This window comes from Eublepharis macularius, chromosome 2 (assembly GCF_028583425.1).
Source record: "Eublepharis macularius isolate TG4126 chromosome 2, MPM_Emac_v1.0, whole genome shotgun sequence".
In the NCBI taxonomy this organism is placed as follows: domain Eukaryota; kingdom Metazoa; phylum Chordata; class Lepidosauria; order Squamata; family Eublepharidae; genus Eublepharis; species Eublepharis macularius.
The window spans coordinates 154,568,107-154,701,320 of record NC_072791.1 but is presented as its reverse complement, the minus strand read 5'-3'; the positions used below and the strand labels follow the sequence as shown (position 1 = coordinate 154,701,320).

At 44.8% G+C, this 133,214-nt stretch overlaps 2 protein-coding genes across 2 annotated transcripts; both read left to right on the top strand.

Annotated features, from left to right (window-relative positions):
• Positions 1-17,707: 17,707 nt before the first annotated feature.
• Positions 17,708-40,342, top strand: LOC129325195 (motor neuron and pancreas homeobox protein 1-like). The gene is made up of 3 exons (XM_054972791.1): positions 17,708-18,241; positions 33,098-33,258; positions 39,746-40,342. The coding sequence occupies exons 1-3, from the start codon at positions 17,806-17,808 to the stop codon at positions 40,055-40,057; spliced, it is 909 nt and encodes a 302-aa protein (XP_054828766.1). The 5' UTR covers positions 17,708-17,805; the 3' UTR covers positions 40,058-40,342.
• Positions 40,343-49,732: 9,390 nt separating this feature from the next.
• Positions 49,733-110,137, top strand: CFAP65 (cilia and flagella associated protein 65). Its single transcript, XM_054971639.1, has 33 exons — positions 49,733-49,819; positions 51,738-51,820; positions 52,017-52,201; positions 56,135-56,237; positions 56,821-56,987; positions 59,065-59,261; positions 61,326-61,471; positions 63,754-63,976; positions 64,654-64,919; positions 66,621-66,821; positions 67,281-67,643; positions 68,826-68,963; positions 72,478-72,723; positions 77,732-77,956; positions 84,298-84,456; positions 84,749-84,914; positions 84,998-85,126; positions 87,331-87,547; positions 88,515-88,643; positions 89,758-89,934; positions 90,448-90,514; positions 91,566-91,676; positions 93,248-93,439; positions 95,203-95,361; positions 97,919-98,062; positions 98,459-98,575; positions 100,252-100,389; positions 102,164-102,229; positions 103,962-104,176; positions 105,396-105,560; positions 106,225-106,518; positions 107,297-107,434; positions 108,033-110,137. The coding sequence occupies exons 2-33, from the start codon at positions 51,746-51,748 to the stop codon at positions 108,157-108,159; spliced, it is 5,445 nt and encodes a 1,814-aa protein (XP_054827614.1). The 5' UTR covers positions 49,733-49,819; positions 51,738-51,745; the 3' UTR covers positions 108,160-110,137.
• Positions 110,138-133,214: the final 23,077 nt, after the last annotated feature.

Genomic DNA, 133,214 nt, shown 5'->3' with positions numbered 1-133,214 from the left:
CAAAAGGATGTCAAACTTGGCCAAGGGGGTCTTCATTCTCAAACATAACACTGAAGGATGGGCTGCATGACTTGCGATCCACCAGGTTCAATGTATCCTTCCTGTTTGGCTTGCTTGCATGGGATTGTGAAAACAGTAAGGCAAGCCACTCCACACATCTGGTGAGCTGCATTTATTTTGGTGGTTCATAAGCTGTGCAGGCCAGCCTGGGAGCACCTAGGGTAGCGTTGGGGAAACAGAAGCATAAAGTCTCACCTTCCAGACCTCCAACTCCCCAAGAGACAAGCCTCTTCAAATGGTTGTTTGAAAAAAAATCCCTTCTGCTACAAGCTCTACATCACTGCAACTCTGGAAAGAGTTGCCTATTGCTTTTGCTGGGGCTGCGTTCAGATTGAGATAAATTGCCCGTAAAGTGCTATGGGGGAAAATAGATATCTAAATTGCAGGCTATCCCTAGACAGCCATGCCATTTTTGGAACTTTAAAAAAAACCCTTATACTTAGAGAGCAGAATATGGGGCAGGAGTGTGGGAGCTGCTCCACTCTATTAAGGACTATTTATGGCCTGTTTCTTCCCATTAGCCAGGGCCTGTTTCCCCAGGCAGCCATGGCCAGGAGAGGATGATGATGGATGAGGCTGGCAGTGGGTGGCAGGATGGGTGGGCTAGGCCTGCCAGGAACCCACCACAATGGAAACGTCTCCATCAATTTGTCTTCATTTCCATGACAATGACATGGCTAAGAACTGGCAGCTGTGGGGACAGGACCTTCTGGTCCCATCTGGAAGAATCACCACCCCCTTCATTGAGCCCTGATGATCTTTGGCTACTCCTGCTCATTGGCTTCAATTTTATTTTCACTGGTCCTCTGTCTTCCCCCCACCCCAATCCTTCAGAGGATATCTGGATCTATGCCCATTGAAGCAAAGAAAGGGTTCATTAGCTCAAAGTTGTTAACAAGGGGGCGTCACCCCTTCCCTTCTGTCCTGTTGTCATGTCAGCCCCCTCTGTTTGATCAAGTATCCCTTGGCCCTTCGTGTTAACCCCAAACTCATCATTGTAGGCTGACTCAGTCACCAAGACTAAGAGGGAACAAGAAGAGGACTGTTTCCTTTGAAAAACAGTTTTGAAAATGGAAAGGGGCAGACAGACGACAGGAGTGGTGGGAATTCAAGGGAGCAATAGGAGGAACACAAGCTAACTGATGGTAGGGAATGTTACTGTGTTGATGCAAAGGGAGCTGCCTTATGAACACATGGAACAGTTTTATTCTCAAGTCAGATCTCAGATCCACCTAGTCCAGTATTGCCTGTTCTGACTGGCAGTGGCTTTTCCAGCCCTACCTCCTGCAATCTAACTGGATATCCCAGGCACAGAACCGGAGACCTTCTGTATGCAAAGTTTGTGGAGTCACTGAGCCTTTTGCAATTTCCAGAGATGTCTGGCCCACCTCTTCCAACACTCTTGAACCAGGGGCTTTGTGCATGGAAAGTATCAAATTCCAAGAAGAACCATGCTACAGCAAGCCTTGAGCATGAACTTGGAAGGCCTGCCTCTAAGGCTAAACCCACACATTGTTAGAGAGTGCCCTTCTGTTATACTACAACAATAATTTGCAACTGGGATTTTAGCTCTGTAGACAATCCAGCTGCAAACAGCTGTTGTATCACAAGGGCAGCACATTATCTAACAATGTGTGGATGCAACCTAACATCTGCTTGCTTATTTACTATATTTATATACGACATAAAATCATCCAGTACTCAATATTAAACATAAGCAGCATCAGTCTCAAATTAAGCCTGACCAAGAGTTTATTTGGACCAAAAGGTGTCAATTGATTTAGGGAGGTATGATGTGGTTGGGTTTTGTTGGACCTCTGGGAAGGAGAGAATTCCATCACTGAGGTGCAGCTCAGCAAAAATGTTGTGCTTTGAGTCCTTCCTGAAGTTTATTTATTTTATTCATTTATTTGGCAAATGTATATGCTACCTCTCCAGACACCTGCTTGAGGCACCTTACAATTAAACTGTACCTGGAGCCAGGCTTTGTTTGCAAACCTTTGTGGGGATTTACCGAAGGCAATAGGAAAGAAAGCCTGCCTGGCCTGGGCCCTTATAGTTAATAATCAGAACAACCAAACTCTTGAATGGTACTTAGAAGCTGACAAGTACGCAGAACACAGCAAGTATAATATAGTATGGGAGGAAGAGCGCATGCTTGAAAGCATGAGATGTAATCCTGTTGGGATTTAGCAAGTGTTTTCATTTCAGTTATGAAAGAGTTAAACCATTTGTGTTACTTAATAAACTTATTTGTAAAGGACAATGTCAAATACATAGAAACAATTGAAAAACTTCTCTACCTAAGTAAAGTATCAAGAACGGATATATGCGCAGCAGTTGGAATCCTGAGCAGGAAGACAAGATACCTAATTGGAACAGCAGATCTGAAGCTAAAGTTTTCACTCTGTGACAACCCAATTCTAGTTGGATACGTGGATGATAATTATGCTGAGGAGATAGATGACTACAAATCAACCAGTGAGTACCTTTTCTTCTACGGAAACAACTTGATTAACTGGACAAGCCAGAAACAAACTCTTATCGCTGGATCAACCACTGAAGCTGAATATGTGTCAGTGGCACACACCTGTGTTGAACTTGGATGGATTATCAACCTACTGAAAGACTTTGGAATAGATGAACCAAAACCTATCACTCTATTTGAAGACAACCTAGCCTGCATTGCATTAGCTAAAAGTGAAAGCATCAAAAGAAAAATCAAACATGGAGTAGTGAAACATCTCAAAGTGAGACAGCTGCAACAAGGACTAATAGACATTAAGTACTGCCCATCTGATGAAACAGTTGCCAACATGCTGACCAAGCCACTTACCAAAGCAAAGCTTGAACATCTACACAAGAAGATGAATCTTCATGACTTCCACTCCAACACTTGAGAAGGGGTTGTTGTGATTTAGCAAGTGTTTTCATTTCAGTTATGAAAGAGTTAAACTGTTTGTGTTACTTAGTTAGTAAACTTATTTGCATGTAACCCCTTAGACCTGGAGTAAGGATTCTCACCACAGAAAGGGGGATCTCTAAGCATAATGAAGTAGAATTAGGATTTTCTATTGTGCAACCTGTTTATTGGAGGGGGGAGGCAATTAAGTGATGCTATATACTGAAGTTTTACTTCTCTTTGCCTCTCTCAGTTAGTCTCAATCTTATGCTCTAAGTTTTAGGATTACCTTTTAATAGCAAGATATAGTCAGTCTAGCACTTCCTTATTTTCTTCCTATTTTTATCCTTTATGTAGTAAAGTATTCTTACAGAGCTATACTGGAGTGTGTGTCTGTTCTCATTCATTCCAATGCTCAATCTCTGCCTTAAACTCTGCTAATTAACTGTTAATTTCCTACAAATCCCCTGCTCTTTCAGTTAAAAGAGATCAGGAACGAGGGTGGGAAAAGCCCTCTTGAGAGAAACCGTGTCTCATTGGTAAGACTTCCTGGCATGCAAGTGGGCTCAGGTTTAATCCACATCATCAAGACCAGCAGAACAAAACAGGTATCTATGCTTCTATACCATGGATGAAAAGGCACGGTAGAACTTTATTGCAGTGGCAAAATGATGTTCAAAACATTTGGATACTTAGATAGTTAAATAAGCAGGAGTCCTATTAGTGTTACACTAATATGGGGTTATATAAAAGGCCAAGAGTGAACACATTCTGTGGTGTTAAATCTCTACATCCAGACAACAACATGTTAAGAAGTAAAAGATATTAACTGAGAAATAAGACAAGACTGTAAACTCCAGGTGCAATGGCTCTAGTAGTAACTTTCCTTGTACCAAAACTCTGTTCTCTCTTAAAGTAACAGTAAAAGCTACCATCACATGGATCATGCATCAGGAGATTTGGAGAATGGAAGTTTTGGTACAATGACCAGTCTCATAACTAGGCAGGTAAGACTGCATGAAGCACATTGTAAAGCACACCAAAAACAGAATATATCTGGTCAAGAATTTAAATAGCCATATTCAGAGGCAGAAGATAAGGGCTAAGACAGGATGATTACATAGTTAAGAAAAAGGTTCCAGGAATTACATTTTCTCTCTCACACATGATTATTCAGTTTGCACAGGTCTCCAGTGAACCTGCTCTCACACACATGAAACCTACATAGCTGTCACTCCATTTGTGGGTGGTGGGGGGAGGTTTGAAGGGCTTCATATTTGTCTGAGTGTTAGTGCTAGCTCTTCTGCTTGGTTATCTCAAAGCATATGTTTCCTTATGAACCAAAATATGACAGCTTTCACTAGATAGACTTTGGAAGGGGTAAGAGGGACTGTACTATTCCAGAATGCAGGTAGGAAATCACATTTTTCTATGCTTTCCTAATTGAAAAACATCCTCCACCACCACCATCTTAAAGATGGAAAATTCGCATAACAAAGATCAGGCTGCTTGAGGACAACTCCCTGCTGAGCTCTGTTAAAATGAAAACTTACAGAGAGTTTTGTGCAGGAGGCCGTATTAAAAAAATGGGATCCCCTCATCTTCAACTGGAAGTGGTGCAGTGCATTCTACCACCTCACTTTGTGGCATCTGTATACCTGGCCAAAGACTTCTCCTTTTAGATTTCTTGTTCATGGTTCTGTCTCTCTGTGATAAAATCACATTTCCTTCTGCTTACACCATGATCTCCTGAGAGAGAAAGAGAAAGCACAAGCAGGAACAGGTCTGCCCTTATATCCAGGCTGCAGTCAGAGGTCTCAGTGTGTAAATACACCTGGGAGAACACTGAGGAAGCCTGAGGGCTCTGTCAGTTCTGAACACTGCCAGATGGGCTTCCTCTGGGCTCCAATGAATGGATTCAGGTTGCTGAGAGAAGGGAGGGAACCTCTGCCACCAGTGCTGCCAGTCACACATTAATGACAATTGACTTAACTGACATTGCTGGCTGGTTTTGGCAAGGGATTGGAGGGCAGGAGTGCCAACACTTTTGCATGTGCTGGAAATGATGACTTGGGTAGAAGAGAAGCTAGAAGAATGGAATGGAGCTGAGTTAATTCCACTTTCAAATCCCTAGTGCTGGATTAGTATAGGAGGTTGGCACTAGGTGTTATTTAGAATGCTGCTACTCTCTCACAGTGCAACCACATCGAGCTGGGACTATTAGAACTCCCCTTTCTGTTGAACCCACAGGGTCATTAGGTACAGTACACTGAAGTTTCCCCCCCCCACACATTCTGTGGACCAAACTCCATCATACTCTGATTAGGGTTGCCAATTCTGGCTTGGGAAATTCCTGGACATTTGGAGATGGTGCCTACAGTGGGTGGAGTTTAGGGAGGAGACGGTGCTCAGCAGGGATGTGATGTCAGGTCCAGGTCAAAAGTAAGCTCCTCCAACTCCTCCCCATGCCAATCCCTCCTATTAAATTCAAGTTTTAAATTTAATTTTCCTATCGCATGTCACCACCCCCTTTTATTCCCACCTTGCATCACTTGTAGGCTTCTGTATATACATGTGTTCTCTATGTCATACTAACTGTTTAATTCTAAATATTTGTGCTGGCATAACTGGGCTGCTATCTAGTTATGTTCCACTCAACCAGGGGGGGGGAAACTGTTAAACCCTCTTCAAGTTTTTCTCAGTGTTAAAAAGAAAAATCCATTCTGAAGACAATTAGCAGGCAGCAACCAACAGCAGTTCCACCCCTCTCTGTTTCAACTGGTTTCTGACCTTTTACAGATGACAACCAATTTTCATAGTCTCTATGGTATGCCATACAACAAATGGAAACCCTAGAGTACTCACCCTCTGTAACCACTCTGGAACTTCTGTTTCTCCAAGACTCCATGGTATACCATAAAGTCCACCCTCCAAAGTGTCCATTTCCTTCAGGGGAACTGATCTCTGTAGTCTGAAGATCAGCTGAAATCCAGGAGAACTTCAGGGCTCTCTTTGAGGTTGATAACCATGCACTCAGCCTTGCTTTATGCCCACCCAGTCCTGAAACTTCTGCTGCTCCTTCTGTCATGGGTGGGAGTGGGCTTCTTCATATGCCATAATATTTCAGGGTGAGTTCCTCAGCCTTTTGTATCTGATCCAATCTGCTATCACCTACCCACTTTGGGCACTCTTCCTGTTTCTTGGGCAGCTGTTTGGCCACAGTTGAGTTATTGCACAGTCATGCCTTGTCCAGTACCATGGACAGCCCTCCTCAGACAGGATGGTTCCCTGCAAAACACCCCCCCCACACACACACACACACACTTTCCTATCCTCTTCCTAGTACAACAGAGTTTTGACCTGAGAGGCCTTCAGCCACTTGAGTTTCACAAATATCTGGGACAATTTCTTTAGAGTTTGATTTGAGAGTTATTTGAAAATAACTATTCATTTTTATGAGATTAAAGTGGAATGCAATAGTACAGATTAATAACATTTACTCCAGCATTCGTTTTCCTGAGCCAGAGTTCACTTCATCAGGTGCATGAAATCTACATGCATAGCAGATACATGAATACTTAAAGTTACAGGCAACAGAAAGCCAGGAATGACTAGAGGTTATGGAGGCCAATTTAAAACAAGATTCCATCAAAAGAAACCAGTCCATTCATAGTGCAAAAGGACCACTCTTGACTGTTGAAGATGGGCAAAGCAGGATTAATGTAAAGTCAGATCTCCTCAGGGTAGGTGCAAGGTGAAACATGATAATAAGCAGGAGCTATCCTTTCCCCCATCTTTGCTTACTCTAGACACTAGTGGTCAAGAAGGACATAACTGAAATATTAATCCATTATGCTAGTCTGAGATATCTATTCCAAAATGCAAATATAGCACTGCAACAACCTAGATGTAAACACAGTGTTCTCCTCTTGCAATAGTGAGGAGTGGGTTGAAGTGGAGCTTTCTGGACCCCTCTGACGGTAGGTTGGTACCCTCCTGTCTGAAACAGTGGCCAGAGGAGGAGGGCAGGGCACTCAGTGTGAGCCACGATCATCACCCTCATTAAGGGCGAGATCTTGTGGTTAGGAGATAAGTGAGCAGCTTGGTCCTGCTGGCGGCTGAGTCAACAGGTAACTCCGACCGTGATGTATGGCTTGCGGCTCGTGTGCCTCAGGCTCCTGGTGCTAACAGCGACCCTCTCCTGGTGACCTTCTAGAGGATGACTCCTTGGGGAGTAGAGGGGAGGGCACAGTTGGAATTGGCTGACAGCCTACACAGTTGAGGGGGGGCAGTCAAATCTAATCAGTGCCCTTTCCCTTAATAAATCATTTGTCTTAATCAAATGCCCACCCTCCCCAGATAATAACTCATCGCGTCGGGGACCCAACTGCAGCAACAATGCGGCTAATGGAACGATTTATTTTCATAATGGTGCCGGGTTTGCCGCGAGCAGGGAGAAGGGGCAGGCAGGCAGGAGAACTGCAGAGACTTGAAAGGGGAGGGGAGGCAAGACTTTCTAATTAGTGAATGAAATTTGATGTAAGTCTACAGCAAGATGGATTTGCTGCCTGACAAGAGGCTTTTCAGCTCCGAGCGCCTGTCAAGAGAGGGAAATTAAATTATTTCTAATTCCTCACTAACCTCGCGGGAGTCACCCTTCCACTGGGAAAAGGTGGGCCCATTCCTTTAAATAAACAGGCAATTGAAGGACTGAACAGGAATGCGCTCCCATTTGGCGGGTGGGAGCGGCTGGATACGAGTGAATTAATACCTGCAGTCTTTTGCTCGAGTAAAATGAAGGGGATAAGTCCTGAGCATGGGGTAAGAGCATCAACAGGCAAAGAAATTAGTTAAGTACATGGCGGCGGGAGGGGGGGGGGCTAAATAAAAGTCCGGGCTCAGAAAGGTCAGCATTTGAACGCAATGGTTTCATTTGTTTAATTTTTTTCCTAATCCCTCCCCAATTTTCTGGTATTTTGGCAACACAGAGATCATTTTATCCTCACAACTACAATGCAAGGTCAGATTAAGGTGTGAGAGAGTGGCTGGAGGGGCTGAGTGGGAATTTGAACCCAGTTTCCCCCGTCCTAGGCCGATGCTTTAACTGCTACTTCACACTGCCTTTTCTATGACTTAAACGCTCAACAGACTATTCTTCACATTCTCTCTCCCCAACTGCCTTATGCTCACCTCTCCTTTCTGATGCTACTTATCAGCAGTACTTCTTGCGTATCACCTTGCATCCCACCCTTTCCCAAGGAACGTGGTGGTATCTGTGGATGTATCCCATTGTATTTCTCACATCTTCTCTACGGAGTAGGTTAGGCTGAGACACAGTGACTTGTCCGGGGCTGAACGGGATTTGAACTCAGGTTTCCAACAATTCCCCCTCCCCAGTATCCATGATTTCACACTAAAATGGTTTTTTTTTCATTCCTTTTTTCATAGAAGCCCGAACATTAGCTCATGGTTATTCCCATTATACTTTGGCCTATGTGAACCAGGCCTGCGCTGTAGCCCCTTCGTCCTGCGGGCAGTATGTGCGATGTTATTGGCTCCACTGGCATCTCTGTGCCAACAGCCTAGACCTGTCCCGGAACGGAGACAATGAGAGGAGAACCTGCTTTGCTGGCTGTCGGGCTGGACGTGAAGACTCCTAACCAGCTTTCTGAAGCCTCTAGAAGGGTAGGAACTGTCCAGCAAGAGAAAGGTTTGGCGGTTGGAGAAAACTCCTCACTCAGCCATCCTCACGCGGGCGGAGTCTTCCCCAATTCAGCTCCATCCTGAAGCTCAGGTCAGAAGGACCCAGACCGACGCTTCTTTGCATCTACGCAATGCAACGCTGATTCCGAGGGCCCGCGAGTAAATACAGACTGGCCAAAGCAGACCCCCCCCCTCCCCTTGTTAAGGGCCAGCACCACTGCGCCCCCTAGCGACGGACGGCGGGTGACGGGGTCCCTGCCGGCGGCAAGGAGCTCCTTGCCCTGCGCGCCAGCTTCTGAGCCTGGCAGCCGGGGTTGAGCGAGCCTGCCTGAACCGAGCTGGGAAAGGCAGGACTGGTTGGGTAGGGGGGGCCTTTCAGCGGGAGGGGATGCTTGCGCCTGGATTTTGTTGCCCTCTCCCGGCCGTCGCAGTTTCCCAGAAAGGCCCCGGGTGGCGAAAAGGTCATTTGTGTGTACGTGACGATTATTCAGTCAGGCCCAGGCCTTGCAAATGGGCGGGCTATACATAGAAGGGCAAGATGCCTGTCTGTCCGTCCCTCCTCCTATTTGTCCTCAGAGAATGCTTGGGAGAGATTTTCCTTTTTGCTGGCAAGCCAGAGATGCCTCAGACCAAATGGCCACATTGTCCGGACAGGCACAGACCCAAAGGCCTCCGGATCGCGACTCGAGTGACACCCCCCCCCCTAAAAAAAAAAAGAGTTCTGGAGACCTCGAAAGCTCGCCCGCTGCCTTCTGCCGCGCTGGCTGGCGTGGCACGGCTTGGAGTTCGGGGTTTGGTTTCATTTCCCCGGGGCAGCTCCCTGGCACTTCTACCTGCCTCGGAGGTCCCGGGATTCTCCGGCGGAGCCCCGCCCGCTCCCATCTCCCGAGCTGCCATGTTTCTGCCACTAGCCTGGCTGCAGGGCGGGCAGCGAAAGGCTTTTCCGGCTGAACGGCTGCCTGTCCTGCGGGGGGGGGGGCGGGGGCGGAGAAGGGGCAGCAAGAGGCGGCCCCGGCCTGCTCCCGCCTTCCGCCCGGACATTTCATTTGGCGAATTTATTCCCGGGCCGGGGAGGCGCAGCGAGCGGCTCCTGGGCCGGCCTGCCGGGGAGGTGCCCGCGGGCCGCGGCGCATCCTCGATCTGCTGGATCCGCCGCCGCCCCGGCTAATCGGGCCGCGCGCCGCGGAGTGATTGCGCTGACGGGCCTCGTTAGCCTGGACCGCCGCCGGGGCAGCAGGCAGCCGCGCTTTGTTCCGTTCGCACCCGCTCGCCCGCCCGCCCGGGGCGGCACCTGCACCGCCAGGGAAGGTCGTCTGATGGTCGCGCGTCTCCCGCGAGGGAGGGGCTGGAAGGTGGCCAGAGGGGAGGCCCGACCTCTGCTGCCTGCAGCGCAGAACCCGCCCGGGAAGCCTGCCCGGAGGCTGCGGGCAGAGAAGCGCGCCCGCGGCCCAGCGCCTGCCTAGGCAGCGGCTCCCCAAAGGGGCAGCTTTTCTTTCGAAAAAGGAGGGTAGCCGTGGGCGGGCGCCCCCGGACCGAGCTTCGCGCCGCTTGCCTTCCGATAGAAAACACGCAAGCCCTGCTGGGGATGTGGGGCTGCCCCCTCTCCAGCCTGTGCTTGCTTGGAAACGCTGCGGCTGAAGCGGAGCCACGCTTTATGTTCCTTGTCGCCGTTGCCCTCGAGGAGCAGAACCACGAAACGGAGGCAATTGAAAAGCCTGGCCTGAGGTTACAGGTGCAGCCTCCCAGGAACTGCGGGCTGCGCCTACCTCTCCGGGCAACGCCGCCTAACAGAACAGGCATCTCATCCCCCCTTTCGCACATTCAAAGTAGACAGATATTCAGCTGGTGAAGCTTTTGCCCCGCGCCCCAAATTTCCTGTGAAACAGCGGGCATCCGAGGTGGGATTCCTGCCTGTCAGAAAAAGCGGCGCGGGCAGCCTGACTAGCCAGGCCTCCACGCCTGTAGCCAGGGCGCCCCCCCCCCGCCGTCCCTGTGTCCAGCGTCACTTCGCCCGGCCAAAGCAGCTCTCCGCCGCCCCACGGCTCCCTCGGAGAAGCGGTTAATCAGCAGCCAGAGGGGCCATAATAAACGGCCATTATCTCCTTAATGAGCCGACATTAATTAGAGCCCAAGGTCCTGGGAAAGCGGGCTGATTTATCCAGCGCCCCTCCGCGCTGTTGGAGAGTCTACTGTATGAAAAGATCATTAATTGGTGGTGGGAGACGGTGGGAATACGGCCGGCAAGAACCCCACTCCAGCCTCCAGCCCTCTCCTCCCGGGCGGCCCTTAGTTGTCCGCACAGGGAGGGCTGAGCTCTTTCGTCCCCGCCCGGGATACAGCGACGCCCAGTCAAAGAATCTGCCTCACCGATCCGTGCCTTTTGTTCCTGGCTTCGCTCCCTTCCCTTCGTGCAAGCAGTACAACCCGCAAAGATTTCAATCTGCAGTCCTGTCAATCTCATTGAATTAAGCGGGAGGCATTTCTAAGTGCAGAGGATCGGGCTGCTTCAATCGATTTCGAAGGCCTGTGGCCCGCAACCTCAGCCTGGTACAAGCGACTGGCGCTGTGTCCACACCATCTCATGAGTCCTATGATAACTGCTGTATTAACCGGGTTGATTCTATAGCATGGCTAAATACAGTCCCACAGCTAAGGAACCAGGCAAGTCCCTACAGAGAAGAAGAAAATGCTGCCTCTGTCCCATTCGATTCATCTGTGATTATTTGTATGTGTATAATGGACTGTGGGAAGGGGAGCAGAAATTTTTGAGAAAGAACTATTTTTCTGTCATCCCTCTCCCCAAAAAGTCAGTTTTTCAATGGAAAAATTAGAAAATTTGGAGACGGGGCGGGGGGAGTATGAAATATTTTCCCTTCCCTCTGGTCACCCCATCCCATAATTTCTTTCAAAGGAACAAGGAAAATTCTTGGCTGCTGCTTCTAGTTATGCCACTGTGCTTCTGTGTGATTGTGTATTTTGCCTGTCTGAACTAGTGGTGAGTGAGCAGAGGGGGAATCAGCAGGAATGGGTTGGGATTAGTGCCTTGGAGGGGGGGGGCTAAAGGACAGGATGAAGTAAGGAAAGGGGGCCTGTGGGGTTCAGGTGTGCAGAACATTTTGGCAAAATTATTTGCAAAGTTGGCAGGGAAAGGAGCTACCCTTCCCAGCACACAGTGTTAATGGGGAAAGCAAACACGACAGGTTTCCTCTAGCCAGGTCACTCTTCAAAGATTCTGTTTATTTAATAAAGGTACTCCTCAAACAAGCCCCTTTGGTTTTAATGAGCTGCTAGGCCAAGTGGAAAAGTGCATTAATGAAAAGCATCTCCTGGGGCGGGGGGGGGGCATGTTTGCTGCAGGGGAGAGAAGGCCTGCCACAAGCAAGTTTGATGCTGCTCAGAATGATTGCAAAATAGACCTGTGCAGACCTCTGTCCTTTTGAGGAAACATATACAGACACATAGCCAAATACCTATTACCTTGTAGTGCCCCCTGATTAGCACATAATTTCTTGTCCTCAAAAGAAGAAAAATTCAAACTTACCCCATCTGTTTCCAATGTACCTTTGGAAATGCTTCTCTCAACTGAAATAGGCCCAATGCATCTGATGAAGTGAGCTCTGATTCATGAAAACTTATGCCAGAATACATTTTGTTAGACTTCATGGCACCTTTGGACTGCTGTTTTATTCACCTATCATCTTCGTTTGCAATCCTGTGCAGGCTTTGCTGGAACATACCAAGACTTGCTATCTGAGATCAGGCTATACAGTTCCTTTCTCACACTGTAACTTCAACATTTAGGCAAAAGAAAATACAGAGAACATGAGCATATGTGACTCCACAGTTTGGAACCAGGGTTGGAGAATTTTTCTAATCCTCAGACCCTTGAAAAAGTTCTCAGGTATAATTGACAGCCCAGACTTCCAATCCAGCTCTGCCCTTGTGCCTGACAGAGGCAATCTTAAATTCCAACTCAGTGGATCATGTGATATTTCTGCCTGATCAAGCACTTTCAAAATGAGCCGCCAACCTTACTCTGGGCAGCTTCCTAGATGTCTAACTATTCATGCTGCAGCCCTATGCACACTTCCCCAGTAAGCACCCCTGAACATGTGGGTAACACCATCGAGTAATATGCAGCAGATTGCCTGATCAGGATTGCTCCAGCAATCAGTAGTTTATTAATATGGCCAAGGACCAGCACAGAACATCCAAAACTGTTCCCTTGAATACAACCCATACAGTTGCAAGGATTGCTCCAGCAAGAAACAACAGGACAATAGGATACTCGTGCTGAAATAATTGAACTCTTATGACAGAAACGTTGAGGAAAAACAATGTGGCCTAATGGGTTGGACTGGGATGTCAGTTTCAAACTTCCATTCCACCAAAGATAATCTGTAAATAAATATTCAGAAAAGACTCCCTTGACCCCATCCTATTCTAGTTTTCCCTTCAGTCAATCTCAACTGACAAAAGAATTACCCCACCCACTATAACCTGCACATTTCAAGCCTCCCCAGATATACCAATTGTTGCATCCCCTGGGCAATCCTCCCTCTGGTGCATCTGACATCAAGTTTCTCTGGTTTTTGTGGTTGGGTGTGCAGGTAGGCAGGCTGCTCCCCTAGGGGCAGAGTTGCTCTCTTGCTGACTCCAATCACCCATGGGTTTATACTGGTGGCCAAGTGAGCTGTCTGCCCAGCTGTGATGGATGGGAGTGGACTCCCACCTTCCTTCGATGGGAAATGAAGCTAATCAGAGCCTGGACACCTTAATCTGACTTGGACTTGATTGATGACCTGCAGACTCTGAACTCATCAGTGCTGCAGGCATCCATCACCTGCCAGGGCCCACCCCTTCCAGCCAGCTCCCCTATATTAATTCCAAGCCACAATCTTGCTGTTTCTGAGTCTTGTCTGAAGGCTCTACCCTCCTTTTGGGCTTTGCTCTTTTCCTAAACTTTCAGAGGTATTACCTGCAGGATCCAGTCCCAAAGAGGAAGATTAGGTTTTCTGGGGATCCCAGTTGTGCTTTCCTGGGAGATTTCATTATAGCAATAAAGAATGGAACATCTGCCCTGGCTCACCTGAGGTAGTTGATTTAATGGTTAGCAAATAAAGACTGGCCCATTTCTGTAGCCTGTAAGTTGCGACATTGTACCTGGCCACCTCGTGTCCTTTTGAAGGGCACACCAGCTGGCACTGGTGGAAATCCTCTTCCTGGGGCAGCCTTGTTCAATGTGTAATGAGGGATACTTCAGGCCACTGCCCTCCACTGGTGGCTACATTTCAGGACTGTGCTCTGGTCCTGAAAGAAAGACAGTCTAGTGTGTTAAGCAGAATGTCTGGACACAGGACCAGATGCCATTGGACTCAGATGCCCTGAGGCATGATGCCCTGAGGACTCCTTGGGTTTCCTTTTCCTCCCAGATATTTCCTCCCTCCATTAACAGGCCTGGTATCCACCCTAGTCAACTTCACTGGGCTGGGTTAAGTTACTCTTTTGCATTTCTATTGCATTCTCATCTGAGAAATTACTCTGCCTGTGGGGGCTGCACATGGCAAAAAGGGGGTGCCTATGTGCCTGTCCTGATGGATGAAGAACTGGACAAATTGGTTCAGTGAGCAGCAGCAGCCACACACACACACACACCTACAAGGAAGCCATGGGGCCTGAGCCACAAATCTTGCCACAAAGATATCTTTGTGACTGAATGTGAGCTGTTGCATGCATGTGGCACACTGAAGAAGAGCCTGCACACCCCGTGCATAACTCAGCATGCAAAGAGCTGCTGTGAACCACTGACCTAGTATCCAGTCCACAGCATTCTCATTTGGAGGCTTGGGGCCACCTTTTTCAGCCCCTCTTCCGAATGAAACACAGTCTGAGAGGCCAGGGTCTGCTGTTTAGAGAGATTCCTCATGCAGAGCAAACTGTTGACTTTAGACTGATGTGGGAGATCTTTAACCTTTGATCCAAACACTTCTCTTCTTTGGCAACAAAAAACCCGTATACTCAGTACTAAATTACCCCCAGGAAAGATAAGGACAAAATTAATTGTTTGCCTTATTCCTGCAATTTCACACAGCAGGTTTTCCCAAATATTCATGACCTTGATAGATGGCAGAAGGGGTGGAGATGACGGTTGACAGCCAGTTCTGTTCTGTTCTTTCCCACTCTCCAAATTCAGATTTGCTGGAACCTGAAAGAACTGATTACTCTTCTTATGGAATCTTGTTTTCAATTGGCTTTCTTTGTAAGATCTCCCCCACCTCTCCCTTTTCCATTGTGGATGCATCTACCTTCATGCTTCTGGTATAGAGAGCTCAGATTCATGAAAGATTATGCTGAAATAAATTGTGTTCGTATTTAAGGTGCCACTGGACTCCTGTTTTATTTTGCTGCTTCAGATCAGCATGGCTTTGCTACCCAACTGTGAAATCATGCATGTGAAATTCTGCCATGTGCCCCCACCATTCTAACAAGCATCTCCCTACTGCTTTGCATTCTAGGCTACAGACAGACAGCCAAACACAGAACTGGTGAAATTTTTGGAAGCAACAGCAGGAAGCAAATGAGATGTCCTTGTTCCTGGGAGCAGCCACAATTTCTGAGAAAGTGGGAACTCATTCACAACCTGTGTTTTGCACTTGAAGTCCATCACTTTTTACTAAAGTCTGAAAACCTTCATGCCACAGCCATCGACAATCAATCCATTAGCTGTACACCACATCACATTAAAGAGGAATGAGGGAAAGAAGCGTTTTATGCAAAACTGTGCTACATGGACAAATTCCAGAGGGGTCAGCCATGCTAGTCTCCAGCAGCCAAAATAACAAGAGTCTCATGGCACCTTAAAACACTAGCATGTTTATTATGGCCTAAGCTTTTGTGAGCCAAATCCCACTGTCAGATGGCAAACATAATGATTTTACTATTGTAAGTGGTCTTGAACCATGAGGAAGGGAAGCTGAATGCCGAGAAGCTGAATGCGTTCTTTGCTTCTGTCTTCACTGTGGAAGATAAGAAGTGCATGCCCACTCCGGAAGCACTGACTTTGGGAGGGGTTTTGAAAGACCTGAGTCACATTGAGGTGACGAGAGAGGAGGTTATGCGACTGCTAGATAATTTAAAAACTGATAAATCACCGGGCCCAGATGGCATACATCCAAGAGTTCTGAAAGAACTCAAGTGTGAACTTGTAGATCTCCTCACAAAAATATGTAATCTGTCATTAAACTCTGCATCTGTTCCTGAGGACTGGAAGGTAGCTAATGTTGTCCCCATCTTTAAAAAATAATTTCTTGGCCTAACATGCTTCTCAGGAGTCAAAAAGGTTCCAGGGGAGATCCGGGAGATTACAGGCCAGTCAGCCTGACGTCAATACCGGGTAAGTTGGTGGAAACTATTATCAAAAATAAAATTAGTGGGCACATTGATGACCAAAAGCTGATGAGGAAAACTCAGCATGGGTTCTGTAAGGGAAGATCTTGTCTCACCAATCTGTTAGAGTTCTTTGAGGGAGTGAACAAACAAGTGGACAAGGGAGACCCGATAGATATTGTTTATCTTGACTTCCAGAAAGCTTTTGACAAAGTTCCTCATCAAAGGCTCCTAAGTAAGCTCAGTAGCTATGGGATAAAGGGCCAAGTCCTCTTGTGGATCGAAAACTGGCGTCTGAGTGGGTCAATCATCGCGAGAGAGTTTAATACACTTGAATCAGTAGGCGAGGAGGACATTGCTCTTTAGCCTAAGTTTCCCCCTCGATCTTCCGGCCTGAAATGTAACCACGCGGTTTCAGGGGCGCCTCATCATAACCAATGCATTCCAGCTCTCCACCAGAGGGTGTTGGTAGTGGGTTTGGGCAGCGCTCAAGAAGACCCCTCCCCGATTCCAGTTCTCTCCACTGTTGACGTCTCCAGAGGAAATTTAGGATTAAGTGGAACTGGGGCGAAAGAGGCATCGACCGCGTTTTTAACAGGGTTAACAACAGCTTGGAGTAGTGTCCTTTCCCTTTTAACAGAGACTTAATGAGACGTTATTTACGAAGTGATGTTATTTACCTCCACGGCGTGAAAAGCGTCGGCTGCCCATTAAGCCACCATTAAAGCGGCAGGACATTTTCCTCCAGGCTAGTTAGCAGCCCTACTTTTTAACAAGGAGTCTTACCACGCAATCTTATGCAGGTTGACTCTGTTCTATTGTGTTCAAAAGAGCTAGCGCACCGGATCGTACTCTGAGGGGAGGATACTGGTTTGCCGCCTGCGTGCCTGACCCTGCCAAGGCGGTATTGGTAACAGGCAATAGAAGAGAACCTGATTTTGTTGGTGCATCACTGGGCAAGTTTTCAGGCTACACAGAACTCTTTACAAGGAATGAGAAGCGTTGCATTGGCAGTGCCACGTGCTAATCTGTTGCAGCAAATTCACAGCCTCTGCAGAATCTAGTCTGGCTTCACTGCCCGGGCAGCCCACCCAGCTGAAATACAGCCAGCGTCTTTGCTTCCAGGGAGGCTACGAAGCCTCGTAGCTACAAGGAGCAGCCTCTGACTTCTCTGGACGAAGAGGACGGTGTAATATAAACGCCTGGCTGTTCTCAAGCCGATAACGCCCCCCCCCCCTTCGTGGAAGTACCAGCAGGCGCCTCTAAGCTGTCAGCATCATACCACAACCAACGTGCCAGGCTTTAAGGAGTCACCGGATTCTTCATTGCTGTGACTGGAGAAGCCCCCTAACACGGCGACCCTCTAGAATTCGTGACCTGGGTCGCAGTGCCTGGCCTGGAGGCTGGCGCAGCGCAGCAGTGGGAACAAAGGGGACGGGAGCCAATGGCCAGGTGGGGAGGAGATTTAAAGCCGCCACCTCGTGTGTCGGCCGAGCTCGGAGGCGGGTGGAAAAGGAGGAGCAACCGCAGCTGTAAGAGAGGAAGGGGCGAGCGGGGCGCCCAGGCAAGCAGGTGTGCGCTGCGAGGCGGAAGCTTTGCCAGGCCCCGGAGAAGGCGCTTGAAAGGAGGCCGGAGACTATTGCCCACCGAGGGAGAGTCCTCGGGGTTTCGCCCTTCTCGGAAACACGGGGGAGGCAGCGGCAAAGCGTCCTGCGGGGTCTCTCCAAAGGACTCTCGGATCAGACCGGGGCAGGATGCAGAAACCCCTGGAGAAGTCCCAAAGCTTCCGGATCGACGCCCTGTTGGCAGAGGAACCTGCCCGCCCGGCGCCGAGCGCCTCTCCGGAGAGCTCCGCGGGTAGCCCGGGCTCCTGTGCGCGGACCGAGACGCCCTCTCCCCGCGCGCCCTCCGCCTTGGCCCCTCTGCCGCCCGCTGCCTTCATCCCGAAGCCGGGCTTACTGAACTTGCCCCACCCGGGACTGAGCGCCCTGCCAGCCGTGTACCAGCCCCCGCTCTACCCCATCCCGGCTCTGGCCGGGCAACACCCAGCTTTTGCTTACGCTGCCGGCTTCCCCCACTTGCCTCAGCCGGGCCCGGAGCATCTGAAGGTGGCCACGGTCGCCGGATCGCTCCCGCTGGAGCACTGGATTCGCGCTGGGATCATGGCCCCCCGCTTTCCTGACTTTCACGGTGAGTAAGCCACAAGCTCCGGATATCCGGGAGGAACCCGTGCGCCCGGGGCGCAGAACTAAAATCTTTCCAGTCCACGCCGGCTGGCAGGCACCGGTTTCCCTTCCCGGAGATCAGGCCCAACTTTCCAAGTGACATGATCCCAGAGAAGAGGAAGAATATGTTCTTCCTGGTCTGCCCCCCAGGGCGCATTTCCTTTTTGTTCTGCTCCGGAATGGCACGGGTTCGAGGCCAGTGCAGGGTACCGCATCCTTTGAAAAGGTTATTTACGCGAGTAAGGCTCAAAACCTATCCTAGAGATGAGGGGAAGGAAAATAGGTGGGCAGTTGCTAGGCCAAAGTGTCGTTTTTAAAGATGCTGGGCTTCTTGATCCGTAGCTTCACTCTCAACGGATCTCCAGTTCTTTCCATTTGAGCTAGGCATTCCCGCTCGCTGGTATCTTAATCTTAAAACCAAATGAACTAAAATGAGTTTTTATGTCACTTAGAAAAATTCCCCAGGATTCTTCCGAGTGATATTTCCACTCAGAGTATCTTTCCGATGAGACCAGGACGCAGCAGGCTTTGGGGTGCATGTTGCTCTGAACAACTCTGCCTCTCTGGCTGCACAATCGCAATCGGCAATCCCCCGGCAAATAACCCTGCTCAAACAGTATCATCCCAAGTCTTATTTATACAGGGGCGGGGGGGGGGAATTAGATAGGAAAGTGGGTTTCAGGTCTGGTAGGCCCTGCTGCCGAGTACACGTGACTACGGTTGGAGTCCCGTCTGAATCCCAGCCCTGCTACTGGAGACAGCAGCGCCTCCTCTTACACCGGGCCTTGCTCAGATTTCTTGAGGATGGACAAAATTCCCTTCAAAGGCCGTTTTCGAATCACTCCTCGAAATATTGGCCTGGTCTTCACAAACGGCGAAGGAGGAGAGGACAGAGGTGCCTCTCTCCTGTAGCGCTGCTGCCGATTGAGCGTGGAAGCCCCGTGACTGAACACTTGGCCCCCCTCGCCCCCCCTCTACACTGGGAACTGCGCAGGCGAGAGGAACGGGGAGTCTGGCGTTCTCCACCGCAGCCCAGTCTACATTCTCGCAGCCTCCGCAAAGGTCTTGCCTCCTCTGCAGTGAGGCCAGGGGTGCTTTGGGGAGATGAGCTTCGGAAAGGGGAGGGGGATTATCCCCTGCCTTCCCTACACTGGCACCCCTGTCCTAACCACATTTACCTGGCGGTATTATTCCGATCCAAGTGTGTTGAAGCAGTTAGGAGCTGACAGAGGAGGGTTCCAGTCTTCACTTTGCTTTGGGCCTGTCACTCTTCTTCATCCTAAGCTACGACACGGGGTGGTTGTCAAGAGGATAAAACAGAGAGGGAAAGAATGCTATGAGATACTTCGGCCCCACGTGGGAGAAAAAGCGGGGTATAAGTATCTAAATAAGCGTTAATTTCGAGGGATCGTGCTGGAATCTGTGCCGGAATCATTTAGGATCAAAGTTAAGGCATCTCGCAGCCATTGCTCCGGTTGTTTGGGAGGGGCGGAGAGAGGAGACGGTGACTGGCCGAGAGCTGCAGGCAGGAGACACCTGTTGGCGGGGCTGCCCCAGGCCGGCCCGGTCACCTCTCCGGGCTCCGGTGGGAAGCCAGGCGGCCTCTCGGCCCTGCAGTCCCGCTTGCGGGTTTTCTCACATCAATCACCCGACCCTGGGCAGGGGAAGTCGTAAACGGTTTTGAACTTTAATCTGCCCAAGGTCTCCCGGTGCCTAGGCAGGAGCTGGTGGCGGACTGGAGCGGTTAATTTGTTACCAGTTGGGAAAAGGAACGTTCTTTCTCCCTACTGCCTCTGCCAGAAACATTCAGGAAATGAAAACCTCAAGTTTAGCAGTCGGAGGCGGTGGGTGTGTTTTTATTTATTACTCTTCTAAAACCTCTTTCAAATCGTATGAGTTTCAGAACGATTTAAAACTAGACAGACAGACAGACAATTTTTAAAAACCCTGTGTGTGTATGAGAGAGGGAATCGCCCGCAGACCTACAGCTATCCCCCGGAAAGAGTCTGCGAATGTCCTGCGGTAAAGTCTTATGAATGGTCCCTGTTTATAATACTCGCTTCTCCCCAATTAATTCTATAGGAAGCTCTGGTTTTGACGGGTGAGAGCACGCCTATTTCCGAATGAAAGAATACTTATTTACATAAATATGAATTTATGTATTCCGACAATTGAAGCTCGCAATTTTGAAAACTTCCATTCGAAAAGAACACAGAAAGATCGCCAAATTGTTGGCAACAAAGGCAAAAAAATTTAAACGCCACAGAGATTCCATATTGTTTATAAACAACAAAAACGTAATACACTTTAAAACACTCACATACCATTTAGGTGTGTTTGTTATCTTAAAAGCAACTGTTACATGTTTAGTGGTTTAATAAAAACGTCAGAGTCCGGTGGCACCTTGGAGATTTAACTTAAACCACAATTACTCTGTTTTCCTGGACTCTGGAGCCCCTTTGCTCTTTGTTTTTGCTGGAATTAGTCTAGTCCATTAATAAACATTCCATTAACACATTAGTTCCTGCTTACGTTACTATGTTTCAACAGTAGTATTTTGGGGGACTTTAATTAATAGAACAATTTCTGTCTGTTGCCTCTAAGTATTATGAGAACGGAATAGTTGAAATTCCATACCTCAGCTACAAAGGCCTTTCTTATTACGCTCAGCTAAAACGTTTAGTTAGATTTACACGCAAAATTACAGAATTATTGGTCCACTCCCTGTATTTATTTTTAATGACAACTCGCCCGTATCGGAAGGGATCTAGTATGTGGATTATCTTTTGCTCTTTATTGTCCCCCTTTGTTCCATTACTTTTATACGAATAAAGGAGGACCAGAGGAAAATGTTCCAAAGTGTTTTGTGTACCTTGTAATATTCTGAAGAATGGGGGTGGTGGGGAGAATAATTAGATAACTGAAATAATGAGGGTGAGGGAAAAGTTCTGCAGTGGATGGGGGAAGTTGTTGGGCGAGTGTGTCTGCAAAAAAAGGGGGGGACTCTTGGAAACCCACCCCGAGCTGGGACTGCGAAGAGCCGACGCCTTGCACTGTTTGGAGTCAGTGGTTCTCCTTCCAGATAAGCGCTGGGTTTCGGGGAGAGGAAACAACGAACAATCCCAGTACCTATTTATCCTAGACTCCAAAAGGCAACTCCAATGAAAAGAAAGATGCTGTGTTACTCAGGAGGAGCCAGCGGGGCTAGTGGAATTTCTGCATGAAGCTGCCTTATACTGAGTCAGACCCTTGGGCCATCCAAGCGAATACTGGCTACTCTGACGGGTAGCAGCTCTCCAAGGACTCAGGCAGGGTCTTTCACATCATCACTGCAGATCCTTTACCTGGAGATGCCGGGGATTGAACCTGGGCCCTTCTGCACGTCAAGTAGATGCTCTACTACTGGGACACTACCCTTCTGTGCTGGCCTAAAATCTGGGAGATCCAGGTTCGAATCCCCACTCTACCACGGAAGCTTGCCGCGTGACCTTGGGCCAGTCACACATTTCACCCTAAACCACTTCACAGGGGTGTTGAGAAGATAAAATGGAGGCAGGAAGAAAGATGCTGCAAGCTGATGTATTGTCGAAGGCTGTGACACTGAGAGATCTCTGTCTTTTGGTGCTACACCTCTGAAGATGCCAGCCACAGCTGCTGGCGAAATGTCAGGAACTACAATGCCAAGACCACGGCAATACAGCCCCGAAAACCCACAACAACCATGCTGCAAGCTGCTTTCTCCCCATCGAGGAGGAAGGCGGGGTATAAATGAAGGTTTTTTGGAAAAAAAGATGTTCAGAGCTGAGCTTTGTTTGTGGTTGAAATCCTTGCCCACCAAGGAACAAAGACCTGAAAATGCCTTTACAAAACATTAACGCGCTATTAGAAAACGCCCGAAGGAGACCCGAGTGTTTCCGCGGAAGCAGCAGCCTTCCAAGGCCCGGGCCAGGCCCAGTCCTGCGCTCCCTCAGCGGGGGGGCGCCGCCACTACACCTGCGCTCTCCCGCCTGAACTCAGGCCACGGGCGAAGGCGGCCCTGACCCTCCCGGGCTTTAGGCTCCGCATGTCCGGGATTGTATCGTCGGGCGGCAGGGGAGGAGGCCTGAACCGAGCCTGGGACTTGCACCGGACAGGTCGCGGCACAAGCCGCCCTCTTCCCTCGGCGGCCCTTCCTCGTGGGCCGGTCATTTTGCCGGGCCTGTGGCCGGGAGCGCTGCCCGAGCAGAGTTCCGAGAATGGCCAAAGTTCGTTTCGGGCCTGGTCGGTCTCCTGCAAAGCGCGGAGGGCCCGGAGCGGGCAGGAGAAGGGGCCGCAGCTGGCCCGCCCTCCGGAGGAGGAGGAGGAGGAGGAAACTGGCGCGGGCGCTAACAGCGTGTCGGGGTTCTGGTCCAGCGCCCAGGCACCGGCGAGGACCTCGCGCCTCATTAGCCGGTCGCTGGAGCGGGCCCGGGCCCGGCTGGTTGCATGAAGACTGGGCAGGAGGCGGCGGAGGGAGACGTGCCGGGCCATCTACGCCGCAGCAGCGGGGAGGCAACAACGAACCGCGCCTTGAGGAGGTGAAGGGGCAGCTCATCAACTGCGATGCTTGGACTTGCAATTCGCTAAGGTTTCTCGGGACCGCAGGGCCCTCCCAGTGCAGCCAGAGGCCTCCATTCCGGCGGCCCTTTCCCTGCCTCTTTGCATTCTCGTTGATCTCCCCCCCTCCCTCTATCATCTTTTCACCGATCCGAGTTTCAAAGCCAGCCCTGGTGGGCGAGTTTGCCTTTTCCCACTCGGAGTTTCAACGTCTGTGTTTGTCTGCCACACCCGCCTCCCTCTTCCTTTTCCCTCTTCTCCCTCACAACAGCCCTGTGAGGTAGGCGAAACACAGACAGGGTCACTGGCCCAAGGCTTTATGATAGAAGAGGCATTTGAAATCGATTGTCTCTCGATCTAGGCCGTCACACTAACCACTGCACCATAATAGTTTCGTCAATATATTTAGCCCGTCGGGTTACTTATGCTTTGTTTCAGATTTCTGCAACTTTAATCTTATTACATTGCTTATTGGTTGTCCCATTCTGTTGTCCCATTGACTTACAGTGTGTACTTCAGCTTGAGTCTCAGAGAGTAAGGTGGCCTATAAATAAACAACGTAAATAAATTTTTAAAATGCCATTAATAGGCCTAAATTAAACCTGAAATTCAGCTTCCTACACATTCAAATTTGACCAAAAATGCCCTAGGTTTTTAAATTTGACCCAGAATCGTTTTTAAAATCAAGAACTCTAAATCTTCTGTCCTAGTGGATTTTCAGCAAGTGATCGCATCGTTTTATCAAATCAAGCGCTTTACAATTTTTACATTTTAATATGATTATATATTGCAAATAGAGAAATGATGTTGAATAAAGAGAAGTGTCAGTTTTGGGGGGAAACCCTTATGCATAAATCAAAAGTTCAGTGTTAATTTTTAGTTCTAGAAAAACTGCAAATGAAGGAAGGATCCATTTGAGTCTTGTAGGGCAAGGGTTGTTAAACGAATTCCGCAGGAGTCGCGGTGTAGAGTCTATTGCAGCCAAAGTAAACCAGAATGTTGTGGCGTATTTTAATACCGGAATAAAGTTTCATAGACTGCAGTCGACTTCATCGGACGCTAAAACCAAATACTTTTTCAGATAAGAGAAATGGGTTAGCATGCCCAAAGGAAGAGAGCTTGGACTCGTGAAAGCTCACGCCCTGGAATTCTGGTTGGCCTCTAAGGTGCTACTGGACCCGAATCCTGCTACCCACCTGAAGCTTTTAACAGGCACATTGGATAAACCTTCAATTTGAATGTGCACGGGCTGGCCGCCCTTGTCTTATCGGATGCAGCGGTCGAAAGGGGGCAATTCTGAAAACACAAACAGAAAAGGCCGGCCAGCCACCCTTTCCACGCGGCCAGAGAGGAACTCCAAGGAAGAGAGCCCGAGCGCCTCCCGGCTGACGGCAACACGGTTCCTGAGCCTGCGCATTTCTCTCATGTGTTGTTACGCAATGAGAAGTCGTAAATTTGGTGTGGTTTGGTGTAGTGGTTAAGAGTGTGGGACTCTAGTCTGGAGAGATGGGTCTGATTCCCCACTCCTCCACTTGAAGCCAGCTGGGTGACCTTGGGCTAGTCACAGCTCTCTGGAGCTCTCTCAGCCCCACCCACCTCACAGGACTGGCTGTTGTTGTGCGAAGAGCGCTGCAGTAAATCATTCTGGAAACGTTAAAACGCGCCCAGCCCGCTACAGGGGCGATGATGGAGGGATTTGGTACAGTACAGAACTAAATGCGAGGGACAGCGTAGCACAACGAGGGAGGCGGCCACCAAGACGTTTGTTTCCTTTTCTGTTTAGGACATTTGGAAACCTCAGGACCTGACCCCTTTACTCCGAATTCTGTGAGCCGTGTAGACTTCCTTCCTGCTGAATCTGTGCTTGAGTCCACGAACGTCAATTAGACTGGCGTTATTAATGTAAATTTAGCGAACTCTTGGCCCATTAGAAACGCTACACTTTTCCTACCGTTTGTCCGCTCGGAAGGCCGGTTCGCCAGCGTTACAGCTCTCTCCAAGTGACTTTGTGTGAATTGCCTCTTCGAAGAAGTGTTTTTGACGAGGTAATTTCAGGTGGCACCGAAACTCTGGTGTGGGTCTTATGGTTCATTCACACATGCAGCTCACTACTTCATCAAGCAAGAAACTGCACATGTAGACTCCATTTTCGGCATAAGTAGTTGAATTATCCCCCACAAGTGACCACACTGGCTTGCCTCGGGGCCCATTCTAGATGTGCTTTCAGGTGACAAAGAGGAGAGAGACCGAAGGACTTTACTACCATATGCAGGCAGGGTAGCCTGCAGAGTAGGATAATCCCCGTGAAAGCGGAAAGATTCAAGGATAGGCACCCCAAAGCCCATGCTGGCCAGTCGCATCCCATGGAAGGCAGGCACAGCTCCGCCGTTGGTTTTCAGGGGTGACGATTGCAACCAACCACGAGGCCCTTTTTACTGAAGTCTGTATCGGGTTACACAGAAACGTAGCTCAGGTAGGCGAGCGCGTTTGTTACTCTTTTTTCCTTGAGAAAAAGAAGTGTAATAAACACTTGGCGAGAGATCTCCCATCCGTTCCCTAGTCGGACCCAGATCTGCTTGTCTTTAACAAGGTTACTGGATCGTACTGCGACTCCTTTGCCCCCGTTTGCATCACTTAACACCGAAGATTAGCCCCCTTTTTGCCTTTCTACAATTTTGGGCCCTAATTCGAAGTCTGCCTGCCTGCCCTTCTTAAATTTAGTGGCATGGTGAGACTAAGAAATGTTTATCTCCAGCAAATCAAGGTTTTAATACGTTCCTATTTTGTTTCAAACAGAGGAGGTAATCTGCCTTGTCTCCTTGGTCACGGCCTTATACAGAATGATTCCGACACATGGGCTAAAATGGATCCTTCAGTTTGTCTGTATAAATCATTCCATGCCGACGCGTAAGCGCATGCTCGCAGTGTCTCAGGTGCTGAAATCAACGTTTTCATTTAGCGTTGCAGCCCCAGTCAACAAACTGGCCGGCATACTTGGTTTGCTTAGGATGCCTCTGGTGAAGGAGGACAGCGAAAGGACTGGTCCTCGTCGGGTTCTGATTGCATTTATAGACCAGCCTCTTAGCAGTCTCTCTCTCACACACGCAGTCTGCCTTGAGTCTCCTAAATAGAGGGAGTACATAAATGTGTGCGGGACTTGATTCTAGCACATTTACGTGGTGGCTGTCCTTACCGAGTTGCAGTAAGAAATGCTTATTAGTCGATTACATAGTTGCCTTTTACACCCTTGAATCTTCGGTCGCCAAGAAGATATGATGTGAAGAAAAGGGGCTCCGATTTTGAGCGCTACAACGCCCCAAGTAACAGCAAAGGTTCGGCCTCCGGCGAGAGCGGGCGGGGGGGGGGCACTTCGTTCTCAAGTCCCAGGCAGCGTGGGCAGCATCTTTCCAGTGGGGTGCAACCCAACACCGTCCAGGAGCAGCTTAATCCAGTGCATGTTTACTCGCAAGTAAGCCTCATTAAAATCAATGGGATTTGCTCCCGAGGAATCATCCATAGGATTGTGGTCTTCAGCCCTATGGACTCTCTGTGTCTCTGTGCGTGTGAAGGCGGAGCTCGCCTTCCCTGACCCCAGCAGTGTAGACGGCCCCCCTCGAGAGAGAGGCCTGGGATGAGGCCCAGCCAAATGGGGGTTCCGACCCGGGCCACTCTAGGGTTGTCGCACTGTAGGCCCTCACAGTGCAATCGATTCGGAGAGAACTTTCCGCGGCCGCGGGCTGCGAGTGCGTTTTGCTCCCAAAGGACAGGCGCTGCAGTGCACGCAGGGCTCACTCAGTGGCTTATGTTTAGTCGCTGAGCAGTTCTGTGAAACTTAAAAGCCTAACTATTTGTACATCATTTTTAACCAGCCTCATAAATCATATCATTTCGCATATAGCATCTCCTCCAGAAGTATAGTCTATCGTTTTGTCGGCGTGTTGTCACTATAGTTGAACAAATTACTCCTCTGCGGGTTTTAAGACTTTCCCTTTTTAATCTTGCCATCTCATCATCTTTCATCCCTGCGTCTCCCCCCCTCCTCCTCGCGCCTTTTCATCTATGGATGTGTTCCTATACACAAAGATAAAATAAGATGTTCTTCTTTCTCGAAAATATTTTTCGCCCCCCCCCTCATATGTTCCGGCTTTTAAAATCCATATTTTTACACAAGAAATACACCATTCTGAAGATAAGATCCAGTTGTTAAATGCTGCTAATTCCCATTGATTTAAGCACGTGCTTAGCTTTCGCCCGCTGAAGTGCTGCGGAATTGTCACTGGATGAGGCTACATGTTCTTATCTCTGTGTAAACACAAGTCCACAGTAAAACCTCAAATGTTCTGGGCTAGCAATCCCGTATTATCTAATGCCGAGACACCCTCACCCATCCCGGTATCATTTTATTGTTAATCTGACACTCGTTACTTCGGAGCTTTAAAATTATAGCAGTGTTAGCTTTGCTTTACTTCAGAAAGCAGTCTTCCTTTTAGACTTAGCTTGGCTCTTGGGGATCTGGGAATGTTTTAGAGCTCAGAATGGCAAGGCTTGTTTATTTATTGTATTTGAATCTCGTTTATCAGCCAAAACTGACCTCTCCAAACGTCTCAGAGGAATTTAAAAAGTGTGTGCGCGTGCATGTCCTCCCATCCCCTTGGATCTCGACAGAGCCAGTGTGGTTTAAGGGTTTAGAAAATTGACTAGAACTGGGGAGATTTAAATCCCAATGCCCTTTTTGAAAAATTGATTGTTGTGATTTTTGTGGGAATAAAATGGAGAATGAAACTGCTTTGGGTAGAAAAGCAGAGTATGACTAGCTAAACAACATCAAAATGAAACAGCGAGGACAAAAAAAATAAAACACAGAGATATTATGAACCATGATATAGCTGGGGTTGCCAACTAGAATGTCCTGTCCCTTTAACAGAAGCTTAAGGGGATATTATTTTCCTCCATGCCACAAAAAACTTCATCTGCCCATTTCCACAAATTAAGCCTCTGTTAAAGGGACAGGACTTTTTTCTCCAGATGTGGTAGGGAGTCCCTAATGATTAATTGATAGAGTCCGTAGGCTGTTGTTTTCTCTCTAGCAGAAGGAATAATCACAGCTCAGTTCATGGTATCCTATCTGCATGTACACCCACCCAGACAGAAATGTGACTGTGCAAAGCTTTGTTCAACTCTGAGCTGATACCAGGTTTTAACCTGATGAAATAAGGAAAACAAAATAATGGTGTGCCGAGCATTCAACAATTCTGTCATCTTGATGACCTTCATGGTTATTCAAAACTCAGATTTACTTGGTAAAGTTTAGCACTTTTTAAAAGCATATTCTAGGGTGATCTGGTTAATTAAAAAAGAAGCTAGGATAATAATGGCACGAAAGTTAAAATTAAAAGTTCTATTATCATTGATATCTGAAATTAAACATGCAAGGATCAGGTGGGAAATGGCCATTCATCTTCTTCCTAGGTCAGGTCCTCTTAATATAGAACATTTTCTCTTGCCTGCCATGCAAGGGGTGATAGAAGGCCCGTATTAACTGCTTGCATTTGCTGTGGTGATGATGGAGCAAGCATCAGGTTCAGACGTGTTATATTTTTATGTTGTCCAGGTGACAAAAGGCACAGGAAAAAAAGAACAATGCAGAAGTTCACAGTTGTGCAGAACAGTGAGGCGAAGGCAGCAGCAATACAGCAATACAATTCTTCCTGGGAAATGAATTTGGTATATTCCAGCTGTGATGTTTTTGAGGCCTTCTATATGCACACCCAGGAATCTTTCCCAGTATTTTAATGCCTGAGACTGAAAATGATACCAAAAAGAAAATAATAAACTGACACTTTGCTGACTGTGGAACTATTGCTGCAGATAAGTTACTTCAGCTTTGTTAAGCTCAGGCATGTGTTAACCAGGATTTGATACATGTATGCTTTTCTCTGCCATAATGTCAAGAACATTCACATTATGAGATTAAAAACTTCACATTTAGAATCAGAATATGAATGTGCAGCTTGAAATTTCCCATGTAAATACCTGGAAATGTTGGTCAGTTTTGAATATTTGCACATATGCATTTCCACTGTAAGGGATCTAGGACACAGAAGAGGTTCGTTTGTCTTTATCTCATGCTTAGCAATGGGACTTTCTGTAGTGCCCCCCAACTGCAATGGAGAAAAATGTCCTGTCTTTTAACAGAGGCTTCATGTATGGAAATAGGTAGTTGAAGCTTTTCATAAAATGGAGGTAAATAACACCACTTGGTAAATAACATCCCATTAAGCCTCTATTAAAGGTGCAGGACTTTTTTCTTCAAGCCAGCTGGCAACCCTTCCTTTCTAACTTCTTTGTAACAGCCTATTCAGATCCTTAGTATCCTTCTCCATCACAGGTGAGGTAGTCAAGGCAACTCCTTGATACCGAAAACAAAAATATACATGACACCCTATGTAGAAGGGGCTATGGTTCCAAGTCACAGCACATTATTTATTTAAAACATTTTAAAGGCACCTTTCCACTCAACTTAGGGTCCCCAAGGCAAAAACAAAAACATTAAAACAAGATTAAAAATTCAAATATATAAAAACAATTCAAAACAATGTATAAAAAGCAACCTTCTGCCTCACCTTCATCAGGGAGTGGCGTGTCAGCCCTTTTCCACCTTCTCTTCCCATTCTGTTGGGATGGGCCCTTTTTCCAGTGCCATTTTTGCCTCCCTGTCTGTCCTGTTGGGAGGTGTGGGACTGCAGCAAGACCCAGCCCCAGTGAAGGTGATGTGAGTGATGAAGGCTTCCCTGCAGTGCCTAGGGGAGAAGGAGGAGGGTGACACGGCAGTTTCCCCATGGTGCAGTGGGAGAAGAGTGGCTGTGATTTGCCTAAGTGGCTAGAAATCTCTGGGTCAGCCATGTGGCCATCACTATATCCTCTGGCAGTGAATCCCACAATTTAATTACTCATTGAATAAAGAGGTGTTTCCTTTTATCTGCCCTAAAAATAGCCCATCAACTTCATTGGGTAGCCTTGAGTTCTAGTATTTTGGGAGAGGAAGAAAAGTTTGCTCTATCCACCGTCTCCACCCCATGCATAATTTTATAAACCTGTATCATGCTTTCCCCTACTGCCTTTTTTCTAAACTGAAAAGTCCCAGATTCTCCAGCCTTTTGTCATAGGAAAGATGTGTCAACCCCTTAATCTCCCCCCCCCCCCCCGCTTCTTTTGCGCTTTTCCCGGCTTTGAGATACAACAATTAGAAATTTACACATTATTCCAAATGAGGCTACGGTATAGCTCCATACAAGGTCATTGTAATATTGGCCATTTTGGTTTCAATTCCTTTTATAATCCTCCCCACCTTGGAGTTCACCTTTTTCATTGCTGCCACATACTGAGTTGACAGTTCATTGAGCTATCCATTACATCCCTAAGATCTCTTCTCCTCAGTCTCAGTCAGTGCATGCCTTATTTGCACCAGTTTGGTGTAGTGGTTAAGAATGCGGGACCCTAATCTGGAGAATCGAGTTTGATTCCTCCACTTGAAGCCATCTGGGTGACCTTGGGTCAGTCACAACTTCTGGGATCTCTCTCAGCCCCACCTAGTTGCTGTTGTGGGGGTAATAATGGCATGCTTTGTAAACCACTCTGAGTGGGTATTAAGTCATCCTGAAGCAATTAAGTCATCCTGAAGCACTTACAAACAAATCAAATAGCACCAGTCCCAATTCTCATTCTTGTGGGACCCCACTGTCCATTTCCTTTCATTGCAGGAACTGACCATTTATTCCTACTTTCTACTTCCTGTTGTTTAACCCATTTTTAATCTGTAAAAGGGCCTGCCCTCCAGCTCATGATTGTGAAGTTTACACAGCATCTTCAATGAGATATCTTGTCAATAGCCTTTTAGAAGTCTAAACACACATTGTCTACTGGATTGCCCTTAGCCACACACTTGTTAACCTTCTCAAAGAATGCTGTTGAGACATGACTTCCTTTGCAGAAGTCATGCTGATTTTTACTCAGCAGGCACTAGCTTACTTTGTCTGCACTCACCATTACTGTAAACAGCCAAATCCAACTACTGTTTTAAACAAATGAGATTTAAATTCTGTTGAAAAAAACTTTAAATAGAAACGTTCTCAGTTTTGACACCATCTGAATTTTCGGAATGCCCCTGGTAACCAGCTAGGAATTTGCTCCAAGAATTGATTCAGGATGTAACTAATCTGTTTTCTTGTACTCTGTGAAGCAACATGGCCAGTGACAATGCATCTATATTATTATTAATATACATTTAATGTTACCGTATTAGGTTATATCATGTTATCATATCATGTTATCATTATGTATTGTTGGCAGGAGTAGGAGCCCCATGACTTAGATAGTAGGAAAAGGATTTTTAAAACAGGGCTGTTCAAAGCCAAGTAGTACAGCCTAATGCTGAATGAAACCCTTTGTTGACAATCTCTAGAAATGGAGGGCTTCACTGTCATGACTGGCAGATGAGCTTCTTACATTATTCCTTCCTCATTCACCTCAGCAATTGGGAATTAGAATTACCTCCTAGACAACTAGGATAGTAAATATATTACTATGGGGTACAGCAATTTCCCTTTGCAGACCACCCATGTTTTGCTTAGTGATCAAAGTGTATAGTGCGTTTTCCTGCAACTCCCATAACGTTTTTCCTGGTACTTCGTACCTGTCTGTTCCTGCCCGCACCACTGAGTGTCTGTTCTCTATTTAATGAAGGGCAGTAAAAGCTAATCCTGGAGGTAGCCCATAAAGTTGGTGATAATAGGGGGATTGAGCGTGTAGGGCAAGCGGTCCCCCTCAAAGCTTCTTTTGTTTGGCCTCCCTCCTGATTCAGCAGTCTGCTCTGATAAAGGCTCATTAGCAAGATAGGTGCTCTTAGGACATTGTGGAGCGGGGCTGCCTTTATCACTGTTGGAGACAGCTGGGGGTAATTAAATACACCTTAGGCTAATAAAGGAGGTTTAATTTCACCAACGGAATTGATTGTGATTGTTAAAATGAACACTGATAACATATCAAGCTGTTTAATATCAGCCAGGCAATAAAATCATTACTGGAAGGGAAGGTGATGGGGCTCAACACATCAGGCCTGTGTCTCCTCATAGAATTTTCTAGGCCTCACAAATGCCACCGCTTGTAAGAGTAAGATTTAAAAACAGAATGATGGACAGATGATTTTCCAGAGGAGAAAACCGGGGAAGTTGCATCTGGTGCTGAGGTGAAAGGGTGATGCACACAAACACTTTCACCCTTTAGGAAAGGCATCCCCTTTTCATGGTTACCAGCCATTCATGGAATTTGCAGAGCACAACTGTCCTGTTTTCCCCTCCCACTGCTGGCTAAGGAGGAGGATCAGTGAAAAAAAGTGATGGCATCTACAGCTGTATCCTTCTCCACCTCCCATTAGGTATTATATTCTTTGATAAGCCATTGGCACTTTTTGAGGCACCACTTGCAGACACACATTTGCAAGCAAATGAACAACACAGGCCACATGATGGTAGGACCTGGCTACCGTGTATATGGGGCTTATCCCTTATGACCAGTGATATGTGGCCATAGAAGGGACATTATCATAATTACAAGCATTGCTAAATGATAAATGTGATGTTCCTTTAGGTGTATGTGTCCAACAGGACCTAACATTTTTTATAGTTAGAGAAGGGAGAAGTGACAGTGATGGAAACGGGAAGATGTAGATTTAAACTCTGCTGTAGCAGTTCCTAGAAAAACTGGAAGAGGCTTCTGTGTATTGAACATTACCAGTGCAAATTCTGCATTAAAAGAACATATGGTTACATACAAGAAAATGCTACAAGTGAAAGGCTGAATTCACATATGCCCCTGACTTTCAGCCAAGTCTTTTGCTGTTCGTATGTACACAAGGAAATGGACAGTTCTGTATATGCTTTTACTAGGTTTCTGAATCAATTGCTGCACATGCAGGAAGGCTTTTCAACCTTCCTGAATTTTGCAACATATTCATGGTTTTGCTTGATGCTGGCAAGTGTCATGCAGGCACAGCGCAGTTTCTAAACACCTTTATTTGCATATGTGATTGTTCGGTCTAAAATTCTACAACTCTTCTGGCTTAGGTAGCAATGGAAGGAGGGTTTATATATATGCATACATTCCCCTTTTCTTTGGCACATAGTCCAGCATATTGGCTGTATCTTTCTGGGTCACATACACACATCCTGACTCTTGGTTTCTCTTCCAGCTGTCCCACAGTCTGGACTCATGGGAAAATGTCGTCGGCCTCGGACAGCTTTTACCAGCCAGCAGCTTCTTGAGCTGGAGAACCAGTTCAAGATCAACAAGTACTTATCACGGCCCAAACGTTTTGAGGTGGCTACTTCATTGATGCTAACCGAGACTCAGGTATAGCCTGGTGAGGGAGACCATGTATGATCTTTAAAATTGTCAAGGAGAAGTTGGTGTAGCTGTAGCAGGCTCCAACAGGCCACTCAGTTTACCAAATGAACACACATAACCATCATTATTTTAAAATAAATTAATGTAAATGCTAGTGTCTGTTCTCCAACAGCTTTGCAGAGAGTTACAATAGAGCACATATATCAGCTTGGAGCAGTGTGGCAAGAAGTACTTACCAATAGCATGTAGTATGCATCATTTTATTTGGGCCCAAAGATAACATGAGAGCATTAGAGTACCAGAGATCTGAAGTCTAGGTGGGAGTTGCACTGGCCCACTAACATTGCACACATGATGAGATTGTGTGCATAGTGGTTCAGTTTAGGCCCAGTTAAACTGGTTGTGTAAAACATCATATGGGTACAGCTGCAGGTGGGTAGCTGGGTTGGTCTGCCGTAGAAGAACAAGATTCAAGTCCAGCAGCACCTTAAAGACCAAATAGATTCCCAGGGTGTAAGTGTTTGAGAGTCAAAGCTCAGTTTCGTCAGATACATGGGTACATTCTTCTGACCTAACAACATGATATGTAAGTGCCTTAGCCCTGAAAGGTAAGAAGAAGGGCATTTCTTTCTCTAGGGGTTTCCTCATAGAGGTATGGCTATTATTACACAGGACCTGAAACCTACAGGAGGAAAATTTTGACATATAACAAGCAGTAGATTGGCGAGACCCCTGAGCTCTATGAACAATGCATTTGTGCTGGTAAACCAAAACAAACTTCCATGGGTTGAATGTTAAATATTTCTGTCCCTGAATTACCATTAGAATATTTCCATCAATTATTTTAATATGTTTTGGATCTCTTTCAGTAATTCTGAGACCCTCAGTCTATGAAATAAGAATTGTGGAAATTAGTCCTAAATATTCTAAGAGACAGGATACAAAATTTGGTTGAGAGCCTGTATCTTTAAGTGATAGAGAATTTCCCAGGCAGCATTTCGACCAATGTCTGTGGAGTTACAGCCTACAGGAATGCACAAAGTAAAAAATAGCAGAGGTAGTAGAATGAAAATAGCATAATTTTCTGAGTTTGCTTAATGGCTTCAAAAGGAGGAGATACAGTTCATAAGACCATGTGGAAATGACATGGGAATAAGGTTAGTTCAAGTGTAATCAAGGCCTCTTCCTTATCCTCAGCTTTGCACTGGGTTTTCTGAGTATTCAGCCCAAGAGGGTTAGATCTGCTTATTAATTGGTTCTGGATCCCATAAAGCTTTGTTTTTTTAAAATTCTGCACTTGAGGGAGTAGAGTCTCCTAATAGGTTATCATCCACTTCTGTAGGCAGTGAGTACTTAATATCACTGCAAGATATCAAATCTGTTACTTATCTTAATATTAGGCTTTAAAAAAAGGTCAGTTTGTTTGGAAGAAGGCAAGAAAGGGTGCTCAAAAGGGCAATCTCTTTTCCTACTCATACAGCACAATCCTAAGACCTGCTGTACTGCTGGCGCCCACATGCCCACGTACATCTGGTGCCACTTGTCTCCTCCCTAAGGATTTTTGCAGGAGAGCTATGCCAGCGGCCGAGCCTGGCAAGGCGAGGCCACAGCAGGAGGCACATGCCCCACTGTTCACCTGACAATCCTGTCACCATCCCTCAATGGCCCCGCTGACCCCATGACAGGCCCACAAGTAGTAAGCAAAGGTGCAGCCAATGTGTGGACCATATTCCCCACTGCCCGTTGACACCTCTGCCTCCTTGCCAGAGAGCAGGAAGCGGGTGGTGACCACATGCCCCTGCAGTTACAGCACCTGCATAGAGGCACCAGGCTGGGGGGAAGCCATCCAGGGGGAAGCTCTGGTGCCATAAGGGTGGTCCCTTTCACTGATTTGGTAGACAATAGGCCCACACCCCTGCTGAGGGTGCTAAACCACCTGCTGGGGCCCAGGTTGGGGAGACGGGTGGGGGCCATCTCCTCAGCCATGTCATCCACAGCCTTGTGACACCCTTCAAAGCTGGCATTGCATATCCCACCTCCCCCACCTGACCACACACACGTGAATGTGAAGGGGGCCACTCTCTGCCCCCAATCCCCTGTTGCTGCAAAGGATCTCTTTATGTAGATAAGGGGAGCATCCTGACGAAAACCGCTCTTGGGCATGCCCTGCCGGGGAGATGCTCATGGGAATCTCACTCTGGATGTTGCTGCAGCTGCCCTGTGTCCTCCTGCACCTGCTGGCCAGCCTCCCTAGGCAAGAGAGCCACTTGCTATGACCAAAAGCACCCTCTGGAAATCATGAGCAGGGAGACCAGGAGTGGGAGGCTCATCCAGCTTGGGCAGCCTTCGGGCTATCTGGGCCAGTCTGATTGGTACTGTTAACCTGGCAAGTACTGTAAGACAGCTGGAGCATGCTTGCACCATCACACACTTGCTCAAATCTCCCTAGACCGATATTCCTTGTAGAAGCACTGTTCTGGGGAGGAGTCATGCCCCCCTCCACTGCTTCTTTTTCTTTAGAAGTCTCTGGGTTAATGGTCCCAGTTGGAACAGGGGTATGGCAGGCAGCTACCTGACCAGATTGCCACTGTCACTGGTGAAGAGAAGAACCCTGTGGTGTCAGCCCCACTCTGAGGGTTCCTTGGAGATGGGGGTATCCCCCCAGCATGTGTGTGCATGCAGCATGGGGGCCAGTCTCCCCAGATCATTCCTTCCCCTCAGATGCAATGGCCATCTGCCTGATATCTCAGGCCCTAGCGACACAGGGGGAGGGAAGACAGTGTTTCCCCCCACTCACAGGCGAGACCCAACATCCCACCCCATTTGCCACACTGCCATGTCAGGGGGTGGGTGGGTGGGACAGAGGCAGCATGCAGCAGCAACCCCCAAGGGAACGATGGGCCCCTCTCCATTCAGGGACTGAGCCACCCAACAGGGCAGAGGTGCCAGGTGGCTCGTTGGGGCAGCCATTTTCCTGGCAGCCCAAGACCAGGGACTATCCTTGGGAATGTGCCATGGGGCTGCCCCAGGGGGACTGGGGGTGGGGGTGGGGAGTTATTCTCAGCTATAGGTGAGCCAAGAGGCAGGGAGGGAGTAGTTGTTCGACACAGACTTTATTGAACTGCCAAAAGTGAAGAGGATGACTGGCTGCACGTTGCCAACTTCCCTTGGCTGGGATAGGAGCTGCGCCTGTTTGTGCAGTAGACAGAGCTGAGAGCCATTACTCACGCTGCCTTCTCAGGAGCAGGGCTGAGTTGTGGGCTGCCCAGGGAACAGCTCTGGGGGTCAACTGGCAGCTGCGAAGGATCAGTGGGGGCTGGAACAGCCAGGCTCCTTGGCCTTCCTGATGGGTTGCAACCTGCCTGAAAGGAAAGCAGACATGTGGTGAGTGGTCGGGCATCATGCAAGCCTCAGCCAGGTCTGCCACATCCTGGGAGGGTGTTTATGGGTGGGGGCAGCAGTGGCAGCTCCATTGTCACAGCTGCTGCTGGCAACCCGATGATGGATACCCCACTGGCAAGCAAGTGCTCCTCGTCTGCATCTGGCTATTCTATTGTGGCTGCTTGGAGCTCTGATCCTGTGAGGGAGACAATCAAGGGCTTGTGCACTCCCCATTGTCTAGGATTTACCAGTGAGTACCCCGTCTGCACTCTCTCCTCTGCTCAAGGGATGGGGCTCAGCTGAGGGAGTCTGAATACAGCCTTGGCATGGGCTGCTAGGAGCCCTCCCCCCAAACAGCTGCATCGAGCATGACTCTCTGAGTGACTGCCTCTTTGGCCGGCATGGACCATGCCTCCCCACCAGTGAGCTTCAACCACAGAGGTTGCTGCTGGGGAGCACCAGTGAGTGGAGAGGGTGGTCTGGTGTGAAAAAGATGGCTCCTCAGCTCCTTCCTACTTGTTGGTATGTCCTTGCCCTTCCCCCAGCTAGGTCTCAGTTCTGGGTAACCTATAAGGCAACTTGGGTGGTGGTTGTTAGTCAGACATTCTGGACTTAGCTCTCCTCCCATGTGTGAATGCAAGGTACATCTCATTTTTCACAAAGTTCCCCCAGCTCAATCTTGCCCCACCACCATGTGCACTCTCTCCTGCATCACGCTCTAAGTCCCCAAGGCAGACAGTGCTTGGGCAGAGCCTCTGGCTATGTCCCAACTTACCTGGGTTCATGAGTGACCCACCCAAAGGTTATGTAGGGTGGGCAGGGGATTGATTGGCTGCTGGGAAGGGAGCTCAGCTGCTATGGGGGTGTAAGCAGATTGGTTGCCATGGCAATTGGCACCCTATGCTCTGCCAGGCCGCTTGGGTGGGGCCAGGCACAGGGGGGAGGGAGGTGAGTTCTCCCCTACAATGGGTGGCTATGGGCTACGCTATCATTTGTCATGGTGTAACTTCCTGCTGCTGCAGGGGGCATTCCCATGCCTGGAACAGCTTAGGGGGTGGACTAACTTGCACCCCCCAGCCCACCCGCTTGCCTGCTGGAGCAGAGACTTATATGCTCCAGTTATGAATGTGCCTGTCCCCTGTGGCACTAGAAGAGGATGTGGGCGGAACTGAGCTGGGCTGCTGCACCACCGTAGGGGATGTTATGATGGCATAAGTCTGGGATATGCCGATGTAACTTCTAGTTGGCTTCCAGGGTGCTTTTGCCCCGCCCCCCCTTCAAGATTGCATGGCGTATTATACAGGGAGGGAGGACCACAAAGACAGACTGAAGTACAATTTAACAGAATCACTGTAAAATAACTATATCTATAGCTAATCATAATGTGAAAGAGAGAGTGTGGAAGTCTCCCTATCACAAGTTTCCTATCTTTTAACAACTGACTCCCTCACTGTCTCCCTCTCACACAGCAGAAAGACTCATTAAACCAAGTCAGCGTCCTCGTTAGGACATAGTAAAAAGAAAAATTCCCAAACACTCAAGCCTGCCAAAAAAGCTTCTTTAAGATAACAGCCCGCAACCAGTAAACCAGAAAGAAGAAAATAATAGGAATTAAAAGAAGAATTAAGATTAAAATTGAGATAAATTAAAAGAACTCTCCATGGAGCAGAAAACACCACCTCCCAGCTCAAAGTGAAAATGGAAGTTGAGGGAACTGAACCAAGTGGTGTCTGGTTTCTACTTCCGCTCTAGAAAAATGCCATGTTTCTGCTGCGGACTTTCTGGGGGGAAGACAGATGTCAGTGGTTTTGTCTGTGCAGCCTTTTTGTTGTTTTTTGCACACTGTAATGTTTGGATGTTACAGAGGGTTGTCTGATTGGCTGAGGTGCTCTGGAGGGAAACTTTAAATTAAGTGGGATTCAGTTTTTATGTTATCCATTGCAGCATTTCTCCCCCCCTCCCCAACATCAATAAAACAAGAACAACATTGTTTTTTAAAAAATTAAAAATGGGAGAAAACAAAATGTCAACCTGATAGCTTCTTGTTGTGAGAAGATGATTTACTGCTAAGGTTAGAGTGCACATACAACATGAAACAAACATCACAACATTTTAAAAAAAGGATTATTTCCAAGACTGGTGGGGAAAGAAAGGGGAGGAGAGGGTGTAATTACACATTGCTGTTCAACCAATCAGGATGCAGAGGGATATAGGGGAGAAAGAGCCAGGGCTTACACTGAAGAAAACATTCTGCACTTCAAAAAAATAAAGGCAGTCTTTACTTCAATGAAAAAAAAATCAGAGTACATGCACAGGGAGAAAAACAACTGAAAACCTGGGGGAAGGCTGTTCCTGTATCCGGTGTAGCCTTTAACCATGCAGAATGAAAAAAACTCTGGGAAGCAGTTGGGAGACTGAATTAGGGTATTTTGACTATGTGTGTAGAACTTGAAGGACACACAGAAGCTGTATGGGGCCAGAACCAGCAAAAAAGCTGCGTGTGGAAAAGACCCAAGACAGGAAATTGCGAAAGAGATCATGGTGCGGAATATGAGAAGACACACAGTTATAAGGACATAGAAGCAGAGGAGTTAGCCGTGTTAGTCTGTGGTAGCAAAATCAAAAAGAGTCCAGTAGCAGCTTTAAGACTAACCAATTTTATTGTAGCATAAGCTTTCGAGAATCAAGTTCTGTACCATGCATCTGACAAAGAGAACTTGATTCTCGAAAGCTTATGCTACAATAAAATTGGTTAGTCTTAAAGCTGCTACTGGACTCTTTTTGAGTTATAAAGACAGCATGTGTGAAACAGTGCTGTATTGATGTGTTGGTGAGCTCATTCTTGTACAGGAGGGAGAAGAACTGCTTGGAGGTAAGATGTCTCTCTTGGATATTTAATCCAAACAATTTCATATCATACTCTACCATTTTGCTTTCTGGAAGAGGAATTCCAAACTGTTGGGGGGCTGGAATCAAGTCCTCTCACCAGTCCCTCTTTCTCTTTGCTCTGAGAAAGGGTATCATCTATACATGATCTCCACAGAGGCCTTTTTGCCATGCAAGAGAAATGTCTTCAAAATGGAATCCTCATCAGTCTGCCCATCTCTTGCAGGTAAAGATCTGGTTTCAGAACCGTAGAATGAAATGGAAGCGTAGTCGGAAAGCCAAGGAGCAGGTGGCACAAGCAGAGACTGAGAAACAGAGGGGGACGAGCAAGGCTTCAGAGAAACTGCTGCCCAGAGAAGCCCAAGGGCAGGAGGAGGAAGAGGAAAGTGGTGGTGACCAGTTTAGCAGGCACAGCGCCGACGTGGAATTTCTGCACCATAATGCTGACAACTTCAGTTACAGCCCAGATTCCTCATGTTCAGAGGAGGAGGAGGATGAGCAGAGCTCCAACCACAGGGAGATGAGTTTGCTATTATGAGCAGACTATAACCCAACAGGTAGGGCAGTGTGTGCATCCTGGAAACAGGATGAAGAACCAGCTGTAGCCCACAAAAAATGGGTTTACACCCTCCTTCTGCCAATGGACTAAAAGACTACACCTGGGCTGGTGTCCTGGGGAGACTTTGTCAATTAATTTATGTGTGTTGGAGTATATTTATCTTGTCATTGTTCTATTGGTGCATCGGAGGGGGTATGCCCCCAATCTTGGTATTCTTGCTTGGTATCCCACCCACCTTGGTATAAAGACATTATCCTCAGCATATTAGCAGACTATGATTTCCTTTTCTGAAAATGGTTCCTAATCCCACTTCATCAAATAATTGCTGCAATCTCCCTGAGATGACACTAGAAGTTTGCTCCCCCATTCTATGTTTCATTAGTGGTGCAACAAATGCCACTTCAATCCTGACAGCCTTTACAGAGGAAGGGCAGGACTTTATCTCAACAACGTCAGTTTACAAAGGGAAAATCCACCTTATTGGGTATATCCTTTTGGAGGAAGACAAAAAAGGCCAGGTGTAGATGGAAAGTTGATCCTGAACTGGTCAAGTTCACAAACTGATAAAAACATGGTCATAGCTAGCACTTGATGCCACCTAAGCACAATATATAGATAAAGTTAGAAAATGTGATATGCATGGAGGCTGGGTGGCAATAGACCCTCTAGGCAGTAGGAAGTGACATTCAACAACGCCCCCGCCCCCGCCCCCGCCCCCGCCCTCCCCGCTGCTGCTGCTACTACTACTACTACTACTACTACTACTACTACTACTACTACTACTACTACTACTTTATATACTGCCCTTCAGGACAACTTAATGCCCACACAGAGCGGTTTACACAGTATGCCATTATTATCCCCACAACAAAACACCCTGTGAGGTAGGTGGGGCAGAGAACTGTGACTAGCCCAAAGTCACCCAGCTGGCTTCAAGTGGAGGAGTGGGGAATCAAAGCTGGCTCTCCAGATTAGAGTCCCGCGCTTTTAACCACTACACCAAACTGGCTCTGTGTAACTGCGGTTACACAGTGCACTCAGTACACATGCTGCTGAGCTCATATGGACCAACAAAAAATCAAATCAAATGATGCAGCCTTATGCATACTTCTTGCTTATCTTGGGAACTCCAGAATTTAGCCAATAAAGAAAGGAATACTTCAGCTGAAGTAAAAAGAGCCTGGAAAGTTTCACTAAGAAACATTACCACAATTTGGCTTACTGTGAGTTGGATCCACCCAGCTTTTTCAATCACTCTAACCCAATTTTCTTCTGTACTACAGCCCCTGTCCCACATGCTCCAATCCCAGGAATAGCCTTTTTGGAGGTCAAAGGAAACCCTCCTCCCTTTTTCACAAGCAGAAAAACTGGTGGGATCCAACCCATGGATTCTTTTTACTTAGTGCATCAGCTAAAATTAAACTTCACTATTGTTAATGTAAGGATGATTATGTTTTTCCTTTCCACTTGGCATTCTAAGGTATCTGAATGTTCCATTTGGCATTGGAGAGACATTTGATCAACAACTGGTGGTTATATTTTCAAGTGGATGTCTTCCAGTTTTCACTTGCTGCATGACACCCTGATGCTAGCCACACCATGCCCACAGAAGTCAGAAAATCACTCTGTACAGGTTGCTGATGAAGAGGCCTGAGAGATCTCCTCCTACCTTTTTTGTTTTAAACATCTAGCCTAACAAAGAGTTCTGGCTGTCCTGGAATTCTCCTATAAACTGTGGGCTAGAATAACAACAGCAGTTCTAGGTACACTTTACATTGCAATCCTAAGCAGAGTTACTCCAGTCTAAGCCCATTGATTTCAATGGGTTTAGACTGGAGTAACATTGCTTAAAATTTCACTGTTAGTTGCTCTGAATGGCCTAAAATATAAAAAAGAAGTGTTCTTACATATACAGATGTGGTGGCTGATCAGTTGCTCACTTGGAGAACAACAAAAAGCCTACAGGAAGGCTCCAAACCTGAACTATAAATTATTTTCTCCTTGGGCAAATAAAAGAAATTCTGCTAACACATGGGAGAAATAAATCTATTTTATTTTATTTTTGCTCTGAACATCTGCTTCCAAGGGAAGGTTCAGTGTGGACCCAAAGCCTGCAGAATAACTAGAGCTGGTCCAGCAAAAGCTTTAATATTTACCTGAGCGATGCCATTCAGCTACAAACCCCACTCATCTCAAGGTTCATTAGTCACCCAACCACAGCATTCACCAGCCTGTTCTCCTCCTGTTCTACAAATAAAGACTCCGTTCTCCACAAGCAGTCAACCATCCTATCGAGCACATGACAACACCTCTAGCCCGGCAGGCACCGACTATTCAAAAAACCGTCCAAGCAACAAACCCAGGCAGCAATTCTAAGCAAGACAACTCAGAAGACCCATTTTATTCAGCAGTATTTACTCCCCGGAAAGTGTTCTAAATATTGTAGATGGAAAATGGCTTAGGCAATTGAGCCATTCAGACACCCATGTGCAGAACCACTATTCCATATTCCATTCAGTCATATATTAACAAAACACAAAAGACGTGTTTAGAATTTAGCATGCATACAAATGCACACAAATATACTGAGGCAATTCCAAAATTTGATTATGATTGTATGAATTGAATCAAAAGGCTGGTAAGATCTGCCCCACTCATGGAACAGATATTGTCTTCCTCTCCCTTCCTGCTATAACCTCCTGCATCTCACAAAAATAGTTCCTGGGGATGGGGGTTGGGGGGAATCAGGGCTTTTTTCTGGGAAAAGAGGTGGTGGAACTCAGTGGGTTGCCAGCACAGGGGGCAACTTCTGGTGGGAGGTGGTGCCCCTGGTACCACATGTGCATGCACAAAGTGCACACACTCTCAGGACCGCACAATGACATCACTTTGGGTCAGCTGGAACAAGGGGGGGAGTTTTTAAAAGTTTAAATCACCCTTGGCAAAAATGGTTACATGGCCAGTGGCCCACCCGCGTGCGTGGAGGGCAATCTAAACTCCCCTCTGTCTGGAGATCAGGGGGTGGGGCCACCGGCCATGTGACCATTTTCAAGAGGTGCTGGAACTCCATTCCACCGCGTTCCAGCTGAAAAAAAGTCCTGAGGGGAATCCTTCAGAACGAAATGGAGTGTGGTGTAGAGATTTGTCGTGGGACAATGACTTGGTGAACCAGCTTCTTCTGCTCATGAAAGAAGAACTTAAAGATCTAAGAGCATGTTAATAATAGCCAATTACACCTGTTTTATAAAATAATGCTGACAAATGAATATATTGAGAATACTAGATCAAGTGCAGTAAACCACTGCTGTTTAGAGAGATTATGGGATACAATCATACAAGACAGAGCTAACATCTACTAAATAGTGCAGTGTAACACCAGACCTTGTAAATCAGGGCTGGGCAGAAAACAGCTTATAACCATTTGCTGGTTGATGAGCATCTTGAAAAAAATGCTAGACTACATGGATCTCGGACTGATCCAAACTGGCGGTTTTATATGCATGTTCACAGTAATTTAAAATGGATTAGTTATACCTTAGGGGACACTCAGTATTCACTAATGCTTTGTAAATTTCAAACACATCATTGGACAAGGGTGTGTGTGGGGAGGGGTATAGTAAAAAAAAGTAAACAAGGTAGACCATATAAAACTGAGATCAGCCCACCTTATTATAAAGGTTCTACCAAAGGTCCTCCAAGTGCTGTACATTTTGGCTACAATCCTAAGAACACTTTCCTATGTTGAATGAAACATTACTTACTTCTGAACAGACCTGTTTAGAACTGCTCTCTTCTCAGTGGAGCACTGGTCAGCCTCCCCATTTCATAAAGGCTTAGTCATGAGCATAGTGAATAGTGCTTGGAAGAATCTTGGTAGGTGTTAGAGGAACCAACTTCTTTCCTCATGGGTGATCTGACAACAGCAGCAACAACAACAACATACTGCCCTTCAGGAAAACTTAACACCCACTCAGAGTAGTTTATAAAATGTGTTGTTATTATGCTCATGACAATCACCCTGTGAGGTGTGTGGGGCTGAGAGAACTCCTAGAAGTTGTGACTGACCCAAGGTCACCCAGCTGGCTTCAAGCAGAGAAGTCAGGAATCAAACCTGTTTCTCCAGATTGGAGTCCTGCGCTCTTAACCACTACACCAAACTGGCTCTCTATGCCACGTATTCAGCAAAATGCAGCATTTAGAAAGAGAAGATATCTTTAGAGCTGTTAAAAGATCTTGAGAAGCTGGAGCTCTTATGCTAAAAGAGTACAAAATCCAAACGGCTGAGGAAAAGGATTTGATTTTAGTGAAGGTGTTGTGACTTGGAAAGCCCTTAAAAGCTTCAGCTGCCCAACAAACAACTGGGCATGAGGGGAGAGGAGGAGAGAAATGGTTCCCTAACTAAACTTTCAACCTAACTAGGAAGGCCTGCCTGAAATGTATGAGCTAGTTACTAGCTCAGCTCCGAGGTAACATGCAGAGATACTCTGCAGCGCAACAGGGACACCCAGAGGCTGCAACGGACAAATCGTTTTTTCCTGTACTAAATTCTGTGCTCCGTGAAATGTCTGGCTCAAAAACAGTATCAAGAATTAGATTGTTTCAGATAAAACAACAGCTCTCCTATTTAACTTCTTTAACCCGTCTTATTTTATGAACACTTCCTAAATTGAGATCTCCTTGCTTAAAATTAAGACCCATTCATTTCAAAGGGACTGGTTTTTCAGCCAGGTATATATGCACAGGATTACAGTGTTCAATGTCACACTGACATCTAAATACTCCATCTCTCAAAGCTTTAAAACTGAGGCAAATATAGCTGTAAATAAAGGCCTGTGCCAAATCATCATTGGGTTTTCTTGAGAAAAGTGAGCTATAAATGGTCTAAAATAAACATATAAATTCTTGGTTCTATTTTTTAAGGTAGAAAGCAGCAAAACTGTCCCTCTTTTTATTGACTTACATTTTCGCAAGCCTTTCATTTTCTATTCTAATTGCTGGTTGTGCATTTTCTCTCCACCCCCCCCCCCCCCGCCCCATGCCTAATGTTATACTGTTTAGACCATGGTTTAGACCTCAAGAAGACCTCTTACACCTTTTAAGACTAGAATAAAAAACAGAATTTCATCAAGTGTGCTTTTCACATCTGAGGGCCGCATTGAAAGGAAATCTGCACTGTCTCTTCAATGCAGCTCTTAAACATCCAGAAGACCTATCAAAGTTTTGATTTGGCATATTCGCCTGTGCTGTCACACACATTACATGGACATCAAACACATGTACCCTTATCCCTGACATATTGATGAGATATTGCACTAGGACCACTCAATCTAGGCTTGTGTAAGAATAAAAAGTGGGCTGAACACTAGGTCCTAAGAGCCATCAGTGCACAAATCCATGCAAATCCAAAAGAGCAAAGACCCAGTTTGGAAACCAAAGATAATGAGGAATAGCTGAGGTTCAAATCAACCATGTTCCTGATAATAAGTGATGTTCTTGCTTTCTGCTTTGTTGTTTCCTGATAATCTCAAATACAAGTTAAGCTTTCCTGTATAAAGTTTTGCTCCTGTCCTCAGAACTGTATTACAGAACCAAGGTAAAGTAGAAAGAAAAAGGAACATTGTAAGGTGTTTGACACCCTGAATCCAGGTAAACTCCATACTTTCCAAGCTGGAATAAATGAGATTTCACTTGTCTTGCTCTGCAGGTCCTACTCTCCCAGCATCATTTCTATACTAAATAATGTCAGTTAGCAAATACCCTCTCAAGCACATCACCATTGTATTCTAATGGAAGAATGAGAGCCTATCTCATTCTTAGAAATCACTTGCTGACATCAGAGCTCCAGAGTAGCAAAGGTCATAGGTTAAGCACATGGGGAAGGTGGCATGAGGCGAGGAAAAAGATGCAAGAAGTGTGCCTATCAGGAAGTCATAGGTTGAAACATTCTCCTTGATGGGCCATGACAGGTTTAATTTCCAGAGTACACCCATTAAAGTGATGGATGATGGCATTCAGCTCTTGCAAGCCTGTTTGTGGCTTCCTGGTGCTGTGCAAAGCATGTTATTTAGTGGTCTTATTTATGAGATTGTTTCTCTGTAGCAACTGGGCACCTGTCCAGTTTGGAAGGAAGGGCAGTAGGGGAGGGAGAGAGAAAACGTTTGATTTACAATCATTTAGCTGCATGACTCAGAATGTAAACAGACATCCCCCCATTAAAGGCACATTTTTATCCTTCTGCACATGTCTCAGAACCACAGCACCAAGGGCACCTGCAAGGATGTTTCTAAAGCTCAGAAGCCTGTCCCACTTGGGGATACCGATGCAACCTGGCTATCAGGGCAGGGCTTCTTCTTAAGACAGATCTAGAATCCCTGGAGCACTTATTTTAAAAATGTTTATGCTGCCTCTCCAGGGAACCTGCCCAAGATGGCTTACAAGAGAAAAAGTAACAAAAACAAAGGTTATTGATTAAAATCCAGCATTAAAAACCCAGCCACACCATAAAAAAGACGACTGAGTAGCTTAAAATAAGACTTTTCAGACTGAAAAAAACAGTGAAATGGTGTTGAAATCTCAACCCCTTAATTAAAAGCCGGGATGAGCCTGGTGTCTAAAAGAAAGCAACACAGGCACCAGGCAAACTTCAAGAAAAAGGGACACAAGCTAGGAGTCACTACTGAAAAAGCCTTGTCTCTGGTTGCCCCACCCACCTGAAGTCTGAAGTTGGGTGCACAGATAGCAGGACTTGTGAGGAGGATCTCAGCTGGTGGGCTGGACAACATGGAAGATGGTACCCATTTCCAGTGGGTTCCACTGTAAATTCATTCAGCACAATACTAAGTTTTGAGACTGAGACTGATGCTGTCTGACAGACAGTGCAGTCCTCAGTGGAGTTGCACCCTTCTAGGCTCATTAACTTCAATGGACTCTGCATAGCATTGCTCTGTAAGTCCTTTCCTAAAGATCTCAGAACATTGGTTTTCCCCCCATTTACCCTTCCTTCTCAGTTTATTCGATTTGTCTTCTGTGATATTTTCTGCCCTATGTGTTGAGTAGAAGAGAGCTATTTTACTGAAAAATATACACATTCACTCCAGCTGTACAGACTATGCTACCTGTGGCTCACTGAAACTGTGAACAAAGAACTGGGAACCAACTTCAGTCTTGGGTGGTCTCTTGTACAGGATTGCCAACCAGTCTGGATAAAATAGTCATTTATATTTAATAAAAGGAAATAAAAAGAGCTCCAACATTCAGGCAGTCAAATTCACATCTTCAAAAGCATCTGAATTCCTTCTCAATAATAGCTTCTCTACCTGGTCTGGATACAATTTCAGCTTAATGGTCCTCATCCACTTGGTCCTCACTTTGAGATCCCCACTTTTGTTTTCTCTTGAACTAGCCTGAAGAAGAGTTCTGGGGAACAGAAAAGCCTTTTCACTGCTTTGTGGTGTTTTTATTTATTTATTTATACCATTTATAGTTCACCTTTCTTACGGAGACTCAGAGTGGATTGGCTTTAATTAAAAAGTAACAGTTCTGTTGTGTTTGCTTAAAAGAATTTCTCTGAATTGCTAGTGTTTCCCAACCTTTTTTTCATGGAGGAACTCCTAAATTAATTTTTCAGATCCTGAGGAACCCCTGCCTATGAAAATGTTTACAGGCCAGAAAGAGTTGATGGAGGGGAGCGCAATTCAAACTTATTGCCAAGAAAATTTATTTGTAAAGAGCTCCTCGCTCTCTGTTTCTCTCTCTGTAGTGAAACGTTTTCCCTGTCTTTTTTGCATCATCTAATTTTTTCAAATATCAAAACGTCAAATCAAAATAAAGTTTCATGAAACATCAAAATATAGTTCACATCCAAAGGCAATATAAGGTTTGCTTATTTATTTATTTACTTATTATTTATTTATCATGGAACCCCTGACAATGTCGTGCGGAACCCCAGGGTTCTGCAGGACCCTGTTTGGAAAATACTGGCCAAGTCTATACGTAGAAGACACAGACTTAGAGTTAACTTTTGGGATTCATTGTTTCCTTTGAAATGATTTATTTATTTATGTTATTATAGAAATTCATTATATTTTCAAATGGGCGTTGAAGAGCATAAAAGGAAAGCTTCCTTGCAATGTGATTTTTAGGCACTGTCTCCAAGTGACAGAATTATGGCTGAGTGGACCCCACCACATTAATACAAAATTATTATCCATTTCATATGATCTTATTTATTGAACTGTTGGTCTCCAAATAAAATGCACATTGATTTTACTACGTTTTTAAATTTTCTTCTTTTTATGGCAAGGAGTTTGGGGAGTTTGTAGACAAACAGCCTGGAAATAGGACTGCCAACTCTGGCTTGGAAAATGTCTGGAGATCTGGAGGTAGTGTTGGGGAAGAGATGGAGCTCAGCAGGGATGTGATTCCCTAAAATCTACCATCTGAAACTGCCATTTCCTCCATGGGATTGCTGTGGTGTGGAGCTCAGCTGTAATACCAGGAGAACACCAGGCTGAACCTTGAGGTTGGCAACCTGACCTAGAATGATTATCTGGCTCTGTTTGCTCAGTTCCTGCTTTGTTAATGCTGGAAGGTGGAATCTGGGGTTTTTCCTAAGTCCCCCAAAGAGAATCAGTCAAGTAAACTCAATTTTCTCCTGTTGCTTTGCAGGGCTCACCCACCCAACCTGGGTGAGATGTAAACAAGGGTGGAGAATGGATGTAAGATAGCAGGAGAACACATCGCTGTTAGACACCATCTCAATTCAGGCTGCTACAATGAGCACATTCTTTACCATTTGTCTAAGCTAGTTATATTTCAATCTTCAGCTGGGTCAGGCCAGGCGAGGGCAAGTCAAAAGACGGCAGAAAGTAGCCAACTAGACCAGCTGGTCCAACTCCAGCGAGAAGAATGCAGCTTTCTTCTCACTCCTGAGTCCAGATAGATGGGGGAAAGGATGTCCTGCTACCACCTGCTTCTCCACTTTCAGCCTCTTCTACTTCGCTTCATTCATTTATGGAGCAGGGGGGGAAAGAGGCAACGAGCAGAAAGTGAGCCACCGACTTTCATCTCCTGCCAGAAAACTTTGGTGGTGGTGGAAAGCGCCATCGAATGGCTGACTTATGGCGACCCCTGGTGCGGTTTTTATTGCAAGAGACTAACAAAGGTGATAGATGCAGAGGAGTTAGCCGTGTTAGTCTGTGGTAGCAAAATCAAAAAAAGTCCAGTAGCACCTTTAAGACTAACCAATTTTATTGTAGCATAAGCTTTCGAGAATCAAGTTCTCTTCGTCAGATGCATGATACAGATAACAAAGGTGGTTTGCCATTTCCTTCCTTTGCAACCCTGGGCTTCCTTGTAGTCGTAGATCTCCTATCCAATTACTAACGAGGCCAACGCTGCTTAGCTTCCGAGATTTAGTTTACAGAGTGCTAATTTAGAAGGTCTCCTTCCTTTTCATGTTATTCTTGAGCATTTAAATTTATTTAAAGTCTCTCCCTCCCTCCAGTGTCCCGTTCCACTCCCTCCGCCCATAACCCCCTCCCTTCCAGACGCCCGCCTTAAAAAAAGATCCTTCTGAGTTGCCGTAGCCGATTGCTAGGGGTGACGCGTTCGAGACTTTCGGCGTCTTGTTCCCATAGTAACGGTGAGGCGTTTCAAGTTCTTCGGTGGACTGGAGCCTCCATTCTTACGCCTCCTTGCGGCTCTAGGATTTTCCTGGTTTGAGGAGGAAAAGAAAATCAGGTAGGGACAGTAGAGCGCGCCATTTCATTCCCCCTCTGCCCCCCCTCCGGCCTAGTCCCGCTGCGGGCATCATAGTCCACCTCCTCCTCCCATTCTGCCCACAAGGACTTCTCCCCATTCACTTTTCATTCCTGCTTCTCCCCTTTCCCTTGTGTCTCACAATGGTGATTATTATGTATTTGTTGATATTTTATCCTGTTTTCCAGACCAAAACAAAATGAAAGGTTGTGGTTCTTTCAACATTAACAGAATTATTGTTGTGTAATTTTTGGTGGGCTCACTTCACCTGCTGGGAGTTGTAGACCACGAAAACTTCTGCCACAATTTATGCAGTTATCTGTTTTAGATATTTGTACACTGCTTTTCTCCCCTATAAGAGAAGAGGAGACTGTTTTTCCTCCTTCATTTCGTCCTCACAATAAGTACCTTGGGAGGTAGGATAGACTGAGAGTGACTGGTTCAAGGTCACCCAGCTTCCATGGCAAAGAAGAGATTCACTTGGGCCTGTCAGAAACAGTAGTCTGACACTCTAACCATTGCAGAACACTGGGGCTCACAATAAATCTGTGCCACAACATCTTTCTTTTTTATTTCTACTGCAAGAGACTAACAAGGGTATCCCTCTGGAATTTGTAACAAAAATGGTTTCCCGAAGTAGCTCACATCAATTAAAATTCAGTAGCTTGCAATAAACACTGCATAGATGAAAAGAAGATGCAGGCTCTGTCTTTATGTTTACGAAGTAAAGATAAAGGCTTGCAAGGCAAGGCAAGGCAAAGTAGAGCCTGAGAATGCATTGATAAAAGTGAATTGCCTGTGGGTATTTGCATGTTGATTTTTGCTTGCTTGTGAGGTGCAGCTACCCTGTAGCCCTTAGGATCAAATTATATCTGATGCTGGTGTTTGGTGAGCAGAATTCCAGATGTACTATTTGATCCTAAAAAACCACTGAGAGAGATCACAATCTGGATCAGTGCTACAGTGCTAGGGAATAGGAGGGGGGGTCTAATGCTGTGTGCAGTTGAAAATCCCCCCCTCAAAGGTGCTTTCAGCCATGGTAAGGAAAAGGACAGGTGTCTTTTTCTATACTGAAACCTAAGACCATCAGGGGACATTTATGGTTGGGGAAACTGCACAGGTGGGAGAGTAAATCCCCTTTATCCAGCCTTGTGGCCTCAGTCCAGATCCTGCCCCCATTAGCTACTTTTTGCAATGTCAAATATCACATCTGGAATTCCATCCACAGAACTCCAGTATCATGTGAAATTTGGCCCTTACTTCCCTGGCCAGAATGATTTTCCCCACCTTAGTGCAATTAGAGGGCAACTGATCGACAGTGTATACATGTCAGAGCCAATGAAGTGGTTAGAGTGGGATCTGGTTCCTCACTCTGCCAAAGAAGTTCACTGAGTAACCTTGGGCCAGTAACATACTCTCAACCTAACCTACTTCATAAAGTTGTGAGGATAAAATGGAAGAAAGGAGAATGATGTAAGCCACTTTGGGTCCTTATTGAGGAGAAACGTGGGATATAAATGAAGTAAATAAAATAATAAAATAAATTTCATTTCAGTTATCATACAAATACAGCAAAATCACACTTACCTGTGAGTAAGTTGCCTTCAATTCAGAGACAATTGCCTGGATTTACTAAGTAAACTTTATAAAGATTGTGCTGCATGTTCTCTGGTGTTTTGTGGAATTAGGGCTTTCTGTCTTGAAATAAGGTTTGTTCATGGACAATGTAGTAAAAGTAACAGAAACAAAACATCACCCCACTTTTCAGCCTCTGTAAGTAATCACCTCAATACTTTCAGTATGATTAGATGTTAATCATAGAGAGCTATCTTTTACTTCCATCAGTAACTTTGATAGTCTATCATTTTCTGAACAGCTAACATGTTTTTGATTCTCCCAGGTGCAAAGATGCTCACTCAGGTGCAGAGATGTACATCCAGCTCAGACCCCCTCCAGAGACTTTGTCATGGTGGTACCACTCAGGTGTGTAGTCTTTGTGGCTCAGGTAGCAAAAGTATTGCGCTTGAATACCTGAGTATTTTCCACTAGCATATTCTTAGCTATTCCAGCATATTTCATTGTAAACACGATTTCCTTCATTAATTTTTGGGAGCGCTTGAATAACTTGTTCTTCTGATGAGCTAATGAGTATATAACTTACTTTCACTTGTTCCTTCAGAAGGTGGCAGTACCTATACGAAGGCCTCTAGTCTCCAACCTGAGGAAAACCAAGGAAAGGAGTACGTTCTGGGGCATTGAAGTAGCTGAGACCCTCTACTGGTGTCGGTGGTATCTGGGAAAAGAATTCACGAAACATTTAACTTTGAAAAACATTTGTCTGAAAACTCAGAAGCTGAGGTTCAGGTGGGTAGGCCATGCAAAAGGCAAGAGGCTCTGTATTTGCTCCATTCTCCATCAGCTTCTTTCTACTGGGATAGTGACCACTGCTAGTGCTCTTTTGAATCTTCCTTCTTAACCCAGTTGTATTTAGCAAAATATTGCTGGAAAAGGTGCTGTATACTTGATTCTGTTTGAAATTTGCCCACATGTATCCCAGTAGTACAGGCTGCAGCCAGTTTGGCGTAGTGGTTAAGAGTGGCAGGATTCTAATCTGGAGAACCTGTTTTGATTTCCCACTCCTCCACCTGAAGCTTGTGTCAGTCACAGCTCTCTTGGAGCTCTCTCAGCCCCACTCACCTCACAGGGTGATTGTTATGGGGATAATAATGACATACTTTGTAAACAACTCTGAGTGGACATTAAGTTGTCCTGAAGCGCGGTGTATAAATCAAATATTCTTATTATTACTGCTCAATCCACATCCTACCCAAATGTTCCAACATTGTACCACTTGATTTCTGTGTGTTTACTCACAAGTGGTTTCAATGGGACTTACTCCTGCATAGGATTGCCACTGGGCGAATGGATGCTGCGGATTTGGCTCTGCCAATAGCTGCTAACATTGGATTACTGCATTGTGAGTTAGCCAGTATGGTGTAGTGGTGTGAACGTTAGATCCAGGTTTAAATACACACTCAGCCTTGACAAGCCTAACCTGTCTCACAGGGTTTTTGTTGGGGCATAATAGAAGAGAGGAGAGACCTGTATCCCACATTGTGCTCCTTGAGGCTGACTTGGTCTGAGAGTTGGTTAATGCCTGCTTTGGAGAGGGGGTAGTTGCCTCAGTTTTGATACAGGCTGTGGTGCATCCACTTCTAAAAAAGCCTCCTCTGGAATCAGGAGATCTCAATAACTATCAAACAGTCTCAAATGTTCCATTTTTAAGCAAGATAATTGAATGCAGGCTGGCTGGACAATTTCAAGCTTTCCTGGATGAGGTTTGGTTTTAGGCCTGGTTATAGGACTAGAAACAGCCTTGGTGAATGACATGCACTGAGAGATGGACAGAGAGAGTATGACTTTGTTGATTCTCCTGGACTTCACAGCGGCTTTTAACATCATCAGTTATGGTATCCTTCTGAACTGCCTTTCTGGGCTTATATTGGGAGATACTGTTTTGCAGTAGTTCCAGTCCTACCTGGAGGATAGGTTTAAGAAAGTGATGCTGATGAACTGCTCCTCAGCCCCTTAGCTGTTGGCTCTTGGGGTCCTGTGAGGTGCCATCTTGTCCCCTATGTTCTTTATGATCTACATGAAACTGCTGGGTAAGGTCATTCAGAGATCTGGGCTAGGTTGTCACCTAAATGTAGATGACACTCAGCTCATGCTTCCAGCTGGTCCCGAGGAGGCTATAGAAACCCTGAACTGGTGCATGGAGGCAGTTTTGGAATGGATGTGAGCTAATAAACTGAAGATGGAAGTGCTACTGATGAATGGAAGGTCAGATCTGGGATTTAAGGTGTCACCAGTTCTGGATGGGGTTGCTCTCCTTTTGAGGGAATAGGTCCATAGTTGGGGGATGATCTTGGACCCAGATCTACTGCTGGATAAACAAGTGGCAATTTGTGGCCAGGAATACTTTTTATCAGTCTTGACTGGTTAGCCAGCTGTGGCTTTTCCTAGACAGAAAATTTGACCACTGTGTGCATGCCCTGGTTACTTTCAGCCATTTGACAACAGCTGTCAAGCAGTGACTCAGTACCTGTACTGCATCACCAAGGGATTTGGATAGCAAGATACAGAGCTGGGTACCATCTGCATATTGATGGCATCCTATTCTATAGCTACAAATGATATCTCCTAAAGGCTTTACGTAGAGGTTAAATAACAGGGATAAGATAGCACCCTGTGGAACCCCACAAGATATTTCACACACTGTGGATAGCTGGTCTGCAACTAAAACCGATCAAAAGATTTAGTGCAACTTGTGACAATAAGATTTAGTTGCTTGGGTCACTTACAGAGAACATATCCTACCAGTTTTGAAACAGCTATAGTGGTTCTCAGTCTGTTTCTGGGTACAATTTAAGGTACTGGTTATTATTTATAAAGCCCTAAATGGTCTGGGACTCAGCCTACCTTCTTTCATACATACTTGCCTAGGGGCAAAAACCTTTAGTAGGACTCCTTTGGTAGGATTTCCCCCCCTGTTGTGGTGTCTAAATTGTGCAATGTCATCCCTGCATTGATTTTCCTTGCACTGAGGCAATTGAACCTTGGGCACTAAATGAAAATCCTCCCTCCCTCTTGAGTCTTTTGTTAATTTTTGTTGCTTGTGTTGTGGAATTATTTATGATGTTCATTGATTTTTTTTATCTTGCATTAATCTATTGTGTATAATTCTGTATGATTAATTTGTATCATCTTTATGATGTTGTTATTCAGGTTTGTTTACTATTACTGTTTACTGTTACTGCTGCTATAATATTTTTAGGAAAGGAGACATTGATTTTAATGATTTTATCCATTTTAACTGTTGATTTTTGTTGTGTATTATTTTTACAAGCTGCCTCATATGCAGTTTTAAGTGTGGGTATAAACATATTAAATAAAATATATTAAATATATTAAATAAATAATGGCAACATACTGGAATGCCAATGTGTGCGCATATAATGCCGGTATTGTGTCAGCTGCACTGGTTGCCGGTGGAGTACCGAATCAGGTTCAAGATTCTGGTATTAACCTATAAAGCCCTATGTGGACTGGGACTGGCGTATCTGCGGGACCGCCTCTCCCCATATGAACCCCAGAGGACTCTTCATTCCAGTGATAAATATCTGTTAAAGATCCCTGGCCCTAGGGAGGTCCGCCTGGCATCGACCAGGTCCAGGGCCTTTTCAGTCCTGGCCCCAGCCTGGTGGAACGCTCTGTCCAATGAGACCAGGGCCTGGCGGGGTTTGTTATCTTTCCACCAGGCCTGTAAGACAGAGCTGTTCCGCCAGGCATATGGTTGATGAGAGGCAGTGCCTCCTAGCCGGGGGAGTACATCACATGCCCTCCCTACTAGTGACACCCTCCATATCTCACATATTTCCCTGCCAAATTGCTCTGGAAATGGCTAAAAAGGTGGTTGGCTAGATCATTGTGCCGCTGTGTTTATATATATGTATTTTAACTATGGTATTTAAATGTTTTATGTTTTTAAATCATATAAATTGTGTTATGTAATTTAAATTTTAGTTGCAATCCACCCTGAGCCTGCTGATGTGGGGAGGGCAGAATAGAAATCAAATATAAATAAATAAATAAATACCATTGATATAATATAGTTAGAATAGTATAGTTTTCCAGTTTGCTTAACTGGAATATAAAGTTGTGTGTTCATATCTTTTGTCTTCATGTAAAACCAGTTTGACAACATTGGTATACCTCTAATAATTGATAGTGGGCCTCCTCCCTGGTTTTGGTGTGTATTTATGTATTTTTATTGAATTCTTTTATATATTATTTTAAATGCTGTTTTACTTCTAATGTTCAAACATTTTCATGTTTACTACCTAGGGGAACCCTAATTGGATGGAAAGGTGACATAAAAATGTTTTAAATAAATAAACTTCTAACAGTTTTCTCTATCTGACTGACCTTTTGTGTAGTAAGTTAACATCCTTGACTTTTATGTATTCTGTGATTATCAGTTATGCAAAAATTTCAGTTTTCTTCATAATTTAAACATTTTAGTTAATATTCTCTACACAGAATTATTTTTTTTAGGTTTATTACATTTCTCTGAATCTGATAGTAAAAATATGTGGTGCGACCTTTTTCGGTGTTTGTTTCATACATAACACAGAACATCTTGTGTTGTTGAAATTTCATATCCATATTTTTTGTTCTGATTGTATCTTAGCATATTACTTCCATCTCTACTTTCTATGGTATGTTTGTTTTTTTCAGACCACCTACTACACGTTTCTTCATCACTGTTTTCCCACAGCCAATTATTCTGAGCCCTGGAATGTCCTTAACTTTGCCCATTATTTTCCGACCTTTGGAAAAGGTATGCTAGGGATGTATGTACTGACTTCCTTTCTAACACCACTAATATAGGCTTTAAAAAAATTGTAACACCATTCCCTCAAAAGGGATTTTGGACTGACTAGTCAGAGAGGGCATGGAGGTGATTGCTGGAACTTGTGCCCCTATGTACATTGCTGCTTCCTTAAAGTTATTCTTGGTTTGCTGTCAAAGATATGCAAACTCAGGGTTTTCCTCCTTACTGAAAGGAATCCAAATTTGTGAAAGGGAGAGTGTAACTTGTTGGGTACAGCCAAAATACTAGTGCAATCATGACAATAGTGTAGTAGCATTCACAACACTGTCAAGGCCAGCTGACAGCCACACAAACCTCCCTTAGAAAAGAGAAAGTAATAATATTACCCTGGTGATCTTCAAAATGTCGCAGTGAATGGACTAATGATGAATCAGACTTATCTGCTAGCAGAGTTCTCATGTGCAGTCAGTCCTCTGTTTACTACTTGGGGTGCATGAATATGAAGCAATGTACATAGAGCTCTGGATGTTCTTTGCATTGGGCATGGAAAACTGAGTCAGCCTGACTGTTTGTTTCATTGCCTGTGTAGAAGGAGTATGAAGATAGCATCCTGTTTGAAAAACCAGAGGGGGAATTCTCTGTTGCATTATATGCTAAGCTGCCACGCTTCAGCTTGCTTTTCCCAGACAGCATTCAGCTCCCCTTCTGTGCTGTTCATGACTGTACAAAGGCTGCATTTATCCTGCACAATGATGGGTGAGTGTTCTTGTCTCTTGCCTTCAGAGATTTCTGAATTTGTTTTTAGACCCATTTCCAGGCTCATTCCTGCCAAGGTTGCTATTAGAGGTTCTACATATTAGTTCAGACACAGAAAACTTCTAGATCCAGAGGAGATAGCCCTGTTAGTCTGTAGTAGCAAAAATAGAAAAGAGTCCAGTAGCACCTTTAAGACTAACCAACTTTACTGTAGCATAAGCTTTCGAGAATCACAGTTCTCTTCTTCAGATGCATGGAAGGTAAGAAACTGGTCAGATATATAGGTGGACATCTACTCCCCCCTCCCCTCTCCACCTATATATCTGACCAGTTTCTTCTTACCTTCCATGCATCTGAAGAAGAGAACTGTGATTCTCGAAAGCTTATGCTACAGTAAAGTTGGTTAGTGTTAAAGGTGCTACTGGACTCTTCTATTTTAGAAAACTCCTAATTGTTCAAAATGACATCTGATATGGATACTGTAGGAAGCCTTGCTTGTCTGTAGTAGTAAAATAAAGCTGGAGTCTAATGGAACCTTAGGCTAAAAACAGTTATTCCAGCATATGTTTTGGGGAGTCAGAGCTGATGCATCTGAAGATGAAGTAGTCTGTGACTCAAGAAAAGTTTATGCCAGAATTAAGTTCTATTGGTTTTTAAAGTGCTGCTGGACTCCTACTTATAATGTACTTAGGAATTCCACTCCAGTGATGAAAAGTTGATCAACCTAGCCTATAATCAAAGAAAGTAGGAGTTTTCAATGATTCTTGCAATTTTTAAAAAATGTTATTTATTTATAGTCTGCTTTTCTTACTGCAACTCGAGGTAGATTACACAGCATAATACAATCAATAGGCTGGAACATCCAATCAGTAATGTAATTGGATTAGGATTGCAGAAATATGAAACCGAGCAGAAATCTGCGACGCAACTGAAACAAAGCATAAGTATTAATGTGGCAAGTTAAACGATGTGAAGATTACGCAGTAGAATAATACATACACCAACAGATAGTACATAGTACAGATAGTACATACATAGTGGTCCTTTCCCCTTCTTTAAAGTGTCGTTCTTAACTATTTCTGTACAAGTGTACAGCCTTCTTAACTGTGTAAAAAGCCCTCGAAATTCAGTTTTGCATAGTTTGTGGAATACCATGAGAATGGGAGCCTTTCTGACCTCATCAGGCAGGCCATTCCATAAGATGGGGGCCACAATAGAGAATGCATGTGTGCATCTTGCCTATTTGCTGGGGTGCACTTGCAGAGAGCTCTGCTCAAATGAGAAAAGCTTTTGTGGTGGTAGGTAGTGGGAAAGGCAATCTTGCAGATATGAAGGTCCAAGGCTACGAAGGGCCTTGTATGTGATAGCTGGAAGAAAGCATTTTTTTGCAGCTGTATTAACTTGTTTCTCCAGCAGTAATGTTGGATCCAGTATGACCCCTGGGTGTTTAATCAAGTCAGCAACGGTCAGCTGAATCCCATCAGAAATGGGAAGCGCAATGCCTTTCAAGACCTCTGTCTTCCAAACCAACATTACCTGTGCTCTGAGAAACCCACAGGATAGGTCTTACATTGATGATAACAGGTCTTAATGAAGAAACAGGGATCACAAAGAAATGAAAGAGGTGATTGCAAAAGCAGGGAAGGATGGAATTCTGAATGGCAGGAATAGTTGCTGCAGGGTTTTAAAGAACAGTAAAGAGTGAAAGGAAAAATACCTAGGATGGGTAAGAGTTATAAGGTGTTGGAAGTAATGGAACAAATAAAGTATGGCTGAAAGTCAAGTAACTTTAGATGTAAATGTTTGAGGTACCAAACACAATATTGCTGATTGCTGAGATCAAGGTGACCAGTCTGCTTTGGGCTGTGAGCAGGAAAGAGGCATGGGAGAAATCTCTATATATATTGCTTTATGTATCTGGCAAAGAACTAATGGCATGACATGTACATCTCAATTTCTTGTAGTTTCTTATGTAACGGAACGGTTATCATATTTTTACATACTTTTCTGATTCTTTGAGAACTCAGCTGCCATGTTGGAGAACCTTCTGCTTACAGTATGATTCTGTTTCTTCTAGGGATGTATATACGTGCTTTAACTGGGAAGTGCCAACCCCTTTTAACTTTATTCCTTCCCATGGCATGTTGGATCCAGGTCAGGAATGCACAATAAAAGTGATCTTTCAACCTCATGCAGCTCTGGTGCATGATGTGTCAGCAACATGCAGCTTCGGAGATAATCAGGAGCAGAAGCCCATGAGACTGACAGCTGTTGGTGAGGATGTGTAGATACTAAAACCAAGGGCATACAACATGGTTTGGGAGAGATGGGAGAAAAGGACCCAGTTTGTAGGCAAAATAAAGGCTTGTGAATCTAAAAGAAACTGGACACTGTAGCACCTAGAAAGTTACTTATACAGTTACCATGAAATGTGGAGAGATGTTTCTACCTCTGTGGGAATTCTTACATGGCAGAATGGAAAGATACAAAATTTGGTATCCCCAGAAGATAGACAAGATTATACAGGAGTGGCAACAGGCATTTAGACACCCCAAGAAGGCAGGCAATACTACACAATAGGAAGAGGGAGACATTATTCAGTGGGCAGCGACTTACATTTGGCTCCATAAAGATGACAGACAGCAAGGCATTGTCAGGGCTTGCCGCCGCTGCCGCTGGGCGTGGCACTGGGCGGTCTGCTCCTGACGTCACAGGGGGGCCAGGGATTCTGCAGGACCCTGCTCTGTGGAAGGAGGGGCGGTATACCTCACCCAGACTCCCTCTCAGTCCACTCGCTGGCCTGCTCAACCTGGCCTGCTTACCCTCTGCGTCCTCCTTCATCTCCTCCTTCCAGAACTCTCCTCCAAGCCTCCACCCTTGCATCTTACTGCTCTCACTCCACATCATCACTCCTCACTCACACCCCCCCCCCCACAGGGCTCTTCCCAGCCAGCTTTTATAGGGCTTCCTTCTACTGCCCCACCCCTCTTCCAGCCTGGCCTTGGGCTGCACCAAGCAGTTGCAGCTGGGGTAGCTGATCTGGCCCCACTGACCAGCACCAGCTGTGCCTTGTTCTCTGGCTGCCCAGCCTCCCTGCCTTGGCTGATTGCTGAAGGCATGTCCAGCTGCAGTCCCCTGGCTAGCAGCCCAGCCTCCCTGGCAGAGCTGATGGCTGAAGGTGGGTCCAGCTGCGGCTCCTTGGCTGGTTGCCCAGGGCTTCCTGCAGAGTGCCTCCAATAGCCCCACCTGGAGTGGCTTGGCTTTTGGCAACTCCTGGGCCAGGCTACTATTTTCTAGCTGGGGCATGGCTTTGGGTTGTTGGGGCTGCTGCTGCTTCTCCTCCTCAGGTAAGGTCTTTGGGTGGGTGACTGCTGGGCTCCCAATCCCTCTGCCCTTGCCCCCTTCCACCTTGCCTAGCCTCCTTTCCCTCCCTAGGGGAGTGGGACTCGCTGGCCTCTCTCCGTCTCCCCCTGCCTCCTGAGGCCCTGGGCTTTTGCCCCTTGCCCCTGGCACCGGCAGGTTCTGGCTCCATTTGCCTGTGGGAGGGGTTGACCTGCTGTCCCCCAGCTGCCCCCTCTGCCTGCCAGTCAGACCGGTTGACCTGCTGTCAGCTGGCTGACCAGTTGACCTGCTGTCTGCTGGCTGCCCCCTCTGTTTGCCCGTCAGCCCGGCTGACCCGCTGTTCCCTCCTACCAAGTCTGGGGGCTGGGACCCAGACCCCGGACAGGCATAACAGGCAGAGGTTAACATTTTGCATTCCCATAAAAGCAGGTGATGTTGCAGAGAGTCACAAAGGTAGATCTTGTACTTACACCCTTGGGGAAATAGGTGGAGTTACAGAGATGGTATAGAGACAAGTTTTGCTTGAACCTTCACAAGGGCATGCATAGCAAGCAGAACACAACACTTGTTCAAAGGGGTACAGGTTAGGATGTTTTGTTTACATCCTCAGGAAGTTGAACTGTCAAGAAGAGAGGATGTGTGCATTTTAATCAGTCATGCACACAGAAAAATCAGTGTTTGTGTACACTGCAATCAGTAACACATAGGAAAGACAGACTAGCAAATTTTTATGTACTGCAATCACAGTTAACACATACAAAAAACATAATTCTGGGTTATTAGGTGACCTGGGTATAGCTGGGCCATGACTGTAGCAGTCTTTTTTGCTTTGAATTAGCCTATCTGGCCATTCCAATTTAAGATTAGTATGCAGGATATTGACCCAATCCCTAATTGCTTACTCTCTGGGGCAACTTTAATTTACATAGGCTTTCAGAATAGGAAAATGCAACAATCTTGTTTTTTAGCCTTAACCTTTTTTTTTTTTGTTTGCAGCCAAATATCCCCACCTGCTGGTGAAAGTGCCAGAAGATGCATGTGAAGATGCTGGGCATAGACATTTCAGGGATGTGCTCTGCTTTGGCTCTGTTGCTGTTGGCAGCACTGCAGAAAGATACGTGGAAATCTGCAATCTATCTGTGGTACAGGGATTTTATCATTGAGTTTGACCAAGAGATAATTTACATGCATGATAACATGTTCAAGGATACATGTCCAAGTTCTGCTTTGTCTGTACATACAGCATATTAATATTTTATAAAGAAGCTTCAAATACTTTGGTAGTGGTGAGGTAAAATCTTGGCATGCTCTGAGAAATTAAATGTTGGGCATGTGGCATATGATTCATCTGACTTTACAGCTTCACAAGCTTTACATGATTTGTGTGGTCTGTGTGTAAGTACACTTCCGTAACCAAGTCAAGGTTAATTATCACAATCATTTTGTGAGCTTAATTTTGAGTCCACATGGATTCTTTTTCTTGCATTTTTCCTGCCAATGTTTTGCTTGTTCCACACACCATCCTATAGTTCCCTTGTTGACCAAATTTCAGAGCATGATGCATTGCTAATTTGCTACTGCCCTAATTACCCATGAAAATCTGCCTTAATACTGCTGAGTGTTAAAACTTACTATAGTGGGTTCAGATATTTTTTCAGAGTAGCATTTACGGAGTGCGCTCATTGTGTTTTAAAGCATGGGTGAGATGGCATCAGTGTTCTATGGTTTCATTTTTTGTTAGTAAAATACCAGTGGTCTATCAAAATGTTTCAACTTAGCAAAGCACGAATGCATTCTTAGGATTATTTACAGTTAAGACATAACTAATCTTTTTCAAGTGACCCTGAGTTTAGTCCAGCATTCTTTGCAAGATCTCAGCAATCAACAGATACTAGGTAGCTGAATAGAAATAGACTAGTGCTTTCCTAGTGGACCTTCAGTCTCTAAGACATATGCTAATAATTAGTGTATTTGCTAGATTGTAAAAGATGGCTACTCCATGTTTCAGATGAATCATTTTAATATGTTTCAGGGGGCTCATTCCCATGGTAAGCCCTATTCTATGTCCAGTAGTTTCCCAAAGTCAATTGCCCTTCACCTTTCACTGGCAGTTTTACCATACTCAGCTGAACCATTTTCCAATTCACTTCCTGCTAACATTAAGTTCTTTCCAGTAACTTTGTGCTGTTCACTCCTGATTTCTGTAAATTATAGAAATAGAGGTGAACATGGTTCATATTTCAACAGCTCCTGATATGTGCCACTGCATGGTAGAGATTAGTATGTTATGGTAAACACTGGTTTGGATCTAGCAGTCTGTTGTCAAAAAGCGCTGATGACCATAGATCTTCCCCACTTTCTTCTGCAGCCATTTCCAACCCTGGGAAAGTTTATTAATCATGTTTGATGTCTATTTGCAGTTTCTCCTGGCACAGGCCTAGAGATACAAGGCCCCTGAAATAAAACAAAACAAACCTTTCTCCCAGGGATTTTTGGGTTTTTTGCACTGATAAAATCTCCTAAGAAACATTTTCCATTTTGGAGGGAATGAACTGATTTTTAAAACTAGGTTTTCTCAGTCAAAATTTGTACCATAAAGAGGTTTTTTATGTAAGACAGTCTACAGCATTACATAAAGATAATTCCTATGCATACTGTAGATATGTACATTTCAAAGATAAATTTATGGTTTAAATTTGATTTATTTGATTCAAACAATATGCTATAAAGTGTTTGATGAAAATAAACTATTGAAGAGTTTAGTATTATAAAGTGTTATTCTACAACCTGTTCAGTGTTATAAAGTTCTATATTTAATAATGCTACTAGCTGTATTGTGACTGAGAGAGTTTGTGTCCAAGTAACTCACCTCCTTTTGTTTACTACAAAATTTGTCTTTCCTGTTTTCAACTTTTTCCATGCTGCTTGGATGTCAAAAAACGAAGGTACAGATGCTAAGGCCGCATAGGATACAGCAGTCTGCAGCAGTGGATGCATTTGCAATTTTGCTTGTAGAATACTGAGGCATGCCAAATAGTACAATTTTATATGCTAAATACGTTCTAAAAGATGCATTTTTTATTGTTAGAGCAGGAACACAAGTTTAGGCATGATAAGAAATAAAGTATTGCATATATTTTAATTTTCCCCCAAACTTTTGTTTTTCAGGGGGTAAAGCCCCCCACCATGGCTTCAAAATTTCCAGAAAATGTTCATGGAACCACACACAAACTGTTTAATCTCCTTATTCTTCCAACACACTACCTCAGGAACTGAGAATGCTAATCTGCTTGTCTTCTGGTGCATTTCCACCAGTGGCTTGCATGGAATTTTGGCTCAGACTCTCCTGACCAAAGCTACCAGATGCAGGGCAGGCTTTTCTCTCCTTGAAGAGATGGATGTAACTCTGTTTGTTTCTTGGTAGGTTAAAGCTCCATTCCGGATTGAAAGATCAAAGGAATCAATGCTTCGTGATTGTGACTTCTCTTGTGGTGTGACCCAAGCCACTGTTTCAGCTGGTGGGAAGCTTATCATCCCCTTGCATTTCAGGCCACATATCGTGGGTATGAAGAATGTGGACTATTTCACTGTTGCACCTGCTGGGAATGTGACACATTCTGTGCTGAAGGTGACAGGATCATGCAAAGGTACAAGGCACTGAAAACCTTTCTAATTCTCCATGCTATGTTAAAACATCTGCTGGTATTTCTCTCTTATTTCTGCTGATTCCTGTAAATGTAAGTTGTAGAATCTTTCTGAATATCAGATTGTAGCCAAGATATGTATATGAAATTGTGCATGGAAAACTCACTGTGTGTATGTGCTACATGTATTCCACAGTTGGTGATTAAGTAGTCTTTTAAATTTTCCATGGAATGTAGTAAATTGCAGCTAGAAACTGATTTATTTGGACTCATACTGTTTTCTACTTTTGTGGTCGTCAACATTGTATTGCTGCTGGCTTACAGGTTCCTTCCTGTGATTTATGGAACTGTAGCCGGTGTCTAGTATCCTTGTCTTCCAGCAACAAACAAAATCCGACCTGCACTCCTTGTAGTTGACCCTTCCTCTCACTAGTTGGGGGAAGGGATACTGTGTCTTTGCTACTATATGAAATGTATCTGTAGCAATATTTAGGAGTACTGCTGAATGCCCATGGAAACAGATGATCAAGATCAATCACTTTTACAGCTACAAGCTTAACAATCAAGCTCAGAGTAAGAAAAAACAGGTTCTATTAGTGTATAAACACATTCCTTTCCCAGTGACATCAGCAACACATGATGTACAATGTAAAAACTGCAGAAGTTCTTTGTCATTGCAGGTCCTGGGGTTTCTCTTCAGCATCCCTTTGTCTACTTCAGCTGCATTAACCTTGGAGAGAGTCTAACTCAGCCCTTAAACATCACCAATACTTCTGATGTCCCAGCCTTTTATCAGTTTGACATTGACAGCAGACAGAGTATCTTTTCTTTTGACCACCCTTGTGGAATCTTGGCTGGGATGTCCACTATTACACTGAAGGTGACCTTCCAGCCTACCTATCCAATGATTTATTACAGACGTGTGGTTTGCCTTGTACATCACCAGGTAAGAGGACTTGGGATCCGTCTTCCATTGAAGTGTTGCTCTTGGTTGTGTAACCACAGTCAAATATGTAGTGGTGGAAATATGTTCCACCTATTAGAAATAGTTATATTTTGTTTGGTAGCAGAGTTATTTATTTATTTCCATTTGTATTCCGCCCTCCCCGCCCTTAGAAGCGTTTCCTCCAATGTGCACTAATTAATCCTCAGGCAATCAAATTACAGAAAAGCTAGAATGTACAGTTTATTGAGTTAGATTCCATTCATGGCAATATTTTGGAGTAGAAAGAAAGAGTCCTAGCCTAAAGAGTCACTTTCCCTACAAATACCACAGACAGATAGTCCAGCAGTGAGGCTGCAAGTGGGTCTGTGGGTGAGGCCTTCATGGCAGGAGCTCTGAGAAATACATCCTTCCTTTTTGGAAGGCCATGAGGTAAGAAGAAGAAATCTCTCAAGAGACACAGAGACAGAGGAGGAGTCAGGAGGCGCTCTCTCCTTAGACAAAGAGAAGCAGCTTACTATTAAGAAACACACAGAGACATGCAGAGCCCCCTGCCCCCCCCAATGTCCAAGGCATGCTGAGTCGCTTATTCCATCACCACCATCTTTTGACTGGCTGCCCTGCAGTATCAAGCAGTTTTGCTTACGCAGAATAATTCTCGCTGTCTTAATGCTTTCTTTGACATAGCATATTGGATTGACAGAAACAATGATTTAATCTGAGCTTCAGGTTCTACATCTTTGCAGCTTGTGTCTAGTCCTTGAGCCCTGCTCTATCACCCCCACGCCCACTCCACCCACCACCATTAGCTCTTGGCTGCTCTGTGAGCAGAAGTGTTTGTTTTTGATTCATCACCCTGTCCTCCATTATGGAGATTAAACATATTGGCCTCCAGGCAGATTTTGGACTACACGGACAAGATATATCCACAAGGCATTTTGCTGTATTTTCAGCTCATTGTGGTAGCAGAAAACCAATAATGTGAGGAGCTTTCTTGGAAATTGTATTATCTTTCCTCTTGGACATCACTGTATTCCAAACAGAAGGCAGCAGCTGGAATACATAACACTGGTATTCCTGCACTGGTCCCTATTGGCTTTGAGAGTCAGTGCTAGTTGAAATACTTAGGTTGCATATACTGTGAGGATTGGATAAAATAGTTTATCCTACTTCTAAAAATGTGCTTTGTGACCATGCACAGCTAGCATTGTGCACCTGATAGAGTATGGGCTGGGGATGCAGGAAACTCATGTTCAACTACTAGCTTGGCTATGAAGGTTATTAGATGACTTTAGGCAAGTCTTATCTTTCAATCTAGCTTACCTCACAAGTCTGTCATGAGACTAAAATATTGTTTTCAATTCCTTGGAGAAAGGTTGAGATAATAATAATAAAATGAATGCACTTAGTGCTGTATCTCACTTGTGTATAATCTCATTTTAGCTAAAGCACTGGGCCTAAATAGAGAGGCACGAGAAAGGGAAAAACAGCAACACAATATGTGGTCTGTATCCTCCTGCTTATTTCTAACTTTTTCATACTGCTGTCCATGCAACTTCCCCTCCCTGCCGTGAAATGGCTGTTTTCTAATATATTGTAAAATAGTTCCTACAATATTAATAAGGGAGAATGACAGAGGTATAATCTTGAATACAGAGCAGGCAAACTTAGTTGTTCCCTCCTTGTGTTCCTGGTGCCTCTTAGGATCCATTGTTCCTAGATTTGTTGGGAACCTGCCACTCAGACACAATGAAACCAGAAATTCTGAAACTGAAGGATCTTACAAGATATAGGACACACATGGCCAGAGGACTGACCTTTTACCCACCAGATGTACTGAGTACTATGCTGAGGGAGCACAAACTGCTGGTAGATGAAAATGGAGCCCTCACACTCCCACCAGAGGTAAAGAATGTCTGTTGGAAGGACTGGTCTGCTCCCATGCCTATGGATGCCCAGAATGAGTACTGACTTGGAGCCCCATGGATGTGCCCATGGTGAGGCCCAAACTGCCCATATTGTTTTTGCAATTGTATGATAGCAAAGAGCTTACTCTGAGCATGCTATTTGTTAAAGGATTTCTACTGTGATTTCAAAGCTGCTGAAAAATATGGGGCTTTAAACTTACCTCTCATCCTTCCTAGACTTCCCTCAATGTGAAATCAGGGGACCATTTAAGATTGGAATGCTGTAGGCATCTAGGTTTTCCTGTGGAGGAACAGCCTTCTGTCACTCATTTCTTACTTCCTACTAAAGTTGACAGAAAAGCTTGCCGTGGTCATAGGAACTTCCATCCATTCTGACTGGTCAGCTATCTTCAGTAAGCCTTCTGTTTAGTCAGAGAACTCTCTCCTTTTGTTCTAGATGCTGGAGGATAAGCCACCTGAGGAATATCCTTCTCTTGATCCCATGGTTGAATATTTCCATGATGGTGTAAGCAGTGACCTCACTGTTTTTCCTCCTCATGTTAACCTGAGCACCAAGGAGTTTGATTTTGGCTGCTGTGCAAAGCTTCAAAACATACAGCCGCTTCCTCTTTGCCTGACCAATTGCACAAAAGGAAAGATCACTATCAAATGGACAAACAAGCCAGAGAGTCCCTTCCAGGTGGCCCCAGAGAGCTGTGACATCCCACCTCTAAAATCTATGGCTTTCTGTGTCACTTTCCAGCCTCCTCAGCTCAACTCTTTATATGCAGCAGAACTAGAAGGGTTTGCCTTCTACAAGGTGGGTAGGAATCTGTGTCAGAGGTATTTATGGCATGGAAATTCCAACGTGTTCTTTATAACTGATTATTAGGTGCCAAGTCACCTTGGTCTGGGTAACTGGCTGGCAGGGACACTCTTGATAAGAGTTGCCCTGGGCAGAATGTGACAAGTTTAAAAGGGAGTTAGTAATCAACTTTGGGATTACTACTGAAGGGCAGTTATGTTCCCTTTCTATTGGAAGCCTATGGCTGAGAGGAGTCATATACATTTTCCAGAAATAAATATAAATAAAATTTTAACTTGGTATCTATTTACCTCTTGACCCATAACCGAACGAAAGTGATCCAGGCAAGGATCACCTCCAAATTAAATTATTGTAACTCGCTCTATGCTGGGCTTCCCTTGGGCCTTCTCTGGGAATTACAAGTGGTCCAGAATGTGACTGTGTGTGTCCTGGCGGCTACATTGTATAGGGCACATATAATACTGGTTTTGCCCCAGCTGCATTGGCTCCTAGTGGAGTTTCAGATTAGGTTCTAGGTTTTGGTCTTAACCTATTAAGCCCTTAGTGGACTGGGACCAGCATATCTGCGGGACTGTCTCTCACCATATATTCCCTGGAGGATGCTCCATTCAGCTGACAAACAGCTGCTGGTGGTCCTTGGCCCCAAGGATGCTTGCCTGGCCTCAACCAGGGCCTGGACGTTTTTGGTCCTGGCACCAACTTGATGAAACTCTCTGTCCTCTGAAACAAGGGCTCAGCAGCATTTACTATTGTTCTACCAGGCCTGCAAGATGGAGATATTCCTCCAGGCCATATGCATGAGGCCGAGGTACAGGTGGAGGCTCCTTTGCTGGTCTCCTTTTGCGGTGGGGGGCATTGGAAAACTCCCTCATTCAGTTTTCCACTGATATATTAATATAATATTGCCTGTTCATTGCCCCCTCATGGAATGTTTTTGGTGGGGGTTGAGCTATATGCGTTGCCAACCAAATGTACTGTTTATATTGTATTTTATGCGATTAATGCTGTTTTTATTGTAATTTATTTATGTTGTAATCCGCTCTGAGCCCAGTTGTGGGAAGAGCAGATAATAAATCCAATCATTAATAAGAATAATAATAGTGATGTAGCTCTAACGGATGAAACCCTGATCTATCCTTCTTATCAGTCAGGTATTGCCTCTCTTGTTGTTGATAGGTATTGCGGCACTACAACAATATTGAAGAGCCCATCACCATGTGTCCATCCTGGAACTTCACCATCCGCCTGCGTGGACACACTTTTGAACCTTGGCGACAGCATTTCATTCCACAGTATACTTTGGACTGCAACAAGGTGAGCAGTGTGACTTTCTACCCCTGGGTGGGGTTTTGTAGCCCTATTCTCTCTGACTGCAGAGTAGAAGGCATTCATCATTAATTTTCATTTCTTTCTTGGAAAGGTACTTTACAATCTTTTAGTTCAGGCCCAGTCCCGATAAATTAGTCTCTGTTTCCAGATCACAGGGAAGAAAATGTATTCTGAAAAATCATGCTATGTTCCAGGATGCCTGGTGGTGTAGGCTGGGCACAGATATGAACTGAGATATATTGAGTCAAAGGCAATCTTTTTATCCATTGGACCACACTGGCTTTCTTCTGCAAACATACTGATGTATCCAGAGGATGTCAATGTGTAGTTCCCTGTTGAAAGGGGAGTGGGTTTTGTTTTTGAGTTTTGCATTCTTTTCTCATTTACTGTAGAGAAATCCAGCCAGAGATTCTGAGTCAGCATTTCCTAGCTGGTGCCTTATCCAGCTTGGTGATGGCAGAGGTCGGTAGAAGTCTGCTTATAATTTCATAAGGATAACACTTTCTATAATATTGTGAACTCATATGATTCTGTGCAGTTTATTTTGTTAGCTGAAGAAATAATGTGGGCCAGATTTAGTAAAATTCCCATTGTGCAGATGGGAGGCAGATTTTGTAAATCTAAGAGCCCAGGTAGCCCCTTGGTTTATTGAGGGGCTACAGATGATGAGAAGATGGGAGGTGACTAGAATGACAGTGGAGAAAGACTAAGGCCTAATCCAACAAGGCAGAGGCTACAGCACACACTAAAGCCTACTCTGTGGCAGTGATGGCAGCAAAGAAACAATATTTCTCTACCACCATTGCATTTGAACAGTGTAGACCTATGGAACCCTTCCAGATGGTTAGGGACCTATTGGGTTGTAGCTTACAGGACGGGTGAACTGTTCTGCATCCTACTGCGATCATTTTACTATGCAGATAAAATCTCTCACATCCGCTCTGTTGTGAACTCTGCATTAGCAGTGTCAGGGTAGGATGGTCCGTGGGTACAAGTTTGTTCAGTTGTGTGGGATGTCTTTCAGCCTGTCTAGTTTGAGGGTGTGTTCAGGATTCTTGGAAGTTTGAGAGCTATCACTTGCTTGTACGATCCTTGTCCTTCCTGACTGCTTAAATCAGCAGGTTGACTTCTAGAGAGAGGGGATGGTCCTTGAAACAGGCAGTGGTGCATACACTATTGAAGAAAACTACTCTGGACCCAGGTGACGTCCACTCTCAAATGTACAATTCCTGAGCAAAGTGATTGAATAAGTGGTGGTTGGCCAACATCAGAGATTTCTGAATGAAGTGAATTGTTTGGATCCATTCCTATCTGGTTTCAGGCTTGGCCATGGAACTGAAATAGCCTTGGTTGCCCTGGTAGGTGATCTGTGATGGGAGATGGACAGTGGAAGTATGATCCTGTTGATTCTTGGACCTCTCATCATCTCTTAATACCTTCTATCACAATATCCTTCTGGACTGCCTTTTGGGGTTGGTACTGGGAGGCACTATATTTTGGTGCTTTCAGTCCTATCTTAAGGGTAGGTTTCAGAATGTGATGGTGTTGGACTGCTGCTCTGTCCCTTGGCCTCTAGCTTGTGGTTCTGTCTTGTCCCTCATGCTTTTCAACATCTGTGTGGAGCTGCTGGAGAGGTCATCCAGATATTTGGGCTAAATTACCACCAATATGCAGATGATGCTCAGCTTTATCTTGCACTTCTAGCAGATCCCAGGGAGGCTAGGGAAACCATGAATAGATGCCTGAAGGAAGTTTTGAGATGTGTGGCAATCAAACCCAAAGTTCCGTTTATCCTCTAAGGCTCTGAACCAATCCTGAGGATTCTATCTTCATGCAAACCCCAGAAACTAGCCAGGAACTTTGGAACTCCCTCCCCATCTATCTCCCTCTGTCATTGCCTTCTGCCAGCAAATGAAGTCTTTTTTGTTTCATTGGGCATTCCTCCAAGTAAACTCTTATTGGCTCTCCTCCCTGGTTATATTGTATATCTATGTTTTTATTGTTAAATATTTATATATACATGTAAAATATTGTTTTAATATTTTAAATGTTTAATGCTTCACATTCACCACCTTGGGAACCCTATTTAGGTGGAAAAGCAACATAAAATATCTCCCAGCAAGGATGCGTCCAAGCTTGGGTGTGAACAAAATGTCTAGGCAGCTACTATAATACACATTTCTTCTATTTTGTTTAATCCACCCTAGTTACCAGTTAATTTCCAGGGCCAATTCAAGGTGCTTATGATGACCTAGAAAGCCCTAAACAGTCTGAAAACAGCACATGCTAAAGGTCATCTTCCCTATAGAGGAACCAGGTCACTATGGTAATCTTTGGAGGTTCTTCTCTATGTGCTCCTTCCATTATATATATGATGTAAGTGTGGAATGTGCTCCTGAAGAGCTTCATATGATTTCTTCTCTGTAAAATGTTCAATTGCTGTTGAAAATAACCCCTTTAAAGGGTCATTTTAAATTATAGGGACTTGAATTGGCTGCTCTAATTATGTACTGTTACTCTTCCAAGGTGGAAGAATTGATTCATTTTATTGAATGGTTAATATTACTTTGTCAATGCTGAAATTGATTTTATGACTGCTTTTTCTGCTGAGTATAAAAGAGGGGGTGTGTGGCACCAAAGCAGAGTCAAAGCAGAGTCAAAGCAGAGAAGAAAAAAATCTACATCTACAAAAGAGAGCCAGTATGGTGTAGTGCTTAGATTAGGAGACTTGATCCCCTCTCTGCTGTGAGTCTCAGAGTCTCTCTATGCATTATTAAGTACTTATTATTAGGTACCTAGAGATGCTCAAGTACAGGATTGTATGTGTAGTCCTCAATGCTCAGTGCACATGAATGCTTCTTTCACGAGAGCTCCCTTTGTGTGACTGTATCTGCAAGTGATTCCAGAGGGCAAAGCACCAATTCAGCTCTGTTTTTGCTGTGAGAACAAATACTATAGGATCCTTTGACTTGCCACTTTGCATTTCTTTACAGTGTGATAAAGTGTCAAGACCTGCATTTCAATGAATGAATGTGGGGGAAACTGGGATACTTTTAGCAGTTGAGGAGGAACTGATATAGAATGTGTGAATGTATTCACATGGAACAAATTGAAGTGTAACTGTGTGAGCAAATGCATGGAAAATATGAGGGGGGACATGTGAAATGAGGTTCACTTGAGCATCCCTAGGTATTTCATAACATGTAGAGAGACTGTCACTGGGTGATCTTGAGCCAGTCATAGTTGTGCTGTCTCTCAGCCTAGCCTACCTCATATGGTTGATGTGATGATCAAATAGGGAGTGCATAATACTCTGAGCTTCTTGGAGGAAGGACAGGATAAATAGGTAGAGATAAGAGTAAGATTATTCAATTAACAAAGTTAATTCTGCATGGGAAGCCTGGTGTTATGTATTTTATGTTATCAGTTGCATTGTGTCTTTAGAGTTACAGCACTATCCTCAAGGCAAATGTAGATGGCTGTTTTTTCTGCCTTCTAGGTCTTTCCTCCAGTATGCCAGAATACTACCACATATTGCAGTATGCTACTCTGCAACACAGGCACCACTGCCATAAGCTTCAGCATGAACCTGGAGAATTGCCCTTCCATCCTGGTCAAGCCTCACTCTGGGTTTATTCCACCTGGAGCACACCAGATCTTCATCTTCTCAACCTGTCCACAGGAAACATCTGTGCAGCAGCACAGCTTGTCCCTGCACCTCAACTCCTCTCCATCATTCACAAAGGTGGGGACAAGAAGAAGCAGTGTGAAGTTGTAATTTATTTTGTTCCTTGAATTACAGGCACATCATACTCTTTCCTCCATGAAAGTTGACAGCAAACCTGGAGGAGTTGTACAAAGATTCCAGTCAGAACGTGAAGGAAGGGAGCATAGGTATATTGGTATTAGCTGTCAATTCCCTCTGAGTTTATGGAGTTTATCCTGTGATCTCTCAGCTAGCTGTTTTAATTATCAGATGTAATGGATTTTTTAAAAAAAGTCTTGCTTATTTCCAAGGATATTTTGGGCAAAGGATGAATTAGAAATATAAAACTAAGGTGTATTGCAACCACATTTTAGCCATCATGTGATACTCCCATAAGGTTATTGTGTGATTTGAAGTTGACATATAATTTGTGTAGAGCTGACAAATGTAATACTCTTTGCCCCTTTAAAAATGGGGGATGGAGTAGGTGAGCTTTCTGGGATTGGAAAAAGAGAGCACAAACTTCAAAGAGTGAATGAAAAGGAAAGCAAAAGAAAAAAAAGAGTGCATGAAATTCCAGCATGGAAAAAGAAGCCCAAGTTTCTGGTGCATGTGATCAAACACCTAGTGCATGGCTGTTCCCTTACACTTTCAGGTTTACAATATATACCTCCAATCACAGCTGAAAGCAGGGCAGATCAGGCCAAGATTGGGCAGACAGATTTGTCAAAACCAACTGGTATCCAAGAAGAGTGTGTTATTTCTCTCTATGCTTGTTCCCATGCTCTGTATACAAACCTCATCCTAAACCTCAAAGCCATTTTGGCATAATGGTGAAGAGTGACGGGACTCTAATCTGGAGAACCAGGCTTGATTTCCAACTCCTCCACATGAAGCCAGCTGAGTGACTTTGGGTCAGTCACGGCTCAGAGCTCTCTCAGCCCTACCCATCTCACAGGGTGATTTTTTTAAAAATATAATTTTTACTAGGTTTTTCAAAGATAAAAAGAAAGGAACTTTTTAGTATCAGATTCGTGTACAAGGTTGTCATTATATGATCAATATTTCAGAAAATGTGCAATACAGTCATCAATCCATAGAAAAGGAAACTGAATAACCGAACACCCCCCTTCTTTCTCTTTGTACAGTACATAGTCCATTTAGATCTCTCCAAGCACTCTTTAATTTCCTTGCTTTTTTACCCACCTATTCAGTTTCCTTTCTCATTTCTTACAATTATTTATATTTTAAGTGAGCATCTTCTTAAGGCACATTTCGATCCTTTAGTTCTTAAGCCTAGGGTACTAAGCCCTTAGCCATTCCAGAGGCAGAGCAGAGAAGAGAAAAAAAAACAGAAAAAAGAAGTGAACATCCACATCATTATATTCTATTGTTAGTCCCATTATTTATATATGTCATTAACTAAATATTTTCTGAAAGGAGAGAAGTATACAATGAGATTTTTATAACAGCCTACCCTCGATCTTTCATATATCAGATCTCAAGCCATCTAAGATTTAGTATTTGTGTTTTCATTGTGAAAAGGCAGAAGAAAAACAAAACAAATGTATAGGCAGACTTAGCTTAACCAATAGTTTAGGTTTTAAAATTTAACACATTTATAAGGTTCCCTCTACCTCCCTAGTGTTTCCCCTGTTAGACCTAGAAGCTATCTTATCTCAAGATCATTCTTATACTTTTATTTAAAGAAATAAAAAGAATTCCAATGAAGAACGTAAGAAGTAAGAGGGGAAATAAGAGACACCCGTTTACCGGGTCATACTTTAAGTTTCATTTTTGTTCCTCTTCTCTCTCCCTCTAGAATAGTATTATAGCTCCTTCTTTCCTACAATACTTTTATTTAAAGGAAAGAAAAGAGCTCCAACAGAAGGAAAATAAAAAGAAAAATAAGGAGAGTAGAAGACTCTTAAGAACCCATTTGCCACACTCTCTCTAATCCAGTAGCAAAACATAAACAGTGTCTAACATGTTAAAAAGAAAAAAAACATACAGAGTTATATTAGGTCTATGTTGAGCTTCATAAAGCAAAAAGGGGCATATGAGCCTCTTCTCTAGGTTTTTATATCAAAGCAATTTAAGTAGAATTCAGAACATATATAAATTGCAATATATCCCATATACCCTCCTTATTTGTCAAAGCCCCAGGATCATAATTTAAGTTCCATCTTCTTTCTTCTTCTTTCTCTCTCTAGAATAGTATTGCAACATTCTTTCCGATGATCAACCGTAAGCGACTCTTCTTGCCTTCTAAGCATTCCTGCAAGGTTTCGATGAATACATTGTTATGTCTCTGATTGTCTTTCTTCATCTTTGTGATATGTTTCTTAATTGAAGTACGTTGTGTGCTTTTTGCTTTGTACAGAGGCAGTACACTAGATCTCTTCCTCACAGCTTCCTTTCCACACTCCTCCCCTTTCTTCTCTACCTTTCGTACTTTCACAGAAAAGGACTGGTTTTCTCCTCCATGTTGTTGTTGTTTCTCCTCCAGTTTTCTTTCAAATAAATCTGTCCCATCAAAGTTTTCTAATTTGGCATCTAACACGGTGCCCTTGTCTGTTTTCAATCCAAGTGTCTCATCTGCTTTTCTTAATATGTCATCCATCAGCTTAGAGATTTGCTGCAGCTTTAAAAATATATCTTCAGAGAGCTCCGTTTTATCCACTCTCTTTCAAATGTTCAATCAAAGATCTCTTAAAACTGGTAAAAAGCTCCTTTGCTCTTGCTGCTTATAGTTGTGAAGTTTTTTGCTCCCCAGCTCTCCCCCAGGAAACCTCTCCTTGCAATCACTCTTCAGTGACAGTCTCCTGGTTCATAAAGCAGCCACCACTCCGGGGGATAATAAAGCCCACCTCATCAGGGCCGGATCGAGGGGGGGCAAGGGGGGTAGTCTGCCCCTGGTGCCGCTGGGAGCAGCTGCCAGCTGCCAGAACACATGGGCAGCAGCGCAGGCAGCCTCGGAGCCCCCCGCACTGCCTTTCGCCTGCCCCACGGGACAGGGGGTGGCCGGCTTGCCACGCACCCCCTGTCCTGCAAGGCAGGCAAAGGGCAGCATGGCCGCCCACGCCATTCGCCTGCCCCGCAGGAGAGGGGGCAGCCGGCTGCCCCCTGTCCTGTGGGGCAGGCGCATGGCGCGGGTGGCCTCGCAGCCCCCCCGCGCTGCCTTTTGCCTGCCCTGCAGGACAGGGGGTGTGTAGCAAGCCGGCTGCCCCCTGTCCTGCGGGGCAGGCAAAAGGCAGCGCAGGGGGCTGCGAGACCGCCTGCGCCATTCGCCTGCGAGGAGGCGAATGGCGCGGGTGGCTTCCCAGCCCCGCACGCTGCTTCCGCCGCCCTGCGTGATGACGTCACCAAAATGACGTCATCACGCCGCGCCGGGAGCGTGCGGGCGCGCGGCATGCATGCGAGAGGTTGGACTAGGGTTGCCCCAGATGCCGGCAACCCTAGATCCGGCCCTGCCCCTCATCAAGCTGGATAGCCCTCATAAAGCCATAAACAATTCTCTTACTTGGAGAGATGTCAGGTAGAATCACTCTTTTTCGGTCTTTCAGTTATCTTTACTTCTGTCTTGTCAGGAATCTCCACTTTATTTTCGCTTGTTTAGAATCTCAGAGTTCGTAGCTTGTGAGCCATGTTAGGCTTCTTCCTCGGTCCTTGCCTTCGAGCCAGTGTGAGGGCTCCAACAGGGGTTGCCAGTCCCAGTGAGCCCCTCCACCTTGCTCTGGCCTGCCCCCCTCTCCATGGTCGGGGTCTTGGGGGCCCGAATCCTCGAGTCCCAAAGAGTCAGGAAGATCACGGCACTGAGCTCGTAAACTCAGCTGCTGTGACACCGCCACACCATTCCGGAAGTCGTCACAGGGTGATTGTTGTGGGGATAATAATAACACACTTTGTAAACTGCTCTGAGTGGGTGTTAAGTTGTCCTTAAGGGCAGGATATAAATCGATGGTGATGATGATGATGATGATTTTCACCGGTGATTGCCAAGTCAATAGGTGTAGATATTGTTATATCCCCCTAAAGAGCTGCACGTAATTTTTGTTTTTGAGTCACAATGCAGGAGAAAGAGGCAGCAATGATTTCATTACTATCTTTGATGGAGACTTCACACCTCCAGTGATAGATACTATTTTATACCAGAATAATATTGAAGGCATTGTCAGATGTGTAGTGAAACAACCATGAGAGTTTATCCGTAGTATTTTGTGTAAATCCCCTCAACTACACTTTATGCAAGCTATTTTAACACCACTTGGTTTTTAATTCATTTCTTATTCAATTTTAATTATTATTGGAATAATTAATTCCTGGATGTGTGTGGTTTTACATAGGATTTTAATGACCATTGAGGAAAGCCAGTACGGGCCGAAATGTGTCTGGTCAGTTTATTTGTAGATACTATAGTATTTATGATATAGTATTTATTTTGATGTATATATATAGTCATTGGATTCTCCATCAATGTGTATGTAATTTTCAATCTTGTGTATATCTATTAGGAGTTCTGATATTTTAACTTTTATCTTTTTATATTTTTAATGGTGTTTGTGTGCACAACATAATAAATATTGAAATTTTTAAACACTTTTATATGTTAGCTTGACCCTCCTAGTTCATTCTCCATTTTGGGTTGAGTTTTTAAAACCCTTTTTCCCTTTGTTTTTATTACAAGTGGACATCAAACAGTTTACAGATCTTGGGTTGAATTTCACCAACTTTTTCACTCAAGTTCTTCCAATTCTCTTCCTTATTAGTATACTGTCCTGTGTGGCTTTTGTCCATGCAGGTTTTGGCATAGACTTTTTGAGGGTCTCCTCTTCCCCCTTTCACCAGTGAAAAAGCTGGTTGGATTCATCCCATTATACATTGTTTGGTAATTTTGCCCTTATATGCACTCTTCTCTTATGTTGGCCATAGCTGTCTGTATCCAGGCCTTTCTGTGCCAGCCTAGAGCCCTGCTCAATTTTACTTTGTGAAAGCACCATAGTTTTGCTACATTGGTTGGAAATTATGTTGATGTTTGTTTCTTCAGGAAATCATTCTCCAAAGCAGTGCTGAGCCCCTTTCCCTACTCTTAGAAGGTGACGGCAGCCTCTATTTCAAACCCACATGTGTGGGTCTCTCTTCCTCATGCACCTTCACTATAAAGAACTCTACCCGGCTACCCATGTTCTTCAGGTGGAAGATCCACCAGTCTGACAAAAAACGACTATCTGTCCAGCCTGCTGAAGGGACTATTCTGCCCAATGAAGCTTTGGTGAGTAGACATACTTGGAACAGAAACACTGTCAGCTTTTAACTAAAGATGCTACTATGCTTCCACATTCCCTTAAAAAACCTAAATTTCATCTTCGTTCTTCTGTGCCTCCACACATGGGGACTGCGCAGGCGCAGGCCAGCCGCCGGAGAATTTTCTAGAGCTTCCATGGCTCCGAAGGGGCCGTTTGTCGCGCGCCTCAGCGACCGTTTTCCCGCCCAAACGGTCACGTGATCCTCCAGCGACCAACGGCCCCTTCCCTCAGTTCTCTTCTTGCCGCCGCTTGGAGAGAACGTGAGCTTCGTTGCTCTGTGCTTTTGTGCTTCGTGCTTTATTCTGACTGATTGCTTGGCTTTTGACTTCGGACTTCGTGACCTCGACTATTCTTCGGATCTCGTTTGGACTTTGTTGTGGACTCGGTAATTTGACTCGGACTGTTTGTTGACCTTCTTTTTGCGTGCCCCTGAAGATGGCCTCAAAGGCTCTCTTCAAGCATTGCCTCCAATGCCACACTAAAATGGCCAAGACCGATGGCCATGAACTGTGCCTGTTCTGTTTGGGGGAGACCCATAATGTAACGGCCTGTAAGATTTGCCAGGGCTTCACCAGCAAGGCCCGACAGGAGCGCAAGGCCCGTCTTAACTCCTCCCTGTGGCAGAAGGTCATGTCCGGAGGCGCCCCGTTGCCCTCCTCCAAGGCCGGCCCTAGCCACTCTGCCGAACGGCATTCCGGAGCTGGCTCAGTGGCCTCCGCGAGGTCGGGGTCGAAACCGCGTCCCCCGAGTGCCTCGGCGTCGAGAGCGGCCTCTCCAGCGCAGGGACCGGTACGGCCGCCCCGTAGCGCATCTTCCACCAGGTCGGATCCGAGACCGACATCGGAACCGAGGATCCGTCTACCGAGTCCCCGATCGGAACCGACGACCGGGTCGATTCCGGTAAAATCTAAGAGATCGAGGCCGAGGTCCCCTTCGAAGGCGAGGAGCGCGTCGGTTCCGAGGTCTTCTTCGGAACCGGCGAAGAAGAAGAAGAAGACCAAACATCACCGGTCGCCGCATCCCGCTCCCCAGGAAGAGGTCATCGTGCTTCCTCACACGCCTTCCCCTCATCTGGATTCCCCGGAGCCAGAGGACATCTCCGTGCCGGTGCCGGATCCGATGGCCTTCGAGACGGTGCCCGCAGAATTCTCTTCGGGACCGGAGCCGAGCCCGCGCCGTCGGATCCGAACATCGCCTGCTCTTCGGTCGCCGAGGCTGGAACCGAGCCCGTCTCCTCGTCGGAGCCGTCCGTCGCCTGCCCGTCCGTCTCCACCAGCTGCCGGTCGTGAGCGACGTCGGTCTGGGGACAGTGTCCGATCGGTCCGGTCCACTGCGTCCCGACATCGACGGGCCTCCTACCTCCCCTCGCCATACCATTGCCAGTGGGAAGGGGCACCTGCAGGTTTCTCCGTGTCGGAACCGAGGCCTTCGACATCGAGGTCGACGTGGGCTCCCCCTCCGCACCAGGTTCCGGAATCCCAGCTCGGTTCCGATGAGGAGGATGTGGAGAGCTTTGGCGGCTACCAGTCGGAGTCCTGGTCCGAACCATCGCCAGCTGAAGAGCTTGTACCATCTGCGGACTCGCCATTCGAGGACCTCCGCATCTACGCCGACCAGATGGCGAGGATGGCCAAGGCTCTCGAGATGGACATCTCCTCGGCGGTTCCCCAGACCAAGGACAAGCTCCTCAAGCGCATTTATGGAGACAACCCGGCATATGTTGGCTTCCCCATGCTCGAGGGTCTTGAGGAAATCGTGGAGAAGGTGTGGCAGGTGCCCTGCGATCAACCTCCAACATCCAAGAGGATTGAGCAGCTCTACAAGATCAAGCAGGGTACCTGGCCGGCGCTGGTGAAACACCCTCCACCTTCCTCCTTGGTCACAGAGGAGTTCAACCCCAGGCGATCGGGTCACTCCTCGGTACCTGCTGATAAGGAGGGCAAGAAACTGGATGCCATGGGCAGGCGCCAATACATTGTTTCTTCCCTAGGTCTGAGGATTGCCAACTATCAGACCATCATGGCAGGGTACCAGCTGTACCTCTGGGAGAAGTTGGCATCCTATACGCGAGACCTCCCTCCTGAACAGAAGGCTGTGGTGTCCCTGCTGCAGACAGAGGCTGTGAGACTGTCTAAGCAGCAGATGAACGCTGGAAGCCACGCTGCTGACACTGCTGCTAGAGGAATGGCTTCGGCGGTGGTCCTCAGGCGCCACTCCTGGTTGCGGTCTACGGCCCTGTCCCAAGAGGTGCGTTCCAGAGTGGAGAGCATGCCATTTGAGGGGGACTCGCTCTTTTCCAAAGCGACCGACGAGACCCTGAAGAAAAAGAAAGAGGACCGGCAGACGGCGCGGTCTTTGGGCCTGGCTCCAGCGGACAAGCCCTCCTCCAGGTCACGGTACGCTCCCCGATCTGGTCCTTACCATTACCAGGGCAGATACCATCAACAGCGGCCAGGCTACCAGCAGTATCCTGCCTACCAACAGCGGCCTTACCCTCCCGCACAACAGCAGAGGAGGCGTCGGCCCTTCAAGCCTCGTCCGGCACAACAACCGGCCCAGCAGAAGGATCAGCAGGGCACCGGGAGGCAGTACTGACGGGTCACGCCAGCCGTATCCCCGAACTTTTCGGACAGACTTAGTCCACTCCTCTCTGAGTGGGAGTCAATAACATCTGACTCATGGGTCTTAACTATTGTTGAACTGGGATACGGGCTGGAGTTCGTTGAACTGCCTAGATGCAGTTCACCCCTGACAGCTGTCAATAACACTATGGCCGAGCTGGATGCGGAGATCGTGTCGCTCTTGGCCAAAGGTGCTGTGGAAGAATTGCCCTATGAGGACTCTGTAAGGGGATTCTTCTCTAGGTTCTTCCTGGTCCCTAAGAAGGATGGGGGCTTACGTCCCATCTTGGATCTGAGGGGCCTTAATGCCTTCCTCAAGGTGACCAAATTCAAAATGGTAACGTTGGCGGCTGTGATCGCCTTGCTGAAACAGGGGGATTGGTTTGCGGTTCTTGACTTAAAAGACGCATACTTTCACGTGGGCATACGGAAGGAGCACAGGAAGTACCTGAGCTTTGTTTACCAGCAACGGGTTTTCCGGTATAAGGTGCTCCCCTTTGGCCTGTCCACTGCCCCACGAGTGTTCACTAAATGTGTGGCCCCTGTAGTTTCCTTCCTACGGGAAGAAGGCTGTACCATCTTTCCGTACCTCGATGACTGGCTCATCGTGGCTGAATCGGAGTCTAGGCTGGTGCAGGACATTGGCTTGGTACTTAGCACTTGCCAACGCCTGGGGCTCCTGGTGAACTTGGAGAAATCCAAACTGGTGCCCAACTGCAAGGTGTCCTACATTGGTGCACTGTTAGACTCTGTGGAGGGTAAGGCCCTGCTCCCCTTGGAGAGGGCTCGGTCCCTAAGGGGTCTAGTGTCCATGTTTAAAAGGAACCGGTTCCAGTCTGTGCGCACTATCCAGTGCTTACTAGGGCATATGGCAGCGGCCACCTCTGTGGTGCCTTTCGCTAGGCTGCGTATGCGCCCTCTACAGAACTGGTTTGTGCGGAGGTATGATGCTCTACTGCACCCTCCGTCCCTCAAATTCTCTATCCCGAGGGTCATCCTCTCCTCCTTGGACTGGTGGCTGTCTGATGACAACTTGTTTAGAGGGACCCCTTTCGGGTATCAACACCATGACATCACGGTTACCACTGATGCCTCTCTGTTGGGATGGGGGGCTTACTGTGGTGATGTGTCGGTACAAGATGTCTGGTCTGACAGGGAAAAGACCCTCCATATCAATGTGCTTGAACTAAGGGCCATTCGTTTCGCACTTGTGTCTCTTACAGCACTGCTGAGAAATCGTCATGTCTTGGTGCAGACGGACAACACGACTGCCATGTACTACGTGAATCAGCAGGGGGGCACAGTGTCCATGGCCCTGTGCCGGGAAGCCACACTCACTTGGCAGTGGGCTATCAAGAACGGCGTGTCGCTCCGTGCTATACACGTGGCTGGGTCGGACAATGCCCGGGCAGATGCCCTCAGCAGGGTCCCCTTGCTGGAACACGAGTGGGAACTGAACGTAGAGTACGTTGGGCCGATCTTCCAGATGTGGGGTCATCCAGTGATAGATGTGTTCGCCACTGCGGCGACCACCAAGGCCCACACGTTCTGTTCCAGGGCAGGGAGCGACCCCCTCTCTATTGGGGATGCCTTCCAGTTTACGTGGACGCAGGGCTTGCACTACATGTTTCCTCCGTTCCCCTTGATTCCCAGGGTCCTGTGCAAGATAGAGGAGGACGGGACGGACTGCATCCTAGTGGCCCCCTTCTGGCCACGGCAGGTTTGGTTCCCGAAGCTCCTGCGGATGTCCCAACGGACGTATGTGAGTCTGCCCCCTCGGCAAGACCTTCTCCTGAACGGGAGCCTAGTCCACCACGATCCCAGGAAGCTGCATCTAACGGCTTGGCGGATCGTTCCTCCCCGATAGGCTTTACTGACGAGGTGCAGAGGGTCCTCCTGAATGCTCGTCGGCCATCCACTAGGCGCGCTTATGCGGCCAAGTGGCGCAGGTTTGAGCTCTGGGCGCTTGCCAGAGGAGTGGTGCCCGAGAGCAGTCCCTTGGGGGTTGTGTTCGAGTATTTGTGCCACTTGCGTGGCCTGGGCTTGAAGGTTTCCTCCCTCAAGGTCCACCTGGCAGCGATATCAGCTGCTCACACCCGAGTTGAGGGTGCTACGGTGTTTTCTCACTCGCAATCCCGCCAGTTCCTTAAGGGCATGTACAATCTTTACCCACCTGTGTCTGCGCCAGTGCCTCGGTGGTCACTGTCCTTGGTGCTCTCACATCTCATGTTGCCTCCATTTGAACCTATGGCTACATGCCCCTTGGATATGCTATCCTACAAGGTAGCATTCTTGGTGGCCGTCACGTCGGCCAGAAGGGTCAGTGAGCTGTCTGCACTGCGATCTGACCCTCCCTTTCTTGTGTTTCATCCCAACAAGGTGGTCCTGCGTCCCTGCCTTGAGTTCCTGCCCAAGGTGGTGTCCGCCTTCCACCTCTCGCAGGATATCTCACTGCCTGCATTCTTTCCTCAACCCTCCTCTAAGGGGGAAAAGGCCCTCCATACCCTAGACTTGAAGAGGGCCCTAGCCTATTACCTGGATAGGACGAAGGGATTCCGCTCCAGTCCTCACCTGTTTGTATGTTTTGGGGCCAAGGACAAGGGTAACAGGGCTTCCTCACAGACCCTGTCTAGGTGGATTGTGACGGCCATTAGCAAGGCCTATTCCCTGGCGGGAGTGGCTTGCCCGCTTCATGTCAGAGCCCACTCCACGCGGTCCCAAGCATCCTCTTCGGCACTCCTCAGGGGGGTGCCCCTGGTTAACATTTGTAAAGCAGCCACATGGTCCTCTGCAGACACCTTTGTCAGGCATTACGCCGTTGATGTCAATGCGGAGCAGGATGTATCTGTGGCCAAGGCTGTCTTACACTCCCTCTTTTCCTGAGGGAGTTTTGGTATGACTTTCTTGACGTACCTGTTGGGTACCCTTGAGTGAAAGTGTGTATATATGTACCTGGGGGTGTGTATATATGTAAATATTGAATATTGTCCTTACACAGTATTTTTACATAGATGTATATATGCATATCTATTTATTGTTGATCTTGTTTGCTTAATAAAATTGTGTTGGACTTCACCCCCGCCTTCCTTCTTGTGTGAAGCTTGGTACACTCCCATGTGTGGAGGCACAGAAGAACGAAGATGAAAACAGGGTTAACATACCTGTAACTTATGTTCATCGAGTTCTTCTGTGCTGACACACAACCCTCCCTCCTACCCCGCTGTGAACTCCAATGCACAATACTGTGATGGCTGTAACGGATATTGGTGTTTTTAAGGTGTTACGGCTGAAGTGTGTTGGTCAAGCGGCGGCAAGGGAGAACTGAGGGAAGGGGCCGTTGGTCGCTGGAGGATCACGTGACCGTTTGGGCGGGAAAACGGTCGCTGAGGCGCGCGACAAACGGCCCCTTCGGAGCCATGGAAGCTCTAGAAAATTCTCCGGCGGCTGGCCTGCGCCTGCGCAGTCCCCATGTGTGTCAGCACAGAAGAACTCGATGAACATAAGTTACAGGTATGTTAACCCTGTTATATACAGGATTTCACAGGAAGAAAAAAATGGCTGAGATAGAGTAGAATGAGTGAGAAGATACAAGTGGGTTTCCTTGTATCTTTAAAAGACTTATGCATTATGCATTTTGGACAGTCATAATACTCTGACCATTTTTTTTCACTTGCATGTGATTTCAGGCTCAGACATGGACCTTCAGTCCTAGTGAGGAGATCAAATATCTTCTGCGGACTTGGGTGATGGTGTGGAGAGATCAAGAGATACTGGATGACAAGGCCCCAGAGAGTGTTCGTTATCCATTGCGGGTTATTGGTGAGGGAGCACTGGCCACCATAACAGTAAGTTACAACATTTGGAAGAGTGCAGAATGTTAGAGGAAGATAGAAACACTATTATAGAGCTGCCCATTGAAGCAAATTCAGATTGCACCCTAGCACCCATGGCCTCCCAGTTGGTATTGACACAAGCCTCTGAAGCAGACCTGTAGGTCATGGTGGGTTGAATATCAACACTGACCTGTCTTTACAATAGTCTTTTCCCTCATCAACCTGAGTAGCAGTGTGTATTTAGAAGAACTTCCTGTCACCTGTTTTGCTTGATGGACATGATCCTTCTGTATTTGGGCTGCAGGCACAAGAGGAGCAGCTGGATGTTGGTAGTATCTTGGTTGGCAAAACACAGTCATGTGAACTTGTGTTATTAAATAATGGGAGCTGTTCCCTAAAATATGTACTCAGTGTGGAGCAGAAGATCACTGGACCATGTGCCCCTGAAGAAGTTGCAAATGACCCACTAGGTATTTATTAGAAGCGCAAATCTTTGTAGCTGCCTCTGTTCTTCTCTCCTTACTCATACCATTTCTATCCCCCACCCCCCCAGCAATAGAACTTGACCACTACAGAGGAACAATTCCTGCCCGGGGAAAGATATTGTTGCGAGCAACTCTTAGCCCAGCCCGTCGGTTGCACTACACTTGGACAGTCTTCTATGCCCTCTTCCCTGTGAAAGGTGAGCAGTTAGGGGAACTGGAAAGTACTAAATCAATCCTCAAAACAAGCACATTATGTATTTGTATGAGGGTAGGAGTGGTGGAGCTGGATTCCACATCAGATAAAAAGACTGTCCTTGCTTCACTGCATATTTAACTTGCCAAAAAGCTTGGGTAGCTTCAAGCTGTGTGATGAACTGTGTGAGGCAAAGGGAGCTCATCTTTTGCTTCCTATATGTTGCTTCCTATATGTTGTCACAGCATCCTATCCTTTGCCATTTTGACCATCTTAGGTCTATTTCTGGCACAAGAGCTCAGCGTCTCCCTTGTGAATCAAAGGGCCTTTCTTCATACTCTTTTTATCCTTTGTGGAATATTCCTTCAAACTCAAGTGGAGTGGTAACAGTGTGACATCTTACCCTTATGCAACATACTCAGAAACATACTCCAAAATATAAACTGGTTTGTGTGCTCCAGAATGGGGGAGGAAAATATGCATCCTCGAAGGAATCTGGGCAGTGGGAGCCATTGACCAGGCTTAGAGGAGTTTCCTTTAAGTGTCATTAATGGTGCCTGTTTTGGAATTAGTAGTTTCATCTTATGGTTTTGCCCAACACGTGCAGTACATGACTGAGGACATAACAAATGGGCTTCAATGGTCTTTAATGCCATGAAATCTCTCTTCAGCCTTGAAATGGCATTTTTGTGAAAGGTGATTTTTAAATATTTCAGTAAATATGTATAATACCCATGGGGAAGTGGAGAGCTCTTAGTTAGCATTACCTGGGCTGGAAGCAGCAAGAGGTCCAATAGAGATCTATATTGTTGCTGTTTTGGAATCTGGGTAGAATTATTAGTTGTGCTATCTACTTTCAGCATCTGCTTGCACCCAAAATGCTCACTTGTGTATTTGAAAACAAGCAAATGTTACAAAGTTACGATAACCCAGTTATGGAACTGGGGAGCGCTTAACAGTACAGACAAGAAATCAGTAGCTTATGAGAAAGGTGTTTTGTGAAACTCCTGCTTAGCTCAACTTCTCTTTTTCTGTAGCTGTAAAGCCAAAAGAAACTGACAAGACGCTTCTCCAGATGCAGCTCCACTGAGGGGCTCTTTTTGTCTGTTGCATTTATTGTTATTACATATTTGTTACAAGCTCACTTTTTCATTTTTTTATTCAGAGCAGCAGTGGGTTTTTTCCTCACTCCTACAGATTTTAAAGACTTTGTGTCTTCTGTATTGGAGCACAGAATCAATGTTTAGAAGTGTGTGTGCATGCATGTATGTGCGTGCGTGCATGCGTATGCCTGCGCATGCATGTGTATGGAGTGGAAAGAAGAAATAATCAGAACATTTCTTTCTTCTCCCATTCCTTTTATTTGTTCCTGACAGTGGAGAGATTGTGAAGGACTTTGCAGGAAAGCACAGCTGTTACTTGCTGTCACCTAGATTCAGCACAGAAATTATTGTGGGGACCAGATCTGGGGAGGGAGGAGACAAGGGAACTATATTTACTTAGGATATTTATTTCTAGCTGAAACCTCTTCACTATTTATTCACTATACAAAGTTTCAAGGCAAAGTTTCCTTCCCACTCTCTTTTGCCCAAAGCTTCTAGATAAAATCCTCCTCATAAGCCCTTTCTCATCTAAGACAACAGCAATTGTATCAGCCCTTCCTACCACAGACCTTCTTGTCAATGGGTCATTGAAAAACTGTGAAATTTGCAGAACCTCATTAACCAACAAGCCTAATAGCAATGAATCTTGGAGAAGAATCACGTTTTCCCAGGAACAGCAGATTAACAACAACAACATTATTTGATTTATATACTGCCCTTCAGGACAACTTAACACCTACTCAGAGAAGTTTACAAAGTATGTTATTATTATCCCCACAACAATCATCCTGTGAGATGAGTGGGGCTGAGAGAGTTCTGGAAGAGCTGTGACTGACCCAAGGTCACCCAGCTGGCTTCAAGTGGAGGAGTGGGGAATCAAACCCAGCTCTCCAGATTAGCGTTCTGCCGCTCTTAACTATTACACCAAACTGGCTTGGAATGTTGGGGAAATGAAATGTTTTCAATGGAAAGGGGAAAATACGGAGGGAAGGGGGCAGGAGATGCATTTTTTGAGTTATAAAATTGTCTGTAACAGTAGCATGTTATATTTCTTGATATCTCCACTGCAATGACTTTTCTCTCTCTCCTCTACCCTGCCCTAAAGCCATGGAGCTTCTTGGGGGAAAGCAGCCAGTCTGTATTGTGACAGCAACAGGCACCTATCCATTCATCTGCATCTCTGATGCTTGTGGGACAGGCAGTGCCCGTGGCATCAGCAAGCTGCACCTTTGGCGGCTTCTCTCTCTTGAAACTCTGAATAAGTATCTGGAGCGAGATCCAACTGCGCAGGAGCTTACCTTCAGAGTGCCTACCAGGCACAGGTAAAAGGTTTTGTTCTTTTGTTCATTTTCAACCCTCTAACTATAACAGGGATGCAGCTGCACCATAACATGAGTATAGAGGCCCTGCTTCAGGTGCTTCCACCTTCTGAGATTTGGAGGGGAAAATCCAGGAGAGGGCCTTCTCAGTTATGGCACCCAAATTCTGGAATTCTCTCTCAACGAAACTCTCCTGTCTCCTTCTGTTGCCATCTTTTGCCGGTGGGTGAAGACATTTTCATTTTTTCTGATGTTCCCTCTCATCAGTGATCCTGCCTTCCTGCTCTGTGTTTTAATTGATGTTTTTATGTTTCTGTATATATATTGTAGCTTTGTTTTTGTTTTAATGATGAGATTTTTGTTTGATTTTAATGGTTTTTAAGATGTTTTTATATATTTATGTTTTTAAGGTGTGTGTGTGTGTGTGTGTGTATGTATGTGTGTGTTTTAAAATGGTTTTATATATGTTTTTAATCTTTTAGCACCTTGGCCACCCTGATGAGAACAGAAATTCAGGGTATACATTTTGTTTGTAAATAATAACAATTATTTCAGTGGATCTGACGAAGAGAACTTGATTCTCAAAAGCTTATGCTACAATAAAATTGGTTAGTCTTAAAGGTGCTACTGGACTCTTTTTGAATTATTTCAGTGTAAGCTTTCATGAATCAGAGAAGTGAGCTCTGAGTCTCAAACTCTTATTCTGCGAAAATTCTATCAGCCTTTTTTTCTGATACAAAGTAACATAGCTGCCCATCTGGAATTTCAAGCCTCTAGTTGCTCTGCCTTCTCTGTTCATATGCAGAAACACTCCTCCTCATTTCTTCAGAGTCTGAAAGTCACCTTCCTTCCTTTCATTTCTCTAACATTCAGAAGTCAAAATTTAATGATGTATTTGGGGATATGCAGACTACCAAGAAACACTTTTACACATGCATTTTTCTCACATACATTTCTCTTTAACCTGCAGCACGCAACGAATCCCCCCTGTTTACACACCTGTCATGCTGGATTTCAATTTTGGTGCTGCTCCTGTCAGAAGTGAGCCCTCTACGGTGGTGCTAATGCTGCAAAACAATGGGGAGATGCCTGTGAACTGGTGAGTAATCATTCTGTGACCCTAATCAGGGAATAGTTCTAAGAGTTTCTTGAATAACTCATATTGTCCTGACTATTAGTGTTTAGAATGAGAGAGGATCTTGACCCTCGTTATGGCACAACTAAATCAGGGGAGTCAGGGAATGGAATATGCTTGTGATGTTTTAAAATCCCTCTCACATCTTGGTCTGTCTAGAGCCTGAGGTGGAAAGGGAGGCTGCAGTTAAGGACCAGCTGAGCTGTATACATGTGCATGGAGAGACAAGGTCGATTATAATGGCAACAAGACTGTGGATGTGGATCAGAGCTGTACATATGGCAATTTTTTTAAGGAGCACAGAAAAGCACACAATATGGTGTCGAGGATACAAATTAACACACTGACAATTTTAGTTTTCATTTAAAGGCAGGGAGTTACTAACCTATATGACTATGAAGGTTTATTATTAAAATTATTCCACTCTCATTTTTCTAACTAAAAGATGAAAAATAGATATGCTTGGAGGTGTAGGCAATGACTACTTAAGTCTTAGAAGAAAGAAAGTGCCAGAAAAAAAGATTTCCAGGAGGAAGATTCATAGCCTGTTTGGCTCTTTGCCCTTCCCTTGGACTAGCAAAACCAGAACAAACTACCAAGATAGTAAAAATGCAGAGAGCCAAGCTACAAGTGACGCCTTACACAGGTTGGACACTTGTCAGCTTCCCTCAAGTTTTGATGGGAAATGTAGGCGTCCTGGTTTTACAGCTTGGCCCTCCTTTACAGCTGCAAGACCAGGATGCCTACATTTCCTATCAAAACTTGAGGGAAGCTGACAAGTGTCCAACCTGTGTCAGGCATAAATTGTGACATATAAGGGAAGTCTTATACATTTTCTCAGCTTGCATATTATGCATATAGGTGCAGAATTTGGATGGTTTATGTATAGATATTTGTCTTTAAAAAGTCAGGTACACCAAACATGTTCAGGTTTTTGGAGTTTTGTTTGTGAGACCATCCAGGAGGCAGCATATTATTTGCTTGCTACTCTTCTGGATATTAGATCTTAGTAATCTTTGCTTTTTAATAGTGAGTTGTGTCTGATTCTCTCTTATCTTGGCTGATGGATGCTTCCCAGGACATTTCTGTTTCCTTCTGACCAGAAGATTGACATGGAATACTGGGCAGAAAGTGCTGAGTTTGACCCCAGTGAGCTGCACCAGATGCGGATCCAGGATAACCAACTTTTTAGTATCTGTCCCAAGGCAGGAAATCTTCTTCCAGGGCAAGAGCAATCTATACATCTATCCCACAGGTATCCACAAAGTTGGTTCCTTCCTTCCTCCCTTCCTCCCTTCCCTCAACTCCCTCTTTCTAGTGGGAGCTGATCTCATATGCTGTCAGCTCCTGTATTGATTAGGGTTCATCAACACAGCTCCCGTGCATATGAGATCTGGCATGAAAAGGCACAATCATATTAATCCAGAACCAGATCTTTCCACACAAATACACACAGGGACATGTCCAGGGCTCCATGAAATAGAGGGTAGGGAACACACTGCTTCCACTTTCCCCAGAGCCTGATCCTTGGATGTCCTGAGCTTATGCATAGGGCCCAGAAACCACTGCAATTCTAGGTGGTCTCTCTTCTTTGCCATCCATACATAGTTGCCCTTCTGCCCGGGAAGATCTTTACACAGCAATGCAGCTCTTTATCGAAGTGAATTGTCCCTAATTTACTGTTTAAGACAGGGTTTTCTAGCTCAAACTTTGAAACAGTTTCATCTATGTGCAGTTCTGATACTTGTGCTTGTTCTTGCCCTGCCAGACATGATTTCATTGGTACTGACCGACTCCCAGTGCTGTTGAAGATCGACCATGGTCGAGAAATTCTGGTATGATCCTGTTTCCACTGCTAGTATGGCAATAGGAGTAATTGTTTTCCTGAAGTGCTTTCATTCAGGTGGTGGCATAGATTTTTAAAATTCCCTCTCTTCATAATGTATTCAAGACCTCAAGTGCTATATCCACAAGCTTCTTTATTGTCTGCTTTGTTATACTGTGTGACCTCAGTAGTGCAATAATTTTCTCTTCAAGAACTACATCTCTGGAAACTGTTCTCTCATTTCAACTCTTCTTAAGTTTGTCTTCCCACACCTGAGATTCTGTGGCCTTTTTGGGGAACAGATTAGCTCACTAGCTATCTCTTCTGAGCAAAAATAGGCGCCACAGCTCTTGATTACTTTATATTAGCTCTCCCTTTTTATCTCTAATGTTTCCATTATCAGCCTGGGCTTGAATACTGATCTCACCTTGCTTTCCCTGTCTCTCCCCACAACATGTCTGTTTGAATCAGTCACCCTGCGCTCTAGTGGGCACCCCTCTTACGCTCCATTGAGCCTCTACTAGGTGCCCACCATTCTCCCAAGATAATGAGAGAGAACAATGTGTTCCCATCAATCTTTTTAGTTCCTTTTTCCCCCATCAGGGATTATTGTCAGCTGAAAATTCAGCTTGTTGAGCAAGCTGTGAAAATAGAGGCTTAACTGTGCCTTTGTGCAAAGCCTTTGAATGGGCTCCCTTAGCTCAGCCCTCTTGGCATGAGTCTTGGTGGCTGCCTAGTAGGGAAGCTGATTTTGGAGTGCAGGAGTATAGGCCTCATATCTAGCGAGGTGGCCAGAAACTCTCAAGCTGCGAACCAGAGGGCAAATCTGTGTGGGAATTAATGAGGAGAGGAGACCCTCCGGCAGTGCTCCAGAACTGTTCCCATGAGGTTGTGCTGATTTTTTTGCAAGCATGGAAATGGATGACAGCTCATTTCATATACTACCCTTCTTTCTATATCTCCTCTTTGAAACAAGCCTGAGATGCCTTATGTACTTGTGATGATATAGACATAACAGCCTTTCTTTTTCTTTCCCTTTTTAAAAAATTCTGCATCTTCAGCTGAATTTTATTGGTGTGACATTGGACCTAGAGCGTCACTACATTCACTTCACTTCAACCAAGCATGTATTCACACCCATTGCTATTGGCACCTGTGACCCCCCTAAACAGGTGAGAGATCGGAGGTAAATGTACTGTCTTTTCTAGCTCCCCAGCCTCGCTTCCCACAATAAAATGTTAAAAAGCAGTGTGAAGAAAAGGAACTTTAGTGGCCAGGTTTGTATATATAGGAGGGAACCTCTCAAGAGATGCAATTTAAACTCAGGACAATGGGTGGCAGGAGAAGCATCATCCTGTGAAGCATCATCTCATGACTGATGGCTGCAGATTATGAGGCAAGTCAGGTAGGGATACCCTCATGATTGCCTTGGAAAACCAAAGCGGGGGGGGGGGCATTTGCAGGGGAGAGTTGCTGGACAGAAGTGGTGAGCTTAACCTTTCCCCACCTGATGATTGCCTCTCCACCCCAGCATAGGCCATTATAAACTCATTTTCGGTGCAATCCTAAACACAGTTACTCCACTTTAAGCCCATTGACTGGAGTAACTGTTTAGAATTGCTCTGTTTTTCACCCATCTGTCTGTGAGATAGAAATACTGATAATATGTCTAATTAGAAAAGGCAGTTTTTTTTGGGGGGGGGGGGAGGCATTTGCATGGGATGACCAGCAGGGACAAGAAGGATTAAGCATCCCTCCTCTCTTCCACTGGCATTTCCATACAAATGATTCCAGTCCTACATTTGCAAGTAATTTGGCAAATATGTATTTGGGAATTTTGTTTTGCTGAGGTAACATGCCATTCTGGCCAGAGTCAGTGTCCTATAGGTTTAAACAGTCTACAGCTATCCATCTTTGAGAAAAGTGTGATTTTTTTTTTGTAATTATCACACACTCTACAGTCAGTTTTGAGTATCTAGCCTGTTAGAAATTTGTTACTGGAGAACATCCATTGTCCCTGTGAATTTTATTTGCACATGGTAGAGGGAGCAAAGGAGAATTCTTGTCAAATACAGGGCTTTTTTTCAGCTGGAATGAGGTGGAACGGAGTTCCGGCACCTCTTGAAAATGGTCACATGGCTGGTGGCCATGTGTGGTGCGGAGGGCAATCTAAATTCCCCTCTGTCTGGAGATCAGGGGGCGGGGCCACCGGCCATGTTACCATTTTCGCTGAGGGCAATTTAAACTTTAAAAAACTCCCCCCTTGTTCCAGCTGACTCAAAGTGACCTTATTGTGTGGTCCTGGGAGCGTGCGCACACTTTGCACGCGTGCAAGTGGTGCCAGGGGCACCACCTCCCGCCAGAAGTTGCCCCCTGTGCTGGCAACCCACTGAGTTCCACCACCTCTTTTCCCAGAAAAAAAGCCTTGGTCAAATATATGGTTTACTTTCATTCTATTGAAGTGCTCTCAGAATTATGTGAAAGGATATGGGTCAGTAGCTAGTTGCTACCAATATCATAATGTTCTTGTTGATAGATATATGGATAGATAATTTGGTAATTCTCATGGAGAATTACCTCAAAATGTTCTCTCCATCAGATATTAGCAAGCAAGATCAGGGATTATGTAGTGATGAATACAAAAGGAGTTGCGCTGAATCGAAAAAACCATGGTCCATGGGAGCATCCTGGCCGGTAGGGCTGACTATACTTTCAGCAGTAAACTTGTCTTTTTTTCTTGTAGATCTATGAACTGTACAATGGAGGTTCTACAAAAGTAGTTTATGAAATCCAGGTGGATGCTTTGATGAAAGTTCAAGAAGAAAATTACCAGCATGCAGTGTTTGTCTGTTTAAGGCCAAAAGGAGAGATTGGTCCAGGCTTGACTGCTCATACTGAGTGGATCTTTTCCCCACTGGAAGCCAAAATGTATTCAGTAAGGCTCTCCTCCCCAAGGATAACCACTTTCCTTTAAAAATTGGACAGATATACCACATTAATGCTGCCCACTTACCCGATTAGGACTCGTGTCAGCTGCTCTTATCTTTCTAATATATTCATATCCAGCACACTGCCCATAACTGCTGATGACTTAACTTGTTCTGTGAACTGCTTCTTGGGTCTCTCCAGCTCCCCCCCCACCCACCTCCTTTCTTGGGACTGAGCTGTATATTGCAGAGGAAAGTTGCATAATGGTACAAAGCTGATGAACCACCATGACCCTTTTATGACTCTAAGCAGTTATTCAGAGCATGCCGAAATTGTATTTCAACCTTTGCATGATATTCCTCCAACTGATTTTCTTCAATAGCATCCTGTTTGTGTTTAATAGATTATGGTGGTCCCAGAACCTAGTTATGTGCAATTGCATAGAAGAAGGGGAACATATAATCTCTTAAGAAATTAAAATAACATTTCACAAAACAAAATTTCACTGGGGTGAGTGTAGTGGGTTAGCTTTTCTTTGCCTTTGGGGAAAAAAAGCTGGATGAGAAACTTTGAGCTGGTAGTTGAACAGTGAGGATGTATATAGGTAAAAGGTAAAGGTAGTCCCCTGTGCAAGCACCGAATCATTACTGACCCATGGGGGGACATCACATCACAACGTTTTCTTGGCAGACTTTTTACGGGGTGGTTTGCCATTGCCTTCCCCAGCCATCTACACTTTACCCCCCAGAAACTGGGTACTCATTTTACCGACCTCAAAAGGATGGAAGGCTGAGTCAACCTTGAGCCGGCTACATGAACCTGGCTTCCGCCAGGATCGGAATCAGGTCATGAGCAGAACTTGGGCTGTAGTACTGCAGCTTACTACTCTGCACCACGAGGTACTTGGAGAATAATAATAATACATGTTTTGAAAAGTTCACAAATGTTGTAATTATGGGGTAGGGGAAGGAGGTGGGATAAATGCTACTTATTACATTATTATTACATTTCCTCTAATCTAGTGGGTGAACAGACTCTATATCCATACAACCACATTTTATACAACAGTTACAACTATTTGGGGAAATTGTCACATAAGTTTCAAAATATTGCAGATTGAATTCCAGGAAGACATAACTGCAGAAGAAACACAGCCTTGAAGGAAGATATGTGGACATGATGAACTAATAATTAAAAATTGTAAAGTGGGAAGAAATGTTTGATTTGTATGCACAATGGTTTATAGCCTATCAAAAATACTGGGATGGGTGAACTTTTCCTTGTGACCAGATATAATAAAACTGAGCTCCTTGGATTGTAGCCATGCTTAAATTTAAGGAGGATTCAGTCCTGGAACCTTTTTCAGGGTTCAGCCCTGGCACATATAACAATACTGAGGGGAATAGTACCACTGTGCATGTGAAGATGACACTTCCCTTTACATGTCAAAGAGTGCATCTTCCAAAGTTGTGGTCCTCCAGCAGCTTGGTTTTTAAAGAAATTAACCAATGATTGAAATCTGATGCCAGTTCCTTTAGCATTTCAATTTGGAAAGTCTTTGTCCAAGAAACATCTTCCATCTCTCTTTACTAACTCACCAGGGCCCAGGTATGCCCATCCCTCCCTAAAATTGGTAATGAGTTTATCTGAAATTCCAGGATGGCCGCTATGTTCCAAACAATGCAATTTTTACCCTTGACTAAATCCAGAGCAAAACAGGTCCTTACAACTGCAGCTTTCCCCCCGCCCCCACCCCACCTCTCTTCCTAGGTGGATGTGCCTATCCATATCCTTGAGGGAGACTCTGCTCTGATCACCTTCCAGGGAATAGGCTATGATCCACATGTTATGAACGAGGCAGCACAGTTTGATACAATGGTATCTCCTGTCACAGCACCAGGATCTGCAAAATTAACAGTGCCTAGATTGGTAAGTATCAGAAGTTACTGATTTCTAGCAATGCTTGAGAAGGCATTGAACAGGTATTTCAAATTGCCATTGGGAATGAATCCTTGGTGCTGGAATATCCTCTTCTTCTTTTTGTTGTGCAGTTTTAATGTAGTAATAGCTATTCTGGAAGGTATTTTCCCACTAAATACAATGGTGATATTAGTACAGTTGGTTCATTTAAACCAGACCTGTGCAACATGTGACCCATGAACCACAAAATCATTGAGGGTTTTTTTCCCAGTCACCTGGTCAGTCACAATATGTAGCTCCCATGCTGCATGCATTTCAAGGGCTGTATGCTGTGTGAGCATCTTTTAGACTGTGTGTGTGCCAGCCTAATCCAAAAATCAGTTATATATTGAATGTGCTATACTGATCAGTCTATGCAAAAATTTAATTATTAAAACTATAAGCCCATCTTTCGCCCCAGCATGTTGGGTAACAACAAATAAAACAAAATGCAACAGACTGAAGAAAAGATACTATTAGAATGTTCTGTCCTAGTTAAATGGTCCCCCAAACCCTTTAAAAGAACTGAGACTCAACAAGCTTTTGAAAAATGAGAATGCTATTCCACAGAATGTGGTCTGCCACAGAGAAAGAATGTGCATGACACATCACCATCAATGCTTGTATGACGGGACAGAAAACAAAGCATGATCAGAGGAATGCAGTTGGTCACATAGTGAGATGTTCTTTCAAGTACAGAGAGACAAAATGGGCAGCCAGTACAAAGGTCTTAATATTGGAATAATATGAGTTTTAAGCTCTCATAAATAATTACTCTCATCAACAACCTGACCACCACATTCTGTACTTACAGTTTCCAAATTATCTTCAAGTGTAGCCTATGTACAGTATGTTACAGTATACAGTCCTCAAATTTACTGAATACTGTAACATATTGTACATAGGCTACGCTTGATTCAACATGGCTGAATCAAGAAAAGGTGCTATTTTATGTACCAAAGACCTACAAAAATGTTCTTTGGGCTACTACGTTCCACCTTTTCGAACAAAAGGATCCAAAAGGACTCTTAACAGAATCTGCTGAAGAAAGAAACATCTCTAGTTGGCAATGCAACATCACCCAAAACCTTAGTCTTACCAACCAGCATTACCTTCATCTCCTGGATTCAGTTTCAGTGTGTTCTTCCTCAGTGACTTGACCATGGCTGCCAGGCACTGATTCAGAACAAAGTCTGCCACATCTGGAAGTTTATTGAAAGAGATATATAGTTGCACATCAGCAATATATTGGTAACAAACAACCATTCACAAAGCAACAGACAGTTTAAAGGATGTTACTTAAATAACACTGAACCCAGGATAAATTCAGCTTTTGGATTCTTCCTTGCCTATCACTTTTTGGATCCTGTTACAAGGAAACAATCTGGACCATTTCAGAGATGTACTCCTAATCCCTACCCTTGCTTTCAAAAGATGCAACAATAAATTATGATTGACTATAGCAGTGGTGAGATCAGTATTAGCAAGTAGGCATTCCCCTTATCTGTCTGTAGGTAAAGATTGTCTACCAGGACTATAGGACAGTCTCTGTCTTCAAACCAAGCCTGAAGCCAGATTTAAAAGAGGCAAAGGTAGATGTGTCATCTAGGAACCTCTGCAGTTGCTCTGCTACAAACTGTTCAATAATTTCCCCATAAAATTTTAAGTTAGAAACAGGCCTAAAATTAATCTGGACATGTTTCTGTAGAGCATTTTTTGTCAAAAGTAGACAAATCACTTCATGAAGATGTAGTCAGGTTATTGGAGCTAGAGAGAGAATGGGTTAAATTGCTGCTACCATTGCTGTGTGCCATCTACATGGTGTCAGGAGTAATGCTAGCTGCCGTTTCACTCTATGCATGCTAGCTCCTGCTTGGTTTAAAAGATAAGTTGTACTATTTCTTGCTTGCATTATTTTGTCAGTTCCCAACACTGAAGGCACAGCCTAAAAGAAAGTTGCTACAACGTCATTCCTTAGTTATCCATTATGTATCCGTGCATAAGAGTAGCATTTGGCATTATAAAATGTTGATTGGTGCTGCCAGTACTATCTCACTCCCTCCTGAACTGGAAAGGAGAAGAATTTGAGGAAAGGACTTAGCTAACATTAGGTTGTCCCATTAAAGATCTCTGGTTCTTTGATACAGGTTTGAGTATACCTCTAGAATTTTAGAATCTTATTTCAGAACAGTCTCATAGCCCAAAGCAATGCACATCCTTTGCATGTAGAATCTCAGGTCACAAAGCTGGGAAAGGTTTCTTCCTAAAGCCTCGTAGAATCCATGTGGAGTTAGATGGAGCAGTGGTCTAACTTGGTATATTGGAAGTTCGAGTGTAAATCAGTCAATTTCTGATTTGTTCACACAAGAAGTCTATTTTAATGTTTAATGTATTTGGTGCTACCCTAGTGACTACCATTAACTATGTATGCTAGGTACCTCTATAGGTCATCTGTTCAGAGGATGGAGAAGAAAAAAGTACACATTTTTAGGCTAGGGGACCATCCCTCTTTTTGTTTTCTTTCCAGACAGTGTATTTATCTCAGCCTCGGATTTGTTTTGGCAACATCCCAGTTTACAGCAAATGCAGCCGCCTCTTCTTTCTCAACAACACTTCTGAGAAGGAGGCAATCGTTTTTACTTGGTACACTGGGACTGCAAATGCCACAGTGGTGAGCTCCATCTGTATGATTTGTTTTCCCTCCTCTTGGCACTCTCCCTACTCTTCTGTTTCCTTAGCTTTCTATAGAGCTTAGCTTTGCTGTATCAGATGAGTATCTTACTACATCTTTGTAAGATTTGACATCTGAACAGAGGAGGGATGTATGCATGCAAAAGACAGAAGGGCAGTACTCATTACAATGACATACTTTGCTGCTCCAAAGCAGCAGAATATGCATATTTAATACTGGAGTACATCTCCCACTCTGATGCTGTGGTGCTTTGTTTCTTAAGCACATGCCTTCCCCTTGCATGTTATGAAGGCTGATGTACCGGCTTTCAGAACAGGAAGTGACAGCTCTTACAATGTTTGGTGGGGATGCAATTACCCCTTGCTTTATTTTTAGGTGTTGAACGTTGTTCCAAAGACAGGAATCGTTCCAGCTGGGGAGAGCACCCATTGTGTTCTCACACTGCACACGAGTGAAAACCCTTGCTTCTACAATGTTGATCTGGTCTGTGAGGTGAGGCTCAGTAGGTCCTTTCTCTTAAAACCCCAGAGGCATTGGTAGCTTACAGTAACTAAAAAGGATCTCAGTGTCTACCATAGAGGCTAAAGTTCAAAGGGATGGGCCATCTATGTGGCCTAAAATGACTGAGCGTTCTGCATTTGGGGAGCTGTTATTGCTTGATTCATTAACGTCAGTGAAATTGGAGAATGTATACCATATTATTAGGGCATCACTGGGCTGGCTTCTGCAAGGCTTTGCTCCACAGTGAGGTTCTTGACGAGGTGCACATGGTAGAAAACATCGCTGCCACCATCAAGAGGGAATGAGTGGACTGGGTAGGTGAGGGTGAGAGCATCGTTACCACAGTATACATGGTGACTGCTGGTGGCACAAACATGACGAAAGCGCCGGCTCGAGTGGTCCACAAACGCATTTACTGCATGGCCCACAAACTTCACCTCTTGGTGAAGGATGCTCTTGTCCTGGGTTCCTTCAAGGAACCTGCAGATGACCCCACAACTTGTGAGTTCCAGTATCTCCTCCAGAGATGCTGGTGGTGACTCATGAGTCACGTCTCGCACAGTGTGAAAGCAACTCACCAATTGCGCCAGAAGCAGGACAGGACAGACGCGCCGGAGCATCACCTGATCACTGATGTTGTCATTTGCTGGAACTCCACCTGTATCATGCTTCAGCATTTGATGAAGCAGCAGGCTGTCCTCACATTGTGGCTCAGAAAGTGACATTTGGATCCTAGATCCAAATGCAGGATGTGCAAACCTGGTTCCAGGAGTGTGCACGTTTATGAGAAAGCTGCAATGGCATCACATCCCAGCTGCAGCCTCTCACTGAGAAGGAGTCGCACATGTTGGCAACCATGTGTGACCCACACATCAAGGACACTTTCACTGAGCAGGCCAAACACCTCAGCAGTGTGAGATGCCCTCCATTTGTGGGTGCAGTGTAGGTAGGCCAACAGGGGCCTCCTGCCAGCAGAGGGAATGAGGGAGGGGCTAGCTCTACTGGTTCCCTTCCTGCCCCTTCTTACCAGGCTCCCCCCATGGCCAGCATTGGGTTGTTCATGGAGATACTCTGGCATGCCCTCAGCCCCTCTGGAATGTGAGGCACATGAACCAGGATTTGGAGAAGGCAATAGTCAGGGCACCTTTCAGTCTGGTGTGACCTTTCAGTCTGGTGTGAAGCTTGTATTTGGGAGTGTGCAACTGGCCATGGCAGCCTTGGTCCATGTGTTTCTGCAGTGAGAGCCAGCTTGGAGTTTTTTCCCTCAATAGGAACAAATGAAGTTGCTGGAGGCACTTTGTTCAGGGGGCCAACAGAATTAGATCCCAGGGTCCAATATTCCTGAAACTTGGGGGGGGGGGGGTTGCTTGCAAAATACCACCCCAGCCCCCTGGATAGCCTCCCTAGTTTTCCCCATAGGGAATAATGGTATTGGAGATGGCTGGGGGCACCTTCTTTGGGGGGGCATAAAAAGGCCCCCAGGGTCCAATCTTTATGAAATGTGCGGGGTTGTTAGAGGACAGTTAGGAGTAGGTCCCTTGCACATTTGGTGAAATTCAGGCAAAAAATGACCCATCCAGGCCACTGGATATATATACCAAAAAAGAAAAGAAATAGGCATGCCAAATTGGAACATGGGCAGTTAACTGTAGAGTTTTGCCCTATAGATTTTCACACAGAAGCCACTAGATCAGTATGAAAAAGAGCTGAAAGAATGGGAAACTGAGAAGGCACGACAGGCTGTGGAGTTCATCATCACAGCGAAGGATCTGAACTTGAAGAAGAATGTAAAAGAATGTGGAAAGGTAAGGACCAGCCTGCTAGGATGGGAGAGGATGGGAGCAGTAAGGACTGGGCGGAGTTTTTGGTCTCAGAGCTGCTTCTGGCATCACTGCCCTTGTCTGGCTTCTCAAACATATGTAGGAAAGTGGCCAAAAATGAGTGAAGATGTGCATCTTTAGAATGCTAAGAAATGACTATGAAAAGCACTTTTAAGAAAGTTCCCATGATCTTCTCCATAGTTCTGACATTTGAATAGTCAGATGCATATTTTCTGGCTGTTTTTTCTACATGGTGTTCAGATCTCTTAAGCAACTGAATTTTCTGCAGAGGTAACTGAAGACATTTTAGCACCCAAGCCTGGAAATACAAATGATCACTAATTATAATGGAAAACTGTCCTGTACAAACTCCATTGAAATTTCATGTATGTACGTATGTATGTCATTTATAGTCTGCCTTTTTCACTTAGGCTCTCTTTCATGGCTTGATAGGTTTCATGCTTAGTACAGAATTTTAGTAGGTTTCTGTCAGTAGTCACAGAAGCTGAAGGCCACTTCACATGTTATATTAAGACAGATTTGATAGTTGCAGTCAATCAGTTCTTGGATAGGGTACATATGGGATGCACATTTGCAAATGCATGTTTGTTGCATTTATACATTACATTCTTTAAGGTGTATGCTTAAAATAGCTCAATGCACTCCCAAAATGTAATGTATGGAGGGGCTCCAGAGCTATTTCACTAGCCAGAACAGCAGCCGAAGTCCTCCTTGTGTAATGTCACCACTCTCTTCACTGCCCCCCTCCCAGGACAAAGTAAAGCAATATAGAGGATCAGAAGGGTATTGGTTAAGCTATTTTACCTTGATTTACTTTTACTTCAATTCGGTGTTAGTGTTCTGGATGCATAATTTGGGATTTTCTTCTTGTAGAATATTTTTTAATGCAAGCTTCACAGGGTTGTGGGAGTAACTGGTTGTGTGAGAGAGACAGGAGTAAACTATTATATTACCTGAAAAGAAGATAACCCTGAATGTAAGACACAAATGTCATGCACAAATTATTTAGAAATAATATACATGCTTGTAATTTGGATGAGAATATGAGATGATTCTGTCTGTTTTGACAGCACATCTGGGAAAACAATAGTCTTTCTTTTGTGTAAATACAGTACACACTATGCACAAATGCAAATAACGAGGGACCAACCCCTTTGTATTATAGTTAAACCCTTGGAATCTGTAGTTTTGACTAGAGCAGCAGCACAGGGAAAGGGGGATCCTTAAAGCTTTCCCTGCAGGCATTTTTGCCTCTTAACAATGTTCATCCCCATGTAGTTCTGGGTATTACAGCTGGAATTCCCCTGGGGAAACAGCAATAGGGGAAGAGGAGATATTGAATACAAAAATGGATGATAGGGAAAGGGTAAAGCACTCTTTTCCCCAACTGCTACTCTGCTCAGAAGTACAGCTTCCCAAGGCTGCACATCATTAAAAGACCCAGAACATCAATATGTGGTTGCATGTAATTTATCCAGCACTATCACTGCAATCCTAAGCAGAGTTACTCCAGTCTAAGCCCATTGAAATCCAGCTCCAGCTGAGCATACTTCTCTGGCTGGTTTGCCATTGTCAACAAAGCTATCAGAGCCCAGGTTCCACGCCATCATGAAAATCCCTTCCCCACAAAATATCTGTATTGAATGTTAATGTTCATTGTATTGGGGTTTTTTATTCCTGTGAAACACGCAGAGAGCAAAAATCAGAAGATAATAGTTGTTTGCTTACTTTTGTTTAGAGGTCTTCAAAATCCTTGGAGTCAGCAAAACCCTCTAAGCTACTTACAGAGATCCGGAAATACAAGGTAACATGCTTGCACCCCCCAAGTGCAATACACTGATAGCAGCAGAATGGTTGACAGGCTCTTGTTCAGAACATGTATATTTGGCAGTTTTGTGATAGAATGGAAGTGCCATGCTTACAGAATAATTGTGTGTCAAAGCAATTGTATTGCCTTTTTGGTACATTCAGACATACCTAACAACTGGAGTTTTCAGTCTTTCGTTTGTCAGGGAGATCCCAGCTTCTACTCATTATCATACTACAATTAATAGTGTGGTGTACAGGCTACAGTGTTGGGTTCAAACTCCACACTACCATGAAACTCACTTGGTGACTTTGGGCCAGTAGCACACTCTCACCCTCACCTACTTTAAAGGCTCATTGTGAGGATAAAATGGGAAAGAAAAAAAAAACCATGTATGTTCCCTGAGCTCTTTGGAGGAAGGACAAGATAAATAGTGCTACATACACATCAACAGACATTTTTGCGACCGCTTTGAATGCTCTGGTTGCTGGGTTGTTCTTTTACTACATGCTTGTTTCACCCGCCACCTTTTTAGAAAACCACATGAATGTTTATGTAATTTTTTAAAAGTAAATTGTGCTTAATTTTATTTTTTTTAAACATCAGTTTAGGTTTTTTAAAGTTGCAAAACTGCTTTAGGGAGAGGGGAGGGAGATAGCGTGGCAGTTGCCAGGCAGTCATCACTGTGCCTGTCTGGCTTCTGTTTCCAACCAACCATTTCCCCCCAAACTTGGCCCAGGAGAAGAAGAATCATGTTTATCTACCTTTGAAGCTCATTGACTCCTGTTGTTAGAGATCTGTAAGCATTTGTTAGTTGCGCTTTCAGTGAGTCTCTTATGAGACCTGCAGATTAACACGGGAGAAGCTCATGTCCTTGGACTAGCTGAATACCTCTGTGTCCTGCAGAATTCTGTTGAGCCATGGGAGTGGTAGGTTTGGGGTTCTGTAGTATTTATTCATCAAAGGTTCAGAGAGATGCTGAATCATAGTGGTTAAGGGTCTGGGCTCCGAGCCAGCACTGCTAGTTTGACTCCCACTACTGCCACGAGCTTTGCAGGTGGCCTTGGGTAAGCCACTCAGCCCCAGCTCCCCAGCTATATTGTGGGGATAATAGTAACACTGACTGTGTTCACCACTTTGAGTGTGGCACTAATCTGTCCAGAAGGGCAATATATAAGAACACTGTTGCTGTTGTTAGAATGGATTGTATGGTAGGAGTAGAGTCAGTAATTCTTACCCTAAAAGGATTAACAGCCTAATTCATGAGGAAATCAAGGGAAATACATTGAAATAAAAAGAAACTCAGCCCCCTCGATGGTTGTTGTGGGTTTTCCGGGCTGTATTGCCGTGGTCTTGGCATTGTAGTTCCTGACGTTTCGCCAGCAGCTGTGGCTGGCATCTTCAGAGGTGTAGCACCAAAAGACAGAGATCTCTCAGTGTCACAGTGTGGAAAAGATTTTGGTGCTACACCTCTGAAGATGCCAGCCACAGCTGCTGGCGAAACGTCAGGAACTACAATGCCAAGACCACGGCAATACAGCCCGGAAAACCCACAACAACCATCGTTCTCCGGCCGTGAAAGCCTTCGACAATACATCTCAGCCCCCTCCTTTGCATACCTTTTCTCTGTTCTCCCCTGTTCTCAAGATTCTTGCATGCAGGATTGTTCTATTGGTTAGGTTCAAGGGAACCACTCAATAAAGATAGCCCTTCAATTCCTTCCCAACAGACTCTTCCCCCCATTAAAAACAACAGTGTGCCCAACTTGCCTGCCAGCCATAGCCAGAGGAGACAAATGAGGCATACAGAGGCCGAAAAGTTGTGGGCCAAGCCAGAGCCCCCCCTGCCCTTCCTCATGCATTTGGGTGTTACAGCCAGATCTCACTCAGTTGATGATTTCTTGAACAACTTCCCTGGTGAGCTGCCCCAGCATTTCCTTTACCGGTAAGACAAACTCCTGCATAAAAAGCTTCTGCATAAAAGAGTTTGGCTCTCTGTCCAAATATACAGATGAGATGCTGTTTGTTGCTAGAGTCTAATAGCACTGCTGTGCATTTTTAAGGAATAAAGAAATCGTAAGTGTTGGGTAAATCATACCCTTATGGTTCTTACATTTGAGGACTGTTTTACACATTGTTTTTCTTTACATGGATATGTTGCCATTGGGATAAACAATATGTGAGAACATCCTGAGGGCCAAGCTACATGTTGTGTGGATGAAACCCCCATGTTATATACGGGCCCTTTTCACACAACCTTTGCAAACCCTTTTGGCTGCTGGTTGCTAGTAGATTTTTTGTGCCATTTTAGACACAACTGGTTTGGCTGCTGGCTGCTAACAGATTTTTTTAACCTTTTCAGACAACCCCACTTGTGTTCTGTTTGCAATGTGGGGTTCAGACATCTTTTTTTTTTAAACCTGCTTTTCCCATTCTCAGGTTTTAATGCACTTCCCATTCGCTGCACAGTATTGTTTGAAATGTCCATAGCACTTCCAACAGCCTTGCCTTTTTATTTTCCTGCCCAATTCCAGTGCATTCTTTATTTAATGTATATAGAATAGTGCTATAGTGCTATAACATTGTAACAACTGATATAGCAGGTTCTCTGAATCCCCAGCTTTTATTTAAAAAAGAATAAGTCTCTAGCCTTACTCTTGTGGAGATATGCCTTTTTCCTTACATCTTTGCAAAGGAAGGGACTAGAGACATACTTTAAAAAAAATTAAAGCTGGGAATTCACAGAATCTTCTGTACCTATCATTACAATGCTATAGTGCTACTGCAATATTTTTGTGCCAATTTATTTTTTAAAATGCAGAGGCCTAGGGGAGAGGAGTTAGCTACTTCCTGTGCCAGAAAAAAGTGGTTCTGTTTGAAATGGCTACAGTGATTCACATATGTTTCATAAGTGGATGTAAATGATGTTTGAAACTGCCGCCCCCACATCGCTTTACATGAAGTCAGGGCAGCAGTGCATAACAACCAGATTAAAATGGAAATGTGAAAGGGTCCAGGCTCAGACCAGTGATATCTTCCATTTCATTCCTGTGCTATGGGGAAATTTAGCAACCTAAGCCACAGGACAATATCCATGCCCTATATGTGCACTAACTGCATCATTAAGTACAGTGTTTTAATGCTCCTCACTTTCCTCTTTCCAGCCAACTTAAGAAGACAACGCCAAGAAATAATGCTTCAGATAAAACACCTCTGAATAATAGCAGGAGCATGCGACGAACCACATTGGTTCCAAACTGGCAGGAACTAGCAAACTGTTCAAAACAGGAGGCACAGCTAGTGACAGATGTGCTGTCTACAGTTATCAAGTGAGCAGCTTCTGCCCTCTCTGCCAGAATGTCTGTCTTACAAAGGCAGCATATGGTCAGTGTCATATAATCATAGACTTAGGTGAAGGCATTTATCACTTTTGCATCATGCTTTTATTACAAAGAGTTCAGGGTGATGTCTCTTGGTATTCTTATAACAATCCTATAAAGTAGGTTAGGTTGAGAGATAGAAATACTCAAATCAGCCCAGACTGCCTTCACAGCTGAGTGGGGATTTGAAACCACGTTTTCCAGGCCCATTCACTACACCATGCTGACTTTCTGAAACATGAATCATCTAGTCCAGACTCCCACCAGAAGAAAAAAAATTCTTACTGTTGGAGGGGTCTGGATATAAAGGATCCTTCTTTCCTTGTAGGAGGACTTCATTTGCTATATTACAGACCATATAATCCAGATAGTTACACGGTAAATATGCATCTTGAGTACCGCCCTTGCCCCATACATGGGTGGTCATTCCTCATGAAATCTTACAAGAACAAATTTTACTAGATATACCCTTGGGATTTTTCCCGCTCTGTCCCTTGGGGATATATTAGCTTATCCTGGCTCCCTGGACTTGAAGGCTAAGGGCAATTGCATGACAAAAGTGGTCTGTTCCAGGGTCTAATTCCAGTGCCCCCCATCCTTCCTGATATTGCAGAGGTTTGCTGGAGGAGTCCCAGTTTCACGAGGCAGTGGTGAGGAGTATTGCAGAGCCCACACCTTACTTCTGTCAGTTTTGGAGTGAGGAGTCTGCCAAACTGCATAACAAGAAGCAGAGTTCTGGTACCTCCCCTACAACTCCTTCCCCAGAGGTCAGCACTAAGGACAGGAGAGAAGATGAAAACACTAGCAGAGGTGAAGTATCTCCTTCAGGGACTTCAGATGCTGCAGAGAGCCTGAGTACCATCATTCGCAAGGAACATTTCCGAGAGCAGAGAGAAGCTATTATCAGGTAAGCAAAGGATATGACTCTGGGGTCACCTTTGAAGAGGTGTTGCCAGCCAGCTAGCCATGTTTGGAGGCTAACATTCCTGCAATGCAAAAGATGAAGAGAAACCTGCCTACAAAATCATATGATAGGTGGGAAAGCTAACTGCCAGCTTTCCAAGTTCCCAACTCCCTCTTGTGGCTTATAGACAACACTGCATTCAGTCTCTGTGTCTTTTGCCCTTTTACTTTTCCCCATAGATGTCAAAAGGGACTACTTACTCCTCAGGAAGAAACAAAGAGGCTGCAATCAGCAACATAGTTGAGGGAGTGGATGATGTTTGTTCCCCTTCTCCTTCACAAGTGCTAGGGCCTGGATTTCCCCACCCCCACCCCCATCTTGACTACATCCCTGGTTGCAGCTTCTTTGCTTTTACTTTCTGTCATGAAAGTGAGTGCCTCCCATCAGTGCTACAGGATAAAGTGAATACAGTCCATCACAGTGGTAGGTATAGTATAAGTGATCCCAAGAGAGTGTAAAAAGTCAATGGGTCTCTGTGTGCCTGTCCCCTCTCCCATGACTTCATTTAGATTACATAAATGGACTAATCCATCCTTTTTGTCACTCATTAATGCCTTCCAGGCCAGTGTGTTCCTGGCTGGTTAGACCTGGGCTTAGTCTTTGCCACTAAGGCAGCTGTACATCTTATCAAGAAGATAAGTGTACCACAATAGCATCCTGTGAGCATACTGGGTAATAGCAGCTTTGCTTCCAGGAGAACTGAAATGTTCTTTCTTCCAAGGATGCCGGCATATACAAATCTGACAGAATTGGTACTGGACAATGCCATTCAGAACATTCTGGTAGAGGCCAGTTGTGGTGAGGTGGTGCTGACTTCACAGCCCAGAATTATTGCAATCCCTCCTCTTGTCTGCCAAAAGTAAGTAGATAGGGATATGGGCTCTGGAAATAAAAGCAACATTTGCAAATTAATGGTAGAGTTGAGTCTGAAGTTAGGGCAAAGGAAAGGGGGACAGGAGTGGTACCTCTTTCAGCAACTGTGAAAGCAGTTAGTGTGGCTGCCTCATGGGTGCCCTTTTTGATTGGCCAGAGTTCTTTCCCCAGTTTGCTTGGCACATGGAGGAAAGGGTCTCAAGGGGAGAGGATGAGTGTGGTCAGCCAGGGGAGAATGATCAGATATCTGGGGAGTAAAAGCAGTAAGGCATCAATTATTGCACTGACCTTGGAGAAAACTCTACAATTACAGCTCCTCCATGAAGGGCCAGGATACACCAGCCAGAATAAAAGATTTTCGTGGCAGCTCCTGCTGTAGAAAGAAAGTCAAAACAGGATATGAGGAATACAGGTACTGTTCTTTGTTGTTGAATCTGAATCACACTGCCTAACCAGGGCCTGTAGTAAAGCCCTGTTCCCTAAAAGCCAGAAATTGGACTTACTGTTCTATATAGGTAGTGCACATTGTGTTACATGGTGGGGATGAAATAGGGAGAAATTCATAGGAAATTTTTTTCCCCCAGAGGTATCAGTTCTGCTGAGTCCTGCTACAGACCGACTCTATCTGAGCCCTTGATAGCACCACTGAGCTGTACCCCCAGTGAGATGAAGGATTCTGATAGGCAGCGGCACATTAGCGTGCCTTCCTAGGAGCCTGACAAACTCGGATATCATCCAAGGCCAGTATTTGCAGCAGCCTAACCTGCGTGTGAGCCATAACCATCCTAGAAACCTGCCTCTTCCATCAAAGGAGAAATGACTTGCAGCAGTTCAATGTGGACCCTGCCCTTTTGCAGCAAAGGAAGACAGTTCCAGTTGTGTCATATGAGACAAGAGTACCAGTTTTTTTTTTTTAATTAAGATAACCGTTTTCATCTCTGCAAGTTTTCTGTGTGTTTCCCTCCAGCAGGGGGCAATATAGGCTTTTTCTTCTCTGGTCTTTCAGTGGTGTAAATTCAGCAGGAGATAGCGCAAGGCATTTTCCGTGCTTACAATAATGTAATGTTTCAGCAAAACATGCAAGCCACGTAGCCATGTTGAACACTAGGAACCAAAAATCTGAATAAGACACTCTTGGAGATAAGCCAGCTGTTGTATCTAACACATGCTCACAGTGCAACTGACCAAGGAACAGAACATGAATTGAAAGACCCATTTATCCCAAATTTCTTTTCTGGCCTTCAACAGCCAGTGGTTTATAAACATTGAACATGAAATTCTACGATGTTGGAGCCAAAAATAATTAAAAAGTTAAACTAACACAGCCTCACTGAATGCCACACATCATCAGGTTTTTGCCCCATTGAGTTCAGCGCCTTTGCAGCAGCAGCACTACCGTTCAGTGTGCTGTAGGGTTTATGGATAGCACCAGAACACACTTTAAGCTGTTCAACCCACATTCCTCTTTGTAGTTAAGCAACCTGCTCTCCAATCTAGTGAGACATCTGTACTAAAAGCCTTTTCCTGGTGGCAGCAAGTCCCATAGATAAAATTGTGAATTGGGTGGGGAAAGTAGTTCATTTTAACTAAAAACCATCATTTTTCATCACATGCTCCATAGTTTTACCACTAGATACCACATACATTTCTTTTTACTATGAGATATACTCCTATTAGAGGAATTACTGTAAGCTAGGGTTGGACAGACTTTAGGACCAAGAGGGTTTTTTTTTCTTTTTTGTCAGAGCTTCAAGGTCTACCAGCTGGTGACAGTTGAGAAAAGGCCCCTTCGAAGGGGTGGACCCAGTTACAAAATGGTTCCCCTGAAGGCACAGATAGTTACCTGGTAGACCACGTGAGCCAAACCTTGGGGTATCTGACTATACAGGCACAACTTCACATCAAGTCAGTACCCATTGGGGATTCCAACATCAAAGTCTAAAGCTGCTACAGAACTGCTCAGAGGCAGCCAATAAATATTACCATTTTACATGCACATTGAAAATGTGTAATTGATGCTGAAAATGTGTTAAGGGCTCATTGCTATATGTTATGTTAGGCTCCAAGTCCCTAGAGTCTGGGGCTGCAGTACCCTCCAGTGTTGTTCTGAGGCAGGCCACAGGAGGTACATCCATGGCTGGGTTAGGAGGGGGTTTAAACTCACCGAGGCCCCCATCTCTTCCCTGCCAGTGAGGTAGAGGTCTGGCCCGTCCTCCTTGGCTGCCCTGGGTCCTGCTTTTCGAAAGAGCTCCTGGAGGCAAACAGCCCTGCAACATGAGGCAGGGCTTTGTGGGGTGTGACCAATAGAGGAGGCTGGGTCCCCAGTGCAGGCCTTCTCCCTTGCTGTAAATTTTCCCACTTATTCAAATGGACTCCTCCTCCTCGGCCTGTGTGGGTCCAAGAAGGGTAGGGACACTGCCAGCCCGGACTGTGAGGTTGCCAGCAGGTGTGGTTCAGCCACAGAAACTCACTTCCCTGCTGTGTCATGTGGTGGGCATGGCTGGCTTGGGGAATATCTCAGGCACACTTCCCTAGTCTGTGGCTCACCTGGCTCTTTCTCTCCTGGTTTCAGACAGGGCCTGAGCCCTTAAGATGCCAAGGCTGCCTTGGCCATCAACAGAGCCTGCACTACCTACCTGAGAGTCCCCTTCAGCCCCAGTAAGTTCAGGGGCAGAGCCTCAGGCCCCAGATAACATACCTGATGAAGTGGGCTCTGATCCACAAAATATTATGCTATAATAAAAATGTGTTCGTCTTTAAAGTGCCACAAGGTTGCTGTTTTATTTTTGCTGCAACAAACTAATACGGCCGCTCCTCTGAAATTTTTGAATTATTTCTTAATTCTGGACACACGGTTTATTAATTCAGAATGGAAGAGGGAGATATAATGACATCATCTACCTTTTCTTCCTTCTAATATTCTGTACATGCACCACAAAGTATAGATTCATGACCCAGGAATTTGATTCTGAGTTTTCTAACATGAATGTTTGTCTTGTACCAGAAACTCTGGATGCTTTAGGGCACTGCTCTTTCCTAGCCTTAGACACAAAACCCTACAATGTAAAAAAAAAAAGTTTTGGAAACTTGTAATTAGTGTTATGAGAAAAATAGGGTTGCCAACTGGCTGGTAGAAAAAATGTCCTCTCTCTTAATGGGAATCTCAATGGGATGTCATTTACCAGGTGATGTTATTCCTCCCCTCCATGCTTTGAAAAAATTTAGCTGCCCATTTCCAAATAATAAACCTCTATTAAAAGGATTAGGACATTTTTCTCTAGGTCTCTTGGCAGCCCTTCCAAAAAGATGTAAATTCTCTTCATAGTAGCAAAGGAAATCATCTTTTCACACCCATGCTGGAGGTCGGCCCGAATAATGTAGTCCTGTGCCAGGGCATGCATCATTTCAATCTGCCTGCAAGTTGTAATGTAGAATCTGGGAATCCCTCTCCCCAAGAAAAAAGTGCAGTAAAATGTTTAAGCATTCTTGGGGCCACAACTGTGTTGAGACAGTCCATTTGTGTTCATAATCACTGTGTGAAAAGATACGTGAAAAGACTATGCCACTGAAAAAAAGACAACATCAGCCAGCACTCTCTATTAGGAACCTGGCCTATTTTTCCACGTTAGCTTTCCTAAAATTATAGGAAAACTTCAGTTCAATTTAACTCTCTTGTTTATATCCCCAATACCCTCCTAGTCTCCCATGACTAGACAGGATGACCAGGTGTTTGCTGGCCTCTCCTTAAAATTCTTCACTCACACACACTGCTTTTCAAAGAAGTAGCCATTTTAAACCATTGTGGGTCTTGTTTGAAGTATATGCATAGACATTCAGGTTTTTTTGGCAAATCGCCATGAACCCAGAGCTGTAGGGCACAATCATCCTTCCTCCAGATGGAGACTTTGTAGCTTGGAAAACTGGTCTTACCAGTATTTTCCTATGAATTGTGCTGGCAAAATATAATCCTCACCCCCACCCCACTCTGTTAACAGTATTTTATCATAATATTGTGTGTGACGGTCATGGGAAAGTTCAATAGGGTTGCCAACAGGTTTGGAGGAAACATCCAGCCCCTTTAACAAAGGCTTAATGTGTGGGGAAAGGCAGTTGAAGCTTTTTGTGGCATGGAGGTAAATAGCATTCCATTAAGCCTCTATTAGAGGAATGGGACTTTTTTCTCCAAGCCTGTTAGCCAGCCTAAGGGCCAGTAACAACACTTTCAACCAAAGAGCAGCTCTGTCTTACACACACCATACCTAGAATTAATTTTAGATAGTTTAGGGGGGTTTGTAATGTATGGGACCTTTTCTGCATAAGTATACAGGAGAAGCCCTGAGCAAACTTCCTTTTGCCATGCACTACAGATCCCCCAAACTGAACATCTCCTTCATATAAAATCACTAAAATAGCCACCCTCTTTCCCATTGTACTACCAACTCTCCAAGTAGACCTTTTTCTTTTACAGAACCAAACAACTCCCCATAACTTTTTTTAAAAAGAGTATATTCCTTAAAGCTGTAAGGCTCATTTAAATAAAATTGCAATTTTGTCATGTTAGGATTGAGATTAACAGAAGGAAGCAAGCAAAATCTGACCATGAATGAGCCCCCCCCCCAATCCTTCAGAGTGCCTACCCAGCTAGTGATTCCTCCATTCCTTAAGGCCTAAGGGCTTTCTTTCAGATTACATATGTAAATGGAGCTTTCCCACAATCATTCTTTCTTGATACAAGCAAAATATTTAAAGTGATTTCCACAACAATATGTTCAGAGTTACTTAATAAAAGTGTCGTTTTCATTAAATTATCCCAAAATGTCATTCATTCTGGGATATAATAATGTTTTTATTTTTCACAAGGAATGAAAAAGGCTAATTTGTTAGATATCTGAGCAACCAATAGAAGAAGTGTATGTACACACATACGCACAAATCCTTGCCTTAGAGTTGCTTGCCAATACCTGCCTAAGCCTCAAACAGAAGGTACAATATTGATATTCTGAGTGCTCCATATTAACTAATTGTCCAGATATATCCAAGATGGTGACTCTCAGTTTCAAAACAGTAGTATCAGTGTTGGACATGGGCACTACCATCTTTTGTTCATGCATTTGAAAATGCTTGTATTCTGGATTCCTCTTCAACAATAGATTTAAAAGTAAAACAAAGCCCTAGTGGCAGGTCATATTGGAGTTTTTGTTTTTTTTAAAGGTGGGTTTAACAGCAAGATGCAATATAGTTTCTTTCTTATTCTACCAATATTCCTATTTTTAACTAGATAAATTATTACATTTCAGGGTCACTTCACTTTGTAATACACTTAAGTTTGCCTTACTCAGGTGCCTTTCTTTGCCACACCTCTCTGACTTTCTAACTGAGATAAAAAGACTAAGAGATTTCCATTCCTACTCATATCTGTTTAAGGGAGCTTGACTATCAAAAATGTACACCCTGGAAATGCTTGTTCTTTAAGGCACTACTGGACTCGAACCTTGCTCATCTACTGCAGACCAACATGGCTACTCACCTGAAATGCTATGAGAAAAACTGGATATCACCACACACAAACCATTTTATTAGTTTCATAATATTTTTGATGATTGAAAAGGTGGAGGTGGCTCCAGTGGTTGTACCATCTTGGGCCACTGTAGTAGCAAAAATGAATAGGACTAGGGGAAAGAACTGCTGCACATAAGCAAAGTCAGAGGCCTTGGCAGAGCAATGGGGTCTCCCTTCCCACAATAACATCAAATGTTGCACCATTCCACTATCAAGAAGTGTCCCTTCCTCTAGCTTCAAATACAGCAACCTCAGGCAATAGGTAAGTAAAAGGGGGATGGATTCATGATTCTGAACAGGGGTAGACAGACTCTTTAACTTACTAGGAAAGTTCCTGATAAGCTGCTGTCCTGAAGGGTGACTGGCTGCCAGAAGCCAAGCTGGGCTGTGTCCGAATGAAGTTCAGGGTTGCTTGGTTCAGTTTTCTCCTAGGCTATTTTAATGTCTTACTCTACCCCGGCTCTAATGGAAGTAAGCTCCACTTAAATCAACAGCGTTCCATGTGATCGCTGTAATCTGGAGATGTGCATTCATGGTGCAAGCAGTGTTTTCATACCAGTTTCTCTTTCAGCAGTTCCCAATACTGAGTCCCCCAACTATTTTTCCCCATTTTTTTTCATTTAAAAAGTAGTTCTGGGTTCTGTGCAAGGAGTGGGGTGATGATGGCAAAAACTGACTGGAAAATCCTAACAGGCAGGCACTATTGTCAATGAACGCAACATCAATTGGATTCTGGATAATACATTTCAAGATTTGGGTACAAAATTAAATCAAACAAACTGTATCATCATATTGTCTTTCTGTGGAACCAACACCATAATAATATACATTATAATCCCTTTAGTATCCTGGTATCTTTGTGCTGGGTTTTTCTCGCCTATTCTTGGGCAGAAAGCCTGTGCCTGTCGGGGTGGGGGGAGCATATCACCATGGCCACTAGCAGCTCTCAACACATGCTCCCTTCACACCTGTTACCAGAAGAGATCTGTATTTAGTGTGCTTTGCACCTGATAGCCATAAAGCATATGAGGTAGGGGTGCACATTGTTTGGGCCAGGTGTGATCCCTAGACCTGTTAAACATTTAACAGCTGTTGGATCTCTTCATTGTCTGAATTTCTTTTTAAAAAAGAGAAACAAAAGCAGCAAATGGGATTGCCTAGTAAGAAGCTGCTGGGTTCAGTCCTATTATGATATTCTTCCTTGGGCAATTGGCACATCACAGTCCAACTTTGGCCACTAGAAGAAACTGCTATTCCAGGGCTTGTTTGTTCTTTGGAAGGAACTCTAGGAGAAAGAGTAGTAACAGAAGACGGACTACTGGAACATTTCTGTGTTGCTTTAAAAACATTTTTTAAAATTACATGTTTAGGTACTTGGTATATAACGTGGATAAACTATGGTATATAACTGAGACAAACAGCTTGCCATTTGGATGCTTGATATTATTTATGATGGTACCAACCAAATCCAGTACCAAGTAGATTTTCATGTGTTGTGTACCAAGAGAAAACTGAGGGTTTGTAACATGCTATGTCTTGTAGTGTATGGTTCAATTTATATTTTACAAAATATATTTGCAATCAAAAAGAAACAATCTTTTGAGTTCCTGTTAATGAAAACTGCAATATTTTTGCTGTTGTCACCACACAAACGACGTTTCAGTCACAAGTTAAATGAATGTGATCCAAAATATCACTTCAAGGAGAAGAAAATAAAATATAATGCTAATGCATTTGAAATACATAGCTGCTGCATGATCCTGGAGGTGTCACTAATCGTCCTCTATTTCCCTGTCTATAAAATGGAAATAGTGATACACTTCACAGACATAAACTAAAACAGATGGTAGAATGCTTTGTGCTGTGGAAATAAGACGACAAAACAGCATTGTGCAAGATCTTCAGTTTTTTCTACCATTCCAGTTCCAGACCATCTTGAAACAAAGGGCATGCAGCCAAAGATAACTACTTCTCACTCTTTTTTATTTCAGTGGGAGATACTGACAGTGTACTAGTCCTAAACAGAATTACACTGTTAAGCATGTGACACCCCTCCCCCAATTTGTTTTCCTTCTTCTGCAGGCACTTCTGATAAAATGTACCTCCATCCTTTGTATTTGGTTGTCACACACTACAGTGATCACAAGACCTACAACATTGATTGTAATCTTTTGTGTTTGAGTATGAAAACTTCTTTTTCATTGCTAACAGGTCACACTAGATGGTGTTCAAGCCATTCCAACCTTGTAATTTAATGATTTTACAAAAGCCCTTCATTGCTGGTATAGTCCAAGGAGTGGAACTAAACATTACACAACAGCAGCCCCATGTCTACATACCCCCCAATCTCCTTTTCCTGTGTTTTCCTAAAAACACCCCTCCCCTGTAACAGAGTTGGAAAATGTACACAACATTACATGCATTTAGTTACACATGGGAACAAAAGAGGAGGGATTCAACATGGGGCAGCATTTTTTGGTAGCTAGTTCTGCCCTGAGAGGTCCTAGGCAACATTTGTGATAATGGTCACACAATAACCAATGCACATACAAAATGCACACAGCTTTCCTGTAAGTCCAATAGAGCTGCCTGAATTCTTGGAACAAGTGTCTTCTTGATTCTTGCCTGAAGAACTGGTACAAAGCCTTTGGCTTTGACTCTTTTGCTCCAAACACAACATTGCAAAAACATGGCGCTCCTTGTGGTTCTATCCCTTGTGGTTCTTGCTCTGATGATTCCACTCCTTGACTAGCACAATCTCCTCCTTTTTGGTCTGTCACACCTCTGCTCCCTCACCTCTATCTAGTGTTCTGCTGCCCAAACTATACACCTCTCTTCTTGTTCTTACCATATGATGCCCCTCCATACATCCCTTCATTGGCTGCTTCCTGTCCTGTCCCTGATTCTGCACAAATTCCTGCTTCCTTACCTTCAAAGTTCCCCATGGCCAAGTCATTGTCCTCACCTTTTCCTCTCATAGCCTGGATACATTACTGCCTGTGACATTTGTCTCTGAAGCTCCACCAGCCACATCCTTCTGAAGGTCTCCCACTTCTTCAAACAATAATGCCCTTTCTCCCCTACTGTCACTTGTACCTAGATTTCCCTCACCCCAGAACACTGCCTGACACCACCTCTCGCACTTCCTTTAACTCCCTCCCCAGAACTCACCTTTAACGTGAAACCCTTTGGCATAGTTTCTTGCTCCCTCTACCCTACTTAACCTAAGCCTAAGCATGTGTCACTGGAATGAACACATAATTCTTCCTCAGTTTAGCCCTGACTTCATCTGCCTCCCCTCCTTTTATTGTCTTCCTTACTTCAAAATTTAGCCTGAAAACTCCCCAGGACAGGGACCTGTCTTGTATTTGGCAAAGTACCATGCATATGGTTGGTGCTATATATTAATAAAATTAATGGTATTGTTCTTCACGTTGCCCTTGTCCATAGAACTAACTTCAGCCTCTCTCTTTTTAGTCCTACTGACTTTGATGGTGGCTCAGTTCATGGTAACTTGACTAACTTGGTGTAGTAGTTAGTGTCAGACTAGAATTTGGAAGAACCAGGTTTGAATCCCCACTCTGCCATAGAAGCTTGCTGGGTGATCTTCGGCCAATCACACACTCTCAACCTAACCTACCTGAAGAAGTGAGCTGTGGCTCATGAAAGCTCATATCCTACCACAAATTTTGTTAGTCTTATAGGTACTATTGGACTCTTGCTCTTTTCTACTGCTACAGACTAACCTGGCTACCCATCTTGATCTATCGCAAGGTTGTTGTAAAAAGGAGAGGAGAATGTTGTAAGCCTATTTGGACTCCCATTGGAAAAAATGGCAGAGTATAAATGAAGTAAAATAAACCTGTGGAATACTGTTGACCACTTGCTTACAATGACAGATCTCTCAGAGTCACAGAACGTCCAAGTTAGAGAACGCCTGATGACCAGAGATGACTCTAGTAGTATAGATAATTTTTAAAATGACAAAATATGGCCACGGCAGTAGCAAAGAATGCTTATTAAAATTCTGTCTGTCTGAGCTATTCCAGTTAGTGAATTTAATGAAGAGGCAGTGCCAACTTATGCCCCTTACAACGAACTTGCCATTTGCTTGGCAGGCAAAAGGACTCCGCTACGTCATTCTCAGCAAGAGATATATGTACAGCCAGTTGCTTATATTGCTTCTGTAGAATCTATGGACATATATACGCTTTAGTTTTGATTTTCCAGTAAACAACCTTGACTCAAGAGAGCTTGGATTTCTTGCTGCAAGGGGGGAAGTCAGCTACTACATATCCTGTTTTCCATAGTCCTGACACTTGCACTCCGTTTGACTGGGGAGCTTGCAGTTTTTATACCTAATTGGAATTCAGAGCACTTGGAGGTCACTGTTGTTTCCTGTGTTTGTATCAATTTCATGGCCTCTCCTGTCAATATGGAGGGTGTGCTTTTGAAGCATGAGGATGACCACCCTTGACTTGGGCTTCTTCCCATCTTGGTCGATAAGACCAAGTCAGTTAAGAAACACTGCCTGTTATTGGCTGAGGATGAGTGCTGGATGGCCTCAAAATTGCAACCATCCAGTACCTGCTTTAAACACACACTAAGGTTTAGATGTGCCTGTCCTGTCACTAACCCTTTTCTGGGAAAAAACCCATTAAGCAAACAATCCCTTTTCTGACACATACACCTGGAAACCATGCAGTCTTTCCCATATAGGTGAATAAAGGAAAGTCAAAATTGGTAACTTTTCATTTTGTGCATGGAATGCTTAGCAAGCGGTTAAAGTGCTGGGAGTCATATTCTAAGGTCTATAAAGTGGACTTAATGGTTAGTTGTGTTTTCAGTATTTTTCTGTCCTGGCTGTGGGGGATCCATTTTTCCGTTGGGAGTTATGCAAATACATGTGAAAATAGCTGCTGGTGTCACAAAGGGCACAGTGAGCCCCTCCCCCCATTTTGGCTGTTCGGCTTAAGTGCTGACCTGGCGATGTTCTGCTTCCCTACTCATGCCAGGAATGCTAAAGTTGTTACAGTCTTAGCTCTTTTCCTCACTCGGAAGCACCTCCTCTTTGTCTACATCTCATTTTGAAATGTGGAATTCAAAAATACTATGGTTCGCTGACTAAAAAGTTGGATGTGGAGCAGCAGCACGCTTCCTTACCACCACCACCCGTCACTCCAGAACTCCATGTCTTTCTCAGCCTCAGTTCTCCAGCTGTAAAATGTGACTACGTCCCAGTGGTGGCGAGGGGCCAGCTAAGATTAACTTTATGCGTTACAGGTTCAGGCAAATAATGAATGGATGAACTGGGTCCTGTTTTGCAGCAAAGGCCCAAGGCCACGGAGTCAGCCAGATCCTTCCGAGGGCGCCTGTAACTCTTCTGCTAAATCCCTCCTCAAACGGCTGCACATCTCTGCGGCGTTCCCTTCTTGAGCCACATTCACTTTGTGCCTTCCCTCTACCCCTCGGGACTTTTTCTCGGTGCCGCGGAACGAGCCAAGGGGGTTAATTCTTCCCAGGGATGATTTGAACTTTTCGGCCTCTTCCCGGCACCGATGAGCCGGCCAATCCCCAACATACCGCTTCGCTCGGGCTGGCTTCGCACAGGAGAGGCGGCTCTTGTCGCCTCTTTCTCCCGCCAGCCCAGCCTGCTCATTGGAGCCTGGCCTTCTGGACTCGCCGGTCCTCTCACACCCTCCAGGATGTGGAAGCGTTACACCTCCTCCCTCCTCCAGCCGGGCCTGAGCCCGGGCCCACCCCCTCCTGGCCGGCCTTGCCTTGCCTTGCCTTGCCTCTGCGTCGTGTCCTCCACATACACCTGCCCGGCCTCCACTCCCTCTCCACGCCGCCCGCCCGCCCTGGGGCAGCGAAGTGAGAAAGGCAGGTGGGCGGAAAGCGACAGCTGGTGTTGTTCCAGGGAAGCTTTAATGAGCATCTCCTGCCTCCCCCGCCCCTCGGCCGCCCTTTATGGAGCGACTTGCCCAGGCCGCTCGCTCTAATCAGCCCCATTAGCGCCAGGCTGTGGCGCTAATCGGGGAGGGGGCTCGCGAGGCCCCCTCCCCCGCCGGCCCGCCTTGCCTTCCTGCCTGCCCTGCTGTGTCAATATTTGCCCTGAGTAAATGCAGAGCCTATGACAGGTGTGCAGGGGAGACGGCACTTGGTGACAACCCAGCCCTCCGGCTCGTCCGTGCAGCCCCCGACGCCCCGGCCCCCCTCGCCTCCTGCCGAGCCAGAGCTATTTTTATCAGGCCTATAAAAGCCACAGCAAGGCCAGCATCACCCTCATTTTCCACTCGCTCGGCCGGGAAGGTGAGTCGCTCACCTGGAGCTGCCAACGTGTCACTGGAGCCAGGTGAGACGTTCCCAGGCCGCGGCTCAGCTAGGCTTCAGAGGGGGATGGGAGCTGGGAGGAGCTCTGGGGAGGCTGCCACCATGGGGGCTCCTCTCCGGGCTGGAGACCCAAACGTGGTGGGGTTCTGCTGGGACCTAGGACTCGGGGGAGGGAGTGGGGGGAGGGAGGGAGCTGCTAGGCTGGCCAGATTCCCCGCAGTACTTCTGTGCCTTCAGCACGGTTGCCTCCCAATCTTAGAGGATTCTACTTCTCCGATCAAGATTCTGAGGAGCAAGAAAAGCTACAAGGACCAACTAGCAACTTCGGAGTGCCTAAAGTCTAACAAGAAGGATGAATGTGGGCTTCTAAAGTTCAAAGAACTTTCTGTCCTGCACTAAAATGACATTCTCACAGCAATGTATTCAAGGCACAAAAGTACTAGCTGGTGCTGTATTTGCAAGCGCTGCTGTTTGCCAGCCTGCCCTGACTACTCTCTCTCCTTTCCTTTCCTTTCCTTTCCTTTTCTTGTTCATTCTCATTTCCCACTTTTTGTGTTTGCCTTTTTTCTTCCAGATGCCAAGGAGTCCCCTTCCAGGTGATCCTGACTGGAGCTCCATGGGGCAACAGGGGCACCATGTCTCAAGTACTGGGTGGCTGAAGGACTTAGCAGGAATGGGCCCTCTCATACAGCCCCAGTGGCTTGTCCCTGTGCAATTGCTGTGCTTGCCTCGCGTCGAGCCCCACGCACAAGACCTGACGTAAATGTTTTGTTCGTTCGGCTCGCGTTAGGCAGGTCCAGCCGGTCTGCGAATAGATGGTGTCCACGAGCAGTATGTGTTTGGCAAACGTGTTCTTGGAATGGGCAACATCCATGTGGCATTTTCACCCACATGCACTGTGTGTGCAGAGGGCTTTATGTGCATATGTTTAGCACCACACCATGTCCTATGTTTGCTGCATACCACCTTGGCATCAAGTAAGCTTGGCAACATAACTTGTCCAGGAATACAGATACAAATGGCTCAGTGACCTTGTAAAATGGTGGGCTTGACCACCACTTGCCTTTTCTCAAGGGTGGCTACAGTGGGATTCCTTGAAGCCAGAGTCTGGCAACCCTTGGCTTGTATTATTTGGAAGCCACACTTGTGACCAGTTTTCCAGCAGCATCTTCAGGAGTCATATGTTTGAAAGGAAGTACGGGATACAAAGGATATCTGTGACACTGCTATCCCTCTTGTCCTTCACCTGCTGGGTCAAATTGCTTAATATTACCACTTTGGTTACAGCCTTGTGTGGCTTTCAGTTCTAGCCTGTGCAGGTACTGTCAGCCTCATTGCACAGAAAGAAACAGAAGCAAAGCAATTTGCTTGAAATCCCAGAGGATGTTTGTGGCAGAGCAGGGATTTTAACCTAGCTTCTTGTGCAAATTTCCAGTGAGTCCTTTCCATTCCTACTGCCTCCTTCATTTCTTCCTGTCCCTGAAGATTAGCCCTCTGAATCAAGACTTCTTGGTTGGCTATGTTACTACTTGGCATGTTTACTGAAATTGTGAGCATCACCCAGACTTCTTGTTCTTTAGTCTTGTAGTCTAAAAGTAGAATGGCATTCCTTATGAAAAGGGACAGACACAAGTTTTCCTCCTTTCACCAAAATGGGAGTGAGCCCTTGTGAGGTTCAGTGCAGGGTCACCAGTCTCCTGCTACATGAATGTGAAATTAGATTAATGCAGGCTGGGGCTGCTAAGAGAAAGCTGTATGCTTACAGCAGCATCTACTGGAAAGCCAGGTTTTAGGACTCCAAAGTTTCTTGTTTGCCTGAGGTTTGAGGAAGCTTATTGAGGCACAGGTTGGTCCTCAATGATATCTTCCAGCTCATTCCCTGCTGGCAGGAACTGAAGAAAAGTTCTGTATCTGGGAAAGGAGAGGATGTAGCCAAAGAATCATTTGCTTACCACTCATGGGGGGTGGGGGTGGGGGTGGGGGGCACACAACCAATGAAAGTGATAATTCAGCTGCATGGTGTCCTTTAAATAAGACAAAGCTTGAGGAGAATGGTGACACTACACTACGCTGCCCATGACAAAAATGAGAGAGGAATGCTTGTAAAGTGGGGAAACAACCAAATAAATAGGACTTTAGAGGAATAGCACTCCTCTGGTCGTGTAGACCTTGGTTACCCAAATCTTCTCAGTAATACTGCAATCCAAGCACGCTTATTTGGAAGCAAGTCCCATTAAATTCAGTGGGACTTACTTCTGAGGAAACATGCTTAGGACCAAGAGGTGAGCTCTGCACTTTTCAGATAGCTCTCTTTTAAATAGGACTGTATTCCCAACGATCCAGATATTTTGGGTGTCTTCCTTGAACTGTATCATTAAATAAGGTAGCACAGCTTTTATTTAGTTGCATGAGTGTTTTAACTTTTCAGCAACTAGGCACAGACCAGCATGGTTCATTCACTTGAGTTTCACTTTTGGAAACTAAGGCTGCCAGTGTATTTAAGACAAAACTCAAGCCTAGTAGAACCTTCAAGGCCAGCAACATTTTCCAGGGTAATAAGCTTTCATGAGTCAAAGCTCACTTCTTGAAGCATCTGTCAAAGTGAGCTTTGACCAGCAAAGGCTTACATCCTGGAAATGTTGTTAATCTTTAAGTCTAATTTTGTACTACTACTACTTCATACTAACACCTCCAATGTATTTAGTTTCAGGTATAACTCATATCCAAGCAAACCAGGTGGATGCAGCAAGAAATATTCTTTATATATCAGTCATATGGTATGAATATGTTAAACATGGATATATTTGCTTTTCAAAAGGAATCCAAGTATGCCATGTGGAGTTCATTCATGATTGCAGAAAGGTGGAGTGTAATGTAATAAGTACATTTTGTCAGAACTTCTAATAGGTCCCCTTCATAGTCTTCTTGTGCTTTTAAACAATGAAACAAAGTTTTTTCCTGCATGGAAAAAATCTTACCCATCCAGGGGAAGAAATGATTCTACATCTGAATCATTTAGATCTTTCTACATGAACACCAGAATAGCCTCTTCACAGTGTGATGCTTTCTGAGTCAGGAAAGTGCAACATGACCTTGCCCTGCACACAGAGTTGCCAAAATTTCAACTGGCCACTGCAGCTGTGCCTTCCAAGTGCAGTCTAGTATGTAGACATTGGCCCAACCATGGCTAATCTAGACAATTCAGCTCCCAGAATAGTTATTCTCTCTCCAGTTCACTCTGTCAGGCATATTCTCTGGAGGTCTCCCAGTGATTCACAAATGCCTTCATTCTTTTTTATTATTGTGATGTCCAAATTACACAACATTCTATATCCATCCTCATTGCAACCACCCAGACCCAATATACCCTTTCATCCCCATTCCGGTTATTTCTCTCCCTACAACACACTAGGATTGCCAACTGTCTGTAGAAAAATTGTCCTGTTTTTCTAATAGATGTTTAGGGGGATGTTATTGTCTGGTGATGTTATTTACTTCCATGCCATGAACACCTTCAGCTGCCAATTTCCACACATTAAGCATCTATTAAAGGGATAGGACATTTTTCTCTAGGCCTAATGGCACCCCTACCCCCCCACACACCTGAAGTTAATCAACAAATATGGAACAAGGCCCATCCTGTTGCGTGTGTTGTCCCCTTAGCAGTCTCCACTGTTCTGCTTGAAAGTATGCTGCAAGCATTTAATAGTGTTGCTGAAACCTCACTAGCTCCATTGTCAAACAGCAGTTTGAGATGCAGCAGGTGAATCTTACCATAGCTCTATAGGCCAGCTGTGATAATCCTGGTTCCTATGAAAGTGCATTTAAAAATAAGTTAGCAACCCTACCTCTAAAGAATGAAAATGAACCTAAAACAAAAGTATCCCAAGATGTTACAGGCATTGCCTTGGAGAAAAAATGAGTTTAAAAAAAATTGCTGTCAAGACACAGCTGATTTCTGGTGACCCTTTAGGGTTTTTGGGGTGAGAGACATTCAAAGGTGGTTTCCTATTGCCTACCTAACCCTAATTTCTTTATTGGTCTCCTATCCAAGTACTAACTAAGGTTCTATCTGCTTAGCTTCTTAGATTTGACAAGACTGGGCTAGCCTAGGCTATCCAAGTCAGGGCAAAGTTAAATCTCTACTACCATAGAAGTGGAGTGCAGAGCTTCCAAATAGTTTTTAAACATTCAAAACCATTTGTTCACAAACAGCACTATAGGTGGTGAGTTTAATTTCTGCTGCTCATCACAGAATCACCAACAAAGATAGTTTTGACATTTGCACAACTAGCTTTCACATGGTAATCACAATATAGCCATGGTTTTTCTATTTGGGGATGCAGTATTTTCCCATGTACAAAATATTCTTTTCTGAATAGATGGAAAATGTGATAGAATAAATTAGCTATCTGTAAGGAAAACATGAGGACTATTGCGCACAAATGGGAATCCAAAGCACGTGTATTACATATACTCTATTAGTCTTTAAGATGCAACTGCACTCCTGTTTTATTTTGCAGCAACAGACTAGCATAGCTACTCATGTGGAATGCACACAAATGATTGCAGAAAAACCTTGATTTAAAGAGTTGCTTCTATTCCAAAATATTATTGACTTGTTGAACAGAATGTGTGGTCATTATTGCAGGCCATTACATTTCACTGACTAGCACCCTACCTTTACAGTATCTTTTTTAGAATATTTGATCTGGCTGTCTTTGTTTCCAATATTTTCACTGCTTCTTCTTTGGTGCTGCAATGTGAACAAATAGTTGTGAAACAGATAACAACAATATCACAAGCATTGCAGAGGGCACATTAGGGACCAATAGGCAAGGGCGCAGTACTAACCACCGCTTACTCAGACTGTCAGAGTGCCAAATACATTATTGGATGTTCGGTGTTTATTTCTATACCTCTTGATTCTATGACATGCAAGTGGGAACTTGCAGGGGGAGGGCATCTCATTTCCCCTCCCCCACCATGTCCTCTTTACCTTCCCTGCCTCCCATAGCCTCTCTCCCTGCTTCTTTCTCTCCTTCCCACCCTCCTTTGTCTGTTCCCTGTCTTCACCCCTCCTGTAGCCTCTCCCCTATGGCCCTATTGCATGGTGGGGAACCTGCAAGGACTTGTGGCAGGTACTTCACTTTTCCCTGTATCCCTTTCCCCACACTATTTCCTCTTTCCTTCCTCCTGGCAGCTTCCATATGCTCACCTTTCCCAATATCCTTCTCTCCTTCAGACTCACTAAGCAATTTACCTTTTATCTGTCCCCCAACTTCATCTATCCCCCATCTTCATCTATATTTATCAATTTACTTCCACAATGGGGACACAAAGCAACTTACATCATTCTCATTGCCTCCATATTATCCTGAGAGGTAGGTTAGGCTAAGTGTGTGTGACTGGATCAAAGCCATCCACAGAGCTTCCACAGCAGAGAGGTGACTCATACCTAGGTCTCACAAATCCTACTCTGAAACTCTAACCACTATACTATACTGGCTTTTGGCAGCAGGGGGAGGGGAAGGCTGCTGTTGAACAGTAGCAAGCAGCCAGGACTGGGTGAATCATGAAAGTAATACTGTATCAATTTGTCTGGAGGTTGCTTCTGGGTCTGGCCCCATCAGTCCTCCTTCAAAGCCCAAACAGCTCTGGAAAGGGCTCTGCCCCCCATCATGCCTTTTCTTGACAGAAACAAAGCTTGGCATACTGGCTGAACTGCAATGGTTGCTTAGCAACAGCCACTGAGAGCATTTGGTTAAAGCTATAGTTTCTCATTTCATTTTGGATTTTTAACCTTTCCCAATGTATTTTTGTTTAGATTTCAGATTTTTTTGTAAACTTCCAACATTTTCCAGGTGTGTAGGAAGATCTGTCTTGTCTGTTCATGACTCTAATATCTGGATTTACATATTCTCAGATCAGGGCCACTTTGCTATTAGTATATAAGATAATAATATGCCCTTGTTTCTGATGCTACAACCCTAATATGTCTCTTATTCCTGAGGTTTTGACCTGGCAGTCATAGCAGTAGTATAGACTTGTGAAATATCCTTTGTTACAAAGGACTTCCCTTAGACTATGCATTATTAGCGCTCTATAGAACATAGTGAACATAGTGCTCTATAGAACATAGTATTTCTGGTTGTTCCCAGTCACTGGAGGACCTTGTAGGCTCCTGTGCCTATAAAAGTTGCATGAAAGGAAAAACTGACCAAGTGTGACTTCTCTGCTCCTGCACAACTTTGGTGGGAGAAATCTTTTATATCAGGAATTCACAGACTTCATACTGGAAGAATCTACCAGTTTTTCCCAGTGATCACCTCATCCAAGGAATTGCTCTCTAAGAGAGTAGTGCCTGCCACAATTACCAGAGGTACTACATAGGTCAGATATTGAGTTATCTGCCTGTACAAATACAAATTTATGTCTAAGTTACTGCCCACCAAGGACTACAACATCAAGCCTTAAAAAGCTACCGGAAGGACTAGCTGTAGGTAACCAATGCATAAGCCCATTTTACAGATCAGGAACACTCAGGCAGAGAAGCAATGATCCTTTCTTATTTGCAATTTGTCTCAGCATTCTTATGTAGGGCTTTACTAAAGATTGGTAGCTGTAGGGTGGCTAACAAGACAGAGTGCCATAGAAATGGGAGCTATGGGATTTTTTTTCAACAATGAACTTTCTGGACAACAGAATTAGAGGGAAAGACTAAATGCATCCTATATTTAAGCCAAGGAGTCCAGGGCAATTAAGATCCAGAGGAGTTAGCCACGTTAGTCTGTAGTAGCAAAAATAGAAATCATCTGCATCTGAAGAAGAGAACTGTGATTCTCGAAAGCTTATGCTACAGTAAAGTTCGTTAGTCTTAAAGGTGCTACTGGACTCTTTTATTTTTTTCAGGGCAATTAAGACTTCTAGTAGCTTCTGCATTAGGAGCTTTTACATTGTCACCCAACCTTGGATTATCTTCTGGCCACCCCTGTTCTATAGAATTTTTAAAGATTCGGGAAGCTGTCTCAGGGTTTGGAACTGACAACCCAACCCTGTGCTTGCTCTGGTATTTGTAAGCATTTGGTCTGAAATCTTAGGGCAGGGTAAAAGACTGCCCCATCAGGGAATGATAAGATCCCGGTTGGCAGGGTGGGGCACCAGGATGTGGTAACTCTGCAGTTACTCCCAGTCTGTTTGGCCTCTATCTATTACTCTGAGAAAATATAGTGTGGGGATGCAAATACGGCTTCTTGGGGTGATCAGATGCAAAGGAAAATCGGGCTCTTGTGATTTTAACAGTGATACAGAAGAAAACACTGGGCCACAACTTGCTATGCAGGGGTGTTGATGAAATTTTCTCTAACCACTGAAGTATTCTTTATCCACTTCCATCTTCATTATTTTCTCAATTATCACACAAAGCTGATTTGAACTCACTAAGGCGGCCTGAGTAATGAAGGGTTCATGGGACACAGATGTGGACACCGATGCCTGACATAGGAAAACACACGTTAATCATATGCTAAATTTTAAAAAGCTACGGATCATTTCCATATTGTCAAGAAGGATATTTAGATCTGCCTTCCTTTATTTTTATCAAGGCTTCTGAGTTTTTTATTCTAGCAGCCAATTATTCGAATGCAGCTGCACTATTGGAGAAAGGAAGAATCTACCCATTTAAATTCTGACATCTACTCAACTGTTAAAGGCACTCAACTGTATGTGCTAAAGAATTTTAAAGCATTTGCTTCAAAATGAACGTATCTATACAGCCACAAAACACGTTTACCTTTAAATAAGAAATGTTAGTATTGTCAGGTCTAGATTGTGACTCCTGTACCTTTAAAAGCTGCATAAAAAGGAAAACTTCAAGAAGGCCACTTCGCCTATGCCCATTACCACAACGTGTGTGCTAGAAGGTAGCATAATTCTTTAAGATCCAAAAACTCTCCTATAATTGGATCTGACACTCCTTGATAGAGGTGGGGATACATAGATATGCATTTTCCTGACATGTTGTGAAGAGCAAAATTCAACAGGAATATCTAGCATGTTTGGATAGTGATGGGGAAACTTGACCTGTTGGATTCCTGTATAGCATATACAAATTACAAGAACAGAGTCTCTATTGGGGGATTGTAACTTCCAGCATGGATCAGTGTAGATCTCTCTCTCCTCGTACAGTATCTGAGGGGAGGGTCAGAAGTCTTTATCTAAGGAGAATCAGGACAACTAAGGAGGTTGGCAACCCTAAGGAGACTCAGGAAGGACAACTCCACACATGTACTTTTATCCAGCAGTACTTTATTTCTATACTGTTTACTCTGCCACAACTCGGTTGGTAATAAACATGCTTGGCTGTGCAGACATTACATTAGTGAACGACATTATTTACTGGGTAGCCAACCGACTGGAAAAATAAAAGTTGGCTTGACTTGCTTCTTCTTCAAAAATCAATAAGTGAAGCTTTTTTCATGATATGGAACTAACAGTGATGTTAGCTAACTGCTGCACATCTGACTGGTGTAAGGTGAGTTGTTGAAGATTTAGCAACCAGAGTTATTAGAGCATTTGCCAGCATAGCATAAATTTTAGGTTAGACATCATTGTTTAGATAATCTTGCCTAGAAGGCAGTATTATACCCAGCCTCCCTAGTACAGGGATATGCATTTGGATATTTCATAATCAAAACCCAGAAAAAATGCACATCTATCAATAGAGTTATTGTAATTCAGCCAAATGAACATTATTCGTATTCAGAAATCTATGGCTTTAGCTGTTGTTCTGATGCCTTGCTGTCTGGTTTATAATTCATGGGGGTCAGAGAGAGGGGACTCATTAGATAAGTGACAAGGCCATTACCCAATCAGCAGAGTTACACTTGTTGATAGCTGTGCCTTTTCAAAATATTGTTGAATCCAATTATATTGCTGGCCCACTGACTTTGGAATAGCTTTGATTTGATATAAATTGATTCCTGTTTGCTTGCTATTTTGTTCTATCTGGTGCTGTGCCTCTTAGAGGTAAATGATTTACTTACACACATAGCAGGCAGTGCAATAGGCTAGGGGCAAGATAGAAGTAAGTACTATCCAACTCCTATACTCCAGATAGCACTTATCATCTTCACTCAAAAATGTGTGTGTACATGCACACACATTGAAACAATATGGACAAAGACAGGCACACTTAAGGTCAAGCCAGCCAAAACATGAATCAGTAATAAGAAACTAAGAACTCTTGACATCTTTAATTTCCCTGAAAAACAAATGCAGAGGAATTGGGATTAATCTGCCCTCTAGTTTCCCATATAAGGTTGCCAACTGGCTTGGACAAAAATGTCTTCTTAGCAGAGGTTTAATGGGATGTTATTTAATAGGTGATGTTATTTACCTCTGTGCTGTGAAAGGTTCTAGGTGCACATTTCCACTCATTTAACCTCTATCAAAGGGACAGGTAATTTTTCTCCAGGGCTGGTGACAATCCTGATGTTGGGAGTTGAGAACTATTTTAAAAAACTTCCTCTAGAAGAGCCAGAGGAGGGTGGGGAGTGGGAAATGAGTACTTCACTTCTATACTCAACATGGTAAGATGCTGGCAAGATTTGGTGTAGTGGTTAAGAGCAGTGGAACTCTAATATGGAGAACTGGGTTTGATTCCCCTCTCCTCCACTTGAAGCCAGCTGGGTGACCGTGGGTCAGTCACAGCTTCTAGGAGCTCTCTCAGCCCCACCCACCTCACAGGGTGTTTTGTTGTGGGGATAATAATAACATGCTTTGTAAACCACTCTGAGTGGCTGTTGTCCTGAAGGGCAGTATATTATTATTATTATTATTATTATTATTATTATTATTCCGTACTCAACAAGGCAAGATGCAGGAAGATGTGAAGGGTTACATCCTCTTGCCCATGTACTGTTACCAGAACTGCTCTTTATTATAAGGGGAAATTAGCTTTAGCAGTCTGTAACTTAAAATTAGCGCGGATCTTAACCTATGTCTACGGAGGTCCCGATTCCAGACACTCTAGTGAAAAAGAGGCAGACTACAAATAGGTTCAAACACGTGTATTTTCTAATAGTGTGGCGTAAGCCTGAACTTGCACATACATACAAGAAAACATACAAGGTCTAAGAAATACAGAGTAGGAAATATAGAGACTTTCGCATTAGCAGGAACATCCTTTCAGCCCACTTGGATTTCCCCCTCCCTCTTTTGTCCCCTCTTCCTGAGGTGTCACTTATCACAATCAGATTACCAAAGTGGCCCATCCAAGCCATTCAGTAACCCATTAGAACCTTTGCTTTAATCTGTGAGAACCACCAAGTACAGCACCAGCCCCAGGGTACATTTTGGGGTATTTAAGCTGGTCTCCCAGACCCCTCGGTGCTTAGGCCATTCCCATCCAGAACCCCTCGCTGTCTGTGGCTTAGGCCATTCCCTATCCAGAACCTGCTAATGATCCAGGATCCAACGATGGTAGAGGGAATACTCACTTATCCTGGAGCGAAGCAGAGACACAACAGCGAGGTGGTCCAATGCCAGCAATGGATCCACAGACAGACAGCAAGGAGGTCTGGATAGGGAATGGCCTAAGCCACAGACAGCGAGGGGTTCTGGATGGGAATGGCCTAAGCACCGAGGGGTCTGGGAGACCAGCTTAAATACCCCAAAATGTACCCTGGGGCTGGTGCTGTACTTGGTGGTTCTCACAGATTAAAGCAAAGGTTCTAATGGGTTACTGAATGGCTTGGATGGGCCACTTTGGTAATCTGATTGTGATAAGTGACACCTCAGGAAGAGGGGACAAAAGAGGGAGGGGGAAATCCAAGTGGGCTGAAAGGATGTTCCAGCGGACAGGGCTTGTCCTGATGTCATCAGCTCTGGAATGCGGAGGTTTCTTTGAGATGCATTCTCTAAGTGCTTGGGATGGTCGACACTTAGTTCCTTCTCCGGGGCGGCTCCTAAGATATGCAGAGCGGGGCGAGGTACTCTCGCTGCGGACGTGGTGTGCCCACTTCGCCGAAATGGCTTCTCAAAGCAGTCTTCTTCCCTGGGTCTTCTGGGTGCCTGAGAACATGGATGCCGGCTGGGCATAGCTGGGGCTGGATAGCAGGCTGCCCGGTAGCGAGGGCAAGCTTGGGGACCGGCCCGCGGGAGGCTCCAGGCGGGAACTGACCAGGGAGCGCCTAGCCAGGCTCGCTGGAGGTTTCCCCGGCAGGCGCCCGGCTGCTAGCAGCGGCTTGGGCCCATATGAGGCAGGCTTCCATGGAGGCAGGGGAAACAGCACACAAAACACAGTCCAAAGCAGGGAACAGGCACGGTCCGTGGCAGATGGCAATGCAGGCACGGGGCACACTTGTAACAAAGTCCAAACACACACTGGGAAGTCCAGATATAAGTCAGGGCAGGGCTGCCCAGAAAAAGAGTCCTTTGTGTAGTTATCCAAGCATGGAGTGAGGGAACTACACAGTCTATTGCAGCAGCAAGGTGATTAACAAGCAGGCAGGAAACTGACACGTGTACCAGAACACACACGTGCAGGGCAGTCTTTGGTGCAGCAGTAAAACAACAACGCAGGAAACTTTAACACAGTTCATGGCAGGCTTTAAAGCAGGGGAGGGGGCCTACTTGGCAACAGTACTCCATTAAGAAAATAGATCTTCCAGTCCCTTACTTCCATTACTTGTAAATAGGTGGACTTGTAAATACACGAAGATCCCCCTGTTTATTATTATATATTATTGATGATCCATATTTGCTCCTGGGGTTGCCAGGTGCCTCCCTGTGCCTGTTCTGCAAGTGAGAATTTTAATTGTCTTTCCAACAAGGAAGATTCTCCTATGTATCTGAAAACTGGCAAGGAGGGTCCCATGGGAGAGGGGTACAGTCCCTTAGAATGTTATTGCAATTGGATAGGGAAAAAGTTATTGGGTGGAAAGACAGTGATAGAAGCAGAAATAAATTAAATAACTAAAACAAATAGCCTTAGTAAATAACAAAATTGATTTAAAAAATAGATGAACCAAGCATAAAAATAGATATGTACCTCCCTTAGCTGATTGCTGCCATTCCTGCCAGAAGCAGCCAGAGATAGCTATAAGGTTAGACTGAGTTACTGGAGGCTGAAAAAATCTAGTTCTTTCCTATTGAAAAGTGTTGCTGGGCTGTGCTCTAGGAAGTTTTGGTAAGAAGCTTCCTATAGGTGATGGATGGCTTTTCTACTCTTAGCAGGTCATCTTAACCTCAGCTTGCCAAGGACTGGCACCACCACTCCTAGGCTCCAAAAGATGCAATATTCTAGCTCCAGAGACATCAATGCAAGCACAGCCTAATGGAGGAAGACAAAAGATGGATAAAGAGATGGGGAGTCATTGCAGTCATGAACCATTTTGGGGTCAACCTAAGTATCATTCATGTGTTGCTCCTTCAATGCACCTTTGACAATGGAACTGGTCTCATATTAACAGATTTTTAATGAAGCAAAGGAGAGATACAGGATCTAGACAATAACATTTCTGCCGAGGATGGAGCCACAATGGGAAATACAACAGTGTTGGCAGGTGTTGACTCCTAACACATTATTTGATCACACAGACTCTCTCTTCATTGCATCTCAACAACAATTCTGCAAAAGCAAAAGACTCACTCATGGGACTGGCCTATCATTTGGGAGAAGTAGTCTTAAGATTGCTGACCAGAAAATAATTGGCCTGGCCTTTTAACAGAGGTCTGATCTGTAGAAATCAACAAGTGAAGCTTTTCCTGGCAAGAAGTGAATGTGATTGCAAGCTAATTCTTGCAGGTCAAACAGCTGTTAAAGGAACAACTTTGGGAGCTAAATGGATTCTAGAATGGGCAGTCAGAGGTAGTTCAGACAGCATGTTTTAGAGTACTTAAAAGTGCATCAAGGTATCAATAATTTATTGTTGTAATGCTTTCATACAGTTGTGGATTTTTTTGTTTTGTTTAAAGTACTAAAATATCCCCTCTCCTGCAAAGAACAGGATTTGGGAAGGTATGTAGGGTTGCTGTAGGATGGAAGGCGCACGAAAACCTTGTTCTGTGGTTGGAATGTGTAATGTTGATCCAAGCTAGAGGACTGTATAACAATCTCAAAATATGGGCAGGGTTTTTGCCTATTAATTTCTGGGTATATAAAGTTCATTCTGTCATGATGTTTAAACTTCTTATACATTCTCCCAATGCCTGGCCTCCCAAAACACCATCAAAATTCCAGGAGATAAATGCTCTTTACTTTTAGAATGTTAGGAATGTTTTGGGGTCATTTCAGACATCCCCAAGCCCAAGCTAATCTGAAACTGGTATGTGTGGACATATGCATGTATACTGAAGCAGGTATATATATATATATATTTAGCTTGGGAATATATTTTTAAATATATATATATATATTTAGCTTGGGAATATCTGAATGTACACCCCTGCTAAAAACATGTATAAGGTAACATTTTCATTGCATTTAAAGGGCTCTCCTTCAGGTTACTGCATGAAAGGCTTGAGCAATAAGGCTAGAGAAGCTAGAGCTGGTGGTTGAAACTGGCTTTGTTAAGGATACCAGGGGACGAAGGACAAAGCAAAGGAACGGTTATGCTGCCACAGTGGAAGGAAAAGGGGTGAGGAGCACAGAAGGGGATTGTGTCTTGGTTGTTATGCTATGGCATGAGCACATATATAGGGAGCCATACCCACGTCAGGGAGGTGGACAGTGTGAAGGCTGGAAATCAGACTCTGCACAGAAGCATTACAGTGGCATACTGAAGAATATCAGAAGTGAAAACTTTAAAGCCTGAAGTTAGGATGGCCAACTACACAAAGAGGAAAAAAAGGCCCCCCTTCTAATAGAGATT

Bases quoted from the DNA above. Each gene is read 5' to 3' on its own strand.
- LOC129325195 (XM_054972791.1), top strand. From the start codon at position 17,806: ATGCAGAAACCCCTGGAGAAGTCCCAAAGCTTCCGGATCGACGCCCTG. The intron at 18,242-33,097 runs GTGAGTAAGCCA...TTTCTCTTCCAG, and splicing joins CCGCTTTCCTGACTTTCACG to CTGTCCCACAGTCTGGACTC. The intron at 33,259-39,745 runs GTATAGCCTGGT...CATCTCTTGCAG, and splicing joins TGATGCTAACCGAGACTCAG to GTAAAGATCTGGTTTCAGAA.
- CFAP65 (XM_054971639.1), top strand. From the start codon at position 51,746: ATGCTCACTCAGGTGCAGAGATGTACATCCAGCTCAGACCCCCTCCAG. The intron at 61,472-63,753 runs GTACAGGGATTT...GTTTCTTGGTAG, and splicing joins AAATCTGCAATCTATCTGTG to GTTAAAGCTCCATTCCGGAT. The intron at 88,644-89,757 runs GTGAGTAATCAT...GATGCTTCCCAG, and splicing joins GGGGAGATGCCTGTGAACTG to GACATTTCTGTTTCCTTCTG.